This window comes from Falco rusticolus, chromosome 5 (genome assembly GCF_015220075.1).
Source record: "Falco rusticolus isolate bFalRus1 chromosome 5, bFalRus1.pri, whole genome shotgun sequence".
Lineage (NCBI taxonomy): Eukaryota > Metazoa > Chordata > Aves > Falconiformes > Falconidae > Falco > Falco rusticolus.
The window spans coordinates 82,875,347-82,992,989 of record NC_051191.1 but is presented as its reverse complement, the minus strand read 5'-3'; the positions used below and the strand labels follow the sequence as shown (position 1 = coordinate 82,992,989).

The window sequence follows — 117,643 nt, the reverse complement described above, 5'->3', positions numbered from 1 at the left end:
GTAACTTCACTTGCCTCGGCAACATCTGCCAGAAGTTCTGTTGGAGCCTTCAGTTGGCTGGTTACTGAAGGTACGTCAGCAGAGGGTTGTATGTTTCTCTGCCTCTCACATCTTGCCTGCTAATGATGTTAGTCATGGAATCATAGAAGCATTTAGGTTGGAATGGCCTTACGGTCTTCAAGTCCAGCTGTGAATGATGCGGCAGCCTGGTAAGAAATTCCTGTAAAAAGAGCATTATATAATGGTGCTGAAGGTGGCAGGGTGTGTCACTGAATTACTTTTTGGGGTGCTGTGTGTAGAGATGCTAATCCTGAATCAGGTTCCACTGATGCCAGTTTCACACCCGGGTGCTTCCAGAGCCACCTGCACTAAGGTTATCCCTTGAAAACTGGTGCAAATGAAGTCAGAACTCGTACTCTGCATTTCAAAAGCTGCTACCTGTCATAACTCGGAATATTTTGCTACAAATGGAATACTAAGAGGAATGTAATGAGCAATTATTCAATTGTATTGAATTGTATCAACAATTCAAAGTACTTGCAATGTGGGAAGCTCCTGGACTGAGTTTCTGGAAAGGGGCTGTTGGAGAGGGGAGGTGGAATAGGAGGCGTAGGACAGTTTGGGGCTTTTCACTGTTGTAAAACTTGACTATGGGATCCTGAGAGAAAAAGGTAACCAAGAACTGTCTTGAATAAATGGAATTTCCGTACAAATCCAGATTTTGTTTTGTGTTTGTCGAGGCTGCACTCTAAGCTGTTTTCTGTTACCAAAGGCCTTCTCCGTGTTGGCAGTTCACAGGGATCATTTTTATTGTTAAAGGAAAGGTTTGACTTGAGATAAGCAGCTTTCAGGCAGCACAAGCAACTGGCATGCCCATCAGTGATAATTGCACACAGACACTCTCCTTCAACTGGTTCTTCTGAAAGTAGTGTTCAGGACCAGGTGCTGAGGACACACACTACATGTACACAGAAAGCTGCAAAGGGAGGGAGTCCAAGGGTGACTGATAGAGCAACAGTGACACGCTCACGCAAGCCTGTGTTAAATAAACAAGCATCGCAAGAACTGATTCAGACATTTCTGAACGGGGGGGGGAAGGCCTAAATGTCTAGTCATGCGTGATTGCTTCAAGTTCAGCAGAACTGTAATTTTTCTCATAGGTTCATTTGTAAGTTGCATAAGGACTCATTAAAAAGATCCTTCCTTTCTTGCAAGTATCCCAGTTTCAGCTATTTTCCAGCCATGCACGGTAAACCTAAAAAATGGAAGACACTTCAGAGACGTGCCAATCTCAAAGCCAGCAGTCATTCAAATTAAGGCTTTAGTCTCCAAATCATTTCTATTCAGAGGCCGTTGGACATCAAGATCTTAGGGTTTTTTGCCCACATTTGAATTCTGCCTCTCCAAAATTCTAGATCCTCTTCTATTTGGGGAAAGAGGAATCTCTGCAACATACATTCTGCAGCACCCTTAAACAGCGGGTACAGTATTGTCATTAGAAAGAGTAGTACTGCAGTGGGAGTATACGAATCCAGAGTAACCGAAAGAAATTCTGCTTCCAACAGTTACAGGCAGATGAACAGAGAGCACGATCCACTGCAAAATCACTGGCACTTCCCAAAACCACCAATTTTTCAGGTTAAAGCAGCTCACTGAATAAGTTTATTTCAGCCAGAATCAAAAGTGATGTGCTGCTTGAGACCAGTTTCCAGGAAAGAAATGCCTCTGTCCCCAGAAGGAGGCTATGATCACCATGTGAATTATAAATTCTGGGTACCAAATGGAAGTAAAAGCACTTCCAGAAAAGTATCAATACTTGGACTGGGGAAGAAAACAGAGATAAATACTTCAGTATCCAAGGTTCTTAAGGTGTATTCTATTCCTCTGTTCTGAAGCCTGTATATTCTATATCCTACCTTATAATTTGTATCATAGCTGTGTTTTAAATTTCCGTTCCTGCGCTTTCTCTAGTCTGCCTTACCAGAACCTCAAGACCAGCAAGCGTGAAGGCAGAAAAGTGCTTCTGGAAAGTAGGAAGTGAGGTATTATATTTTGGAGATGAGAGGAGACATTAGCAACGTGAGTGGTGGGAAGAGGGAAGGAAAAGCATTGGCTTATGCAGTGCGGTCCAACCAGCCAACAGGTCAGAAGTAGCCTGTAGTAGCAGCTACTTTCTCCTTGAAGAGGACAGAGAACAACTTTTAGATCTATTTCCTTCCATGTCCAGGTAAAAGAAACAGTGGGAATGGAGATAGAGGCCCTATGGTTACAGCCTTGACGTTCAGTCATAGGCTCGTTCAAAGGACTTGCCAGTGCAGTACTCTTGTTGACTTACTGCAGTTATAAACGAAAATCAGGGAAAACAGAGCAGACATGAGGAAAAAGTAATGAATGGTGACGTTTAATTTTCTCTGTATGTTGAGGTGACTGGGAAGCTAATGAAATACAGTCATCTTGGTTTTCTTGTGGCATTAGATGGGCTTGACTTTTCTTGCATTAATAAAAGGGAAAATGACATCTTGGTCATTTTCCCATAATCCACACCCCTGGGAAAGCCCATTAGGGCCAAGGAGGCTGAAGCCATGGAGGTGAACGTCCTGTACAATCTGTGCATATGGAGCTGAGCCTGAGCTGAAGAGAAATGGTCTTCATCAGGGAGATTGAAGTGATGTACACAGACCCCTCCGTGAAACCATCGGTGCCACCCTGTGGTTCAGTGGGCTCTGAAGTGTGAGGAGCAGCAGGGACACCCTGACCAGGGAAAGGGGACAAAGGAGTCAGCTGGAGGCAGAGTTACGAAACAGGAATGGGAACAGAGTGGGACCTACTATGGCATATAGCAATGGATTTTGCACTGGTAGAGGGTGAGCAGCTGCCCTGCTTAGCCACCTAAAATTTGGGTGGTTCTGAGAGAAAATTAATCCCATGTATTTAGTATGGGATACTGGGTCCTTGGAAGGTCTGGCTTCTCACTACTACTTCCAGAGGAAGCGTAGACATAAAAATTAGACTACATGCCTTTTTTTCTGGCATTTCAGATGTTAAGATAATGTAGCTTTATTGTAGCATCTATGTCTGATGAGCTCCCACTTTCTGAAAAACTGTCCTGTCTCACTGCCATCCTGATAGCAACCACTACATTTAGTTCATCTGCTCATGTTAAATGCAATAATCCTGGTTCTGCTAGCTGAACTGAAAACTCTCTAGAAAGCATGGTTATAGGGATCCACCAGACCTAGAGGTTTTGGGGTTCAGACACTGCAGTGACTGTAGCACCCAGCAATGCTGCACCCAGCTTCTGAGGTTTGATGTTCTCAAACCTGAACAGGGTGAACATCATAGCCCTCCTGACAAGGCAGGTCTCCAGGACTCACAGTCCCTGTCATTCAGAGAAGAGAAAAAGAGGTGGTGAAGTAGAAACTGTCTCCTGTGCAGCACCACGGCCACCAGACAGCTAGGCTGTCCCATTGCATTGCACGATGATGTGGTGGCTGCTGGGGCAGGGCTCTGACAAAAGCAGCTGCAGGAGTGCATGTCCATAGCTCCCCCGCTGTGTCACAGCTGTGGGCTATTTACACCCACAGAGACCTTTCTGCCTTCCCTTGTTGACCCCAATAGCCCTGGGGCTCCCTGGAGAGACCCCTGGCAGTGCCCTGAAGGGGGGCATCCCATTTAGTGCAGGAACAGACACACATAGGAGAGCTCTGCCTGGGGTCTGGTTCTCCAACTTCCAACCCCCGTGGCAGGGATTCCTGCTTTAATGAAGAAAGCACCAGCTGGAAATACACCGCAGGTTAAAGAACCTGTGCTGACTGTGACATGGTAGGTACTGCAAATGGAAAGAATGAAAAAAAAAAAAAAAAAAAGAGAGAATAGATGGGTAATTTATCAAGACTATAGACATCTCTAACCCCAGCTCCCAAGGCTTCACCTCTGACTGTACCAATGCATCTTCCAGCCAGCCCTGATGCCGCTGGAAGGCAGTGGATGTGACAGGTGGTGCTCGTCTCAGCCCTGGCAAGGAGGGAATGGAAACTGCCCGCGCTTCCTGCAGCAACCATTTTCTTATTACTCGGGGACTTAACGGTCGCTGAAACCACAGTGGTATTTGCTGGTAGCTCAAATAAGGTCACCTAAAGGCTTCCTCAGACTTTTTTTGCGCTGTTTTTCTTAAAGTCATCCACCTATAAGAGCAAGGCTGCTAAATGTGGACCTATTTCCCAGGACAAAACAGCTTTACAAGATGTTGCTTAGGAAACATAACACATCACTCCAGGCTGCTTTGCAGAAGGCAAAATGAAGATGGAAGTTGCAGAAGCAAGCCAAGGGCAGGGTAAGGGGTTTATGGAAAAAGAGGGTGTCAGCCTCCAGTTTTTTCCTGACATGAACAGATCTGCTCGTGATCATAGTGCTAGCAGACAAGAACAGTTCTGAAGTTGTGAACACAAGGCTACAATAGCATCTGTAACCCGATAAGAGCTGCTCTGGAAACCAGTAATTTGAAAGATTTGCAAAATTTGTTTGCTTTTGTTTTTTGTTCTGACTGTATGAGAGCATCTGCATTCTATTAAAGCACCTTTACTGTCCTTTGAACTGTATCATAAAATCTCTAGGTAGCTTCCTGCTTCTTTGCACAATGTCAATGCTACTTACAGGAATTTTGATCTTCATTTACGTGAAATGTGTTTTGAAGTGGAATTTTGAGAAACGTGGTTTTATTACATGTTGCACTGTAACAATGTTCGCAGCACCACTTAAATAGTTACAAAAGTAAATGTTATTACATTTCAGAGTTACATGAGTTTATTTTCCCAATGCATCTGAGTGATAGCAAACCACTCAGATCTGCTAAAACCATAGCTGCTTTTAGGCATGTAAAGAGATTTCTCAGACATAAAGCCTGAACATTGCAAAAGGCATCCACCAGTTGTGTAACCAGAAACTTTGAATCTTGTGATTCAGGATTTTTGTAGCATTTTTGTAGTTTATGGGAGACATCAATGACTTCACGGAATATTATTGCATCTAGAACTTGGAGGCAGGACATCAAAATATGATGTCAAAAGGATTTACTCAAAGTGACAGCAGAGCTTGTGATCACCACCTCTTCCCAGCATTGCCAAATAGAATCATAGCACCATTTAGGTTGGAAAAGATCTTTGAGATCATGAAGTCCAACCGTTAACCTGGGACTGCCAAGTCCACCACTAAACCATGTCTCTAAGCACCACATCTAGGTGTTTTTTTAAGTAGCTTCAGGGATGGTGATTCCACCACATCCCTGGGCAGCCTGTTCCAATGTTTGACCACCCTTTTAGCGAAGAGATTTTTCCTAATATCCAAGCCAAACCTCCCCTGGCCCAGCTTGAGGACCTTTTTATTTTGTCCTGTTGCTTGTTATCTGGGAGAAGAGACCAACACCCACCTGCTTACAGCCTCCTTTCAGGTAGTTGTAGAGAGCAATAAGGTCTCCCCTGAGCCTCCTCTTCCTCAGACTAAACACCCCCAGTTCCCTCAGCTGCTCCTCATAAGAAGACTTGTGCTCCAGACCCTTCACCAGCTCCATTGCCTGTCTCTGGACACACTCCAGCGCCTCAACATCCCTTTTTCAGTGAGGGGCCCAAAACTGGACACAGGATTTGAGTTGCAGACTTACCAGTGCCGAGTACAGGGGGACTGTCACTGCACTGGTCCTGCTGCCACACTGTTTAGGATACAAGCCAACATCTACTGGTCTGAGATACAGCTATAGAAGGCCACCAAAGTGAACACTGTGGCAGAGCTTTCCTCAGTTCCCCTGCACTGTGCTTTAAATTTACTATCTGTGCTGCTGTAGAGGAATTATAGAGGGATGAAGCTGGGTTAATTAACATTGATAATATACAGCTGTGGGCTGGCTTCAGGGGCGGTGGGTTGGCTGGTGTGGATAGTGTGCAGCTGTGGCTGGTTCCTGCTAAGTAGTTAATTAGCTCTGAGGGGTAAGGAGGAGGAGCATGGGGTAAAGAGAGATCTAAAAGAAGCAGAGGGATAAGAGCCTGTGCCCCAAATGTAGGAGAGACAAGGAGGAGCCCTGGGAGAAGAAGGGGGCCTGGATGAGGAGAGGCTGGCTGGAAGAGAAGCACTGGATGAAGAGAGAATCTGGATGCAGCAGAGGCGAGAAGCAGGGTGGACTGGCCTGAAGAGGATGAAGAAACAGCACGGGCAGTAGATGAACTTTTGAAACTTTGTGGGGGATTGGTGGCCGTGCTGGGGCAAGGCACGGGAACTACTTAGAGAAGTTAACCTGGTATGGGATGGTAAAAGCCCTGTTGCAGCTGGGTAGGTTTGATAGTGCTGTGATATGCTGCTTCCTTGCTCAAGGCAAAGACCAGCTGCTCCAAAAGAAAAAAAAACCTCAGCTGTGCCTCTTGCTCCAGGGCTGAGTGTCCCTTTCATAGCTGCACCTTTGTGTCTTCCCTGTCCTTCCTATCACATGACAATGTCATCTCAAACATGCTTCCCACAGAAAGACCGTGAGGTAATCTACCACAGAGCAGAACCGGGCAGTGTAGGTGACCTGAGCTCACTTGCCCAGTGTGGACACACCAAGTCTGCTTTGGGCTTCAGGCTATTCACAAATCCTGGCAGCCCAGCTACCACAGGGGGTCTGTTCTTAGTTCCCAACATAGTCACAAAGAAAATGTGTAGTCTGATGAGGAAAATGTGAGAAACATCTATCCATCCTGCTTGCACTTTGTCCAAATCTAGACCTGAAGAAGCTTTGCTCAGGTGCTGAGGCTTCTTTCTTTTTCTGTAGGCTTGTCAACTGTACAAAGCATCACAGGTGATGTGTGAGGCTCCCTTTCTTCAAAACTATCAAGGACAGAGGCATACCAGACTGTGGCCTTAGTTCCCCAGAATCACGTTAGGAATCTCACCTCCCCGGATGGAAAGAAATACAGAGACTTAACAGTCTGCAGTCAGTGTTTAGGACAGGGAAGCGATTAACTTACCAGGAGTCACATCCCATCAGTGATGCGATGCTTCAGATCTCTGTGCAAGCACAGGAATGGTGCATCTGCACATTGTGTTAACTGTTGCCAAAACCAGAAGAAATGCTTTACTCTTCAAAGAAACCTGCAGTGCAGGATGATAGCATTAAAATGACAACACTGAGACTGGCTTTGTCTTACAGGAGGCCTGGTGCAAATTTGATTCCATCAAAAGCAATTAAGTGAGGCATAAATTCAGCATAGGCAATGTGTTCTCAGAGAACTGACAACTTATGCATACTGCCAGTGGTGCTGTGAAGGAAATTCTTATTTTAAACATTCTTTTCATTTTCCTGAAGTTGAATTGGTCAAATCTAGAAGCACTTATTACCCACCCTCAGGTATTTCTTAATATAATTGCTGAATTTCAAAGACTAGGTGCACACATTATAAGGCCATAAACAAATACACAAATTATATTTATAATGGAAAATTACTGTAAACGTCAGCAGAGGCCTCGTGAATTCCTGTGTGAAGCTTTATTCTGTGTGTTAACCACAGTAACACGCATGCTGGGGAACTTGCTTGTGTTTGTGGCAGTAATATGAAAAGATAAAACACTTGTCTGAAACTTCAGCTAATGACCAAAGCTAATTGAATTAGAAAGGGAAAAGGGTAATTTTGGAAGTATCCATGGAAAGTTTCCTTTCTAAAAAATTTAGTTCCCAACCAGCTCTGTTAGCCATATTTCTGAATACTTTTGAATAGGATCAATCTCTTAGGCCCTGATTTGATAAGACAATTAATGAAATATAAAGCTTTATGCAGCAAACTTGTTAAGGAGCAAACCTTGGGCTTGCTGAGAATTTCTGTGCTGGGAAAATTTCTTCTTCAATGAAATGACAATATGTTGTAGTGACATTTTAGTGTGTGACCAAATATCATTGATTGAGCATTTCTATTCTGTCATTTGTCATTTGGTAATTTTGGTAATAAATGAAGCAGCATTTTAATTCCAGGCCGATGTAACTTCTACTGGCTGCCTATACTAGAGGCTGACGTGCAGAGAGATCAGAGCTGACAACACTCAGGGAAAGATCTTCATAAATTCATGGAGGAGCTGTATGGAAAGGGATAGAGCTTGAAGCATTTGTTTCTCTTACAAAAAACTATGAAAATGTACAAAAGTATAAAAAGAATACTAGCCAGTGTTGAGAAATTTGCACATGAAAAATAGCAAAATTTAGAATTAAGCTTGCCCTCAAAGTCTTAATGCAGATCTTTTTGGTGTAAGTGTACTTTTACATAACTACACACTGTGTTCTGCATGCTGAATAAACAGTGCAGGTAAATATCCTCCCTTAATTTCTTTCTGAAAAAACTTTGACTGGATATATTGGCTCATTACACAGAAATACTATTCTGAGCTACTGTAAACCTAATAATAAAAACCTCATTAAAATTTATTTTCAGATAATACAAAAAGCTAAGCAAATAGAGACATCTTGCTGAGAATATGAAGTCTAATCAGCCTAAGCCTATTTGCAACATAACAGGATATATTTTTTTTCTTAGTATACTATGCAACATGTCCATTTGTTTACTCATCCTTTTAGATATAATGGCAACACTGACCTTGAGCATATTGCTGTTTTGCTAAGAGCTGCAATGGTAGAGCTCAATCAGCTCACAACCTTCTGATGAAGAAGAAACATTCTGATGAAGAAAAAATTTTTTTCATCATCACTGCTGAAGTTTCATTGATACAAATCAAGAATTCATTAGCATCCCAGTGTCAAAGTAGTTTGCTGCTCAGTTTGATGTCAAAAAATATCTGCTTGATCTCTCTAGACGCTCTCTGGGAGCTGCAGTCTCGCAACTCATGTCCTTGCTCTCCCTTGGCTGATATTTGTCTCTCCAGTTTCAGATTGATCCCCTTGGCTGCAGCCTGCCATTGCTCTTTATGGAAGTCCTATAACCATGGAAAATTTGAGAAAAAGCATTAGGTAGCTCTTGAAACTAGCTGTGTTTTACATTTTTTTTTTTTGTTAAAAAAATTTAACGGTGTGATAAAGGGAAAAAGAAAGGGCTGAGAAGGCAGACAAGAAGCCATGAAGACTCAGAAGATTGTTACAGCATTTAGTAAGAAAAGCAGATTAATATAATTAATACAATGGATACAATGAATATAATTAATATAATATCTATATTAAACAGCTGCAGTGTTATGCAAACTAATTCAAACTAATTTAATCAACTCTTTATTTGGAAAGAAGGCTTAAATTAATACTCTGCCCTGACAGACAGTATTCAATTCTGTTTTCATATGTACTTTCCCTGCAAGAAAGAAAGGATTTTAAAATCAGATTCTTCTTTTGCAAGTAGAATGCATTAAGGAAAGCAGGTAATTGGTAATGTGTAAAAAATCGTGTCCTTTCATTATAGGAAAAAAATAAATATCCTGTATTAAGAGCTGTGAATTCAAGAACGCCTTACAGAAAGTCAGTACCTTCAAGTGTATGCACAAAAAAAGGTAGTTCAAGACAAAAAGTATAATTGTAACGCCAAAGGTCTGGACTGGGAGATTGTTTCATTGTTTTCCTGGTGGAGACTAAAATACCATTAGAGCAGCTCTATAATTTTCCATTTTAGAAGATGGTTTATGCGGTGGGTTTTGAACCCTTTTGCAAATGGACAATATGAGACAGAAAACTGAAAGCTGATAAAATGTCTATTTTTATGGTGAAGCTGTTTTAGACTATTGGAAGAAGTGTCCTCTTTTCAAGTCAAAACTGACCACCACTGAAATCTCATGCTATGGAGATTTTCAGAGAGTAAATGAACTTTAGGAGTTTAGAATTACTCTTCAAGGAATACCTTGGATGTGTGAGACATGATTTCCCTCTAAATGTCTTTCACTAGTAAACATATTTAGGCACATGACGACAAATTAATTTCTTTATTTGAGTTTGGGGTTTTGGGTGAGGTTTTTCCAGTATAAAGATCAAATTTACTGATGGGAAATACTCCAGATCTCCTTTGAGACCTTTACAAACTAGACTCACCTGACACCAGGAAATTCCTAAGCAAGTGGCACACTACTCTTAGCCACTTGGCTGTCTGCTTGCTGAATTCTTTTAGAGGTCTTGGATGAATAACATCTGACCTTACCCATTTGGGTCTATTGATTCTGCAGTTTGTTTCATAACCTCTTGCACTGACCCTCTGAATTGAGACACCCCCTCACATGTCACCCATGAAGAAGATTCGAGTATGGAAACCTCCCCAAGTTCCTCCACAGCAAACATGCATGCAAAAAGGCACTGATTTCCCCCCCCCCCCCCCCCCCCCCCCCGTGTGCCCTTCTTTATAAGCTGATCGTCTATTGCCTTACAGACCTTTTCATATGATCCCTGCTCCTGAAGAAGGGGATGTTCATTATTTTTATGTTTCTTGCGAACTGCTCCTCAGTCTCCTTCTTGTTTTGCTTTATTGTGTTTTCATATTCAATGTATAGAATTTATGGTCCTCTCTTTCTACTTCATTTCAACCCCTACCTTTCTGTAGGTTGTCTTGTTGCTGTTCATAGCCTTTTTTGCCTGGTTGTTTAGCTCTGCCAGCATCCTCTGGATCTATCATCTCAGTAAAAGGAATATAAATATACTTCTAAAATAAAGAAAAAACCCCAAGTGTTTTTGACTTGGATTCAAAACACTGTTGCCAAGAAAGGATGCCTATTTGCCTTTCCCAGAATTCAGTTTAAAAGCTCATGTTTTTGGTTAGAAGCATATATTGGACTTCACAAAAGAAAAGGAAATGATATAGCGTTTTATATATGCATGTAAGTGGCTTTGAAGTTTTCTTTCTGCCGAAATAAAATGTGCAGTGTGAGGTCTGTTTGAGAAGCAAGAAGCAGGATGAAAGAAAGATGAAGCCAGTTCTCTGAGCAGGCAAAAAAATGTGGAACTAGGTTTGTGATCTTGTAAAAAACCATGCACATTAACTGTAAGTACACCCGTAACTCAAAAAATTCCATGTGGACACTTGTATTTAAATATAAACATGCCTACATTTTCCTGGACTGCTCCCCTGGCTTGGTGTTTGGGGCCAAGTTACACACTTCATCCTTGTGTTGAGACAGCACTCTACTTTTTCCACGCTTGTGACTGTCACTTACCTTCATTCCTGTAAGTTGAATAATGAATCTTCCATTCATTAGTATCAGGTTCTACTGTCAACCTGTGAACAACCTTGAGCTTAACTTAACTTACTAACTTATTTAATAAACAGCTTTGTGTTTTTCCCTCCAGCCTCAGCCACAGTTGGGAAACACTGCCTGTAAATATCTTACTCCTTGACTTCCCTCTGGTACTTTCCCAAAGCTACCCCCTGCTAGTGTGGAGCTAAAACCTCAGTAAGAACTTAAAATATAGCTAAGAGATCACCACCCATCAGGCACAGCATTGTTAGTTTACCCTTCTTGTGTACTCCATGCTCCTCCATTTTCCTTCTGTATCCATCTTTTTGGCATATCTTTGTAGAAGCAGCTAATAAGCTTTGACACGGTAAAAATCACCATCTTTTCACACAATTGTATGGTACTCTCTGTGCCAGGATGGTGTTGCTGCAGTACACAAGATCAAGATTAATAATAACATCATCCTTTGTAGACTGATGTCAAAACCCCAGATCCTTGAAAACACTGCAATAAGAAAAGCTGCTCAAAGAGCAGCTGCTACATAGTTTTGCTGCCACATAGGATTTAGTATGTCTTTTAATTGGCTGTATCATTACTGGATGCGTCGATTACTCGCTTAATTTGAGGTGAGTGGTGGTGTGTTATTCTTTTTAGCCTGAAATGCTGTTTTTCCTTTCCCTGGATGAGCTTTCTGTGATCTTCATGTGTAGATATACTAATATATTTTCACTTCTACTACAAACTTTTAAAAAATAATTTGAGAGTGTAAAGAGTATTTAGGACAAGTGAAACAAAAGACTATAACATTCAAGCAGTTTATTTACCAGACTCATGACTTTAAAACTGGTTTGTATTCATGCAGAAGGATAATCCACCTAGGAATCAGTATCTGTCATTATTCCCATGGGTGAGCTTGTGTGAATCTTTTGAAGAGCTTCCTGAGACAACCACAGGATCCACTGCCTTTGATTTGCTAGAGCTTTATGCAGCTTAGCAAATAGACACAAGAAAGAAGAAAAATCAATCAAAAATAATACAGACTGGTAAGATGATTGTGGTGGGTTGACTTTGGCTGGCTGCCAGATGCCCACCCAGCCGCTCTCTCATTCCCGCTCCTCCACAGGACAACGGAGAAAATAAGACAAAAAAGCAGGTGGGTCACAGTAAAGGCAGAGAGATCACTTACCAGCCACCACCATGGGCAAAACAGATTTGACTTTGGGAAAGTTAATTATTTATTCCAATTTAAAATAGATTTGGATAGAGAGAAATGAAGATAAAAAGATCAAAACAAGACCTTCCTCCTACTCCCTCTTCCCAGGCTCAGCTTCACTGTTTTATTCCTGACTTCACGACCCTCATCACCTTGAGCACCTTGATCACACGACTACCTTGAGCAGCGCAGGGGAAGGGGGGCTGTGAGGTCAGTCCGTAACAGCTCCTCTTTGCTGCTTCTTCCTCTTCACAGTGCTCCCCTGCCCCAGTGCTGGTTCTCCGTGGGCCGCAGGCCTTCAGGATAAACCTGCTGCAGTGTGGGTCCTGTAAGTCCCATGTGTCCACTCTGGGGATGGATGCAGAACAGTGTAAGTGTGTTAAGTGAAGCAAGGCTTGTTTGGAGTTGTCTTTTATTTGACCAGCTGTTGCACCAGGTTAACTTAAAAGCTGTAGCTCAGAGCATGTAAATCAGTCCAGAGCGTTAAAAACTCCATATTCAAACTCTGCCTTCCAAGTGCCTGCTGAGAAAACGATTCAGAAAGCTGGTAACACTGCAAGGGTTTGCCTGCACCAGGTACAGGAGAGTTATTAAGCACTGTGATGCTGCATAGTAAATACTACCACCTTGTAGGAACAGAATATAATTGTTGGTCACTGTTGCAGTTTAACCCCAGTCAGCAACTAAGTACCACTCAGCCCCTTGCTCACTCCACCCCTCCACTCCCAATGGGATGGGGAGGAGAACTGGAAAAAGGTAAAACCCATGGGCTGAGATAAGAACAGTTTAATAATTAAAATAAAGTAATAACAACACCAACAAATAACTGTAATGAAGAGGAGAGGGAAAGAGAGAATAAAAGCCAAGGAAAAAAACCCACAAGTGATACAGAATACAGCTGCCCACCACCCACTGACTGATGCCCAGCCAGTCCCTGAGCAGCTATGGGCAGTCTCTGGCCAGCTCCCCCCAGTCTATACACTGAGCATGACGTTTTATGGTATGGAATATCTCCTTGGCTAGTTCAGGTCAGCTGTCCTGGCTCTGCTCCCTCCCAGCTTCATGTCCACCTGCTCACTGGCAGAGCATGTGAAACTGAAAAGTCCTTGACTTGGAGTAAACACTACTCAGCAACAACTAAAACGTCAGGGTGTTATCAACATTATTCTCACAGCAGATCCAAAACACAGCACTGTACCAGCTACTAAGAAGAAAATCAACTTTATCCCAGCCAAAATCAGGTCACCCAGCACCTTTTGTTTTATACTGATCCATCAGCCTCAAGTAGTATGTTTATGTTTGAAATACTTCTCTTGGAGTTCAGGTTTTTTTTGCTGTATGTGGTTGTACTGCATACAGCTTGAGCCTGGCTTCCAGGTACTAGCTGCAATATAAAATCCCAGGTAAAGTCACTTTGGTTTTCAAGCTTAAATGAACATTCCTAATAACCAGAGAGGTTTTGTTTAAGAAACCAATAAATAATTTCTGTATAGTGCTCTGGATGTGTTTATATTCCTCCAAACAGGTGTTTAGGACACTAGGTATTTAATTGCATGCTACAGCTAATGACACGATAGTCTATGTATCCCATGATGTATCACCACTAGACACTATACAGACACGTTAAAGGTGAAGTCCTGACCCAAAGAAAGCCTTGGTGAAACCCAGTGAATTTGACAGGAGACAGAAGTCATTATAACCATTTCAGAGAAAAAAACCTTCAACATTCTACTGAATCTTCATTTTTCAGAAAGAAATATTGCAGACTAGCACTTAAAAGATCACCGAGAACTTGCTAGAATCCCCAGCTTCATTTTTTTGGAAAAGACCTTGCACAGTATTTTTAAAAGTAAGTGACTCTCTGCTGACAGAAAAAGCCCAGGCTTGTCCTTTTGAAGTGCAACAGGAATGTTGCAGACGGCAAAGTTTGAATAGATCTGCATCAGTAGTTCCATGCCACAAAAGTCTCCATTTAAAGAAAGGCATCATGTTGCTCAAATCAATGAACAGTGGCTCAAACGGACAGGCACAAAGCCGAACCAAGGATCAATACATGTATTTAAATGCCCTTTGCAGCTATTTACTGAGACATAGGCACACAATCTTCTTTTGCTAAAGCAAGAAGTTCCCAGCATTTGAGAAACACATGAAATTGACACAGTTGATTTTAATGTAAGGTAAATGAGAAAAATCCATCAATCCCGTGAAATGGGCTAGAGGGGCTCAAATCTGTTCTCTCACATGCAGGAGTGTGTGTGCATTGAAAGACTGGATGTGAGGACCGTGATATTGCATTGGAGAAAACACAGTGTTAGGAGAGTTCGTCAGAGAGAGACGGAGGAAGTGAAAAAGAAGAGAAAAAGAGTTTGCTTCTCTGTGCAGTTTGTACTGTTAAGTTCCTTCTCACAGTCCTGCTACTGTGTGGCTTCAGCTAAAAGCACAAATGGTCATCCACTGTCCCCTTCCTGTTTACCACGCGTACTTGAAGCATTTCCTAGCCTGCTGTGACACTTAGATTCAAATAGGAAGAAGTGCTAAAAACCCCTTGAGATGGAGAATGAAGATGGTTACACAGAACTTCATTTCAAAACAAAGAAGAAAAGCCCCAATGCAGGTGAGCATTTAAGTGTTTATGGTCAGCCTTCAGACTGGTTCTGTAAATAACAAATCTCATCTTTGAGTTATCATAAAAAAACCCCAGTCTGCCAAAATTTTAGCTGGTGCTACGGAAGTTGCCAATGATATATGGCAGTATACAGAGAAATATGATGGATAGTAGATAAAATGCAGTACTAATAGTACCAGGAGGCTTGGCGTACTCATGCTGACAGTGCCAGTACAAAACGGAGACTGGGAGACAAGTGTATGAGGAAAACTTGAGGCAGTAGCTGGCAGCAAGTTTGACAGTGGTCTCAGCTCATTAGCCATTGAAGTTTTCTCTGGGGTTGGGGTTTTGTTTGTTTGTTTGGTTGGTTGGGGTTTTTTTGCTTGGTTTTGTTTTCAGGAATCACAGCTAAAAATAATTTCAGAATAATTTAAATGAAAACTGTAAGACAGGAATTTACTGTCCAGTAATCATCTTCAATGGCTTCTGGGGATTTTGTCAAAAGTGTCAGGACCGTCAGCGGAGACAGTACAAAGATACATGGTGGAGCTCACATTTGCTAACCTTTATTTCTTTTGTGTCCCAAGTAAGAGCTTCTCAGACCGTAAATACCAAGTCCTCAGAGAAATTAGACATCCAGTTTCTAAACAGTTAATTAGCTATGATGATTGGTTCCTGAGAAGTCCTGGCTAAGTTTTATGTAAGAACAATTTTGAGTAGAAGAAAAGTAAAAGCCAACCTCAGTTACTCAGTATGGCAGGATAAGTTGTGTTTTACTGATGTAAATTGCACCAGTTTGTCTATTACAACTTACCCGAAAGTGTGTTCCCAACTGCAGTAAAGGTACAGAACCAGCAAAATTGAGAAAAAAAATGAGAAAACTGATCATAAAAGCTAATATTTAACTAAGACCTTTCACTGGTCTTTAAAATGCTTGTCAACATGCACAAAACTTAGCTGTAATAGAGTAAATTGAATATCTCCATTTCAAAGAAGCAGAAAGTCAGACAAAGCAGATGTGGCACATAGAATAGTATGGGACCACAAACACGCAGCGCACACAGCGGCAATGCCAGGTTTAAAATGCTTTATCTTCATCTACCTGCATGGCTGGGTAGCGCGACATGACAGGGCAGCAGAAAGACTTCGGGTAAGTGACTGCGGAGAGCAGTGCTTCCGTTCAGCTTGTCAAACAGCGGGCTGCAAGCTGGGTCTCTGCTTGCAGTGCAGGGTGTGAGCTAGCTTTAGACCAGGCACAGGCTAGTCGTGGTAGCATGATACACATACAGAATACAGAAGTATATCTGCTGGAGTTGCAATGCCTTGTTGGCATAACCTAGTGCAATATCTGTGGCAGTTCATGTAGCACAAAAGGAAGAGCACAACGCAGAGCTCCTCTTCTCCCCTGCAGTCCCATCCCATCTTGCCAGTGGTGCAAGCTGCAGAGCTGTCTTGAGGAGCTGGGCAGGTGCTGAGCTGTTAGCCCATGCTGTGTAGTCAGTGCTGCGGTATGGCTGCTACCAGAGCTCACCCTGGCTAGCTGAGCACCGGGCTGAGCATTTAAACAAGTCCCTGTTACTCCTTCGCCTGCTGGCTAGCCATTGTGCAAGCCTTGGCAGAGTTAAGATCAGACCCCAGATATCTTAATCGCCTTTTTTATGTCAAAATCATTGCTTAGCACCCAAAGGAAGAAGGAAAATGCACACAGATGCCTAATCGTAGTATTTTGCATAGCTAGTGAAAAGTACTGCATTCTGTTTACATATATTTGCCACCTAAATAGGGTGGAAATAAAAAACTTGGGGATTAGCTGTTTATTTAAAGATGACTAGTCACAGATACAGCATTTGCCAAGTACGATTGAGTAGACAAATGAGGAAAAAAGATGTTTTACCTCTGTGCAAAAATGATGACAGCTAGAAATGAGACATGAAGTGAAAGTGTTAGTGGAAATGAGTTTATCCTGTAGCACAAAGTTCAACTCATTCCATGATTTGAAACACTGCTCCATGCATTACATTTTTGAAGCAAGTTTAAAAGCAGAGAAATTTTCAAACAGCTGATTCGCATGTGATCTGGGCCACCAGCATATGAAGCATAATGGCTCTTAAAGGATTCTTCCACGGGGTACTTCATGATCTTATTTATTAGTTTGAGAACAAGCTCTCTACAACGTACAGCATTTTGGCATCCTTTTTTCTCTTCTGAAAATGGCCATTTCCATGAAACAGAAAGTCATCCTTGTGTTATTTTCTGACTTTATTCCTGGACCCTAACTCATGGAAGGTTTGCATGTAAAATCTTTTTTCCCCCATGAAGTTAAGTTTGGACAAAGAGAACGGTGTGTTATGCCTTGGTCTTTCTAGAAGAACATTCACAAAGTATTTCCTGCAAACACTAATGTTAGAAAACTAGGAAGAAAAAAATAACATGAGATTTCCCACATAGTTGGGAAACTTCTAACTGTTCTCCCTGCTCAAAGGACTCCTTTCAGGTACCACAGAACATCTTTTATGCCTTTGTTATTTTAAAGGACTTTGCTGTACGGCAGTCTATGTTAACTATATTACTAGCTCTTCCAAACGCATGCTGGTAATCTGCTGGAATGAGTCCAGCGGAGGGCTCCCAAAATAGCGAGTGAGCTGAAGAAGTGACACAGGAGAGGCTGAGACATTGGCTTTGTGCAGCTCTGAGAAGGCTGAAGGGAGTTTTGCCTTTCTCTTTAACTACCAAATGGGACAGCATAGAGAAGACAGAACCAAACTCTTCTTAAAGATGCACGTTGAAAGTGACAAATTGAAACATGGCAAATTACAATTTGATACAAGAAAAGTTTTCTTACAGTGGCAGTGGTCAAACACTAGGGCAGGAGCCTGGAAAGGCTGTGGAATCCCCATCCTTTGAGATACTTAGAAACTGGCTGAACAAAGCCTTGAGAAACCTCCTGTAACCTCACTCACCTTAAGCAGGAGTCTGACCTAAAGGACCTCATGATATTCCTTCCAGCCTACATAGTTCTGTGATTCTAAGGCAAGATTTGTGGAAATCCTGAAATAAAGTGAGTGAGCAAACAGAAGCAGTGAGTTTCACTAGGAAGTGGTATGGCAGGAGTTATATACATATTATATATATTCTTTTATATATAAGAATAAATTATAAGATTGTTGGGTAATATTCAGAAGGAAGATTCACCTTGACTGTGCATTTCTGGGCTTTTCTGATTCTAATTAAAAGTCATTTTCTTTCACTTGTAAGGGAACGAATTTTTGTACCACTTGTCCCTGATCTTAATCAAATATCCAGTTTGCAAAGAATCCCTGTTTAAAGCACTGCTACTTAATTTTTCAAACATTTTGTAGTAATTTTCCAGGTGGGATTAGCTGAACATCAAAGACTCAACCAAAAAAAAAAATCTGTCCAAATTATAATGTGGACTTTTCTAAAGGCCTTTGACTTGACATCTGGTGTACAGGTGATAAAACTGATCAGTGGGTCCTGGAGTTACAGAGTTTAATTTTCAGAGAATCTGCTGGTCCTTTCTTGACCGATAGTGTTGGTACTCATAGCCCTCGAACCTCATTTTTGTTCTTACATGTTATATACATCTTTTTGTTTGTAACTGTTAAACTTCAGTTTGTCCAGTTTGTGAGGTTTTCTTCAGCAATGTTTAGGTGCTTGCTGTGACATCTAACAGTCTTCATTGTAGCTACAGGTGATGTCTCCCTGCTATGAAGAAGCAGAAACTGTTCAGTAGCCGCTCAAAACCTCAAATTAACTGGCTGTCAGTGAAGACAGCATGAGAAAACTCAAGCACCAAAAAAGTTTTCATAAATGAAAGTTCATTAGAAGCAAGAACCACTTGATATATGCAGGACGCAACCAGAAAGGGAAAAGTAACTGTGACAAAGCACGCAGCAAAGTGACAGTGATGGATGTTCTGTCTGAAAGGTGTTTAGAGAAACCTGGAATTATGCCCTTGGTAGAAATTCATGCTGTGTTTGTAAAACCCTCTTATTTCTTGCAGAACGTCTCTCTAATTCTTCAGGCTTGCGGTATTTTGCTGCTCTCTCAGGATTTCTGAATGTTGTATTTCTGGGAGTTGTGATCACCTTAATTCAGCAATGTGAGTGACCATGTGAAATGTTTTGCTTTAATTCCTGTGAAAACAACAGGTATCAATCCTTACATTAAACAAGTTTTGCAAAGAAGCTATTTTGATAGGTGATATGACCACTCATGCTTTCTACTATTGTGTTTCTCATGAAGGTGGGAGTCACTGCAGCAGGTCAGCGGCTTTCACAGAATTGTTGCATGTTTGGGGCATACGAAATGGGCTGGAGTCTCTCTCACTTTCCAGCCCCCCAATCCAAGAGTTCTTCCTATTCCTTTCCAAAACTGAACCAACCACCAAGGTTTCTAGCCAGAGAATCCAGCCATCCATCTTCCAGCTTGAAAATACTTTTGTAGTAATGAAACAAAACTCACTCCAGGTATATGGTACAACTGGAATCCCTGCTATCTTCGCCTCCCTCATCCTCACTGCCAGTCTTCACCTCCTGATGCCCTGCTTTGCTTACTTTAAGTCTCAGCCGGTCCTCCCTGGTGTGTACAATGGGAATGTGAGCTGGACTTCAGGGATGGGTGAGATAGGAGGCTGGAAGACAGTACACATAGTTGGAAAAGACCTCTTTAAACAGAAGTAAAAACGAGTGCCCCTAAATTTCTAGAAGTGGCTTTTGCATTGTCCACAGAATTTGTGCATAAGCACGGGGTCACTGCCAGTATTGATCACAGGCGTACAGAGCTTACCTAACCAGCAGAGATGTGTGTCGTTCTCCCTGAGCATCTAAACTTAGAGATCAGGGAGAAATGGTTGCAGTTGCCCTGGTCAAGCAAGCTGGACAAGTTTCTAGGTTGTCATCAACGAGCATCTGCATCTTGATCAAGGAGTCTATGTTGTAGCTTCTTTCTTTAGAAAATCTTGGCCTGGGAGTCCCAATGTTCCAGTCTCCATCTGGACATCAAAATCACTTTGTATGTCAAAATCATTAAGAGAAAATGAGAGTTCAGAAGCACTTCTGGGAATTACTATCCTCCAGAGTCACCTATTCTCCTTTTCTCTGGATGCAAGTCCTGCTCTCTCACATCAATCCATTCTTTCCTGAAATAAGCTCAACAAATTTCAGGAACTGGAAAACCAGGGGAACCACCATGTTATTTGAAAGACAACTGTTGCATGCTGTGTTGTCAAAAGCATGATGATAATGGATTCTACACTGTCTTTGTGAAGTCAGTCACCTCATCTGTTTGTTTAATGTATACTCATTAATTAATGCTCAGTTCTCCACCTACCATTTACAGGAGAGCTGGAAGGGCAAATGAGCAATCTGAATTTCCACTTCAAGCTCCTATTCTTATACACAGAAAAATACTATGGTGTTTCTATGCAGTTCACTTGTGAGTTTACATTAAATTGTTGGAGATTCTTGTCCAGGTGACTTGCTATCAAGTGGCATGTGGGAGTCCAGAGGAAACTTTACTGAAAGTGACAGTACCTTTGAGGAAGCTCTTAATGAAAACAGCTTACTGACTACATTAAAGGAAGGTTTATGCATGCATGCAAATGGTAAGAAAATAAAATCTTGCTCATAGTAACATAAATGGTTTGAAGCTTTTGAAAAGATTAATATAAAAATAAACACCTGCACAAAGGAGTTGACCTTTAGATACCAGAGTAAGCATGTTTATGTTGATAAAGATGTATAAAGTGATCTATTTTACAGTTCCATCCTTGCAAATATTAGTTGAAGCAAAAAATAAAACCAGAGCAGTGGTACTGAAGGCCTTTGTTATTTCTCCATGGATGCCATTGAATTGTACTACTCCCAGTGATTTCAGCAGAGCTGGGATTTTATTGATGGCTTTTACCCCAATTATGTAAAATATTTAGTACAATTACTTAGAGTTCTGAAATTTTTAAAGATGCAGAGTGGTCCTTAAGCAAAGAATGACTATGTTTACTACCAGTGTCAATCAGTGACAATGTGCTTTCTTAAAATGAGCTGTACCATTACAATTTCTGCTCTGCCCCTGGTTTAAAGCTTCTTTACACTCTTATTCAAAAGCTGAAGAAAAAGCAGGAGCCAATAATAATAATATCAGTTGTAAAAGAAAAAAGTGACAAAAATCCCTTCACCCCAAACTCTGTTCACAGAGTCCAGATGTGAACTCTGTCCCATTGACTGGAAGCTGCATTACGGAAAATGTTATTTCTACTCAAAAACTCTTGCCACCTGGGAGAACAGCAGAAAGTATTGCTTGGGAAAAAAATCTGAGCTCCTGATTATAGAGGATGCAACTGAAATGGTAAGCTTGTAAGACACACTGTGATTTAAATATTTTTTGCTTATACCTTGTGAATCTATATATCAAAGTATAGCTTTCCACGTATATTTTTAGAAGCCATTTCTAATCTAGACATGCTCATAAAAGGCATTGTCAATGGAAAGTGCTTTGATGATTGGCTTCTGCATGTTAAGAAATACTTGTGTCAAATAGAAGACCAATAGCCTACGTTTCATTTAAATAGATGCAATGATATGCCTAGGGATTATCTCCAGCAAGAACCAGCTGGCATTTGAAGGATCCTTGCATGTTTTACTCCAAATCAAACCTGTACAGAGCTAAGCTGTCATAAAGGCTGTTGTCATTGGGGGATAGAGCTGTTCCTCTCTACTTTGTAAATTTTTAAATACCAGTACCGCATCTGTGGTAACAGGAAAAAAACAGTTCTGTGGACCAAATCCTGACTTGTAGTGTGTTTCTTTTGTGAGTGTTCTCTTCTGTGCTTCTGATTTTGCTTAAAAGGTGACCAGGTTCAGACAGTCACTTCTAGAGCACCCAGGAGGGTGAGCCAGCAAAACGATCACCTCCTTTGTAGTGAGGGAAAAAAAGAGGAGATACCTTCAGCTCCTGTAATTCTGATCAGCCTGATAGTCATCTCAAATGCACTAGTGGAATGGTCCTGGGGCCAGCAAGGAGCCAAAGTTTAGCCCCTTGGTTGCTACACTTACCATCACTAGCCACGGTACTGGGTGTAGTTCAGTATCTGAACAACTAATTTCCATATATTTGGTTTGGTTGGTTTTTTTTTTTTTTAGATTTGTTGAAAACATTATCTGGAATCTCTGGGGTTAAAAGCCTTGCTGGTTTTAAAATATTAATTACCACTATACATTATTGGTGCTGGAGTTTTATGAAGTGTCATTATTATCAGAGTTCAAAAGTCATACCTCTCTCTAGGACTTCTTAAGCAAACTGAAGGATAAAGACACTGGCTTTGTTTGGACTGGATTAAACTTTGATGAGGAAAAAGGAAAATGGGTATGGCTCCGTGATCCCAAACGCCCAGGGCACAGGTAGGTTCATTCTGGAATGCATCCGTGTTAGCTTCTGTGACATGTTCTGCACTTGCTCTGCCCAGGCTGTTCCACTATTAGACCATGAGAAAGTACTAGTAAAATATCAGGGCCATACGCCAGGTAGGCAGCTCAGCCCATTCTAATTTTTCTCAGTACAGAATTCTGCTCAATACCTGCAGTTGAAAAGTGAAATACCTTGACAGCTCTCAGAAAAGGCGCTAATTTTATTAGGACGTACCTATGCTGTGTAAGCTTTTACCTCCAGCTGCATAACAAGTAGGGAAACAGAGAAAGGGTGAAGCTTACTGAACAAATAAAACCTGTCTGTATGTCAGAGAATCAAAAGAAAGGCAGTATAAAGACAAAAAGTCCTTGTGGTTTCATTCTTTGTATATGCAAACAATTTTTTTCAATGATCTTTGTATCTGTGTGTTGTTTCGCTCCTGCAGTTTTACAATAAGAGAACACAAGAAAGAAAATAAATGTGCTGCCTATAAACTGAAGCAAATGCATCCTGACAACTGCCACTCCCTGTACAAGTGGATTTGCAAGAAGAGTGCTGTCCTGCTGAGTATCTAAGATGTTGTAAAGTGAAAGTGAATAAGGTCTTTGAAGGTTTACGCCACTTTACAGTGGGTAGGATATCTGATGTAAAACGAAGGGGAAATTGTAGCCCTGTATTTTGATGAAGCAGTGATTAAAGTCCAGAACAATTTCACTTGTGTCTGTCCACTATAAAGGCATAAAATCTACATGCCCTTGTGCACACTGATGCATTGCCCCTTAGAGCTATTAAAATAAGAACCTTAGTAATTTTAAGTAGCTTATAGAGTCCAAGAGTTGTGTAAGCCACAGGTAAAATGAGGGTTTATATTTTAAACCAACCTGGCAAGTAGATGGCACAGCAGGCAAAAAGTTGCTGTTGGTACTTACTTCAGGTGAAGAGGTTGTGATGGGTGCTATGCACTTAAACGAGCCTGCATATCTCATCACTGGAGGTCCAGTATGGGAAGACAGCATAACTCCACACAAGAGAAAGTCAAGATGTAGAATTTTCCAAAAAAAGTTTGATTTCATATTTGTCATTCAGTATTACAGAATTTGGCACTTAATAAATACCTCTTCAATTTGGTTGCGAGATTTAGTGGCCTGATAGGATGTCTTTGTTCTATTAGCATGCTAGAAATGGCAAAACCTTATTTATGGGGCTATCCTTCCTTTTGTTAGTCCACTTCATACACAGTTTTTACAAGTAAAAAATGGATGTTGCAGCCCTCATGTCTTGAGGATACTCCTTGAGATGTCTCTGAGACATCCGCTGTTTTCTGTTTGATCTTACCTCCAGACAGCTTGTACAGGTCTGAGTAATCTGCTGTGCTTCATTGTTACGTGTAACCATAACACACTTAACATTTGATTTTTATAGCTAAGAAAAATCAGTATAATGATTAAAATGATGATTCTAGGATATAAAACCAAACTCTTCAAGTTGAGGAATATGACTCAGAGGCACTTCCAGTGCATTTTGAACTGTGGTAGTAACATGGTTCACTTGGTGATGTGTTTAGTGTACAGTAACCTCTCCCTTTGTGGCTTCTGACCTCATGTCAGACTTTGGGTGTTAAGAGTGGAGTGCTCCAGCATTTCTGGGGATTGTTTGAAAATTGTTGAAGATTGCTTGGCATTTCCTAAAGGCTTTGAGCCTAACGTAGCACACCATTGCAGTGATTCCCGTGAGCTGTGTGTTGCTTCTATAGGTATGATGTAATTAAAATCACACCCTTCAGCAGACACTATTTGCTTACACATCTATTATTAGATAGTTATACACAATGAGATAATTTACAATAATTTGTGGGCAATTGATCAACACACACATTACAATGGTGTTAAACATTTCTAACTTCGTTTGGCTAGGTCCTTGATAACAAAACCTTTTTCATAAAATTGGTACATGGTTGCATGTCATACTTGTATGTAGTTTTTTATATCTCTGTAATTGAGGAAATTCTGGTTCCCACCATGATCTGTTTTCTACCTGCCCATTTTATATCTCTGGCATTGTATATATCACTATACAAACACAGTCTTCCCAGGCCCAGTGTTGCAAATATACACATAATAGCATACATTCTTCTAAGATAAAATTTACCCTTGTAATTATTTCTACACTGAATTGATTAAGCTTTGTTTTTTCTAGCACTTAATTTGTTTTATAAACATACAGCATCACATCTATGTATATGTTGCATATACAAACAGCATATATTAGTGATCATGATGACTTATTAATGGGAGGCATGTATGTCCTCATGGAGAGAAACAAAGTTTCCCTTGATTGGAGATGAATACACCTTACAACTGGTTCCATTTTTCCTCATTATTTGTAGATTAATACAATGGTCTTGATGTTAACTTCAGCTATGGGAACTGACTACAAAAACCCAGTATCTTTTCCATTTCATATAGACATGTACAACATCAAAAAAAAAGAAAGCAAAACCAGCTAAACCAAATAAATACAATATAAACAGCCATACCCTTAGGGTTGAAACGCTTTACTTGTTCTGTTCAACTTTTTTTTTTTTATCTTTCCTTGTTTTTCCATACGCAAGGTCCATACAACATTGGGCACTCCTACCAACACACTGCTTCACACCTACCCTCCCTCTCCAGTCCCACCGCTGCAGCCCACTGTTAGCAAACGTTACAGGCTGGACTAATTTCAATGTGTTATGGTCCCCTTTTTTCTCCTTCTCTCCCCTTCTTGCTTGCTGGATCCCCTTTGCTAATTCTAGCCAAGCTCTATCTCACTGCTCAGTCTGAATCACTATTCGTTGCTCAAGAACCATTCTTATATGTCAGTCATGGGGCTTTTCTTTAGTTTAACTACCCCTTCAATGCAATTATCATCATTTAGGGAACCTTATCATCTGCATTATTTTACTAATCTGTTCTGAATCCAGTGTAATAGTGATTTACTGTTTTGCATTTGAGGATATCCCTGGGCCTTTTTGTTTTTATGATGACTTCAGAAACTAAACATTCTTTCAGCTGGCTCTTTATTGTGGAGCTCTTTTTGCAACAGGACAGAGTTGCAATTTGAGTTAAGATGGACAACAAATATTGCAATACACCCATATCAATTAGTTGTCAACGGCTCACCTCTCACAGTGTCTGTTATGGGTTACAGGTTCTCCCTCTTGTCTCAGCTACATGGGGCATCAGTTGTTGTAGTCGGAGTCCAACTCAGGCAGCCTCACACGGGGCACCAGTTGCTGCAGCACAAACTAGCCGGCTGCAACAAGGCTTTTACTGTCGGTCAGAGTCTACTGTCCATGCTGTTTTGCATTCCTCCAAAGACCAGACCACACTGCTCCTCATCCACCTGACCCTCTCCCATCATCCTCAGGGCTATTTAACCACTCAGCAGGAAGAGCTACAGCTGCACATCATCCATGTCAACCGACCCACTGCCGCTGAGGCAAGGCCACAGCTGCATGTTATCGGTGCTAATCAGCCCACTGCCTGCATTCCCCTACAGGACAGATGATAGTGGATAACTGTCGTCCTCCAGATTCATCCTAGCATAACTATTAAAATTCCTTGTCTTGCATGGATCCCAAAGTTGCCTAAGTTTGCTTTAAGATCCCTTTCCTGTTTTATAGATGTGTTTAACATCCTGGGGCTAGGCCTGTTCTACAAAAGAACTGTTCAAAAGCAACCTGATCATAATTTGGGGCTTGTCTGCCTCTATTGTTTAGAAGACTATGGACAGAGGCTGATAGCTTTTTCCATGCCAAACACATTTCTACTCTTACATTCGGCTTGTGCTAATATACGTAATGCAATGTTATGTATCCACATATAGTGATCATTTACTACTGCAAAGATTGCATCTACATCAGTTTTTCCATCAGTCCACCCAGAAGCTGTAGCAGATGCTCAAGAGGAATTCTTCTGATCAGTCATGGTTAAACCAATATTAGCATCTAACTTAAGAAACCATTTAATACACAGGGGTTTTTTTTCTGTTTCAAGGATCTGCTTTTGGGGCCAAGACTCTTAAGTATTCTGGGATCTGATGGTCAGTAATTATTATTGCTTCCCTAACAAGTCAGTCTGACTGGCTGTGTATTTCTCCGTCTTTCCCTTCTGTTGGTCCATCTTCTGTTTTTACAGTAACCCAGGCAGTGATGGGTGATACAGGATTCACTCTGAACACTGGCAGCACCTCAGCATCAGAGGCATGTGGACTTTTAGCCTTATAGATCTCTATGGAAGGGTCAGTATCTTGATCAAACAGTTAATTTCTATTCCCTAAGTCAGCATTATAGCAAGAGGGTGCTTTGGTAAGAGCTGTGTCCGTGCCTTGCTTTGTGCATAATGTTGCTCTACAGCTTCAATCCCTTCCACAGTTCTACTTTCTCAGTGTTTTAACTCAGCAGGCTCCTATTTTGGCTTTTAATTTCTCACCTTTGCTTTTGAAGTCTGAATTTCCTGATCTAGCTTATGTGTCACTGACCACATTGCCTATGTGCTCTCTCACTTGATCTCTTTACATGTAAGGTTTGGCATTAACACTAAAGTTTGCAAACTGTTGGTCAGTATCTGTGTTACAAAAATTTGGCTCTGAGTGCCTGAGCAACCCATTTCCCTAGCTGCAATAGTTCTTACAAAATGGAGAAGGAGTACAAGCAAGATCTTTGCCAGGACCACAGGAACATGCGTAAGCAGCATTCCGGGTCTTCTGTGATCACTGGAACCCACAGAATGGCTTTCACAGAAAAGCTGCTCGCAGTCTTTGTTACACCCAGTCTTACTATAGTCTGAAAGGAAATGCACACTTTGCATACAGAGTCAAGAAGTTTGTCTGGCTAGCTAAAGTTGTAACAATCAAATCAGAATATTAGAATTTAATTATTAGACCAGTTAAAATAATACAGCACAGTCAAAATTATCAGAAAAAGCCTCATTAATAATACATTTAAACTGCTGGCATATACTTCTGAGTAGAGTTTTGTTTGTGGTTGCAATGCCCCACGAGTCCTACACCCACGGTACCTGTCTGCCACGAGGAGAACAGGGCGAGGGGGTGTGCAGTCATTGGCTGGTGCCCACCAGGTTGTTTCTCCGCAGGGATATGTTGCTGATGGAGTTCTTTCATCCTCTTTCTTATGTCGTGCTGGAGTTGTGTTTTCTTCGGTTGCTAACATAGCCTGTTTAGTTGCTCTTTTTTCACTGGTTCCCAACTAAGTTTGATTATCTTTGTCTTAGTTAAAGGTACACAACAGCCCCTGTAATCCCAGTCTATGGGGTTCATACGTGTTAATAAGTAAGAGCATGTCAGCTACACCTTTACTGTATGTGGTATTCAAAGAACTAACCAAAACCAAGTTATGCAATTGTTCCCTGGCTGCTAAACAACTGCTGTCACAGCTAAAACAAGCTGAAATTAGCTCAGGCCAAGACAAGTGCAAGCAAGTACTGCATGGACAGACCAAAACCTGCTGCTTTTCCTAGTAATGTGAAAATCCTATTTACTGGGCTACAGGGCTGCCTTCTGGTTCTCCATGTTATCTCAGCCTTTCTGCAGAACAGTGAGTAGGCCTTTTCTATGGATGTGTACTGAATATTGTATGGATATCAGTAGAAACTGGTTCATTTGAAGATACATGGAGAATTGTAATCCAAATGCTTGCTCTTGCTATTTCTACACCATGCGCCTTAACCTCTTGAATGCCATTCAGGTTTTCCTGTGAAATACAAATTCATCAGTATTTGTAAGTGTAGCGTCAACTGACTGGTATACTTGCAAACTGAAAAAGTAGTTGTATCAGGTTATCCAGCCAAGCCTGGAGAGCAACTTCCTTGCTTCACTGCTGTGCTAATTTTGCTGGAGCCCACAGGCACGTGACACATGCTGGATAAATGTGCTGTAGCCAGAGGCAAATATTATGTTGCCTGTCAACAGCAAAGTTCATGCAGCCAACCAAATACTGCTGTTAGAGGTGCAAAATAAAAAAGATAAATAACAGAGAAATGAAATTACCAACTCAGGATATGGTTTGCTCCTGTTATAGACTTTTGATCACATTATGTACACAGCATTTCAAACAGAAATGCAGCCAGTTTGGCTGTGCCTAGTAAACCAGAAGAATACGAAACAGCTTTCGCATACACATGGGGTAATTGAGAACCCTGTGACCACTAGATTTTTATGCTGAAACCACAAAGGCAGGCTAAGAAGTCCTGGTTCTTCAGAACTTCAGCATTGAGAGCTGCTCTTCCCTGTGAAACACCATGTGCTTTCTCCCCAGTCATCAATTTTGAGCTCTAGAAGCCATGCAGTCAGCCTTCCAGTTCATAGTAGACCGTTAGGCTATTAGCTTGCCAGGTTTGTTCCCCTGCAGTTTTACACTGTGTTTTTGTAGGGAGCCGACCTTGCATAGAAAACCAATCAACATCCAGGCTCTGCTGCTGAAGCTTCTGCAGGGGCTGAGTTCAGCCTCTCCTCCCAGTTCTATGCCACCCAAGGCAGCGCATGGTAGTCCTGCTGGCTTCGGCTCCCTGCGACTGAGAACTGGGCCACCGCTTTGTACTGGATGTGGTAAGGTCATTTATTATATTCCTCTTTTTCATGGAGTTTTGATCACCGTTTATATTCTGGGGTTTAAGCTGTTGTCTTCTTTTGGACACAAATGTATTTCCTTACACATTATAGAGCGTATGATGAAAAATATAAAATGCATGGTCTTCTTAATGGGTTCCAAGCTAGTCCTTATAAAAAATTCTATACAGACTGAAGCACAGTGTCCGGTTCCCACAGAATCACTTAGGTGAAAGCTGAGAACAAATCCCTTAGTTCCATGTAAGTTGGTCCCAGGAAGAACAAGCACTGGGGCTCTACAGAGCTGTAACTGGAAAGAATTAGCTTTTGAATCTTGACATGATACGTTCAAGAAAATTTCATTCTGGTTGTGTTTCTGGCTCCTGGGGAAAAATGTAACGATACTGCGTACTTGTAGTTGTAAAGAAATAACACTAGAGAGCACTGGAAGTGTTGTGGAAGGAAGTGCTCATTGTTCCTTAAATTGGGCTGAAAACCCATAGTAAGTGAGGGCTGGAGAACCCCAAAAGGGACCTCCCGGTTTGATGTTGGCCATATGCCTCTGTGCTCCTTTGAGCTACCAGAGAAGAAAAAAAAATAAATTGCAGAATCTTAAAACCATTGAATAAATTGCGGATGCAGGGGCATCTGGAAGTCTCTAGTCCAACCTCCCGCCCATAGTAGGGCTCTGATGTCCCGCAAGGCAGCTCCCACAAGGGACCACCCTGTGGGTTTAGCCAAGGACAGGGATCACGCAGCCTCCCTGGGTACCAGTTCCAGCGCTGCACCGCTCTCATGAAGGAAGAAATTTTTCCTTCTGCAGCACTGCAGCTTATGTCCATTGCCTATTTTGCACATCTGAGAAGAGTCTGGCTCCAACTTCTGCATACCCTCCTCCCCATTACATGGTGGATGGTGGCAAACTAGACCCTCCTCCCCTTAAACTTCAGTTCCGCAGGCTGTCTAGACCCTGATTCTGGCACCCCCTCACCACCTTAGTGGATTTCCACTGGGTTTGCACCAGATTGTCAACTTCTCTCTTGAAATAGGATGCTGAAAAGGAGACGTGGTACTCCAGAAACGTCTTCATGACTGTGCTGAACAAAGTGAAATAATCACCTGATAGCTACGGTCTTTTTTGCCAGTGCAGCCCTTCCTTATCCACTTCACTCCTTTGCCGTAGGGGCACATCAGTTCTTCATTGCTTAGCATGTTTTACTGCATGGAATATGGTGCTTGTTTTCTGTGTTCAGGTATCTACTCACAGGCTTTTTCTGTGCTGGGGTATTTGTTCTACGCTTAATACTATTATGTTTCATAAATGTATATATGTGTTATATATGTATGTATACTTTCATACTCTTTCTCAGAGATTTTAAAACACTAATAGCCCATTTCCTGGTGTGCCGGAGCAGAACTATCCTGTCACAGATCTCAGTCAGATCTCATCTCAGTTCCAGAGCTCTGCCCTAATGATTGCAGCGTACCCAGAGATACTTGCAGAGGGAGGAGACACCCATCTGCCCTGTCTTTGAATTTATATTGTAAGCTTTGTAGCTGATAGAGAGAGAAGCAGTTTCAGGGGGCTGCTTATCTCACACACAAAGTTAGAAAGTGGTAAATCTCCTCCTCGACTGCTAAGCTGCTTTCACTTAACTGCAGGAGGCGTTAACACAGTTACCGTAACTGAGGTTTAGCTCCAATCACCAGATGTAGGTGAGATGCTCCCATACAGTCCTGCTCGTTGCTGCTGTCTGGGGCAGGTTGGCATATATACCACTGACACAGTACATACCTTGTGACTCAACAATGTTGCTACTGCTTATATATACATTTGTCCCTATCATCTGCATGTATTAGGGATATTAACTTAAATGTACCTCAGTGGCAAATCTAAAGCTGTTCAATGGATACTAATTCCAGTACCTTCTGGAAGAATAGTAAGCTGTGTGTGATCTAGCTGCCTTCTCTCCATTCAATCCACTCAATTTACAGATAACCAGGCTTTCACAGTGGTGTTACTTCCAGTTTCATAAGCAGAAAGAAAATTATTGCCAAAAGGCACTGTGACAGTAAATTAATACATTAATGGCCAAAGAATGTCTGACTCCACATGTGAGTGCATTTACAGGAATAGTTCTGGAATACATGGGAAGAAGGAAACTGATGTACCTGGATTCAGGTCTTACAGTTAGTGAAGTACCAACCTGCAAATACATGATGCATCAATAATCAGCCTGGCACACTGAAAAGGGTGCTGTGCCAAGGGACCAGAGTGCTGAACAGTCTTCCATCCTCTGCCACTGGCCTGATGAGTGAGCTTGGACAAGTCCTTTTACTTTTGCCCTTTCAATTGCATCCCGGCAATAGTGACATCCCCTTCTTTGCTAAGTGCACTCAGACCCATAGGTTAAACTGCTACCCAAAAGATAACACCTTATAATACATGAGAGTAAGACACAGGAGCTCTACTAGACCTGAAGGAAGGCAGGCTATGTCTGTATGGCAAAATAGAGGACATCGTGGAAGGCCTAAAATAGATGTCAACCTATAAGTCCACATGGTTTAGTGCTGCACGGATGTATCCAGCACATTGCACTATGGTGTATTTGCATTGAACCAGGGTGTTGCTGCTTAACCACAGCACTGCAGTCACGCTGGGGTGATCTGCAACTGTACCAGCACCTCTGCTGTGTTTCACCTTGCAGAGACATCCTCTGTTCTCCAAAGCACTAGATGCTGTTGTGTAGACGTACGGTCTGTGGAGAGGTACAGCACTTTTTCCCCACCAGTCATTCTCCAAGTCATGGATACAGGGCTACAGAAGACCAGAACATACTTTATAACATCACCAGGAACATGCTACCTATGGGAGTGGTCCCAGCAGGCTCACTGCTTCAATTGTGGAAAGGAAAACTAACTCAGTATGTGACAGGAGAGAAGGCAATATGGCAGTGTGCCAGAAGGGATGTCCCCTAGCTCCTTCCTGATATACCATCACCACAGTGCTCAGGAGACTGAGAACATGTCCTGCCCATATGTTCACCCCACCACTGCTTAGCACTGAAAAATGCATCCAAGGGAATACTTGGCACTTAGAATAAATAATCTGCACAGCAACATCTTTGGGTATTAAGTTGAAGTTCAAAAAGTATTGACATGCCCAAAAGCAACCCAAAATCCTGCACACGGAAGAAACCCATCTCACAGGCTTCTAATTCTTTTTACTTCCCACTTACTCTGAGTTCTACATGCTGAACATGAAGCTTCTGGCATGGAAATATTCAGCTTGCAATCTGCAGGCACTGCTGATTCACTGAGCTCTTTTTTTTTCTTTTTCTTTTTTTTTGGTAAATTCATGGATTTGCTTTGTTTAAATGACTTTTTTTTCTTTTTCTTTTTCTTTTTTTTTTTTCTGCAATGCAGGATAAGAATGCACAGACTTTCATTTATAGCAGGAAGTGTTTTTGTTTGTAGCCCTAGCTCTGATTGTGTCTTCTGGGTCACTCTTGCACCTGATTGTGCATACATACAGGGTCTGCTGTGACACAGGGTTTAGAATTGAAACCCAAACTGGGGATTTACTCATGGGATTCACTCAGTTCATCTTGGGAATGTCTGTGGTGCAGCTCAGCCTTCAGATAGGTCCATTTCATTGTCAGAGCAGCAGTTCAAGTTCTTCAAAAAGTGCACCATGAGGCAACTGGAGCTCTGGGCTGAGCTGCCTTTTATGCGGCAGGAGGTGCTGAATTCTGCTTTGCCGCCCACATCACTGTTTTCAGTCTACTTTTGCCTTTGCATGCGATGAAGGGCACACTGTCACACCCACAGAAGGGGTGTCATCTACCGTTGTTCTCACATTTACTCTGTGCGTAAGTGGAACTGGTAATTGTGCTAACACCAGAACATTACTAAGCGATGTTGCTCCGGAGCGATGGTTAGAAGTGGAGAGAGCCTATGTGCAATCAGGAGCACATGTCAAGCCGGGGAAGAATGTGAATGTGAGCTCGCATTCAGTTGCCTACCTCGACATAGCCACCGAAGCTCCAGACTGCCAAACTCTAAATGATGTGGAGAGGAATCCTACACAACCACCCCACCATCTTTCCTTGCAGATGCTGCAGGAAAACCTGAACCACCATAGACCTCCGTGCTTGGCAGGCAAACAGGCTGAAAACTCAGGGCTAAAAGATCACTCCCCCCTCCCTGACACTCAGCTGCCTGATACACAGCAAGCCCAGCAAAATGTTTTACTGGTCTCAGCAGCATTCGTGTACTGTAAGCCAAGGATATTAATCAGGTGGCTGAGAGGAAAGAAGAAGGTGAGGCAAGGCTCTACCTGGTAAACCCAAAAGACACGAGGTGATGGTAGAATCTGGTTAAGCCACATGGATGCCCAACCCAGATTACAGCTTGTGAAGAAGCATTTTGATATTTGAGTGATTTTTTTCCCCAGGATGAACAAACCAAAAAGACTATGACATCTGAATGTGAAAGGATTACAGTGGGGGAATGACTAAGCTGAACCAGGCTATTTCTGGAGCATTTATTCTGCAAAATAATAGTAGACAGCAGTGTGTTGTCACAAGCAAAAGGTGTCTTCAGATTCTGGAGATGCACATATGACCACAGTGCAGCTGTGACACTGCCTCAAAAAACCAGAAGAACTCTGTTTAGCAAAAATTACAAGAAATACCAACAATTCATTTTAAGACACACAGCACGTAGTGAAAGAGGCTTGCTTTATAACATTTAACGTTAGCCTGTTAGTTTGTCTGCAGTATTCTCTTAGATAACATGTAAGAAGAGGGTTACGAAGAAGCCAGTGGCAGCCCCTTCTCAAAGGGGCACAGCAAAAGGACAAGCAGCAGGCCCAGAGACTGTGACCAGGCAGAAGGAAAAAATGTATTCCTTCATGAGAATGGTGCAGCACTGCAACATGTCCCCGGGGAGGTCATGGGATCTTTGGCCGTGGAGACTTCTAAAACCTGGACAAAGCCCTGAGCAACCTGCTTGGGCAGGGGTTGGACTAGAGACCTCCAGAAGTCCCTTCTTCCCCAGATGACTCCATGATCCTGCCATACGCAGGCTGGCAGTGCTGCTTAGCCCTGGTGACCTGACTTGTTGATCTGAGTGGAATCGCCATCCCCAGACACATAGGCAGGAAAAAGGGGGCTTTCCATCATCTTCATGAGCAGTGAGTCGTTTTGCTAACAGACATCTTTTGGTTCTATGACGGCCTCTTCCTACAACAGCCTGGATTTTTTTCATCTGTAAGTGCTATCAGCCCTGAGAGATCAGTGGGTCAGACTTGGTGACCTGCACCTGGGTATTCATAAATAAAGCTAGAATTTAAAATGAAAACAAAGACAATAAAGAAAATACTTGCAAAGCTAAAACTATTAATAGTAAAGAAAATGCTTATCAAATGAAAGTGCTGTAGCGGTGCACTATCCATCTTAAATGTAAGAAAAAAAATATAGTTTTCCACCAGGATAGGAAGAATTCCAGAAGAATGCCTTGCAAAGGTTTCTACTCGCCCATTCTTTCTAGAAATTAAAATTCACCTTCATTTTCATTATCAGTTCTAACAGTGAGCACAGCATGTAGACTTCAAATCCAAAATGAGAACCACCTATGCCTATTTTGTAAGTTTACTCTGGAAACTAACTGTGCATTAGTAATTTTCTTCGGGCAAGTGAGAATCTGCTAGGACACAACGGATCTAATTGCCTGGTCTGTGGTGCACACTGACTGAGACTGCTTTTGTGTCTGAAGATGTGTTTTTTGGACAGGAGGAGAGGAGAGGAGAGGAGAGGAGAGGAGAGGAGAGGAGAGGAGAGGAGAGGAGAGGAGAGGAGAGGAGAGGAGAGGAGAGGAGAGGAGAGGAGAGGAGAGGAGAGGAGAGGAGAGGAGAGGAGAGGAGAGGAGAGGAGAGGAGAGGAGAGGAGAGACATGCTCCCTTAAAATAGAAACAGTTTTTTTCCACTAGCTCAAAAAGACCCATGATTACACCGACTGTACATGATTACATCTCGATGTTTGTGAATCATTTAGGAGGGAGTGATGTAAGAAAAGACTGCTTGGGTGTATACAGTGATGGAAAGAGACAGAGTTCAAGCAACCTGTTGGCCTTCTAGCTCTCCTTTATGGACTAAAGTAAAAAAAAAACCAAACCAACAACCAACCCAATAAGGAAAGTAGGTTTTGGTTTGGGGTTGGTTTTGGGTGTTTGTTTTTTTTTTTCTTTTTTCTTTTCTTTTCATTTCAAAGCCTAAATATCCTGCTGTAAAGTATGGTGAGAAGTTTAGGGGGAAGCAATGAAAACTGATTCAGAGGACAAAAGTTTTGTTTCACATTAGGAACAGTGATATCGCTGGTATGTAGGTTGCCATGAAAATAACCTTATCAGTATCCAGTTAACAGTATCCACATCTACATGGTGATCACTTTGTGGCTGATGATAAAGCATCAATGTTTTAGATATGTTGCATACAAACTGTACCTGAGTGGCACTTCTGAGTAATCTGTTCCGTGAGTATCAAAGGTTCATTTTTTTCCCTAAACCTTTTTGTTTCTGCACTTAACACTGTTACCAACGTCAAAAGTAGGAAGGGAAAAGATCAGTAATATAAAATCACAAAAACAAACCTTTTTAATTTTAATCTAGAGTGTCATAAGTGCCGCTGAATGTAACAGAAAAGACAAATAGGCTGTATCACAGAATAAGAACATTATGACCGGTGCAGGTTTGTAGAGCCTATCTGTATCAAAGTCTCCAGGAATTTTCTAAGGGGGAATAAAGCACAAAACCAACAGTGTAGCTCTTAGGAGGAAATGTCAAGACTGTCCACACACAGGTCTTCATGTCTTGTGTGTTCTGAAATGTGTTTTTAGGTTTTAGAAGAACTTTTAGTTCAAATCTGTATGGCTTCCCCCCAAAAAATAGAAGACAAAAGCATTGTCATCAAAATATTCTGCAGCAAACACAAGGAGTTAAAGGCAGCTCAGGCCTTCTGCCTGTGGAGTTGCTAGGTCAAGCTGGGGATAGCTCAAAGAGCTTAGGAAGGGCAGCTCTGGTCCTCATAACTACTGTTACAGTGAAGTATTGAAACATTCTTTTAAAAGGATGTTCATATTACTTTTAATTTTGTATTGATCATGTTACTTTTAATTTTATTTTGAGTTAAATTTAAGGCATCATTAGTATAATCTAAATTCAGTTGTTAAGCCATTATAGTACTTGGAGGATGAAGCAGGTTAGAATTGGAGTTACGTTTTTATTGCTCTGTAGTTGCCATTACATTAGCCCCAAAACATCTTATACTGATACATATCTTGTTTATCTTCCTTTTAGGTGAATAGGTTATGTAAGATTGTGCACATGAGCATAATATACATTACAACATAGATCGCACTGCTTTGGCTGCACTTCTGAGAATCAGCAAAGCTTTTGTACCTGTGTTCAGTCCATTTTTGTGTATTCCTTAGAAACTTTGTTCTGCTTTGGCCAAAGATTTTATATATATATATATATACATTTAAGATGAGTAAAAAGAATGTTTTTTAATCTTCATTTTTGCCTCTATTCTGAAGGGCAAGAGATCACTCAAGAAGAGACAGAATGGTGGCTGAAAATAGGCTTTGAAGCTGTATTGAAAGAAGTAACTTCCTTCCTTTTATCTGTTTCTCAGCCTTCCTCAGAGCCATAGCACGGTGTATGTATACTTCTGGAGGCAGGCAAAACTAATACAGGATGCAACCCACGGTATTAAACCAGCTCTTTCCATAATTCAGAGGGACTTGCTTGTCAATGGCAGGTGATATCACGTACGTGGACGTGGCAATGCTACCAAGGGAAAGACCACACATTCCTTCTCGGACATCAGTTCCAGGTAAAACATTTAATCAGCTCTTGGGCGTACACTGTTTTCTTTCCTGTGCTGTCTCTCTCCTTCATTTTTAAAATTGTTATTGGATAATATAGAAGAATGCTATAAAATGCTGCATGCAGAAGTTGTGGGAAGGATGAGAAGTTGCAAATGGTGGAAGAGATCCTCATGAGGTACAAATCAGTAAAGCTACTCCTAAGTCATTATCACTATGGAGTAGTGTCAGTTCTGGCCCCTTGTTTTACACAGCAGAATGAGAAACAAAAATTGTTCATTTCTGAATAATGAGAATAATCTTTTTTTATATGTATATATGAACAGCATTATCAAAAACCTGTTAGAATATGCTCCACTAAATTCCTACTTAGTTCAAAAATCAGATCAATGCATTTTATGATGTCTTCATGGAAAGGGAGTAGTGAATTAACTAGTAAATCAAAAAACTAGTGGCAGTTGAAAGTGCAGTCACTGTCACTGAAGGAAGTACTGAATGACTCCTGAAACCCTCCTGCTCATCCTCTTTAATTTTCCAGTAGTGGTTTTCCCAGAACCACATTCTCAATCTGTGATCACTTCATATATTTGCAATAAAAGACAAGGGATTAAGTCAATATTGAGTGTAAGGAGATGATGTAAACCAAATTTTTTAAGAAGTAATATTTCCACTACTTGGAAGAAATTCATGAAAGCATTTTGTCAAAATTCTGGATCACAGCTAATATGAATGACAGCTTCTCACTATGAGCAAATAGGAAATGCTTGTGGTCAGAGTAAGATGCTATTTTCATGCTTTCAAGGTTCATTAGTGATTAATGTATTTAACTACTTAAGGACACAACAATCGCTAATGAGCATTTTCAGAAGATTTTCTACTTACCATGTAGATTAATAGTGATAATGGTGCTCTAAATGCATGTATTTATATGACAGGAATTATTTCTTATACATATTTTTACCAGACACTAATTAAAAAAAAAATGGGGTTCACTTTATTATACATCTAACAGAAAATACTACCTTAGATTGTATGTACATGTATCCATGGATGCTGTTTGTACTACTGTAACCTGTGCAATGCAAAGCACAGAGGGTTTGCCTAGAATTTTACCCAGTTTCCAAGGTGATATAATTTATTTGCAAAGCGAGACAGGCATCAAATCTTGATTTGAAGACATGCAAAACAGTCCCTTGATCATGCTGTCTGAAGGAAAGGCTTGAATTTGCATAGGCCAGGCTTTAATTTCCAGTGAAAGTTCTCTTTAACATCTAGACAGTTCTTGTTAAACCTTTGTTGCATAGACTTTAGCACTCAATATTTTCTCCCATGAAGTTACTGGCCACAGTAATCAAGTAATTTTTCAGTGCCCTTTTGCCTTTAAAGCTTTCACTCTAACTTCCCGAAGAACTTTTATTATTTTTGTGGATGTTTTTCTGTTCATTCTCCACTGCTTCCATCTCCTTTAAAACATATGGGCACCAGAGACGCACCCAGTATCAGTACAGGTGTTAGTTGTGCTGGCCCAGTTATGCAGAGACCAAAATCTCTTAAGAAAACTTTCCTTCACCGTTTATAACTTCCAGTATCACTCACCTTCTCCCACCCTTATGTTTGGTTATACTCCAACACATTTTGTTTGACTGGACTTGAATTTACAGGGCTGTTGTTGCAGCTGTCTTTATTTATTGTTATGTTAACCTTTTTGTTATTTTCAGTTTTTATTAGCAATTAATTTTCTACTTATTTTGACACAAACAGAAAAAGCACCCAATAGTATTAAGCAATATTGGACCTCATATCAGGAGAGAACATGCTAGAAATATCTGCCTGATTACAATTATTTCACTGTCTTCATCATTAACATATACTAACATGGATTTTATTGCTATTAAAACAGACAAGAACTTGAGCCATATTATCACGCTTTAAAAATTCAAACTAACAAATTTGGTTGCTTGTTCCTTCCTTGAAGTTTTTTTTTCACTCAAATTCATGCATACCTATCCAGCTGGCGATTTACTTCTAATTGCTAGAAATTCTTTGAAAAGAGTCACTTTTACCATAGGAAGAATTGGAGAAAATGCAAAATTTCCAGAGAATTAATTCTGTGCTGCTCAGTCAGCCATTTCTGGGTGTTAGCTCCTTCCCTGCAAGCTAGAAGATCTTTCCTGCATGGACTGGGCTCAAGGACAGCTTCTGCATACCAAATACACTTAGAGCGTGTCCCACTCTGCATGAAGAGGTTTCCATGCTTCCTCCAGTTGGGGGCTGGAATTTGAAGCTGATTCTCAAAATGAGGGTCTCAGCTCCAAGGTGATGGGACTCTCTGTGGCAAGGATCACAAGCACTCCCTATGGCACTGTCCCGACTCTGTGACACACTGAAATGTCTGCTGGAGGATGGCTAGTAGCCACATCCCTCCCTTTGCCAAGATTTTATGCCCATCTTGCTCTTGGCCAGGAATGTCTGACTCCCTTGCAGAAAAAGAAGCAGCTTCAAGATGGGCATGGGGGAAAGCACTGCGTGGTCAGGACTCTCACCACGGAGGAGGCAGAGTGGGGTTTAGTCACCCACCGCACGTTCCCCAGATGAACGCTCTGAGTTACAGGTTCCCAAGCTTTAGCTAAGACTTCAGATCACTCGGCTGTGGGAAAGCGGAATGTGCTCACCTCCTCCTGGCTGCATTTCATGTGAATTTCAGACCCATAGGTGTAACTTACTGAAGGAGATTCTAAAAAACACGAGGTGGAGGCATAGCTAATTTGCCCTGCTGAAGTATAGCTGCTGTCGAGATCTGATGCACGTGAAAGGTAAACGTGCAGGGAGCTGAACTTCTGCCAAGGTTCTCTAGTAGTTGAGTAGGTGTTAGAAATATGTAAAATTTGGATTTGAGAATGAAAGTCCCTTCACAGATCCAGTGCCCATCTTTTTTTTTTTTTTTAGCTTTTCCTTAACTGTGAGAAAGGGATTTGGTTCGGTCAAATTATGCAGTTTCTTGGAGTTCTCCCAAATACTCTTCTTATCTTAAAGTCTATTCAATGTATTTCATGAGAAAAAAGAAGAAGAATATAAAAATTGCTAGTGGCACAGTTGCAAAGAATGTATAACTTTGCAGTCTAATGATAAGGAAAGCTCACTCGTTGAAAAACATTAGAATAAACTTGATAGACTGGACAAACTATGTTAAATAATGTTTAACACAATGTGGTGATAAAATATATCGGCAGCTCTACACCTGGGAGGTGGCACCCAGCAAAGCGATTGAAATGGATTTGTTGTGATCCCGTTCCAACAGGAAAGTCAATGCCAGGCTGTTACACAATCAGTTTGATTTCAGCTGTCAGATGCTCTAAGTTATAAGGACAAGGTGGGTTTTGGATGGTCTAGCAGAGCTTGCTGAGGAGTTAGCAGGTAGTACTATCTGTGGACATGCTTTGGTGGGCTAACAGGTGCTATTTACAGTGTATGTGCTTCAAAACAGATGTTCAAAAGTAGGAAAGTGCTCAAAAAATACAATCAAGGATAAATACAGCCTGGAAATCCAGCTTCTAATGAAAGACTCACACAGTGTTTGCTTCCTAGTTTACTCAGGAATAATTTGAGTCACATGATTGTGGTTCATAAATGGTTCCGTACAAGACCTTTCCTCTAGCAGAAAAACAAGAAGAGTTCAACTCCATCATCAAACTAGCCTACAAGTAGTTGTAGGCTGCTATTAGTTCTCCCCTTAGCTTCTTGTACCCCTCCTTAACCTCCTCAGCCTCTCTAGGTCTTGACAAATTCCACTGTCTGCTGGACCCTCTCCAGCTTCCCCCAGTCCCCCTGGGTGGGGTGGCCCACATCTGGAGACAATGTTCCATGTGTGGCTGGAGCAGCAGTGAGCGGAGCAGTACAGGAACGTTCCCGGCTGTGCAGGCCAGGGTTCTGCGAACGCGGCCCCGCTGGCGGCTTGCATGAGTTGTGACGATGAGGGTGCACCATGGGCTCACACGCAACCTGGTGTCCAGCTGATGGTGAGAGTCCGATGGCTGGCAAGCCTGACTCTTTGCAGATTGAATGACCTGGCAAAAGCACTCCCTACCTGCACATTCACCCAGCAGAAGCTTCCAGTAAAGAGAGATGTCTTTTTGCACTTGGTGATTTGCATATATATTTTTTGTGAAATTTCAGTTTTAGTAAATGACAGAAATCTCCACCTAGTACTAGGGCTCCTTGTTGCTAAACTAGGTAAATGTGTGTAAGTGTCTGGCAAAACTAAAGTTATGTGGTATTTTAAAACCACTTGCTGACTTCTGAGGGCTTCGCATTCAAATGCACCAATACACACTATAATATCAGTAATCCTTTTTTTAAAATATTCAGTTTGCGCAAATATTTTTTTTTGTAGAGTCTGAGAGATGTTCTTTAAAGGAGTGGATCTTTATTCGAGGGAGAAAATGTTTAGCAATAGTAGCACTTTTTTCTAAAACACATATTTTAGAAGTGTCTCCATTTAAAAGGCTAGTGCATTTAAAAGTGTAAAAGTCCTGACTCTTCTTTGAAAAATATTTACATTCTAAGAATAAAATCTTTTATGAGCACTTCTTTTTTGAGAACAGTTACTTACCTACACAGTTAAATATAGTTTAGAAATTCTCAGTAGTTCATTGAACTAATTAATTGTAATAAAGCAAACAGCAAAGTTTATTAGGTCAGGTTCTTTAAAGCACAAAACAACATATCTGTATGAATAAACCTTATTTGCCAATCAGGTCCTCAGTATTTTTCTTACTGTAAAACCTCTCCACACTTCAACAATTCTCACATCAAATGCTACCTTATCTTAGACTCTTTTCTTCTGCTGAGTTTTTCTCACTGAGATTTTATACAACACAAATTGCTTACTTCTTTTTAAAAGCCCCATTGATCTCAAACTAAGGCTGTAGCACAGAAACTTATTCCTGATTCAGACTGACAAAATCTCAATTTATGGAAAGAAGATTAGTCTACCGAAGGTCTAAATTTCTCCCATAAAAATAGCCAGCAGCTTTACAAAATGCCTAGATAAAACAAAATTGAGAATGTGTTCAGAAAGAGTCCATGTGCATCCAGATCACGCCATGCTATTTTAATGGCTTTTTTTGTTTTGTTTTTGCAACGTGCATCTGGAAAGGGATGTTTTCAACCATCAGGTCCATTAATCTGCTATTGCAGGCATCATGCGATAACCCAGCATAAACATTCACGAGTCAGGAAAGCACCCAGCAATCACTTTGCTGCAGGAGCATTTCTTTGAGTGGCAGTTTTCCCTTTGGGATCTCCCTGCTCTGCAAAGCAGCCACGGCTCTTGATGCCCCTTAAGCCCCTATGATACCTCCTGAGATGGCTTAGCAACAAATGGGATGTTTGCTATTGGTAGTACTCAGGTCTTACCCATCCTTTGGTCTGCCTCCAGCCACACAGGACCCAAGTAGTTCAAGCAAAGATTTTGGAGGAGGCTTATAGTTACTTACTGACAGCAGCAGGAAATTGTAAGTCATCACCCTACCTGTTGTTTTTTTTTGTTTTTTTTTTTTTTTTTTAAAAAAAGCTGAACTAGCAGCTCTGAAAACACATGCCCCTTTTGGTACAGACTCAGACTTCCACGTAATTCTTTATTGTTTCTCTGCTTAATGGCTTGCACAACCACAGATGTCAGCATTTCCCTACTCCTTACAGGAAACCCGAGCACATATGCGGAGCTGCGTGTGAAGCCGAAACCCAAAGGGAGCAGCACATCAGAAACTTCCACTTCTGGTAGCGCAAACTATTTTCTATCATTGTTGGTTACTAATTTTAGATTTTGTCTCTCCCGTTACCCAACAGTAAAACCTGTAATCAAAAGTCTTACTTACAATCTCTCAATAAAGACCTGATTTATCATTTCATATATTTTTTTCACTGGGTTCTCAGCCTACACACTTTCCTTGTAAAAATAATATTGAAAGAGATTTTGAAAAAATTTTTTAAAATGCCTTTGTGCCCTACACTTAAAATTTAGCAAAGAAAAGTAAAATTCCATGGTTTTTAGGAAGCCTCCTGTGAGTGCCTCTGCAGGAGCAGTCACAGGGACACATTTGGCTTTGGAAGCAGGGTAACACCCAGCTCTCTGTGTGCACTCAGTGCACTGGTGATTGTCATCCTCCCTGTGCTGAAGGACAGGTGCCAGACAAGGCCAGGCCCACAGCACTGTGAGCTGAAAGGGAACACTACAAAACACGTCTCAGGCAGCCAGAGGAAGGGGCAGTTACTCATCTCACGCAGGCAAGGTCAGGAAAACAGCAGTTATGAAAGTGCAGCTCTGTGGCTTGTGGAAACTGCGCCTTGACGCCCAGTTTCGTCAGGTCCTGTCTCAGGTTCCTGAGTGTTTCACTCTCATGAGCTGATGAATGCGAAATGGCTGGAGAGATGCTTTGTCAGATGTACTTCACTGTGCTATGGTGGCAGTATGGGATTTTTTACCTTTATTGTGCACTCAGGTAAGTTAGCTTTCAGCCACGACAGGCATATGAACACAGGAGAGCGTGACCACAGAGGAGGAACGTACCACAGACCATCCCTGATACTTTTCTGCATGGTTCTGCATGGTTCTGAATGCTTTGCAGGGTGTGGGTGGGTAAGTGGGAGGAGGCAATGTTTGAAAAAATTAAAGGAGAGAGAATCCTTAAAGGAACGGTTGATTGAAAATCACTTGCTCTGCTGACAAAATGATCTTTTGATTTCACTTTCCTGTATGCAAAAAGGATGCAAATTTTTAATAAGTAAAATATCCCCACATACTTGAAAAGGCAGACTTATTTTAGGCAGATTATTTCTCTGTCATTTCTACATAAGACAGTGGCATACGTAAAGGCAATGTTAGTTTTAATAGTGCAAAGACCTTAAGCTGTTTGTCCCTTTGCCCCTCTCCAGGCTGCAGATACGGGTGCTCAGGCTGGTTCTACGTGGTGCTGGTCCTGGGGGTCCTTGTGCTCGTCCTGCTAGGTGTCATAGCCGTACTAGCCAAGCAATGTGAGTAGATCCTACAATCCGCTTCATCTCTTTGTTGCAGACATGGTTAAACCTCACAAGTAGAGTGATGCCAAAAGAAAAATTCCCTTAATGTCACAATAAAGGTGTCAAGTTCTACACAAATACAGGAAAACAAATGTAGTGTTCCAAAGGGCACATTTTCTACCTGTCATTTAACATACCTTGTGCAGATGAAGGGAAGCTGCTGCAGTCTACCTTGTCATCCGTGATGCTGAAAGGCTGTAGAAGTAGATTTCAAATCATTATGACAATAACACATTCGGTCTTCCTGGCTTACAAGTTAAAAGTTGCATCCATGATGCTTCTTTGAGACCGTTTCACTTAGTTACTTTGTATGTTTGAACAAATAAAATAAAAATCAGACTCCAGATCATTTCATTTCATCAGATTTCTGTGGTACTAGTAATATCATAATCCACGGCATGCTCCAGTTATACAAGAACTGTTCCAGAGAAGATACTCATTTCCTAAGAGAAAAGAGTCTTGAAAAACTTCAGAAAAAACATGTACCTCCCAACCCTCCCTAAAATCTCACCAAAATATTGTGTTTATATTCTTTGTATATTCAACTATCAGAAATGACAAATTTATCTTCTTTTCCTGTACTGTCCATATAATTCAGCAGCTACACCCTTTGCCAGACAGTTGTACTCACCGAGTATATTATGAACTCACAGTTCATAACTGAGTGTGTATAACCTGTGTATAACCCGGCAATGTATACAGCCCCCCCCCACCCCCACCCCCCACCCCCCGCCTCACATTCACAGTGTAACTAACACTGGATATAAAGATTACATCTCCTTGACCCTGTTGTTAACCATAATCTCTTTTTGTTTGTTCGTTTGTTTGTTTGTGTAAGTTTTTAAGGTCAAAGCAGGAAAATCAGAAGGTTTGTCCCACTGTGGTCTAAATAGCACTGGCAATCACATTTCTTCCGAGAAGACTGCCTCGGCGGTGCTCCTGAAATGGCTCATGGAGGAACTGTGTGAAGATGCACAGGGTGAGGAAAGTTGGTCCTTTCACAGCATAGAGGGCTTATTGTGTGCACGCTTCTGTTGTCTCTGTTCCCTTTTCTATGACGCCCTGCAGTTTATGGGAAAACACTGGTACTACCCAGGGAGCATGATGTTCCTGCATAGAAGTGATGACAGGATCTAAACTAACATTTTAATGACGATAGTTTTGCTCCTTTTTATTTATAAATAGTCTCCAGTAATTCCTTTACACTTCCTTCTGCCAGGAGCTGCTGTCAGAAATGCCATATATCATAGATCCTGGAGATCACTTTCCAGACAATAATTGTTCACAGGGTGGGATGGAATTTAGCTTTCCTATCCTTTTGCAAGGATCAAGCAGGGAAAGACCTTCCTGGTCTTTTTATTGTGGATCTATTATTTGTTGGCAAATACTAATGCTTTTCTAAGAACTGATTGCAATGATGTTACTTTGAAACATTAGAGTAACCCAAGACAGAAAACGTGGGGGACGTTCCTCCCAGATGTTCTGCATGAAATGGGAAGTTAGACCTTGAAATAGCAGTGTTCCCTTATTTAACCCAGTTCCCTCTGCAGCTCCATGGACATAGTTTGGATCTCATCTCAGTGCCTGTGCTTTCTGGTCACATCGTGTCAAATCCACACACTCCACATGATGTCACATTGCACCATGTCTCCCCACAAGGGCTGCAAGCAGGAGGATGAGAAGTCTCTTTGCAGCCCTCTGGGTCCTCCTGGTGCTCTCCACCATGCAGATGCACATGGAAGTGGAGACCCCAGTGATGGGCAGTGGGAGTGCAGAAGTGCATAGCACCATGGCAAAGGGACTGGGAAGCTGTTTTGCTGATTGAATAGATACCAAGCAAAAATGAATTCTAAATCAAATATAAGAATAAATAAAGTTTATATTACACTATAAAGGAAAAATAGCACACAATATGATAAAAGGAAACAGTACTAGTTGTTATGCACAATATGATAAAAGAGCAATAGGAACAAAGCATTGGATCATTACTGCAAAGCATTCGTTACAGAGATTAAGAAAAGGATACGTCACCAGTTCCCACCTTAGCATTATCCAGGCCCACACTTTGGTTGGGCAGCCCCATTGCAGCTGGTGCCAGGGGTCTCTTGGTAACTGGGAAAATTCCTAAGCGGTCTGTCCACCTGTAGGTGAGGCTTCTGGCCCAGTCCTGGAGCTGGCCTGGCTTTATACTCAGTGAAAAACAAAAATAGTTTACACTCCCTTATGTATGTAAACTTTAAAAACTTTAGGCTAAGTGCAGGCGTGTGCTGTCTCATGATTCGTCAGGTTCACAGGCGCCCAAGGGTGGTGGAGTTACCGTCATGACAGAGCTGCACACAGGATTTATCATCTGGATGGTCCTGCTCACACCTTGCTTGTTTGGGGGTGCTCAGGACAAACAGCACCTGCTCATTACAGCTGTCCATGACCTCCCTGAGCTCCCTGTCCAAGTTAAGCGATCCTTAATTAAAGACAAAGGCTTTTTCATAAGCAGTCATCAATGTAATAAATCTTCACCGCAGAAGCTGAGGAGGAGTAGCGCTGGAGCCTTCAAACCTCTCTCCACATGCAGCAAACGCGTTTGGGAGTGGGGACTGGCTGCTTTTGGTCCAGCCAGCCACGCACACGAACATAAAACACTATGGGGCAGCTGGAACAAGTAATGGTACGAGCTAATGGTTCCCTGTCTCCACCCACAGGAACAACATGCGAGCTGTGTCCTGCTGGGTGGCAGCTACACAGGGGCAGATGTTACTACTTCTCCGAGGAGGCTGTAAGCTGGGATGACAGCAAAAGAAACTGTCTGTCCAGGAAATCCCAGCTTCTTGTCATTGAAGATGAAATTGAGATGGTGAGTCTTGCAGCAGCCCTAAAATTGTGAGACAGGCCAATAATTGTGCCTTAGCTGGACATTTCACCCAGCGAACATGGCCCAGATGTCAGGTGTACATGCAGGCAAACAAGAGCCCCATCCAGTGCAGAGCATCTGACTCTCCACAGACAGGAGCTTCTTCTGAGAGTTTTAACAGAGCAGAGCTGAAGAGCAGAAGCATCGGAGATGCAAATGGGGAAGCCAGAGTAGTTTTGACTGGGAGGAGGAAATGCTGGGGACTTCCCACCCATTTCCATTACTTGGCTATGGGAAGAGAGGTCTGATTCAGCCACTAAATGGAAATTCAAACACCCAAACCTCCTTCTCATGCTCCCTTGGGAAAATGAGTAGCAAGGTATCACGGAATGGCTCTTTTGAGAAACTCATCATTCCCTGAGAAGCAGGTCTTTTACCTTAAAGACCAAGCTTCTCAACCTGGCTCATTAGGGTGAGGAGCATCACTGAGGATTTTCTTGACAGCTGATAGAAAGCTAGTCAGCCTGAGCATCAGCCTGAATATAAGCTCTGTGGCTGGTCCCATATGTATGGGCCGTTGTAATGGGCTGCTTTGCCACAGCTGGATCCTTGCCCTCGCTTTCCATGTGAGGGACTACATGAAAAGCTGTGCATGAAACAGGAGAGTGACCTAAGCACAGCAGAAAAGCTCTGCTGACGAGTAACATGCTTCTACTTGTTCCATAGGAATTTATAGACAATAAAGAGAAAGATACCAAATACATCTGGATTGGGTTGAAGATTCAAGACATGAAGAAACAATGGAGTTCAGCTGAAGATCCCAGGTGATCATTTGTGGGGGGAGGGTATCTTCAGCAATAGCAAAGCTGCGTGGCAATACAACTCTGAATCCAAGCTAATTTCCCAAAGCACAGATCTAGTCCTGCAGCCTCAGGCACCTATTCAGGGTCTGTGTCACAGCCACTTCCAGGTCAGCAGGTTCCTGCTGGGCACCTTTGGAAACAGATGGTTTTTCTGCCTGCAAGACCAGCCACAGTCACAGTTCATATATGCATGAATGCAGAGGGACATTACTACACGTTGCAGCACAAACAAACTAGTAGACTGCAACAAGGCTTTACCATTGATCAGATTCTACTGTCTGTGCTGTATCTCCTTCCTCCAGAGGTCAGACCACACTGCTGCTCCTCCATCTGACACACACAGACACACAGACACGCAGACACACACACAGACACACAATCCACCGCCTTCATTCCTCTACAAATACACACTTCTCCCACTGAAATCACTGTCAACAGACTCTCTCAATTTACAGACCATGTGTTGACTGCCTTTGTTGAAAGCGATGCCTGTCACACAGCATGGGTGCTGGATCTGTGCAGCTGAAGGGTCCTTCCCCTCCCTCTTACCATTTACCATTCAGCATCATGGCTACACGTGGAGGTTTTCTCATCCTTCTTACACTAATGCTCCTGAGCATTCACCCCTCAGCAGCCAGCAGTCCCTGCTGTGGGTGCCCACCCCACCTATGCGTGGCTGTTGAGGAACTGTGCTTCAGTGGGTTACTAAATGGGCATTACCCAAATGCCTCACTCAGGATATCATCAATATTTTCATCCAGTATGGAATTTAAAGCTGACAACTCATTGCATTCCTTTTGTTGTCTCACCAGGATAGCTAGAGATAGAACTGAGACTGACAAGAACTGTGCTGTTTACAGAAGAAAAAACATGATCCAAGCAGATAACTGCCAGACTTTGAAGAAGTGGATTTGTAAGAAGAACGCAACTTTGTTGGTGCTCTGAGCCAAATTGTCAGACAACAGGCAGAGCTTTTTGTCAGAAGACCCATTCTATTGATAAAACATGTGATGTAAATAATTTCACGAGACTTGCACAGAAATTTGCATTTCGCTGTTCTGTGCTCCATAAGACTTTGTGTGATGCAGACAAAGAACTCAGAAGTTGCAAGGTGTCAGTGTGAAGGTCATGCAAGAGGACAGTACATCTGGATTTGGGAGTGCTGAGCCTTCCCACAGACAAAGGTTGGCAGCAGCTGCCTCTAGGAAGGGCAGGGGAGAAGTGCTCATGTGAGGATGAGCACTGTGCACACGAACTGCCTGATGTGCAGAAAAGATGCCATCTACCGGGGCTGCAGCGTGTGGAGCCCACTGCTGTCATACGTATCCCTCAGGCAGCCACTGCTGAGCTGAGACACTTTTTATTTGGGTTTCAGTATTTCATTGTTTTCTGAAGTTTGCGTTTTGTTTTGTTTTGTGTTTTGTTTTTCTTACAGTCTAATCGTGACTTACAGAAGCCACTTGAGGGCTGGCGAAAATGCATTTATTAGGTAGTGTCTTATACTCACTCAGAGCTGACGTGCACAGCTACGGGGCATACAGACATCAGACCAAGCGTGAAGTGACTCATAACACTTGTGGTTAATAAGCTGATGGCTCCCATCTTCTGATGCTGAACTTTGGGATCTGCAAAAAAGCTCTTATCTAGGGTAAGACAACACTGCAGTGCAAGGAAATTAAGATGATAGCCTGCCTTTCCACCGATATTTTTTCCCTTTATGTTGCAAACTTTTTAACATGGAACAATAGTTACATAGGAATATAGAACATAATTACATACATGGAGGGTATGGTGATGAGGTACTGAAGCTGAAAGCTGGTGAAATTAACATCTGCGGGTGCACTCAGTAATTACATTGCTTGAGCATTCAAGTGCTAAGTGGCTATACCTGGATCTAGAATAAAATATGCTAAGAGCAGGGTGACTTAGTGCCTGTATTATATTTATACATTTGAAAAAAATAACAAATGTAATTAATTGATTTTTAAGGTATCAGACATTTGTTTCAGCTTTTAAAAGCACCTTAGCCTAATAAAGGCAGTAATTTTTCTAGATCTGTAGCTAGCACATGCCTTTGAAACCAGAGTGACCAAATGCAAGGCAAATGTTTGCACCATCGTTGAGGTATTTCTAGCGACTTGTGTTGCAACATTGGGGAAATCAAATAATGTGTAAACAGGGAAATTAAAAAAATAACATAGGGGACAATGCAAGTGGAAATGCAATAATAATGTTTTCCTCCTGTCTGCAAACCATATACCTCCTCTTGAGTATTGCCAGGACCCTGAGTGCTCTAAGAGGCCCTAAGGATCCTCACCAACCTCTCCTCCTGATACTTTCTGGGTCTATCAGCCTCTGCCTGAGCTCTGTCCAAGGCACACCTACCTCCAGCCCTGCCCCATCTCCTGGACAGGACATCTGAGTCCTACCTACATGAAAGGTTGGACAGTTCAACTGGTAACTGAACCAACTTCTTCTTTGAATGAAGTGTCAAACGCTTCTGATGCGAAAGTTAATATTCAGAAAGCACAAAAGTTAGTCCCCTTTCTAAACTGTGCATCTCTAGTCTCATTCTCTTACTGCGGGGAAAAGCAGCTGAGGCACTCTCACACTTACATGTCTTGCAAAGGTGTAAAGTCTACTTCTCTGTGCTTACAGACAAAGTTGCTTAGGTACATTCAATCTACCATAACTCAGTTTCATGTGGGATCTCTTCAAATGCCCCTGAAGTTAACTCTGCTATGTTGTGCCTTCCACAATAAGCTGAATTCTTACATCATTTCATAGAATTATGCAATAATTTATAGCAGAAGGGACCTCAAGGCCATTTCAGGGCCAGTTAGGGGGAGATACTAAGTGCCCAGAATTTTACTATAATGTTATGTACTTTCACGCTACCCATGTGGGATGAGCTGTGATTGGAGAAAAACAAACAAAACAAAGCCTAATATTAAAATCCAAGGTGCAACTCTACTAACCAAAAATGCACAGACTGGAATTAAAGTCCTCATTTTAGCAATGAGAGAGAGAAACAAGGCTAAACGTGGCTTTGGATATGTAGACCCTTTAGCTCATGTTTGCTATAATACACATCATTGAAGGCAGCTGCAGTTTCCCAGGTACGCTGTCTCATACCTGCACTAGAGGTCTTTGTGCCCCTATGGAGGGTTGTGGTTAATGCCTAGTAACTTGAGATAAGTAACCAACAGATATGCTTTCACATGGTCTCTTGCCATGTAGCATCATGGCTTTAGCACCTACACGACTGCAGCTGTGGAACAAAACACTCATGAGCAATATGGTAGCATGAACAGATGGACATCCCTCCATCTACAGACACCGATGGGTAACACCTCACTTAATTACAAGGTCAGGAAGGTAGTAGGTGTGTGTAAGTGAGAGTTGAAAAGCGTAGAGATCTTCGGTGGAAAGAGACACCAAGCATGTGATGCAGCCTGCTGCGCTCCACAGGGACAGCACGATGGTTCTTCAGAACTTTGGGGCTACGCATTAAAGCGAATCGTACCGTCAGTGTGGCTGACTTCCTTTCAAACAAAAAACCAACACAGATTTACCGTACAGAATGCAGCACCGGCAGCTAAAAACTCATTTGAAAAATGGCTGTTATTCTCACGTTAAAAAAAACAACAACAAAAAATCCCCCAAACTCAGTGCAGCATGTCCGTGGGGAAGAGGATAGGTTTGTTTATTCTAGACAGAGAAGCAAAGCCAAGGGAAGAGTCTGAAATTAGTAAGATCTATCTATCTAAATGTACTATATATATATATATCTGTATCTATAATATATCTATATTTTATATAGATCTATTCCCCATTAGGAAAATGTAACCTCAGGGTACTTAAAGCATACCCTTGCCCGTGCATTGGAGAGAACTGCTGAATTCCTGTTTTTATGGCAGATGTTTCTTGAGACATGCTGAACTTAACAAGAAAAAAACTCAACTCCTGAGCTGGCTTCCCTCAGATTGGTTGTAGCGTTTAGGTTTTAACAATATTCATGAAATGACGAGTATTTGAGCATTCTCACTATTATCAATGAAATAAAACGTGTTTTTGCAGGGCCTTACTGAAGCTCCTATCTACATTTTAAGCAGTTACTAAATCCTGAGTAATTCCACTGATTTAAAAAAATAAAAATAAAAGGCCATTGAAGTACTTCATCAAACCCCGCTCCAAACAAAGTGAATTAGCAGCTTGACGCGTCATTTCTCAGCATGACAGACTTTGGATACTAAAGAAGATGCTAACCACACCCCTTAAGACTCAGATTACAGCAAAACTACTGTGCTCACAGTTTTTCCAAAAATTCCTTTAAGAAGCAAAATTTCCCATTTTTGGACTCTATCCATGGAAGACACTGATGGAAAAAAAAAACACCTTAAGAGCAATGTTATTTTGTAAAGGAAACATTCAGGTGAATCAGCTCACTAAGAAAGGCTAAGACACAACACAGTGTGTCAATACTCCTTATCCCTTACAATTTCTGCCAAATTTGTGACATGTACCTCTAATATGACCTGAATGCAAATACTCAGAAAATTTGGCAAGAGTGAACTGGGGAAATTTTCGTGTTTCCCTCCAAAGTTACTGTACTGTGTGTGTTTCAGCATTTCAGTTAAATATTTTTGTTAAAAGTTTGACACTTTTTGAAGTGTAAAGACTTGTTTCAAGTGTTAGAAAGTGAAATGCATTCTTTCTTGGGTCAAATGTCTTGTCTCATGTCAACCCCAACACTATAACTGAAGATCTCTTCATATTCAAAACCTGAACATTTTATTTTGCTTCAGTATGGTGATTTTTTTTTTTTTTTCCCAAAATGGTGCCTGAGCTGAAAAATACTTCTAATGGCACAACATTAAGACAGAAACCACTGTAATTCAGAGGCTCTGGAAAGATATTTATTGAGTATCTTTTCAGGACTATTGCACGCACCATATCCTTCAGAGCTAGTTAATTTAAAAACATTGCAGAATACCCCCCTCCCAACTAGTTAAATAAACACATTATTAGGCTATTAGAGTCCTATTACTGTGCCTATAAAGAATGGAAGCAAGTAAAAAAAGTGTAGTTCAGCAAAATTAGTGATCATATACAAATAAACATCTTAAAGTCACAAGATGTTAACAATATCCATACTGCACTGTCCTGTTACAGTAAACTTATTGTCACAGAAGATAATGAAGACATAAACAAGACACTGAACAAAACCAGACAGCGATTAAATTTGCATAGTAACATAGTGAAGGCAAAATTAACAACAAATAGGACAAAAAACCCCAACGAACCAATAACACTGCAAATAACCTGTCAAACATAGTGCAATTTTACCTTCTTAAAAAATGAGAAGAACACAACGATCTTCCCGTCCCTGAAACTACAGTGCTCTCTACCGGGTACACCAAAAATGGCTCCACTCGCTTCTTCAACGAGTCTCGTGGAGTCCATAGTCCTTCCCATAGCACCCACATCATCAATTTTCCAGATTTTATTCTGAGCAGGGAAGTATTCTGCCCTGCTGTACACAGGAATTTCCCATTCTTCCTCCTCTAGAAACCCAACAGGAATGGTCCTTGCAGGAAAATAATCTGCTTTGCTTCCTCTGGATCAAATGGCCCTTTGAATCTCCAGGTCACCTGCTAGACATTGGTGCACAGCGTTCAGCAGGACTGCACCCTGATTCTGTTCAGGCTCCTAGCAATTCAACAGCACTGGGTGTTGCTGCTGAAAGTGATACACGCACAGAAGAAAACACGGATCATCCATCCAGAAATGTACCACTTGCTTAGAATCCCCATACTCTGACAGGCACAGGACATCACGAAACCATGGAGAAACATCCTTTGCAGTTAATTCTGTTATTCTCTACTCATGATTCTTCTTCCCCATCAGTGTAGATGCTCAGGTAAATAAACACTCTTATCTATTCTGACTTTTTTTTTTTTTTTTTTTGCTAAGTGCTGTGGGAAAGAGACCTTCAGGTGCAGTGCAGCTACATAAAACCCAATGATGATACTTGTAGAGGAATGAAGCTGGGTTAATTAGTATTGATAATATACAGCTGTGGGCTGGCTTCAAGGGTGGCGGGTTGGCTGATGTAGATAAGGTGCAGCTGTGGCTGGTTCTGTTAAGAGGTTGGGCAGCCGAGGAAGAGAGAGCAGCTAAGGAAGAGAGAGGAGAAAGAAGCAAAGAGAAGAGAGTGAGCATCCCATACATGAGGAGAGACCAGGAGAAGGCAGCAGAGGGACTGGCATGAAGAGTATGATGGTATGAGACGGTAGAAGACCTTGTTGTAGCTGGCTAGTTTGCAGAGTGCTGTGACAAATACTGTCAAGCTAATTGAACAAGATTCATGTAAAATAACATTAAGAAAACATCCACTACAATGCAGAGTCATACAAGATGCACCTCATCAAATCAGGGGAGTGAAATCTGCACAATCCTGTCTAAAACAACAGCGCTCATTTCTGCATCACCCTGTACCCGAGAGGCAGCAGCAGACCTTCAGGCAGCCCCACCTCACAACCCATCCCCGCACGCAGCGTTCAGCTAAGGGAAAAGCAGAACAAATACCTCCAAGTGCAAACTGAAAAGGAAAAGCAAGAGCAGCTGCTTAGGATCCTATGAGAGAAGAGTTAATGGAAGAAATGACACAACAAAAAGAAACTACAGGCTGAGCAGTAGCTAGAAAAATGGAGCAAGGAAGTAACTTAGGATGCTGAAGCAAACCTTTTAAGTAGTATCTTTAAAAAACAGAGGCTTCCTCCACAGGTGGAGAATTGTGGCTACCAGAAGAGTCATTCACCTCCATGCAGGAGCTGAGATGCGTTCCCAGGTCCCAGAGTACAGACGCAGCCTGTGTAGGCATCACATCACAGTGCTAAGTGTCCACCTTTATCGTGGTAGGCTAATATTCAAGCTACAGATCCACTTCCTGGTTAAATAACATCCAGAGGCTGAGACTCCTTTTGACTCAAGATAGGCACAGTTTCCGGAGCCTTTTACTTCAATCCTGTAAGGGGGAATGAAAGACACAGTTAACTCTGACACCCACAATCAAATAATGCAATCGAGCAAAGGGAACGACAGGGGTCACAGGTTCTCTGTGTACAAAGCCCAATCTACCACAGGCCAGGCACTGCAGCTTGTGCTTTGACGAGGACACCACAAAGATTGTCTTTTTTTAATGGCCCCCCAGAATACAAAACCTAGGCCTTGTAGTGCTCCTGCATCTTGTCTAGTGGTTGCTTAATGTGAAATATACCCTTAGAGCAGAGACTGGAATTCAGGTTTGCCCTTCTCAAGGATGCTGTGCTATCAAGACTGGCTCCACCTTTGACTTCTGCATCTTTCTATGCAGCTAAAATGTTCCAGCAGATGATGTGAAACAAATGCCTCTCTCATCTCCCTCTTCCCCAGAACTGAATGTGGCACTGTGGTTAAGGGGGTGGTGGAAAACAGGAAGCAAACTGCAGTTTCCACACCGCAGGTGTCCATATATAAGAGGTAAGGGTCTCCTTTCACTTTGCTATACTGGTGCTGTGAGCTCCCATCTCACATTGCTTCTGAACCTGGCTTTAAAATTTCTCTTCTAAATTTCATCCACCAGTTTTAACAATGCTATGTGAAGTCCTTACTGTTTTCCATGCTCTCTTCATAGTCATCCCTTCAACACCATTACAGCTATTTCTTTCAAGTCACTGTCTGTATCTGTATTAGTTATTCTTTCCTACTCCCCTACAATCCAGTATCATCAGCAAACCCGCTCAATGCTGACTTACAGTTTATTGTCTAATGCTTTCCCGTTTACCCAGAAGAACTCTTCATTCCTTTTATAGAGTCCAATCCACGGGTCTTGCTTTGTTATTTTCACCATAAAACTCTGTAGGAATAAACCCGCATGAGAAAAGAAGCTTTACATGTTCAGTTCAGTTATCCAAACACAAGTACCTTGATCCAGGGCTAGGAAACAAAACAATGATCTTGCCTTTCTCCCAGAATAAACAATTTAAAAATTAAATTCATAGACTACTGCAGCGTCTGGATCCTGTGTGATCCACATAACTGAAAGAAAACCTACAACTCAATCAGAAATCCAATGGATTAATTTTGCGACAGGATCCCGGTGCAGCACTCATATCATAGTGACAGAAACGCCAACTAAGAGAATGCAAGTATTCTACTGAATATTAGGAACTGTGTGGAAATATGGAACTACAAGTGCATCATTTTACTGTCTCTCCACCAGAAAGTCTTCAAAGAATGATGAACACCTTTGCAGCTAATGCATTTCTCCATCACTGTGTTCATCATACTGATCTTTTATCATCAGCTGGCAAGGATTTGTGGAATACATTTTAGAGATTAGTTAAGGAAGATCCCTGCTTCAATGTATGCAACAGAATTGACATCTGCACCCAGTACACCCATTACACAGGTGCTTGTGACTGACCTAGAGACAGGCTGTTTTAAAATACCAGGTCTGCAACAGATACGGAAGAACATATTCTCCTAGGTCTTTGTGCTGGTTGGAATCTTTCCTAATATTGTAGGATAACACAGAAAAAGATGCTCCACACTGTGGTAAGGATAACTATCTCCTAACTCCAAAGGTCAAGATTAACATATCTTCCAACTTGGTTGTCATTAACCTATTTTGCTAAGAGAGAACAGTTGTCTAATTAAAGAGAAATGAGATGCAACAGTGTTTATCCTGGTTGCCTTCAATGTGAGTATTTATAGCTGTAAGCAGCACCAAATTTAACTCACATAATCCTTGGGCATTTTTTGAAATATCAACTGCTAAATCTGACGTTTGCTGTTTTCAGGGAGAGGGGGCACGCAGCTTTCTGCAAGCTGTGGCTTGTCACAGCCTCTGCATTGCTTTCAAACTGCTCAGCTTAAGAGGCTGCAAGAACACACTAGGTCATTGCGCAGCTCCCTAGAAGCGTGATGAGGTGAGACCAGCTCCCCCCCCCCCCCTTTTGTTCCCTTACCAGCTCCTGATGATTTTCAATCACTAGGAGGGAAGCATTGTGCAAAGAGCAGAGGCTCTGACTGGTGTTCCATTCGGCCTCACTCTCTGACAGGTAGTAGCATTTCCTCTGGAAATACAGCCAATCCGACGGACAGAGTTCCAGGGAAGGAGAGACAGGAAAATCTTTGGCCGAAGAATGGTTTACTGCAAAAAGACAAAAAAACAATCTACCTGTTTCTTTCAACTAGAAAAGGTTTCTGGAGCTTTTTAGCTTGCTTTCTGACTGCATCATCCAAAATCATCTAACCATAGCATTATTACTTCTGCCCAGCAGAAATAATTATTGTAAACTAATTATACACTCTGGCTCCTGTACCCTTATGGTTGCTGACATACCTTTAAAGCGATGATCAAGGGCAGGTTGGCAGGAGTAGCTGAGAAGGTAACAATAACGTTATCTATCCTCCAAGGACTCTTCCGCAACATAAATATTTCTGACAACTATTGTTTTCGCAAGTGTTCCTTCCTTGCAGCTGAACTAATAGCTTTGTGTATTACAGTGGCATTTTTTGAAGGACTACAGATTGGTTGCAAAGAACAATCTTCCATCTGTTATTTGTTTTCTTGAACTTGGATTCAAGATCAACTGTGAGGTTATACACTTGAATGACAACAGTACGCTAAGGCTAAACTGAGCACTCCTTAACACCACCAAACTAGTGGAGTCATTTCTCCAGCACTTGAGCACAATTTTAAACAATATGTCATGAGACATATTTAACTTTATTTAACTTTGAGATAAGGTAAGTTCTGAATAAACCTCTGAGGTTTTAAGGCGCTTCTGACAACCCAAAAGTTTAGTAATTTCCCCGGCTGATTTATTTACACACTTACCAAACCAAATACACAATATCAAAATGATAGCAGCAGTAAGAACTCCAGCAACACCTCGCCATAACCAGATATTTGAGAATAGACCTGAAAAAAGAAATGTCAGGAATTAAGAAACCCACAAACCTAAAACAAAACCCCAAACACAACCAGCTGTCAGGGCAGCAGAACTCAGGACCCATGAAGCTGTTCCAAAAAAAGTCCCTTTCCGTGGAAAGCAGGCTGGGAGCAGAGCTAAAGACTAGGAAATGTGTGACATTTAGGTTGTTGTCACAAAGCTATTTAGCTAACAGGAACTCTGAGTTACTCTGAATTTTAATTACATCATCCAAAACTGAACCTAACAGTGAGGTAGTTCCCGACACTCCAAAGTGATCAAAAAAGAAAGGAGCAGGGAACAATTGAGGGTGAAGGCAGTAAATCCGAGGTTGACCTGACGCCTAAACATGGCACAGATAACAGAAATACGACACAGTCACCAACTCTGGTGCCTAAGACTTCTCCTGAGAATATCCAGCGTTATCCCACAGCGCCAGCTTTACAGAGCCTCCTTTTCTTCCGTGTCCCCTCCTGGCGCCCGCAGCGCGCTGGGTTTGGAGGAGGGAAGGTCCCCCCAGCCTGCCACCACCGTGCCTTGCGCCCAACTGCGCAGGCAGCTGCCGGGGGGACCAGGTGCCTTTGAAAGGCTGCAAAAGGAGGGTCCCCTCCGCTGGGGGTGGCTTTGCTGCCAGCACAGGGGTCTGCCCGGGCAGCGCCCGTCCCCGTGCGGAGCCACAGCACACAGCTGGGCTCATCTGGCCCCCGAGCACGAGGGGCGCGCCGGGGGATGCTGGCACGGCGCTCATCTCCAGCCGGCCCCACACCACGCCGGGACCCCCGGGCATTCCTCCGGTGGGTCCCGCAGCCCGGAGCCTGGCGCCGCCCGCTTCCCCGCCAGCCCCTCGACGGCGGGACCTCCACCGGATCGGCCCCTGCGCGCCCATCGCGCCCTGGCCAGGGCGCTCCCGGGACGCCGCAGGGCAGCAGCCGCCGCCCCCAGCCGCACGGCTCCGGTCCCCGGGGCTGCGCAGCGGCTCTGCCCCCGACAGCGCGCCCGCTCCTGCCTCCTCCCTGCGGCGGGGTCTCCTGGCGCCCCGCCCGGCTGCGTTCCCCCCGCCCTTTGCCCTTCACCTTTGCGGGACCCCGCGCCCCGCTCCGGGCAGCCGCTGCCCCCGCCTCGGTGTCCCATGGGTGCGGCCGGTCACGGGTCCGGAACTGCCGGGGCGGCGGGCGCGGGGCTGGCAGCGTGCGGGGGGCGGCCGCAGCCGCTTCCCCCGGCGGCCCTGGGCGGGGGGCGGCGCACGGGGGGCTCGTCACGCCGCGTGGGCGTCGCGGTGAGGGGCGGGAAGGGGAAACGGGAAACGGCCGTGGGAGAGCTTGGCGGCCGCCAGATGTGGCTGCGGGCCTCTGGCATCAGCAGGCGGGTCGTGGGAGGGAGCCGAGGCGCAGGCAGGAGGCTCGTGCTGCCTTTGCATTTAAACGTTGGCTGCTTGAAACTTCATCGCTTTGGGAAGCTCGGCCAGTGGTTTGCCTCACCCAGGAAGCCGTGAAGCCTGATGGATCTGACTTGCCAGCTGCGGGGCTGGAGGTGTAGCAGAAGCTGTAGCGCTGCCCATAAGACAGGGCCGTGTACCCCAGGAGCGTGGGGCACGGTGCGGATATCGCACCCGGTGGGTTAAACACAGGAACTGGTTTACTTGCAGCAGATCTTGGCTGGGTTGCATGCTCAAATAGCCAGAGGAACACGGCTCTCTTCAAGTTAAAGTGCAGGCTCTGTGCGAGGCGGATGAGAAATTCAGTGATGGTTTATGTAAAACAGGCATCCATCAGTACCCCAGGAGAAAACCTGAAAGAGAAAACCATGAGAACGGAGCGTTACACGTTATGTAGCCGGTTTCCTGGCAGTCTCCAATCACTGTGATTGTCAAGGAGTTTGAGCAATCAGTAGTCAGTTGCTGAAAATTATCTCCAGGTGTTTATATTTACAGGTAATAAAGAGCCATATAAACTTCATACTTCCATAAATTTGAATTGACTTGCAGTTGATTTTAGCCTTTGTGTGCATTGTTTAAGCAATGGACTGGGAGAGCTGGACAGGCTAGCATGCCCAGTATGGCACTTGAGAAGTAACAGAAAGGCAGAAGGGTGAAGAGGAATTCAAAAGATACGTGTGAACAAGGCTTAAAGCACAGCGGCTTCAGGGAAGTTAGGGAACTGAAGATTCCTAGGAAAGGGAGAATGAGAGAGGGAAGAGATGATGGATCTAGAGCGCACAAGCTGTAGACAGTTCAAGAGGTTTTGCAAGGTTTGAGTCCAGAGGGGCAGAGAATGAGATTGGGGAGTGGAAGAAGGGCAGCGGGGAGGCTTGATACCTGTTTCATATACAGCAGATTTTGCATACAAGGCGATAATGGAATACAGATGTATACATAGCTATTACTCTAAGAACAGGTTATTCAGTGTTTATTCACGCCTCAGAAGTGGCTCACTCTCTTGCCATTCAGTCCTGCCTGTCACTGAGGTAAAAAATAACTTACTGTAGCTTGTAACTGCAGAGAATTCACAGGTACCCTTTCCACACTTCCCCACCCACTAACACAGAAGATACTTTTGACAGTTGCAGGCCATTCTCCAGGCTGACAAAAAAACCTTGAGAACCTGCAACACAGTTGTGAATCATCTGGTGCTCCAAAACAACTATACTTACTGACCCCCAACGCTTATAACTGGGACACTTGACCTTCACTTTCCCTGATCGGTTGGGCTAAGACACCTCCAGACCAAAGTGTAAGCAGCCTGCTGCTGTTATAGAGGGTGTGTGATTTGGCTGGCTCCCACCACCTCAGCTTAACGCTTCAGTGAGGGAGGGCTGCTGCTGAACTGCCCACAGACTACTTGGGCATTTGCACCGAGTGTTCAGGCTGATCTTGGAGGAGGAGAGTTCATCCTCATACCTGAGCAGAATGCAGTGCACAGACTATGTGCAAGAGGGACACTTGTCCGAGCCATGCTCAGCTACTGGCTCTCCTTTCTTGTGCCTTACCAGCCAGAGACATATGGACCTCTGCAAAGGTAAGTCAGCAAATTCCTCTGCACAGGTAACTCCCATGGACATCACTGGAGGCTGCTGGGGTGCTGAGCACAGCTGTTCAGAAAAGGGAAATGTTTATTTTTGCAGGAAAAAAATGTCTCTCGTGAGGCGCTGCAAGGGCCATGTATTTATTTTTTTATATGTGTATCATGAAATGTTCCCAAATTTTATAAAATGAAGATTGAAAAAGAAGGTAGGAATTTCTTGAAGGGAAAAGGCAAAAATACCCTCCCAACTAAATCACTGGAGAACTACTTTAAAGTATTGCCATGATGTAGGGAAGAAATGCAAACATGCTAAGTAAAAAGCATGGCATTTTACAAAAGAAGTTGTTTTGTCTGGGAAAAAAATGGCTCCTGCAATACTAGGAGTCTCATGGGACTGACTCAAAAAGTTACGGTTGGATTCTGTGATGCCACTTCCTGCTCGCTGCTACCACAGATAATCTTTGATTACCTTTTATCACCCACTAACATGCTCTGTCTAATTTTTCTGAAGAACTGTGTTCACGTTATGCAAGGAGAAATCACCGCATGTCAGAAATTTAGAGGCAGAGTGTACAGGTAGGAAACATCCGCGCTGTGGTCACAGCAACATACTGCAGAGATGCTTGTGTTTGCCGCTCAGCTCCCACGCTAGTAGCAATCTCGCTGTGATGCACAGGCTGGGGTGGACTCATTAACTCAGCTCTTGGTTGACTTTGTCAGTTCATCTCTACCTTCCTCCCCAGGCAATGGAAGAACTATTAGTGAGTTCAAAATTTTTAGTTAGACCTTGAGGAATTTGTACCCCAAACAAGATATTGACTTCTGATATTTTGGGGTGCTTTGGAAGCTCTCATAATGTCTACGTATATCAGACAAGTTTTAGTTTCTTAAGGTCCCACTGAAGCGGGCCAATCCATTTATTAGAAAAGGAGCTGCGTTAATGCTGCATTTTTTTTTACGTCTTTCAAAGCTAGTAACCCTCCACTGATCCATTGATAAGTACCTCTCATGCAGCAAAAAACATGGCTTACTTGTAATGTTTCGATAGTCCTGCCCCCCAGCCCCCTGATCTCAGTATGCCTCTGTACCATAGGAATCCTGCCAGCGAATAAGGAGGAAGGTACTGAAAGACGTGCTTTCTGCTTTCTATTCCTGAAGTTTATTTTTCAATAGTACTGTGTTCAACTGAACAAAAATGCATTTATTTCTTAATAGTTTTAAAATTTTTACTATTCTAGTGCCTATTACTTCTTGAGGTGATATATTTTCAGGAGGATATTAAGAGGTTCCTGCAGTTCCCAAAAGGAAATCGTTAGACTGGAAAGCTTATCTTTAAGTTGCAAATATTTCTGTTGTATAACATGAAGCTAGTCCGATGAGTAAAAATAACACAGGAAACGTCCATGTTTTAGACAGTAAAATGAAAGAAAAAGGTGAAGGGTGAATGTAGCAAAAGTAATGTTGAGTGGCTTATGGGACATCATCTGTACTTCGTAGTTTTGAACATTAAAATGTTAGTTGTCTTCAAAAGTATTTAACAGAGGTATTAGCAGGCTGTATTTACTGCAGAGTTAAGTCAGTATTTGAGAAGTACTAAGCATTTTCGAAGTGTCGGCTGGAGAATGCTGAGTATATCAGACAACTAGGTCTTTCACACGAACCAACCTCACCCATTCAGCTGCAGAAGTCTTGCAAAACATTATTTTGGAATGTTTTGGAATGGGAGGCACAAGATAAAGGAATCCAGCTACGTTATCAGCTGTGATTGTGTTTTTCGTGAGGCTAGTATTCACTAGGATTGTTCCTTTTTTATAGCACTTGTGCATTGTTATTATGTAGTAGAAGGCATAGCCCCCATCTTCAAGAACTGACAGTTTTAAAGCTGAAAATGTCCTGGGGGAAGACAGAAATAAGTAGGAAGAGCTGGAGTACAGAAGAGAAAGCACCACAGCATTGTAACAACATGACAACATTTAACACTAGTAAGCTGAAGAAAACAGATAAAAATATAAAAGTAGGCATGACGGGGAGATTAGAGTGGAGACATGATGTAAAGAAGCTTATTTGGCTTTATCTACAGAGTCTGATGGTCTGGCCATCGATAACGATTAGTAGCTATACTGCCTGTAAATTTTATCTTCCAGGAAAGAGCAGAATTTCTTTATAGATAATATGAGATTCACCATAGAGCAGATATCACGTTTAACGCCTTGAAAAGTCACTCACCATTTGGAGCCTTTGCAGCCACAAACCAAAAAAGGTTCCAAAACCCCCCAGCTTAGGTTTTGCCAGTTGAATCTGGTGTCATCATGTCCCCTGTGCAGGTAACAGGCATCAGAAGTTTCTCCCCAAGATGTCCGCAGGCTGTGCATCTGCACCAGGAAGCTCTTAGAGGCCAGAAATGAAACGAGACCATGCAACTGCATCATCAGCCAGAAACCTCCACTGCTTCTACTGATAGGTCCATTCTTGACTGAAGAGGAGAAGAAAGAAGTGCACACATGATCACCTGTGACTTTTGAAGTGATGAGTCATCCTGACATGGGCTTGACAGAGCTACTCGACTCAGTTTCCTGCTCAGCATCCTGTGCAGTTTTCTCATGGCTGCAGCCAGTGGAGCTGAGCACCTTCCATCAAAGGCATGAATAACATTTGGACTGCTCAAAAAGGTTTCTTTTCCTAATCTGCATTAGTATAACAGCTTTTTCTTCCCAGCATTGCCTGATGTAGTGCTGAAGGTACTGTGGCAAAAAGTACTGTCCTCCCTGGTGGACCAAAGCAAGGGAACAATGAGAAGTGCAGTAAGACACCTGCATAGGGTAATGGGTCTGCAGAGAGATCAGACCATCTCATGGTATGACAAGTATGTGCTAAGAAGGAAACCAATATGCTATTGGTTTATATAAGCCCTGTGCTATTGCCAGCACTATCCTTCACCATATTCTTTATGTGTCCTGTAAGCCTGCTGCTGTTCTGACAGCTGCTAATTTGGCAGTACATCATCACCAAACTGTCAGTCTGGCAGCAAAGTCCTTTTCTTGCATTGATACATTTATAATTTAGAACCATATAAATTTTTTTCCATTGCACAGTAGTACATTGGCTTCCTTTTTTTTGACACAAAATGTCACTTGTCATTGTAAGGTCAATTCACATGTCTTGTGTAGGCATCTGGATTTCCTCACTATCTGTTGAAGTCCTTGATCACCTAAATAACCCAGGGTAGCCTGAAATCCTGCTGTGTCAGTAGTTTCTTCTTCCGGTCCAGATAATATTAAATTAGTATCAATATTAAATACTCCAGCAACATAACTAGATTAGGCCTGGTGGTGGATTAGGCATGTTATGGAACTGACAGTAATCTTTATTACATAAATATTCAAAATCAGAGTGAAATGGGGAAAAAATAATTGGCGTGCATAGCATATATGAGTACTACTTGACATATTTCTGTTTAGAAAACTTTTGTTCGATGAGAATGGCAAGATTCTGTGTGGTAAATACTTAGAGCAACAGGTATCTTTGCTGGGAAGAGCTTGCAGTCTAAATAGAAAAGGTCTGCATAAGGCCAGAGAGAGAAATGATCATTATCCCCATTTTATGGGTGAAAATGTGCAGAGGGCTACAGTCCTCATGGCTACATAGGAAATCTACAGGCAGTAGAAAGAAAAGACACAGGTAGTAGAGTGTGCTGCTTAGGTGCTGGCTGGGGTTAAACCACAACAAGGGGTAGAGCTTCTAGGCCTTTGAGTCTATAGTGGTGCTGGCTATAGAGCCCCTGGGTCATCTTCGTCGCATTTGTGCTTCCACAGTGTCCTCCCCCATGAGCTGGCCTCATTGCACACTTGGCCATACGGTGATACGGCTGAAAATAGAAGTGAGGTAGCTGAAAAGCAACTGTTGCTCTGTTTGAGCTGGTTTGGTTCCCTGATTTGAGTCGGAGTGGAGAACGGGCAGTGCCCATCGCACAAGAACAGGGCCACGCAGCTGGGGAGGGTGGTGAGGGTAAGCTCTTTCAGCTTTCATAAGGAGCACTACCTAGAACGTATAACCAGAGCCACAGGCTATTGCTCTGCAATATGGGTGAGTCAAAGCGCCAACCTTTGAGTCTCACACCTTTTCTAGCCACCTGCATGTAGTTTTTCTGTTCCCTCATTGCTTCGTCTCTGTCACTCATCTGGTTGTGCTATAACCTCATGCAGCTTGCTAACACAGGAAAAGAAGCACCTGGCTTTTTCTGAGTTAATCTCCTGAGGTGGTCAGCTGGATCGACTTGTAGTCAGATAGGAACAAGAACTGCCTCAAGGTAAGTGGCAAGAAGGGGGGAGAACATAGGATTGCATGCACAGGACCTCCTCTTTTTGGCAGCAGTGACCTGTTAAATTAGGTCCTAATGTGAGATGTTAGTCTAAGCCACTTTACTTAGTTTCACACTTTAACCTCTGTTTAAGTAGGAAATTGGGGAGGGGGGAAAAAAAACGTGTTAAAGAATCAATAAGATGCTCCTGCCTGTTCATTAACTGTAGTCTGGGAGTTGTTTCTTCTGTTTTGTTTTTTTTTTTTTAATACTGGTTGCTCCAAAGGCAGGTGTTGCTCTGAGTTTTGATATATAAACGAGGTAAATAAACATGATGTGGATGTGTTATTTCCTGGCATCAAAGCTATAGCTTGAGCTATATTGTGTCTAGATCACCTGGGGACATCCAGGTCCAAGGGAGAAATTGTCTGGGTCCTGGTCTCACAAAGTTAAGGTGAGTCTTTTCATACTGTTCGGTATTTGAGGGACAGAGGGAGTATGTGTCCAAAGCGTGCTTCAGTTTTCATGGAAGTTTGGTTTTTTTTTTCGCTTGTAAACCCATTTGAGGCAGTGGCACTTAGCAATGCACCCATCATTGCCATTGTGGTGTGAGTTTCAGATGTCAGCTGCAGCTTTGCAAAGTGTGGCACCAGCGAGCACATCATTACCACTTTGAACGGCCCAAGTGCTAGTTTGCTGGGTGGGTGATTTCAGAGGGGCTGGTCCAGCCATCAAGATGCTTGAGAGCTCATTGTTTGGAGGAACTTGAAACACTTTTATCCTTGTAAGTTGTTTTCAGTACTAGCAAATCAGTGTCTGATTTTAGCAAGAGGACTGGTTCTTTGTTTGATGGCATCTTTTTTTAATGGGGTAGTTATGCCTTTATTCAGTTTGCATTCTGCTAGAGTTGGAAGACACTCTTTTCCTTTTTGCATTGGCAATGTTGTGTTTCTTCCAAACAGTTAAAAATGTGTTTTGTGACTTACAGGACATAGATCACTTATGTAAGTCAAATAATAATACTGTAATAAACCAGTTGGTCAAAACACAATGGAGTTTCTTTCTCACTGTACTTGTCTCACTTGGCTGCCAGGGAATGAGTGAGGCTATGTGTTATTCCAGCTCCCTACACTGAGATCTTTAGGGAAAAGTACAGGATGTTGTAGGTCCATCTGTATTTTGTGATATAACTTAGAAAAGTACAGAGACTGTATCATAGTGTGTAAGAATGTGGACCCATGCTTTCTGCATGGAATAATCTATTTAATAAAATGTACCACAATTGTGCTAGGCAATGAATAGAGCTCTTAGTGGTGAAGAATTGATTTGTGTGGGATGTTTTGTGTTTGTGTGTGTCTGTTTTGCTCAAGATATATATCCAGCTATGTTCTGGAAAAAAAACCAGAAACATGCCTAACCTCAAAATGTACAATTTCTGAAATGCTTCTGAAAGTTTTGATCCATTTTACTGCACATTGATGAGTCAGTGATCCTATCACTGGAAACTTTTTAACAAGATCTTTCCCCTTTTGTGTTCGGAAATTGTTAAGTTCTTGTTGTTTTACAAGGACCCAATCTTGTCTAGATTTTATCATTCTGCCTATGTAATCTGCTTTCACATTAGCATGAACTCAAACTATTTTTTTGAGTAGATAGTTTCTTGACTCATTCTGGTAGTTGTAAATAAGACCTGGCTGAAACCAAAGCACAGAACCATAGGATTTTTATTCTATTTGCTGTGAATTCTTTTCTGTAATTCAGTGGCAGTAGTAAGGCACAGCTATAGATAGGGACATGAATGGTGTATGCCAGACCTTGAGATTGGTGTGCTGTCACTGAATTGGTCCAAAATATAAATAAGCTTCTTTCTTTACCATAAAGTACTGATGCATTTACTTGTACAAAAGGTTGTCTTTCTATACCTCTGACCCACTGTGGTTGGGAGGAATAGGTGAGTGGCAGCCCAGCTGAGGAGCGGTAACCCAGTATGAGGAGCTTCTGTGAAGTGGCATGGATCATGCACTGTAGAAAAGAGGTAATTTTTCAGATTTTGGAGAATGGCAGATGTCACAGATTCTTTTGGGGTAGACAGTAGTGGTGTGATCTTCTATAGAGATAAGATTCACCAGGTAGGAGCTTGTAAGAATGCAAGTTTGTGACTTCCTGTATGTTCTTAATAATGCAATTCTCTTTGGTCAACAAATGAAGAAACCAATGAGAAACACCACCCAAGTGAGTTCAAGTGATCTTCCAAACCAGTGAATGCAGGGTATTGCCTGAACATCAGTGGAAGCCATGAGTGACAATGTGACCTTCAATAGGTAGTAGATCAGAAAAGGTTCTTCCTGGGTGGAAAAATAAAAGGATTTTTAAATCCTTTTATATCTTGGTGTCATAAACAGCTGAAGTGGTGAGAGAGCTTGCAGCTCCCCATATGCACACTGGCTTTCTTACTCTTTGGATCCCTCTGAGACTGGATTTACTCTGTCAGTTTAGAAAGAAATGATGCATTGTTTTCTTGGGTTTCTTTTCTTTGGGTTTTGTTTTTTTTTTTTTTTTCACTGAGCTGGTGAGCTGTGTGGGCTTCCTACAATTCCCTCTCAGTAGTGGGGACCTCTTGGACTGGCTCATGCCATTTCTTGAATGTGTCTTTGTCTTTTGTATAAAACTAGTAACAGAGCATGACATTCACCTGTAGAATTTCTAAAAGGATGCTTGTTTGACTCTCCTGCTGAAAAGTCATAGCTGGTTTGCAGATGGATGAAGAATTGTTTCATGTCCATTTATACCAGTGTTCGGACAAGGTTATATGCTCACAGAAGAGAATCTGGGAAGTCTTGGACTGTAGTCTAAAGTGAAGAGCTGTCTTCAGTAGTAATTGCAATAAAACTAACTTTCCCTGTCTGCAGTAATAGTCTGGAAGATTTTTCTAGTCCTTGCTCAAAGCCTTGTCATTGGGCAGAAGGTATTTGTCAATTTTGTTTAACTGCAGTTTACATTATCAAATTCTTTATGCTTCAGACATAGTAATTAAGATTCACCAGAGAGCAGGAAAGTCAGACAGAGTAGATTCCTGGCAATTACATTCTACAAAATGTTTTCTTAACCTGTAAACAGATGAGACAATTACAGTAAATAGGGCTTAGTATGTCAGAGCTTTCGGCTGTGTAACTTCCATTTATTCAAAGATTTTAATAGTAAGCCAGAAAAGAAAGCTGCTTTAAAATTTGGCAACCATGGTAATGCTTTCAGCATTTTTTCTCACCTTTTATGGAATATTCAGTTGCTTCACAAGCCTGCTTGGTGTGTCCGAACTTCAAGGTGCACGTACACCAGCTAGCAGACCTCTCTTTTATTCTGAACACACTCACTCACAAGCAATCATATCCAGGCTCTATCTCTTGAGTGGATGGTTTTATTTCTTTCGTGTTATTGACTCAGGGATCTAATTTGTAGAGAAGAGTTGGTGTCTCGACATAGCCTCACAGTTCCTGGTGATCAGCAAAAAGTATTTCACATCCCATTCTCATGCACTCCGCTCTTTCAGTGTGCTGTGTAAGCAGCTGAGGTGCTCTGGATTAAACTGGAAGCCAAGGGCCTATATGCTCAGATACTTCTGCAATGTGCAAGGGCTTCCTTGACGGATCTACGCAAGCTAGGACTGTCTAGATGTGGATATTTATAGAATGCACTATGAGGATACATTACATGCAGCATGAAAGAAATTTAACCATGGCAGCACGGGGCAGTGTTTGAGTTTGCCCTTCCTCTCTGCTGGGCAGTGCTGCTGTGGCTGTATATGGCTTGTGAAGCTAGCTGTGGCTTTGGCCGTAGATTATACAGTGGGGTTCTGGATTCTTTTAAATCCAGCTCTATTTACATCTTGCTATTGTGATGGACAGGTTGCTTGCAGAAGCTTTGAGCAGCCCCTGTGCATTGTTTTTGTTGTCAGTGAGTCAGCGCAGATCCTGGCATCTGTATGTCTGTTCTGAAGAGTGTCCTAGGAATTAATGGCTGCAGCCTTGAAAAGAAGCAATAGGGAAGTACAGAGAGAATGGGAGGTGGCAACAGGGATGAGGCTTCATGAGACAGATTATACTGCGTTTTGTAGAAAGCGCTAAATAAATGCACAATGTAAGAAACAGGAGGTCGGGGCAGATACCCTGTGTGGTAGGCTGGACATGACTGTATCAGTCAGCATATGCTTGGTGGAAGAAAGGCTGTGAGTGTCTTGGTAAGAATCACAACCAAGGGATTTTCATTTTTAGGAGGCAAAGTGAATGAAGGCAAGGTTCTAAAAAAAATAATAAAATAGTTTAAAAGCCCAGAAGCTGTTGTACAGAGGTAACCAAGCAACAAGGCAGTAGTCTGCCAACAAAAAGCAAGTAGAGCAGAAAGTGGATGAACAGCAGCCAAACCAGAACTGCACACAAAACAGAGAGAAAAAATCAAATCTACCCAAAAACAAGATGGGGGAAAAAAGGTGTCTCTGTGTGTAAACACATACTTTTTCTCTTTGTGCTGAAAGCTGAGTACAGGTCTCTCTTCTTACACATCTGAACTGTTTGTGTGCTCTGAATAGCGTATTCCTCTGTTTTCTTTTAAAGGATGAAGCAAAGCCCAGGACCCTGTGCTTCAAATATTCTCATACCATGGTATTTATTTTTTTACAAGCAATTGTGGAGTCCTGCAAGAGCTGCATTTTGATTATCCAGGTGCACAGTGCAACTTGCTTCCATCCTGAGTTACTGACTTGAACCTCTCCCTACCCAGCCCATGTGGCTGTCACAGAGGAGAGTCAGATGGCGCAAAGGACTTGCAGGAAAAGCACGCAGGGGAAAACAAGTACATGTGATTTGTGTCTAGTTGAGTCAAAATGAAAAAGAAAGCTTCTTTTCTCTTACCATGGGGTCTTTTGTCTCACTGTTACAGCTTGCATTTAGCTTTACATGCAAGGTGGGTGAGCTAAAAAACCAGGAAATTACAACTGAGAGACACGAACAGCAGCAGCACCACATTGAACAAAGGAGAATTTGCAGGAAACACCTATTGTTTTTAAACAAGTTCAGGCAAAGAGAACCAAATGCATTTGTGCTAGAAGAAAGAAATTCTGTGATCTGGTGTGTAGATGTGTCAGGGCAACGTGACAGAAAAGATGAGGGTATCCATGTACCACATGCTTTAAGCTAATATCAGTTTATAGAAGGCTGTGAGGGGTTCCAGCGGAAAGATTACATGAGGTTTGTTCCTTGTATCCCTTTAAGGAAGTGGGTTTTGGCTCACAATTCTCAGAGAGATAGTCTAGTGTAACAATTTTGTATTTAGGAAGGTACAGCTGAGCTTTGGTTATATGTTTTCCAATTGGATCTTACTCTAAAGAAAAAGCAAATTGGGAATAAGTTGTGAAGATCTGCTTTGTGGAAGGCTAAGATTTGACGTAGTTTTGGCTCATTTTCTGATAAGGATAGAAAACAGAAAGCCAGTCTTTACCTTGGATAAACTAAGAAGTAAAGGAGAAAGCAAGATGTTTCGCTTCTGGCTTCAATTTGATGTGCTGGTATCCCCTGCCAAATTGCCTGTCAAAAGCAAACGGTGATCTCCCTGCTTAGTGCTGTTTGTCTGTGCTAATGCTCCATTGTCCAGTTTAGTAGCAAGTGTGTATACGCCAAGGTCTGATTTTCTCTGAGAACTAAATATGGTAAAACACAATATTCTACTGAACCCTTCCATTTATTCAATTCACTTCGGTATAAAAGTGTATGACTCCATGAAAATTCAGCTTCATATTGGAAGTGTTTTCCTCAGAAGATAGAACAGCTGTACCTGAGTTCATGTTCTGGATTTATTGCAATGCATTGAATAAACATGTGCTTACACACAGTTTTCTGCCAGTAAGACTCAGAGATGTATCAATTATGTAACTCCCACTGAAAATAAGAGTAAGTGAAAAATCTGTATTTGTTGATCTATTATGTTTTTTTTTAAATAGGGAATAATAGTTCTGTTTCCTGCTAAAATGATTCAATGATGCCAAAAATATTGATGCAGAACCGCTATAAAGAAAAGGTGTAAAAAGCGTCGGCTATCAGCAGCGCAGCAGCAGTGAGAGCTGCAGCTGCATGCGATCCCATAACAGCGAGCAGGGCTTGTCTGAAAGGTGGGTACCCTCGGGCTGCACCACCCTGGGTGCTTGCACCTGCGTGTCAGTGGCCTGCCCTACCCTAGCTGTGGGAATATGTCCTCTCTTCTTGTCCCTGTCCCCATTTCTCCACCCTACAGTGGCACATCTCTTGCTGTGTGAAATTACTTTTTCTTCCTCTTCCAGTCATGTAACAAAGAGTTATCCCTTGTGCTGAGGCCCTTAAGGTCCCTCCCACAGTGATGGAGACAGCCTTGCCAGGCTGCCCCTCCAGAGCTGCTCTTCTCACCTCTTCATCTCCATGTACCCCAGCTGTACCCCACCAAGTGGTGGGACCAAGGTCCTCACCCACCTCCCTGATGCCTGACCAAGCTAGCCTCTGCTCCACCAGGACAAGCAGCATGGGCCAGTGAATCCTGGCCACTGTAGGGTCTCCTGCTTCCCTATCTGCTCGGGACTCCAGGGCACATGGGCACTTTTTGCTGTGCCCCTCCCCTTCCATCCATGTTCAAGCTCCTGTCTCCATACCCACTTCCTTTGTGGTTGCCCTCCAGCTAGTCATTCATTCTCCTTGTGTTGCTTTCTGTTTGGCCCTGGGGGGACATGGCATGTTGGCTAGAACTGGGATGCTGCCTGACGCTAGTAGGACAAGAACTGTCCCACGGGGCTGGCGTGGAGAACTGTGGTGTGCCATTGGCCATGTTTTGAAGGTGTTTCCAGGAGAAGCTAAGAGAGCGGAGCTCCACCAAGGGCAGGGCCTGAGCCTTATAAATCGGGAAGGCATAAAATGTTTGTCTTCTTGCCAAGTGCCCTCATGTTCTGTCACTCTTTCTGAGGTTAAGGGTCCTCTTTCCCACCAGGGAAGTCAGTCACTGAAACCAGCAGCTGCTGGGGCTTGCGTCTCGCCTCCTCCCAGGCAGCAAGTAAATGCTTCCCTCCTTGCCACACTGCTTTCCTTCACACAGTGATGATGCCCCACTCCTGAGGTGATGCTCCACTTCCAGCACCTCAGGACCATGGTGGGAGATGTAGGGAAAACACAGATGGCTGTTGCTTGGACTACTGGTGTCTCTGCTAATGCTGGCAGCTCTGGTTAGTTTTGGTTTCAGGTCCTCATGTGAGCTCAGCAGAGGGGAATTCCTTTCTGAAGTGGAGGAGGAGAAGGGCAGGAAGAAGAGGAGGGCCTCACGTGCAATCAGCTTGCAAAGTGAGGAATGAGGAGGCTGGAGATGTTGGAGAACACCCTGCACTGCTCATACAGTTTTCAGCAAGCTGCCGGGTGACCTAGTTGCTGGGCTTGCTAGTGCTGGGGGAGACGAGAATATTTATTTGGCAGTAAAAGGACACAGTTTAGCACCTCTTACTTCTTTTTGCTCTCATAAAGCAAAGTTGCTTGAAATTTTGCATGCCAGATCTTTGCAAGAAGCAACATTTTTGAAGAGTAATGAGGCACTGGGTACTGCAGGGAGCAATATAGAGTGGCAGTACCTGTGCCTTACTACACCTCATTGTCCATGGGGAACAGGCATCTTGCACCTTGGGTTTTGGAAAGGTCATTGTATTCTCCTCACAGCCTCTCCAGTGTGGATGGACAGACCACTTCAGAGAGATTTTCACACTAAGAACAAAAATCTCCACAGGAATTACATCTAGCTCTTATCAAGGGCTCCAGGGCCACCTGTTTGCTTCCAGCTTGTCTTGCGTAGCAAGGCTGAAGTGAGGGACAGACCATCTGAGAAAGATCAGGACACTTTCTGGTGGTCTGTGCAGGGCTGTTGCACTTATAGTACTAGCTGTGCTTCTTGCTTCTCTGTGTTGATATCAAAAGCAGCAAACAATATCCAGTGCATTCTTGATATTCAATCACAAGTAGATAATACTGATATTTATCACCAAGGAGTTTTGCTGTTGCAATGCTTGAATGGAATACATAGTTACTTATAATTACTATTGTAATTTAATCAAAATTTTAGATAAATGAAAAACATTTGCTCCCAGAAACAATTCCACTGGGTTAAATTACAACTATTAATCAGTGCTTACCAATCTGACTGAGGTTTCCAGCATGGACTTGAGTTGAAGCCAGGGACTAAACCAGATGCTTGATATCTCAAGTCCTGAACTCAGAGTCTGCCACTAGTATCAGTGTGTCTGTGAATGCAAAACAACAAATGTGTGATGTAGACTGAAAAAAGAAGTATCAAGAGGCAAAATGGTATGCCTTTTGTAGCAGAACAGTTTGCAAAATTACGCATTGTATTTCTGTTTGTTTTTATGGAGCGTGATTTCATCATTTCTGATTTCGTGGTTTGCTTCTGCAGCAAAGAATGATGGATTTTGAAGAGGAAACTAGACCCATTTCAGATAATTATATTAGTGAGTCCAGTTCTGCATTACCTGCAAGAGCAGGAATGACAGATCTTCAAGGACCCCAGGTTCTTCCTGAGCTACCTGCCCTGGCAGCCCAGGAGACCCACCACATCTTTGTCAGTTATAGTAACATCAGTTCAGCCTGGGTGAGGAACCTTATCCAGAGCCTAGGAGCCATGATTCCTGATCTGAAGGCCTGTTATCATCGAGGGACTTTAACCAGGTAAAACCATAATTGAAAACATGGTTGAGACTATTCAAGAAATCCAGAAAATTGTCTTAGCCCTCAGTCCTGACTTTGTCCAGAACAGGTGGAGCCCTCTGAAAGCCAATCTGTCTGTCTTCCAAGACTGTTTAGAAAGGAGGCCAGTGATCCCCATCATGTTGGTGCCCTGTTTAGTGGTGCTGCGCATCACCTGTTTGACTTACATTGACACCAGTTATGTCCGCTGTTTGGATAAAGTTATTAAGATCATTTGTGCTCCCAACCACAAGATTAAGACTGCCACCATGGTTCCTTATAGCTGTCCATCCATTTGCAATGGGAAATCCCTTCTGGCCTGACCTGCAGTGGATGATCAGGTCATTCCAAAAAGGAGAGAAAGCACATTCAGTGAGGCACTGCCTGACCAGCTGAAGATAGTCAGTGAAGATACTGAGGTCTGCAGAAAGGCCATCCAGATGATTAATGAGGTATCCTCTAGGGTATCACCTTGTTCATCAATCAGTATCATCTTCAGGATATCAGCTTGCCTGTTAGGAAGCTTATATTTGATGATTGCTATCTTCTTATTTGCTTCATTAGGACGGGACTCTGGTGACTCCTATAAAACTTTCCTTGACTATGTTATGGTCTTAGCAACTTTGTTTACCTGTTCTGCTTTTGTTAATTGTACCTACAACCACAAAATCAAATCAGTTGATGAGAAACTTCTGGAGATGTCCTAAGTTGCTGGTGAGGCCAAATCATTGCTGATAAACAATTCCCTGCTGGTTGGCCATGATCCCAGAGTGAAGCTCCAGTTATTTTACATCTCTCTTGCAGGGTGCAGAAGGCACTTCTTGGAGACTTTTGAAGAGGGAGAACCCTCTACCAAAGAGATGTTCCAGTGAGCCCTGCACTATTTTTCCTCTGATCACGCCCATTGTGTAGCAAAAGGCACTTCCAGTTCTACTTGGGGACCACACCAGGGCACTGGGATAAAGGACCCTGGTTTTGCTAGTTTGTTTCCCGTTATGTGGAAGAAGGGTCCTGGCTCTGGGATCTTTAGTGATTCAAAAAGCCCTTTGGAATGCATATAATAAGGTAAAAGTGCAAGCTAGTCTATTCCAAAGCTTTAGCAGTGGATCTTTGCACAACAGAAGTCCCTGTACAAATGGCAGTCTCTCTGCCTTTGGGAGCTGCCCTGGAGTTTCCATGTGAGGATTCGTGGTGGTGACTCTGTGGGATGCTTGCTCTGCTATTGCCTATGCACACTTGCTTACAAACTGTTTACCTCCCCTTGTCAGCTATTTTAGACTGTGGAAGTAAATGTTTGATTCCCCCGGACTTTCTGATAAAAAAAAAAAAAATTATTTGTGGTGCTACTCCGGTTTTGATTTGGGGTGGGGATTTTTTTGTTTACTTTTGGAACTAGAAATGCTAGAAGAATAAAATCTGGTCTAAGGAAATCCCACTGAAGTTCTTCATGTTGGTCGTGGAATTGAAGACCAGGGTGTGTGTTTTGTCCCCACAGAACTGGGTTGGTAAGGTTCAGAACTGAAAGGGCTATTTTTATTTTCTGTTAAATACATGCGAATAAAAATGGCAAAGATCAAACAATTTGATTTGAAGTCACTTTCAACTCCAGTTACTGTGGGTTTATTTTCATGCATCTTCTGATATCACATAGACTTCCAAGAAGACTGGGAGGAGAATGTCTGAATATCTGATGAAAAGCTAAAGCATTCTTATATATTTGCAGAGTGTTTATGAAATTGGATAGGTTTTCATTACATATAAATACTTTTTGAAAAAAGGGCAGCCTTTCTTCTTTGTTTCCCCTTTTTTTTAAAAAAAAAAACAAACCCACAGCTGTGAATCATCCTTTATTAACAACTTAATGATAAGAGCTGTTTAAGAGTCAATTGCTTTTACTCAGGAAGATTTCCATAGAGCATGGTGGAAAGGGCTTCAGTAAATCAGGAAAAAAATGAAAAAGGAAGGTAAGAGGGGTTAGTGCCTTTAGCATACTCTGTTGCTTCTGTTTTTACACAGCTAGTTCAGTGTACTTTCAGATAAGTAACTGGAATACATGAGTTACTGTGTAGCCTCTGAGTTCTTCAGGGCCTCATGGCATGAAACCCTTGAGGTAAAGTCACCACATAATTGAGCCCATGAACTGCACAGAACTCCTGTTTCAGCGCAAACTCTAAGATGAAAAAGGCACCGCCCAGCCTCAGAGATTTTCTGGTGGAAAAGGAAGAAATAGAAGAAACTACATTGTCAAAGAGATCAAAAGTAGAAGCTCCAAAGTAGCTGAAAACCACAAAAGCTGCAATGAATCTCATGGGTAGTTTTCTTAGGCTATCCTCTGCTGCGACCTGTTGGAGAAGAGCAGGAATTTGTCATCTGTCTCCACAGAAATTCTTTGGATAAGTATGATTGGTTTTTACCTGTTTCTACTCAATATGATTTTTTTCCTTAAGTCCTGAAATCCTCTAGATTTTGGTGATTTTCTTTCGTGAATGATAGTGAATAACAATGGCCTTTAATTTTAGAAGTCTTAACTTTGATGTGTCTGTCTTCTAAAGACCAGCTTTAAAAAGACATGTAAGCAGCCCTGAAAACTTTATTTTCCCTCAGGGCACAGAAAGTTGGTGGCCACAAATGGTTGAATGTGACTGGAACATTCTACGGTGGCTGCTGAGAGATTTACTGACGTGCTGGCACCATTCAATAGCATGCAGATGTGGCATGTGGAGAAAAGCTCATTTGTAGATTGCTTGTAAGATATTTGAAACATTCTAAATCAGGAGGCAAAAGCAATTTAAATGGGTGTATGGTGCTCCCTTGACTGAATGCTATGCTCACAAAGCTGGTACAAGACTCCTTTTTTAATCTACTCTACCAACATACCTATATATGTATTTTACTACTTATTTATTGTTTATCTCCTGTAATGCCTGATACTGAGTATACAAATGTAAAATGGAGGACTCAAAGCACTCTGTACAGGCTTGATTAAACACAAATAAATATGATGCAGTTGGGTTTAGAAAATATATCCAATGCATGGGGTAAAATGTCTTCCATATCTACATCTCTGGTGTATGCAGAGAAGAGGAGCTGAGCACTGCCCTAGTAATTAAATGCCAGTGTGTGTGTGTGTACACACACATTCTTCTTGTCTGTAAAATTCTACATTACTGAGTCGCTATGCTGTTCATTTAAGGAGTTATGGGAATGTATGAAGAAATCAATTAATTATTATATACTGACAACCATCCTTGTTGAAATTATTTTAGATGACATCTCATTTAAAAGCCACAGCAGTGTAACTCCTCAACCTCCCAATCTTCTTAAATATCTACAATTCAAACAAATAGATTTAATTACTTGTCACTTAGGTTGTGCAATCATGATCATCATTGAAAGTGTAACTTTACATCCGGTATCCACATTAAAGTTCTGTTCTTCATCTATTACAGATCTTATGCTGGCACGATAATTTTCTTTTTTCTCTGTCACCTTGATGTGACAGCCCCTTTTCAGTGAGGAAGAGTTTCAAAAACCCAGCCATACTGTCAAGGTACGTCCCGTTTACTGTGTGACCGTGGTACTCCATTGAGCTTTGCACAGGCCAAGTATTGTGGACATTTAGCTGGTAAGGAGGTCTGTTGATGAAGAAATGCCACCAGAAGAGGGGGCAATGAAATTGCAGAGGGAAATATTTGTGGCAAAAGGGTGTTAATTTTGGCTGAGGACATTTTCATTCTATCTTGCGTAGCATAGTTTCACATCTGGGGCTTCCTCTTTTTCTATTAGATGAGACTGCGTTGGGGCAGGAGGATGTAGAAGGTAACTGCCTGCTAATTTCTGTGGCAGGATTAAAACCAAGAAATGGCTGGAATTCACATGCTAGGCTAGAAAGTATCTTCTGAAACAAAAAGAAAAACTGTGATGGCTGAGCCCACTTACATGGGACTATCCCTCTATGGGAGCTAGGAGGCAATGATTCACACAGAGCTGTGAGTAGACCAGAGGTGCCTCTTCTCTAACCCCTGAGATGATGTGAGGTTCTGTGCAGAAACCCACGCTGCAAGGAAGCAGTGGCTGTGGGTGAACGGGCACTGTGCACAAATCAGGCCAAGGATGTGGGCAAGTGTCAATAGTTGGAGTTCATAAAATGAATTCAAGTGGTTTCCCGGTGTGGGCACAGCTGAGGTGGCTTGATGACATCCTAGTAGTGTGTGGTTGGGACAGTCCCAGGGGGGGAATATGATGAGCACTGTGCATCATTTGCCTAGGGCAGAGCAGCAATAGCTCTTCCCAAGCTCACCATGACACTGTGGGCAGTCACTATCTTCTCTTGGACAGGAAAGGTTAAATGCCCTGAAAACATCTGCTAATATCTGAATGTTTTTATAGATATTAACACTCTCCTAGGTATCGTTGACCATGCTGGTATTCGGTTCCAAAGACACACCCTTCCCAGGAACCTTTAACTTCATGAGAAGAATGGGACAGGCAATGAGGAACTGGAAATGTTCAAGTTGCAATGAAGTTCTGTTGCCCTTCTCTCTCTCGGTAATAGCTGGCTGCTGAAGCAGCCGCTCTGCACTAACAAGCATGCTCTCAACCGGAATTGCTGCCATGACCCTGCTAAGACAAGCGTTATGTGCTTAGCACGGTGGAGATGACTTGCAAGTGGTTGGCAACGTACCCCGTAACTCATGCCTCTGTCCAAAACAGCACCCTGGGCCTTGAAAAATAAGGTGTTTAGTAACATGGCACCTCAAAAAACACCTTGGCTAGTTTTAAACTGTCCACAGTCTCCACCTCTAGCTCCATGGTCTCCATCTCTAGTAGATAAATCTAACATCTTGGTGATACTAGAAGTGATAAGTTTTTCTGATTTAGTTTCTGATTAGCACCTAACTTCCTTAATCTCCAGCTGAATTTCCCTTTGGTGACTTCATTGAAGTATTTTTGTCATAAGGCTACTTTTTCTAACGAACGTTGCTGATTGCCCCAATTAAAAAATGAAAACAAAAGTATGTTTCCAAAAATATGGTACTTCAAATCTGTTGGGTTTTTTCTTCATACTCTGGGGTTGTCCAGTTCTCTAAAAAGATAAATAGATGTACATAAGCACTCACAAATTCTAGAAGCCAAATAAAGGCCTAGCTTCGCCTTTTGTTTTTTGAGATGAACGCTCAAGAAAGAAGGTTCACACATTTTTAGGCCTTTATAGTGCTGAAAGCTTTAAAACTTTAATCACACAGTCATAGCTACTGTAAAGTCACTCTGCTTTGCAACTCACACAAGAATGAAAATATGCTTTACAAGTATAAGCTGCCTTACATCAGAGCTACATTAGGGAATAACAACTGAGCAATCTGCATCAAGAAAATATCACACCTAGGCCAAATAGCGATACTAATTGCAACATGAAGTTCAAGTGCTGGCTTAATTGTAGGAAGCCTTTGTCCCACTCACTTGTGCTCAGACTCTCGTCTAGGACCAGGAGGAGCAAGAGGGTCTGTAAGAAAATCCTACCAGTCAGGGCCACACCAATAATTTCTGTTCATATAGAAGGGTCCCCTAACAAAGAAAGTTGTAGGTGAGAGAGCAAAACTGGCCTTTTAAAAACAAAGCCGGTATCAACAGACACTTTTAGAAAAGTTTGCTCCATCTATAACAAAATAAAAAACCAAACAGTAACACCTATCATTTAAGTCTCAGATCAATAATTCTGTTATTTGTAATGCTGATATAAGGAAAAAAAGCACATTCTTGGTCATGTTGAAAGTAAGTATACAGCCATTTCACTGGAACTTAGTAGCACCTCCACCAACAGAGATTAGAAACTTGGTAGGGAAATTACCCTTCCCCCTAAATACAGCCTCCCTATATCTCAGTTTGTATATGCTCATTAGAGACCCGCGTACTGAGTCTGGTAATTTCCTCTCCAAAGATTTGGTATGTACTCAACTTGCTCAAGCATAAGTTACCAGGACTAGGAAAAACAAAAGCAAAACCAACTCCAACCAACCAACCAACCAACAAATCCCTGTATGGATGAAACTTGCATTTCCTATGCTGGAAATGATCCTTCCCTCTCTCTGTGGTTCTCCTCCTCTTCTATTAGCTGATCCAGCAGAAAAGGAAACATTGGCTTTTTCTTCTTTTCAGAATGGCACCTCCTTAAAACGGAATATGGGCAGAGCTTACTCAGCAAACAGTTTTAACCAAGGAAGGTTTTCAGAGGGTTAATGTGTATATTTGTGTCTATGTGTAAGCATTTTCTCTTCAGCGTGTACTCAGCCACTTAGCTCTGCTGATACGTTCATTAAGGGATCATTCCGGTTAACTAAAATCAAACTGTGCAGGGGGGAACTGCATGGAAATCATGCTTTTATGTCAGCAGCATCACAGCTGAAATTGGATGAGACAACTCTTACCAACTAGGGAAGTGAGGCTGGAGGAACATTGCCCCAGTAACTGAGCGGAGTAACCCAGTTAATACACTAAAGACCACATTTTGCTTGAAACACGATGGGATATAGGTCTATGAAAACAGGACAAGCCCTGAGGAACAGCTCTTGGAGGTGTCTCTTAATGCCAGCTTCTTCTTGATAATGGTCAATAATGGAGCCTACCATACATCTAGGATGTGCCCTATGAGGTTGGCACTGTCAGCCTGGCCTATCCAAATCAGTGTCAGTCTATTGCCCAACTGCATAAAAAATTAAAACCAGTCTTCTATTTCTCTGCAGGTACCAGCCACAGAAGTTCTGAGAGGTTAAGTTTGCATCGGTTTGAGATTCCCTGTCCTTGGCATCAGGTTGTGACCCTGACCAAATCAGTGTGGAATGTTACACCCCTTCCTTGCAGTGGGCATGCCAAAAGATAATCAAGGAATCTCAAACTGTAAACTTAAGGTTTATTTAAAAACTAAGATAACAAAACCAGAAAAAGATAACTTTATCAACAAAGAAAGCACAGAGACAGAGTAAATAAACCACTTTCAGTCGAACTTCCTCCCTTGTTAGGGATTTCCTTGTAAGCAGTGTGTGCTCTTGAGCCCTGTGACTTTCTGTGGCTTTCTGGGTTTGATGGACTTCATGTAGTTCCACAGTGGCCCTAGGGCAGCTTCCCCTTTGCTGTCATCTCTGATGCCCAGCTGCTTGGATCCGCTGCTTGCTGAAGACTCCAAACTCCCCCTAGGTCCAGCGGCTCTGAGGGAAGAGACATTTCCCTGCCCCTCACCTTCAGTAGGGGACACCTGATCACTGGGCAGCAGCTGGAATATGAAAATAAAAGGGCAGTGCTCCATAACAACATATAGAGCACTCTCTCACCCCCTCCAGCAAACTGAGTATGAACAGATAGCCAGCCCCTCCAGCACAGCTTCTTTCTGAAGTAACAGTTTATATTCTGATTTCAGCCACTGCCGTTATCCTCTTACAACTACACATTCTTCCCTTGTTCTTGGTGATTAAAAGTCAGTGAGGGAACTACAAATATGTTTCAAGTCTTGACGAATGAGCCAGTGGGGAGTATTGCTTGTTTGAGGGACATAAAAATGTGCTTTCAAGTCAGAATGAGAGAATTTTTCCCATATGGTTCCATTTTCTCTTCCCTTGGCCACAACATTTTGAGTATAAGATGTTTGAGTAAGCAAAAACTTTCATTTTTTCCCGAATGAGAAAGCATGTCATCACTGTCACTTCATCAAGAAATCCACAGAGCTTTCTCCATCCTGCAGATGAAGGAGAGAGCCATGACTGGCACCATTTTAAGTAGGAATTATTCTGCCTCAGAGGAGATGGTAAGAATGATAATCCTCAGAGTCACAAAGCCCCCAGGTCCCAAGAGTTGCTGAAACACATTGGAAGAGCTTTGGTAGTATACACTGTTTGCAGGTCACATCTCTGCTCTACCAGTGCCACCTGTTTCTGGTGTTAGTTCTAACTTTTCTGGAGACGAAAATCTTCATGCATGATTTTCTTCTTTGATCGTTGTCCAAGAAACACAGTCTGCTGGTTGTCATTCTCTGTAGGTCGCTCTCATACTTCTCACCAGCTTCTTCACAGGTAACTGTGGTTTTTATTTGACCATTTGCTGTCCAGTTGAGCCATCGTTATCACTCTCTTTTTCAGCCTTTGGTGGTCTCTATTGCTTTTTATACTGTGCCCTTCCCCAGGAGGGCCAAGTCTAAATCTAATATATTTTCCCTGACCTGCACAGGACTAGTGGTGACTTCATGCACAGAGCTGTGGTGTAGGACTATTTCCCTTTTGGTCAATTACATTTTAGCCCTCCAGAGTCTGGTGTTCAGTGTGATTTTTTAACAGAGACAATCTTTTACACAGTAAGATTTATACACACACACATTTTACTTTGTCCTGTTAATCCTATCTATGACACATGGCAATGAGAGCGATTGCAATTTTCTACAGTTTTCTATTTATATTTCTACAAAATATAAATATGTGTTAACCTTCACTGTGGCTGCAGGGATGCCCAGTGCATGGCAAGGCTTTGAAATGTCTCCTTGTGCACAGAGATTTGAACATATGGGTATATATTCATGTATCTATGAGACATAGGATCTGGTTTTGATCACATCTATCACCAAGACTGGACTTGTATCACCTAGCAGTGGCTGCCTGAAAGTCAGTTATCTGGTATGAGTAAGTCATCCAGACTCTTAACGTGTGAAAATCCAGGCTCTTTTAGAGGGGGATCCATTCTGTCTCAGACACCCATCTTGGGAAAGGATGTGCTAACCTTGGCAAGGTGTCCAGAGGGAGCCTGCAGGAGTCCCTTTGACTAGACAGCTAAAGATAAATAAGACAAATCATATCTGTCATTCCTACAGGAAGCTGGGGGTGACATTCTTGCCTGGACCTCTTGTTTTTACTTCTCCTGCCTTTCTGTAATATTTGCAGCTTTTTCACACATATTTTGTGTTGTTGAGGATCCATAGCAAGATGCAGTTTCTACTTTGCCATGCCCAATGACAGCGCAGCAATAATTTACGTCTCCTCCTATATTAAACCTGAACAGGGAAAGAAAGTTGGATTTAGTTTCATTCCTCACCTAGCTGAATGCAATGCAGTCAGTATCACGTCCACGAAAGGCAAAGCGGCACCTGGCCTTGCTGCTAAGCTTCATTATTGTCAGTGGAATTAGTGTTGTTTATTTGACCATTTGCTGTCCAGTTGAGCCATCGTCATCACTCTCTTTTTCAGCCTTTGGTGGTCTCTATTGCTTTTCATACTAAACTTTTCAACAGTGGCCTTGTTGGAGTCTCCCCCCCCCCCCCCCCTTTTAATTGGCTTCCCTAGACCTCAACAGAAGCATATAGGCTATGCTTTCCCATCCAGAGACCTTCCTCTTCTTTGGTAGCCTCCATTCCATGGTGCTGACACCATCACACTCTCCCTTGTTCCTGCCTGGTATATCCTTCCCTTCCCCACTGAACTCCATCTGGTCAGATTCCTCCTTCCCCACCAGAACCACAGCGGTGTCCTCCCTTGCCATCCTGATGTGACACGCCTGTGTTCCCATGTGACTTACAAGCTCCCTTTGACTTGTCACAGGGATGTGCTGAAGCATCTGAATCTCAAGGAATAAGGTTGCTAGAAATTGCAGTCCCTGACCTTGCTCGTATGCCCTGTTGCTGGCTCTATTGGTTTGGGTTTTTTCCCCACTATTTCCGGACGTTGCAGCACAGTGACTTGCCAGAATAAGCTTACATGTCTTTGCTATGTTCCACATCGTTAATCCACTTCCACTTCTCGTTCTTACTGCGTTTGAGACCAAGCAAGTAGTAGTGACCTGTTGATTGTGAAGCAAGATAATCCTAGAAAGGAAACCATGATAATATGTTAAAATTACATTTCCTTCACCAGAGCCACGCAGAAAGCCAACATAGAAAGTACAATGTGCATCTCTTTCCACAGCTTCAGAAGCTGAATTTTTCCATTTTCATTTAATCTCCTCTCTCTTCCTGAGTCTCAGTAGGAATAGAATATAAATTAAATGCTATACATTTAATGGTACATTTAATTAATTTATTAATTATTAATTAATATTTTTTAATGTTTAATTATACATTTAATGGAGCACCATTAAAGCTATACATTGTAGTTAGCCAGGTGTGACTTGATACCTGGAGACACTTTTCTTTTCTGATTGTGATGGGAAAGCCTTTTCAGTTTTTGTCAAAGCAATAGCTCTCACAAATGAGTGTCTGTTTGACTTGCTTGGTCTTGGTTTGCATGCTAAATCTCTTTAAACTATAAGTCAGCTAGGCAGAGTTTTCTTCTTCCCATGGGAGCATGCTTGGGGAGAGAAGCTTCCAGATATAAGACTTCAACCACCAAGATGCATCTTCCTGTGAAGGTGTTTGCTACCATACAGAGGTGCTTGGTGTATATGGCTAGAGGTAGATTATAGACACCCAAAGACATGTAACATGAGAAGACACAAGTGTAACCCATCAGCCTTTTGGCATACAGGTCAAGCCACCCAAGAAGCAGCCCCATGAATTTAGATCTCACCAGTTCTTCCTTGTTCTCAATGATCACCAGGTCTGAACCCATGTCAGTACATTCTTTACGGGAGGCATTCCAATCATTTTTTTTCAACTCCTGAGAAAAGAAGTAGCATTTTTTCCCATTTTTTTCCCAGGGGTGGGGGCAGCCTGCATGAGGAAAGAACAGATGTGGAAAAATCCATGTTCCCACTAACAAAAGGATCCCATTACAAAAGAAAGTTAAGAGAGTAAGTTACAACCAGAAAAGTACCTGTGTGGTCCTGCTTATAATTTTCACCAGACCACCAGGTTCCCTGCCAGTCTCTGTAGCTAATATCAGCCCAAGAGTCACCAGGCATGAGTCAGAGAAGTAGAATCACAGATAATGTTATCCAGCTTTTTGAATCTTTGCTCAGATGATGAAGAGAAACTCAAGACAAAAAGCATTCAGTTTTCAAAAGTCTTATTTGCCTGCTACCCAATGTGGCAGTAGTGATGCTACTGAGAGAAAGAACGTTTCTCTCCATTGCCAGGCAGGGTGCTGGGTGGAACAGAGAATGGGAACTGGGGAGGATGACATGAGTCAGGGAGACAGGGACTGTGCGATACAGTTTAGTCGGTTATTCAGCAGCTCCTAAACAGCAAAAGGGAATTACATTTGGTTAAAATGCTGAGAACGGAGGGGTATTTGGAAAGCAGCACATGCACATTGATCCGTCACACTCACTACAATGCCGTGATACCAAAGGGCTTGTTATATTCATGTCTGTTCACCCGCCACAGGCTCCTCTGCACCAGCATGAGAGAGTTCTTCCCTCTGAAACTGTAAGGCAGGGCTGACCAAGCACTACTTTTAAAGAAGATGAGTATGTGAAATGTCTCTGGCTTTGAGAGCTCCTCCTATGAGTGTTCAGGGTAAAGCTATTTATTCCTGAGATGTCAGATTTTTTATTTTTTTGGTTTGGTTTTTTTTTTTCCTTCTGAGCAAAATCTAGTTACTCCACCCCCCATCCCCAAAAGGCAATGTAACAGGCTTCTGGAAAATGTCTTTTGAATGACAGAGAGTTACCTACCTAGTGCCTCTCCAGCGGTGGCGGAGGATAATTTTGAGTTATGTGGGCTGCTCACAGTTGGATAGTCTGGAAATAAGAATACAATTTCTGCTTTGGATGGCTGACCATTTTGCCACACACTGTCAGAGCTCTCCTAGACCTCCACTGTCACCCCACACAGAAACTCTGCTCCTCACCTTTTTGCCTCTCCATTGAAAAAAAAAAAACCAAATGTAGTACCATACTACGGAGAAGTTTTCCAAATAGCCTAAATCTGAAACTTAACAAAAAATGTTCCACACATTTTCAGAGTGGTGGTAAGTGTGGTGTACAGCATACATTTAACTACAGCAATAAGAAATAAGAGCCATTTTGAAGAGCTCAGTGCTCGAGCCAGTCTGTCCTTGGATAAGCATGCTCCCACACAGGCTGGAGCTGCGGTCACGGTCTGCTTCTACAACCCAAACAACGGGGGTGATGTATTCAGGCAGAACACACCTGTGCCTCAGCTGGAAGCTAGTCCAACAGTCCCAGACCAAAATAAGACAACAGTGTTCACTTTAGGTTTTAACTTATAGAATCATAGAATCATAGATTCATTTATGTTGAAAAAGACCTTTAAAATCATCGAGTCCAACTGTTAAGCCAGAACTGCCAAGTCCACCACTAAACCATGTCACTAAGCACCACATCTACATGTTTTTTAAACACCTCCAGGGATGGCGATTCCACCACATCCCTGGGCAACCTGTTCCAATGCTTGACCACCCTTTCAGTGATTTTTTTTTCCTAATATCCAATCTAAACCTCCCCTGGTGCAACTTGAGGCTGTTTTTTCTTGTCCTGTCGCTTGTTATCTGGGAGAAGAGACCAACCCCCAGCTGCCTGCAGCCTCCCTTCAGGTAGTTGTAGAGAGCGATAAGGTCCCCCCTCAGCCTTCTCCTCTCCAGGCTGAACAACCCCAGCTCCCTCAGCTGCTCCTCATAAGACTGAAGCAGATAGCCAGGCTGAAATAGCCTTGATTTTCCTCTTCTGACACAGTGGTTGTGAGGGATTTGTGCTCCACAGGAGGCTTCAGACTCCCAGAAAAAGTGACTGTGGAAGGAGGCTTACAAATTTGCATTTATTATCTGATGACAAGCCAGACTGCATGAATTTATCACAGAGAAAAAGGAAAAAAAGAGTTTTGAGAAGGTGAAGAGTAGCTGAGGCCTCAGATGAATTAAATTTATGCTTAGTTTACTAGAGAAGCTCATGTGTTTTTTATGTATTTTTCGTGTCATCTCAGGGCTTTGGTTTTATCAGTTGATCCTGTTGAAAATAGGGAGTTCAGGGATCACTCACAGTTAACAGGCAAAAGGAGGATTAAGTTGTTCCAACTGTCTCTGTGTAGCAGTAATAAAATCTTGATATTCTCCCAGCTTCTCTGCTTAGGAAGCCTCAGCTTTAAAGACACAATTGCCCATGCCGTGACTATTATTAGTTCAACTGAGTAAGAGTTACTAAATTGTCTATAACAAAGTTTAAGGAGACATTTTTGAGGTTATTTGGAATTTAACAATGAAGGGATGAATAGTAACAGTAAATTAACATTAAAGTAAAAATTGTAGGGGTAGAATTCTTATACTTGAAACCCAAATTGATAAATTCCTTTTAAGAAATATACAAAATGAGAAAAAAGATTGAATGAAAGAAAGATCTAAGAAACTCATACCAGAATGGCATGGAGCATGAAAGAACTGACATTGCTGAAGGCTTCATACTAAAGGCAAATGATAATAGAAGCAGAACACTAAAGGAAGAGCTTTGTTTACAAGAAGCAAACTCAAAAATAAGATGAGGTAAAAGAAGTGGAGCGGCAGTTAGATTAGGTGACACCTAACCTGTTGTAGACATTGAAAACTGGTAGTGAAAGGATGGATTACTAACCCAAAGCATCCAAACTGTAACTATCAACGAGGAAAGTGACAATCATGAGCTCTTACTTTCCTTGGCGTAGAACCATTTCCTGAGTACTTATGCATCCTTACAGGTGCAAGGCCCTGTAGTTCAGTAGGAATGACACCTTGGAAGGCGTTCAGCCCACCAGAGTATAGTCATAACTATGCTGACAAGAGGTAACTATTGTTTGAGAGATGAGCACCTGTTACAGAGAATCCATTTTTGCCTTGTACCCATCTCTGGTGAAAATAGGTTAATTTATCATAAATTTAGCATATCTTCTTCCAGTATGTTTTCTGTAGCCAAATTGTTATTGACAAAAATCCTGAGGAGCATTTGTGCCCTGATTGAATACCTTGCTCAGTTTTCAGAGAATGCTGCAGAAGTTAATTATTTCCTCAAGAAACAAAGAATACTGGCAAAACAAAGGTTTTCAGGAAAGGGAATACATTTCACTAGGCACGCTTTTGCCTGTTGTAAGAAACAAAACTGACCAGCCTCTAACGTGGGGACTTTTTCTACCAACTCCATCTCACAGTCTTCATAGTCAAAATGAAGCAACTTTTAGCCCTATGACGATCATAAAGAGAATACAGAAATTATTTTTTTTTGGCTGGTAACTACAAATACCCCTAATGGCTGAAATATCCCCTCAATTATGCTATTAAATGATTCAGTGCAATATTTGACATTGAAATAATTGACAAATATATGCTTGTCTTATACAACGTATCGCTTCTCTGCACATATCTTGTTTCAGTTTTATCTATAAGCCATCAAGGTTTCAGAAACCTAATGCCAAAAATATCCAGAAGGATTTCAGGGACCACCAGACTCCAAAGTGAGCAGTGATATAAATGTATCCCAGTTTTAATACAAAGGATTAATCAGTTCCTTCTGTAAGCCTAGACCCAGACAGTGAGTGATGAAAGGAAGTAAGTATGAAATAACGGTATTGTTTTGGGACATGATTGGTAATACTTGCTTTCCCAGAAAACAGTTACTGGGCCCAGTTCCTCTGTTTTGTAATTTTGCACAGGGTTTCCAGCACCTGAAGGGACCTAGGATTTTTCTATACTGTTCTTTCTTTCTTTATAGCATTAGCTCTAATAAATAATATTTTAAATAATACCTCACAGAGCCTGCATGATTGCCTTTTTTGTTTTGCTGGGATCGTAATGAGCTGGCATCTCCTGGTGCAAAACAGCTGTCAAACTGCCCTTTTACAAATTGCTGAAGTATGAATTGTAAAAGCCACTACAGACTTTGAAACCACAGTGCCTAGGAAGTCCTACTGATCTACATTTCTTTCCTGACAGCAGACAAGAACCAGACTTTTGGAACTGTGAGAAAAAAAGTTGCACTGTAGCACCTAAAATCAGATGCTGGCAATGTATATCACAGTTTTTACATTTACAATTCAAAGATCAAAGCTGATCAATAAATGTCTAATTTTGCAGAGACTATATTATTTACCCTGTTCCTTTTAGGGATTAGCTTCCAATACACTTGTGTAAGAGAATATGAGTCTTAGATGTCATTATAAAAAAACCCCACAACCAACCAACCAAGATGTATGTCTGAACGTTGGAATACAAACGTTCTTAAAGCTCTGGTGTATAGAATTACATCCAAAGCTGTATGCAGAGATACTCATTATAAAGTCTGCATTATATTTTATAGAATATTAAAACAGATAATCATAGTGGAAATTATGAAGTTAAAGCTGAAGACCGAGAAGTTCAAGAAGCAACCGCAAGTCTGGAAGAGAGAGAAATGATTTTAGTCTTCAGGAAGTTCTCAAAAACATGATATGGAGGAACAACAGAACCATTTAATTTTAGAAGCTGAAGAAGTTTTGCATATAGCCTGAGCCTGTGGGTAGAAGCTTGAAGTACTGCTTGTAAAGATACCCTGCAGTCCTTAGTATATAATAGTACCAAATACTGGTACTAAAACTACCTAACATCACTTAAAAGTATTTATATCTGTGAAAAATTAGAAATTAATGCATACTGATAGATATGCATTACAAAAATAAACACCATTCTACTGATTCTCCTACTGGATGGAAATAATTTGCAAGACATAAATGGTAGGTCAATATTTTCTCCTGGAATATTGCCGCCTTGAAGTCTGAAATCTGTCTGAGAGATTCAGACAGCAGCATTACTGAAAATGTTTCAAAGGCCCTGAAACCTAACAAAGCAGTAATGTGTTATTTACTAACTGGAGCAACTTAACACTGAATTTTCTTGTGCTTAAGTCGTATGCTAATTTGGAACATCAAGGCTTTCTTTGCCTTTTACTGAATCCCTAGAGCAACAAGAAAAAATAAAACAGAAAAATCAGTTTGAAATTTTATGTTTTTCATGCATATATGCATTTATATGTGGTATCTTGAGGCTGGATATCAGCTCCTGGTTTAAGAAAAGAGAAAAATTCATATGAAGGAGCATTTGAAACAAAGTCAGACCTGCCTGTTCTTGGAAGAGGATCTCATGAACTGCAGGGCCAATTTTTCAATTACTAACGATAAATTTTCTCTCAAGAAAAAAGAAAATAACACTACTATAAAAATCTTAAACATTTCTGATCAGGTTCCACTGAGTAAAATTGTTGTCATTTTTATGAACAGAAATGGAAAATGCCTTCTGGCCTGCTGAGCTCTTGTATGATGGAGTGATATCGAAAGGTGACACTTTAGTTCATTTAAACAAGCTGTTTGTCAGCAATGGTTTATTTGGCAAAACAAGATTGTATGGAAAACACATGTAAAATTAAAACTTAGAAATAAAACAGTCAAAATGGTAAAAGTTTTCATTTTGAGTACAAGTGAGAACTGTACGCTATTGAAATAATAAATTAATTTGATTGAGTTTCTCAAGTTTGATCTAGATCTCAAGTTTCTTAGGAGTATATTTTCAGTTCACTGAGGCAGTACTGAACCCAACAAAATAACAATAACTGAAGCCAGACCTGAATCAAAGTCTATGACTCCTCATTTGACTCCTGCTCTATTAAATGCTGGTAATTTCACCTTGTTATGTTGTGTTGTTCTGGGTTTTTTGGTTTTCTTTTCTTAATTTTACCCTTCCTGTGGTATTTTACATTTTATAAAGGTCAGAGGACTATCAGACATCTGTCCTTTACTCTTTGCCTTGAAAAATACCATCAATTACTTCCCACAACCCTATTTTTTAAGTTCTGTGGATCAAAGGTTTTGGTCTGTTTTCACAAAGAGTTTCTCCATGTGCATCTCTGCATAGCTGGCAAACTCTGGGACTTGAGAGTGATCGATTGTGGAAACCTCTTAAGCTTGTTCAGCTGTCAGAGGATGAAAAGAAACACGCAACCACATCCAAAATTTAAAAATGATACCTTCAAAATATTCGAGGGGAAGTACCACACGGCTCTAATAAAATCTGTTTTAGTCTAATGGAGATAAGAATGCTTTCTTTCTAAAAAAATACCTTTTAATGTAGTTCAAAGACTGTTATGAACTCAGTGATATATATGCAGAGAAGCCTAGTACCAGGCTTTTGTCTGAGTAATGTGCAAACAAATTCCTTTAAGTTGTGTCTTAGCTACGTCTTTCAAATGAGCTTTTTTGCATATTTATTTGAAAAATATATGAATATAAGTTTTGGTGTTATAGACATCTTGGTGACATGATACAAAATCATCACCTTGGAATATTCTCGTGCATAGCAATCATAGTAGCATTATCTAATCTTGTCTTGTTTCTTCAAAATATTTGTCTAATGAATTATTTATTATTTGAACACTCAGTTTTTTAATTGGTTTTGGCCTTTTTTTTTTTTTTCTTTTGGAATTTTAAACTTTCAGGCCATTTGACTCTTTTATGGATTTCCTCTTACACCCATGGTTGGCTGAAAACTCCTGTCCTGTGCCTACAAACTAGCTTTCTGTTGTTACTGGGTTGGGATGTCATGACTTAGGTCTCAGTGGGTGGGTGAGAGTCACAAATTAATTGCAGTTATTACATTTTCAGCAGTACTTACAAATGAGCACCAGACACACCACTAAGACCAGTAGGAGGATTACCACAGCAACCAATACAGCAACACATGTTCTGGAGCAACGTCTTTTACCTACAGATAGGTGGAAAAAAATAAAGATTAGGGGAACAGCTGGAAAAGGAACACTTCATCTTCATTCAAGAACTGGAAGACATATGGCCCAAATGAAAAAATGGATATACTGTCAAATTTTAAGAGACATTAAGTGTGAGATAGCTGGGTTACTAATGCTGTTTTGTAATCCCATTCTTAAAGCTATCTTTGTACCCAGGGACTAGAAAGTAACGGATCTAATGTGAATTAAAACTAAAAATTTAAAAAAGTTCTAGAGGACATCTGCAAACTTTGGTCTGCTGTTCTGACCATACAGTCACAGAATCATTTAGGATGGAAGCAACCTTTTCAGATCACTTTGTCCAACTCCCCCGCTCAAGCAGTGTCAGCTAAAGCAGGTTGTCCAGGACCATGCACAGTCAGGTTTTGAATATCTCCTGGAATGAAGACTCTATGTTAGGAATTATTCAGAAGGAAAATGAACAAAAATAATGGATTTTTTTCTGCCACGTGGTTTTCTATATCCATGATTCCCTTCTACCTTCAATGATGCATTCAGTTCTACTACCCCTATTTCAAAAAGCATATAGGAAAAGGTTCAGGGAAGGGTGTGTGCTGTGTGTAGAACCAAAGGGAGGTTGGGCAACTTTGTAGAAGAGAAATCCACTGAGGATACATGAATAGAAACACATTTGTCTCAGTAAGTCCCTGTGTAGATGCATACACATGGAGCATTATGGGAAGGTATCGTACATGCCTACCCTCTTTTTATTCATCTCTACTTGTTCACTTATGCCTGCACTTGGAGACAGGAGGCTGGGATAGGTGGTTTGATGATCTGGCCCAAAATATCCTTGTGTTCCTATACCAGTGAAGCCAAAGTGTTTTAGCTGTATATAATGCAACATGCCAACGGCCCCCTGCACTGGCTATGAAGCTGAGAACTGTATCATCGCTCTTCCTGCAGTTTTATATCACTGCATTTTTGGGTAATAAGGAACGGTCTTCTGTGCTCTCATTGTTTAAATTCATATCAGTTTAAGCAGACAGCTGAAAACTCACCAGATGATGTGTAGCTAGCTACAGCATTCGTGTCTAGGGATTGCACTTTCACTTCTGCATATGTAGAACCTAAAACCAGACAAAAATAACAGAGAACAGAGAAAGCTGAGAAACAACTTAAATGGAACAAAAATGACTGAAATGCTAAATACATGACAGCAACTGATTTATGTTACAGTGTTTAACCATGTCCAAATAATATTTTTTTCCATCGCATTCACACCTTAAAGGACTTGCTGTAGGCAGAAACAGACCTTGTTTCTCTTCAGTGCAGAGAATAACAGAGGAGGCATGGGCATGGGCATATGCATTTTAAACCTAAACAAAAATGATGAGAAATGTGTAAAGTTGTTTGATTTATTCAGTCCATATCCATATGTCAGTGCAGAGAAAGGCTGCAACATCAAAGCAATCCTGAAAACTGCAGATCATGCTAAATTTGAAGAAGTTACTAGCTAATGATAACATGATGAGAAAACTGAAAACTATTCTAACATCTGGAGATAATAAATACAAATGAACATGGAAGAAAACGCGGGGAAGAAAGGAAGGGCAAGGACACATAAAAAAGGGGTAGAAAGTAAGAAATACGATGCTGCAGTTTTATAAAACATTCAAAGTCATCCTGATACACAGCACTGAGCCCCTTTGTTTTTACCACCATACAGAGTTAATGTCTTCTATGAGTTTAAGTGCATTCTTCTGGCTTATGGAATTAATTTCATTCCTTTGTGAACACTGCATTTAATCTAGGGAATCCACTATCAAAGAGAAAATAGCAAACTCAAGGAAAAAAACCAAGACAGAAGTCAGTGAGCTCTTTTCTGTAAGATATGTGTAATCAATGGGAAATACTGTGCATAAATTAAGTGAACATATAGAAGAGTTGATAGGGGTTTTCCAGAAAGGCACAAATAGAGGAATGTAGGAATATTATTAAAACTAAAACCTGCAAGCTGGAGTACATGGATTAAATTAGAAGGAAAATGGAACCTTTAATCAGTTGACATCTGTTGTGGGTGCCTGTCAATTTAGCCATGAAGTAATCTGTCAAAAGAGGTGATAGAAACAATGTTTCTTGGGGCATTAGAAACTCCAGCCTTCTGAAAATAGATGCCCAGGGATCACACTTTATGCAAAAGACAAGAATAGGATGCAAAGAAATAGAAATTACTGTTTCTGTTGAAGAGGTAGTAAGGTTAAAAAGAAAGGGAAGAAAAAAGAATATGAAATACAGAGACAAAGTGTATGAAGTCTGTTATTTTATGATGCAATTTTAAGTGATGTAGCAATACCAGCGCAAAAGTTTATGCAATGATTCTCAGTCCATTAAAGAAAGGAAATTTTACTTTAGAATTTTGCAGTCATTTATACTAAATCAAACTAAAACTGTCCATGAAACATTTTATGCTTAATTTCTTAAATAGGTAGTTTGTACAGACTATACAAGCCAGTAGGAAGAAAACCCAAAGCAATGCCTACTACGCTCAGCAAACACAAACGGGCTACGCATGAGACTGCTTCAAACAACAGAAACGTCAGGCACTGGATCTCCTGGTTGGTTTGCTGCAGGCATCAGTCTGCTACACGAGAACATGACTGGTTCAGGACCAGTTGATGTTCAGGTGTGGAATGATCTCCTAAATTGATAGAAACTACCCTTAATTTTACAGAAGAAACTCTCCCTCACACTTGCACCTTATCGAATGAAAAGTAGACCTTATAACAATCCCCTTTTCTTGGTAAAAAACCTACATGAACACCCCATCTGCGCATTTTTCACAGCACTGCCCCTCACATTTCATTTTCCTCTTCAGGGCTTCGGTGATCTTTCAAATACATGTGACAGAGGCTGAAGAATACAAAGAAAGCTCAGTGGAGATCAATCGACTCACCTTGGACGTCAGTGACCTTATATAGACTGGGCCTGGTTGGTTCAGTCAAATTCAAGTCAGCGTAAAGGAGATTTTCTGACATTCTTGCTCCCCCTTCTCCTGTCTTTCTCTCACTGCTGTTTTTAAAATCTACTCTGGACTGACGATGACACAGAGCTCCTTCCCCTCTAACCTTCAGCAGAAAGTTCTTTCCTCTTTCGGTCTTATACAAACCCATAGTGAGAAGGGAAGCCTAATGCTGATTGTTTTTTTTATAGTAGTGTGTTAAGTGCAAGGGTGTAACCTTGATGTAGTCACCTTTGTCAGGAGGTTTTTCTAGCGTCAGTAGTATTTTGAGTTTCAAAATCTTGACACCCTGCCCCTCTCCTGTCCCCCTCCCCCAGCCCTTTGTACTTCGAAAAGACCAGATTTTTTAAATGCAATGGAAAGAAGAAGAGTACAGACATTTGGAAATCAGCCCCAGGAAGCAGAGCGAAGCTTTCAGGGTGGACCCACAGCACATCACGGGGAGCATCCCTGTGGAGTCCAGAAGGCAGGGCTTTCAAAAGCAGGTGTGTGAAATCATGATACATTTGCCTCTGATCCATACAGAAGTGCACTCAACGCTGCTGACACAGGACCCTGCCACACCTCGGGGCTTGCTGGTGTGTCTGCAGCTCTTCTAAACCAGAACCAAGCTGACTTGCTGTGTCCTGAGGAACATGGGTTTTGAGCAGCTCAGAAACATGTTCTTCCCCTCTGTGAGTAACTTCTGATGGCAAATGGGGATTCATAAAGTGAGATTGGTTCGGCCTGTTTTGGGAAGGGTGAGGGGCGCCTAATATGCAAAAGCAACAACTCGAATAGGTTAGTCTAAACAAGACAAGCCCTAGGCTTTCTAGGTTTTCAATTCCTGCATGACTAATGCTTTCATAGAGCAGGAGGCGGAAGCTATGTGGATATTGTGCTGTGAATCATTGTTGGAGGAAATATGCTAGCTCATAGCAGCATTTACTAATTCAAAATGCCGGATTTAGTTTTTGCACTGACAGCAGGTGTAACCTGCCAGGAGAAGCCTGATCACCCAGACTGGTCTGCTGGTTGACGGCAGGCTCAGCGTAAGTCAGCAGCATGTCTTGGCAGTCAAGGGGGCAAACCACATCTTGAGGTACGTCAAACACAACATAACCAGCTGATCAAGAGAGGTTACTATCCAGGTCAGCCTCCCCTTGAGCGCTGTGTGCCATTCAGGACCTGTCCTGGTTTAACCCCAGCTGGCCACTAATCACCACAGCTCCACTCACTCATCCCAGGAGGGAATGCTGGAGAGAATGGGAAAGGTAGAAGCGAGAAAACTTGTGGGTAGAAGTCAAGACAGTTTAATAGGTAAAGCAAAAGCCACACACGCAAGCAAAGCAAACTAAGGAATTCATGCACCCCTTCCCGTGGGCATGCAAGTGTTCAGCCATCTCCAGGAAAGCCAGGCTCCATCACCAGTAACGATTATGTGGGAAGATAAATGCCATCACTCTGAATGTCCCCCCGTACCTCCTCCTTCCTCCAGCTTTATACGCTGAGCATGACATCCTGTGGTATGGGGTATCCCTTTGGCCAGTTGGGGTCAACTGTCCCATCTGTGTCCCCTCCCAGCTCCTTGTGCACACCCAGCCTGGTCGCTGCTGGGGTGGGGTGAGAAGCAGAAAAGCCCTCGGCTCTGTACAAGCACAGCTCAGCCATAACTAAAACATCCCTGTGTTAGCAACACTGTTTTCAGCACAAATCCAAAACGCAGCCTCATACTAGCTGCTATGAAGAAAATTAACTCTACCCCAGCCAAAACCAGCCCAGGGCCCCACAATTTAAGAAGGATGTGAAGGCTCTTCAATGCATCCAGAGGAGGGCAACATAGCTGGTTGGAAGGGCTGGAAGTCATGTCCTGTGAGGAGGGGCCAGGAACATTGGGTTCATCTAGTTTGAGGGGAAGGAGGCTGAGGGGCAATATCCCTGTTATCTACAGCTTCCTGAGGAGGGGATGTGGAGAGGGAGGTGCTGATCTCTCCTCCATGGGATCGAGTGACAGAACACACAGGAATGGTTCAAAGCTGAGTCAGGGGAAGTTTAGACTGGACATTGGGAAACATTTCTTTACCAGGAGGGTGGCCAGACACTGCAACAGCTTCCTACAGAAGTGGTCGATGTCCCATGCCTGTCAGTGCCTGACAAATAACATAACTATCACCAGATTTGCTTATTTAATTCTCATGTATGCACTGGGGAAAAAGATAAGAAAAAAGACCAGTAAATGGTTTAGATTTTGTGAAATTAGAATTCATAGGTTTGCTATATGAACGTGTATAAGGTCTGTTTTTCAGTAAACACTAGGTCACTGCATTATTATTACCTGGCCAACAGCAAGTAAATTCCCTGCCATGCAGTCATTGATGGATACGGTAGCATTGTTTTAGAATCAATTACATTATTTAATAACTAAGGAGCTTAGTTTTCTATACTGACTTCAGTACAGAGAATATGTAGATAGCTTGAGACTAGATAATGCTTAATGAAACACCAGTGAGCAAACACTTATAGTAGCCCATCTGTGAAAGCTCTGGATTTAATCATGAAGCAGCAGCTATTGAACAGATGACTGTATTCCTGTCCTTACTACGTTACAGTACATTGCTTTTCTGATTTAGAACAAACTATACTAGAAAGTATTTTTAATGAAAATAACATAAATGCCAATGCCCGCTGAACCCATTTCTTCCAAAGAAAGACAATTTTCTATTACATAAGTAACCTCTCATGTTCAGGGCCATCAGATCTGGAATACCCTGCTCCCAGGTGGTAATTACAGACTTCTTCAGTGGGCCAGTGATATGTTCTGGTATTCTGCCCCTCATTTCCCATACTCAGAGGCTGAGATAAGCCAAGCAAACACCAGCTGTGTGAGAGAAAGAAGGGGAACTGAAACAGTTTCTTTACTGGTTGATGACTCTGAAGTACAGGCTGCGTTCAAGCTAAGGTCTGCAGTGGCCCTCAGACCTGACAGTGAGAGGTATCCAGAAATATTTTGACAGGCAGCCCGCTCTGGAATATTAATGTATCTGATTAGACCACTCTCATTTCTCTGGAGTTCCTGAGGATGGAAGGAAAGAGGGAAAAATAAAATTACATGATTTGTTTTTAAGTTGGGAGCCACAAGACTGACATAATACTGCAAGTTTTGGATGTGTTCTAGTCAGTTTTCTTGCTGTCTGGATGCATAACCACCAATCTGAGAGAATATCATGACGTGGGTCCCCCTCCAACAGCAGAAAACCTCTCTGAGAGAGGAGAAGATAGAATTTTGATCCTTTTTCAATTTAAGATATTTTTTTCTCCTAATTTACCTCTAAGATGTGTAGGTACCAGACTGGTGCCCTGAAATGCAGACAGATAAGTAAGAGCCAAGAAGCTATGTTCCATGTATATGGATTTTCTGGATCATCCTAACTCCCTTTGCATGCATTTCATCTGAGTGACCTTCAGTACTATTTTATTGCTCATCCTATCAAAAATGCCCTGCCATGGCATCACTCCCTGGGCACTGTTATATTACCAAGGTGCAAGAGTTTTTTTCCTCTTTGGAGAAGAATTTTTGGCTTTGTTAGTTCAAAGTTAAGTGATGACTAAATATGTCTTTGACGGTTCCTTGCAACTGCAGCCTCGGACACAGGACTTCATCATTCAGGTAATCCTTTTCCGTTTCTATAGCTGTGAATAAGCTATGAATAGCTGGTGTTACCCAAGATGTTGTCTGTTGCCTCTATCTCTCAGCCACACTTTGTTCTCAGAACATCAGAGCCATGTCCGTTTCCCACCCACAAATTGCTCAGAAGGAAGACTTACATTAATGATTTTAATCATGACAACTTGATCTTCCTCCTTGGCTGCTTTCTCTGCAATTTTGACAGTGTCATTGTCCCAGTCAACAAAATCCACGGCCATCATTCCTTCCACTCCACTGGGGAAAGAGGAAGGGGCAAGGGGGAGGTGAAGACAAATGGTGAGAAGGTAAGGAAGGAAAGGGGGAAAAAAATAAGGAAGAGGGGAAAAAAATAAAGGACAAGAGATTTTTAAAGTATCACAGTTGATAGATCCCTGCAACAAAGGAGCTGATCAAGAGAGATCAAGGTACATGAGTCTTTCTTCCCTATCAGCAACATTTCGTTTTCATTATCTTCTCCATTTGTCATTCTTCATAGCTACATTTTGCTCTGCTACTTCCAGAAACATGTTGATTCAGGACTCACTCTGAGGCCTCCTGCTTGAGTACGTGTGCAACGTACGAAATGTCAGCATAGCCCATACAACCAAAAATGTTGTTACGAGAGTAGTAGAAGAGGAATGAGAGGCACATCTCACTCATGGCGCTCAGCCCACCCAGCAAAGACACAAGGATGACTCAGAGGTCTGCTGAGACACAATGAGGAGACTACTTCTTCTCAGGAAAGTACTCTTGTTCACAGCTCATGCAGATCTTGTCTGGGAAAAAAAAATTAATTTGTCTATGAGATAGAAATGGAGAATCAAAATATCCTTTGATACTTTGCCTAATAAGTAGTCTAATAAATAGGTTGCTCTGTGCTTTTATAACCGAAATTACACATTCTCTCCTTCAGAAAAAATACTATATTTTTATTTCAAGATCCCAAAATCTGAAACTTTGGGAGGTTCAACTAAAACATTCAAAGAATTAACTGAGTGTGACATCCAGATCAGAACTTTCCAGTTGATCCCTACTTTTGGAATGGGACCAACCAAATCAAACAGTGTTGCTCTCTGTGAATATAAATTCTGTAATCCTCTTTAAGTCAAATCACAGATTTTTGTGCACATTTCCAAGTGCAATAATGTCATTAAATCCTCTGTATGCATAAGCTCTAAAATAAGCTATGAAGCTTGAGTACAACAATAACTGTTTATATGCAAACTTCTGCAAAACTGACCTCTGGTCTGAATAAGAACTAAAAATAATGTCTTCTTGTTTTGAGAAGTCCAAATGAGATCCAGTAGCTGGATTACATCAGTTTCTATATTTGACTTCTGCCTTTCCACTAAATCCAAGTGTTCAATGACTGAAAACCAACTCAGCTGCAAGTTTTGCTACTTGCTCTTGACGCTTTAGACAAGAATTGTCTTGTAAGATATTAGATGCAAGATATCTTTGAGTCTGTTCATAAGCCTACAGTAGGAGGGTCTTACTTGAGAGCTTCTCCCCAGCATGGAGCAACTGTGCAAGGCATGCCTCAGTATGTCTATGATGTCGTGTCTGACATGAGAAGCTGTTGCCGGGGCCATATTTGCTCGGGGAAGAGAGACATGTCTTCCCAAAAGATTTTAATAGTGATAAACTAGTTTTAAAGGCAAGGAAAGATTTGTAGGTAGAAAAAACTGACTTACAAATGTAACCTCTGACTAATCCAGTGTCTGAAAGTTGCATTTGACCAGGATGTCATCCCCCTAGGGAACACAGTAGGTCAAACCATCAGATGGGTACAGGTAAAGCACATAAAACAACCACTTGCAACATGGGCAACCCGGAAACTGTGTGAAAACAATGGGCCACAGCTGCAGGTGGAATGAGAGACAGAATATATCCACGTGCTCTGACACCTCTGGTGCTTGCCACCTCCCCAGCCTGCCTGCCCGTGGCTACATCCCAGGGCAGCATCGTACTGGTTTGATTACGATGATTTCCTTCAGGTTCCTAATCTCCTGCAGTCTGGAGTCATACTTATTGTCTTCACACATGATGCTCAACTGCTCACCATTCCTGGGGAAGACAAACAAGGGAAGAAAGTCAAAATATTTCCAGGGAGGGGTGTGGAATAACCAATTCCTGGATGAAATAAACAGAGCCAACAAAAATCCCCTCCAGAAACCATGCTTGATCTCTTTTGTACTGTAACTCACAGAACACATTTTCAGCGACAGTCACTCCCAAATATACACTTGAAATTTCCCAACCAGCCCTCTTGTTCTGGAGTCCAAATATGGACTTTTTACATGTCAGTAATTGTTGTACCTTGAAACTTTTGCCTTTCAGAGGACAGTCTGGGATCCCAGAAGAACAAATTCCAACACTTGCATTAGAAAACACTGTCCTAAATAAAAAGACTCTCTGACCCTAGCAGGGTAGAGTTGGCAGGGTATTTAGAATGTCCCTTGCAGATGCAGAAATATCACATGTGAACTCTTCCTTGCTATTTCTACAGTGCTTTGTGATACTGCTTCTTAGATGGTCTCTGCTCTGCTTGAGTGCGGCTTCTCCATCCACATTACAGGTCCTTAGATCTTGCTAAGTACATCCACAGTGCACACTGCAAGGTGCATCAAGGCACCCAGACCACAAAACCTTATGGTGCTTATGGCCAGGCTCTCCCAACAGCTGTTGCACACCCTGCCCGGTTGTTGTAGGCCCTCTTTGTGACTGCTGGCAACTCTGAGCAGGTGAACGGGTAGGCTCATGCCACTGTTCAGCTACACCTTCTAGCAAAATGGGTTCAGGAAGGAGGAACCTGGCTTGGAGGCCAGGCTTCACAAAAGTTCAAGAAAGAACGTATCATGTGACACATGGTTTATGTATACCATGCAACCTGCATAAAGAGCAGGAGCCAAAAACTATTGCTATTGCCTGGAACAAAATAGCTCTGGCTAAGTCACTCCTACTGGCTATGTGTGACTTTTGGTGTATGCTGGGGTATTTTGGAATTAATACCTACAAAGGAGACAGGCCTGCCCCTAAAGTGCTATTAAAGATCACAATCTACTATATTCTGCCAAGGTCAAGCTCCAAAGAGTCTGGGGTCTCCACTAATTGGACAAGTGAGTAAGAGCAGTGTAGTTATCCTACCTGTTACAGGGGAAATCCCAGAAGAAAAGTAGTCACCCCAGCTGCTCACTGTACCTGAATCATCTCTGTTCAGAAAGTGTTTTGAATGTTTGACCTTCTGCTCTGGAGCCTGTGCTTGAGATGGCTTCATCTGTACGGTAACATCTGTAAAGGTCCTTTCTCAGATATATGCTCATCCTAAGTAAATCTAACTGTTGCCTTAGTCCTCTCCAGGCTGACCTCAAGTGAGTCCTAGTAAAAAGAAAGAACCTTCCATTTTCTTCCGAAGCCTAAGGAAAACTCTCCTGATTATGTCACTCCCTGCTACTTGGAGTATGCCCTTGGAAGTTGCTAGCTAATGAGATGGAGGGAGGCTCACTCCACTTGCTGTCTAGCATAACAATCCGGTTGTCAGGCCAGTCTGGGCTGGAGATCAGTAGCATTGAAACAGAGGGATGACTTTGAAGCCAATAGGTTTATTGGTGTCTACTTTGCTCCTTTGTCAAGAGACAACCACATTGCCAGCTATAATGTGCTTCTCCTGAGAGACACAGACAGGTGTAAATAGGGAGCAGACTTTTCACAATGCACCTTTCAAGTTACAAAATCCCTATATATTTAGTCTAGTCACAGCAGACTAAATTTGTTTCCTAAAGTTCTTAAAAACTTTTCCCCTGCTTTTGCCATGTCACAATTAGGCTGCAGAGGCTGCTAGGTGAGTATTTTGCAGATACCACTGGTCAGAGAGGAGAAAATACCCATCAGAGAATTGTGCTGGTCCCACTTCTTTGAGGCTGCCTTTGAAGGAGCTTCTAGTCACTTGGCCCCATTCCTTGGCATGCTGGGGAGTGGGTGGAGAGACACAGGACCAGAGTGTTTAAACAATATTTGATTGTAGGATGCCATTGGTGTTTAAGGACAACTAAGGAAGGCCATCTTCAAGGGCAGATGTGCCATTTTGGAACAACCTAGATTCTTCTGAATGATGTATCATATGTGTGCTTAGAAGCCAAACAAGACAACATCTGCTCTGCTCATAACTCAGCTTTGTGTTGGGTGCGGGAGGGCAGGCGCTATCCTGTTTTCCACAGCTTGCCTACAGTGCGGTTCAGGTTCCCTGCATGCCTACAGGATCGGCTCCGTATGTGTGAATTTCCTGCAGAGTGAATCAGCATGTGAGACAGTGCAGGGGTCTGGGGATTTGGTGTGAGAGTGCAGCCACCTAAGGACCAGGCAATGCCAAAGTTTCCCCTTGCCATTCCAGATGGAACTCACATCACACCCCAGAGAATGCACCAGCAGTGCCTTGTAGACAGGCAGGGAACCTGACCTTGAAGATGTCACAGCGAGTTCTCTAAGATTAGAGTGTCACTGCAACATCTTGGGCTATGCCCACATTGCTAAATGTCATAGGGCAGTGCATTGTTTTACCGATCACTGGCATGGACTGTGTCTGCCTCCCTGTAACTGTCTGCAGCGTGATGCTTGGCTGATGTTGGGTTATTCTGAAATTAGAAATCTAAGGAGGACATAGCTGTTATACCTATACTACCAAGCACTTAGACCTCTGTGATGCCCCTTTGGCCTAAAGCACAGTTAATTTTTATTTCTGGATTTTGATTTGTTTTGTTTTCAAATTCCAAATGGCTGAAGTAGTGTTCAAATGCTATGCTGCACACTGTGATTATCATAGCTTCAAACTGAGTATTCATGCTTCATGGGCTAGGATGTGATCAGAGAGCACATAGGGGTACTGAAGTTTTTAGTGTGGGATGATGCTGGAGGAAACCAAATCCTGTGTAGTTTTGCTCATGCAGCCCATGGGAACTGGTACACGCAATCCCAGAACTGTGCCTGTGTAGCCTCACGGTCAGTCTGGTTAGCAGGACCAAGCTATGTAAGGGCACCATCTGGCAGCTGTCTGCTGTGGATGAGAAGCAGTCCAGTGCTTGAGCTCACTCCCTGGACCTGATTTATTTAACCAGAGGCACAGTTCCAGTCTCTTGCTGTCTGCTGAGCTGACCCTTCTTTCCCTAAGAGATAATTCTTCATACTACAGTTCAGACACTGCAGAGCCTCCTGCAGTGACAGATGGAGACTAGCCTGGGAGACATCATTCTCATCCACTCTAGCTCAAGAGGCAGGGAATGATCCTGTAGCATGGGCAGCAATACTGTGAGTTCCCTTCTCTTACCAGTATTGAGCAGCTTTCACTCCTCTGCCAGACAGGTGGGTGTAAAGCAAGTAGGCAAAGACATGCAGATCTGGAGCCAGCATCCCGTTCAGCTGCAGTTCAAAATGGAACAGGTCAGAGCCTGGCAGTCAGAGCACAGCACTACATTTAACGCCTGCCCATCAAGTCAAAAGCTTGATGGAACTCATGTAAATGTCAGCTTAACTTTTTTTTAAGAGGAGGTTTAAGACCATTTCCTTGTGTAGGTTATTACTGATTGAAAGGTTGCTCTGGTGAACCTTTCTGAAAATTGCTTTTCTGGCTTTAGGTACTCTGGCATAGTTGTTTGAGTTTGTGATATCTCATGCTGGGCACTGTAATGATATCTTGTTATCAGCTATGTGACAAACAAAGGCAAGATACAGGAGAGGTAATAAGTTAAACATGCAGATCCATGAACTCTGAGAAAGAGCAGATAACAGTAAGAGTAAAAGCAGAAATAGTAAGACACTGATCAATGGGCTATTGAAAGTACCATCAAAATGTACATCTTAAAAGGTTCAAAGAAAATCTTTGAATATTGATGAAAAGAAGAAAAGACAAGATTACTGCAGGTCTCATAAGAGGGAGCAAACCTATTGGTTGTTTGAGGGGGATTGTGGGACTATGTAAAATATATGGGGTATTCTAAGTGGACTGTGGGAATGTGCAAAATTTATTACTGGACACCTAAGGAAGAGGTCAAATTTAGGGAAAGAGAGAAACAAATATGGGAAAATGGAGAGAAGAGGAGAGTCTAGTTGTACTTACAGAGACTTCCAGTTAGCATGTTTGTCTGAACAAACCGGGAACGTGATTGCTGCAATCTAGACTATTTTACTAAACTCTGTTCCTAAATATTTTCAGTGTGAGTGTGCTCTCTGTACTGTGTATATGCGTGTGCCTGTGGTTTTGGCATGGAATGATCCACTAGGGAGCTTCAAGCTAGAAAGACCCAAGGTCCAAGCCAGAGACTGTGTAAAAAGGGCTAAAAAGGCCCCTTGCATGTGGTGGAGCAGACTCACTTGGGGATCTTGGGAAGTCATGACATCCTTTGGGTTTTGTTTCCCTTTCACTTAGATGGGGCGAATGGGTATTCAACTCATGGTTCTGACCTGCTTACACAGCTCTGCTAATGCTCTTGGGCCAAGCCTTGGGTATCTGCTGAGCTGTGTTATTGGAAAAAATGTTAATTTTGCAACATGGAGAAATGGAGGCTAAGCTAGCACCCTGTGCCAAATGGCTTTTGGGCATGTCTGGAGCAAGATGAAAGCCCAAAGTGAGAAAGATCAAGAAGGGTTTTGTATGGCTTTCCCCACGCTTACTTCATCAAACCGGCTGGAATTGCAAAGGCCTAAGATCTGTAGGGTTCTGCTCCAGGAGGAATGAAATACACAGGGAAACTGAAGATGCCTGTTTGCGGAACACCCACACCATGTTTCTGTAGTTCCTGAGTATAGTAAAGTCATAGTCCTGAGCTGTCAATCAAGCCTGCAAAAGAAAAATGACCACTCCTTCAGCACTGACTCCAGAAACATCAGAAGTGGGGCCTGAAGCAACAACACATACAGCATCCCTTTCCCAGTCACAGTTTGGGAGCAGCACAGATTAACAGGAAGGTCTAAGCCCTCCACCCTACCCGTGGTGGTATGGTCTACTGTAACATGTAGCTTCGAAGTCATGCAAGGTGCACAGTCGCACAGTTCCTCACTCATAGTGCAGCTGGATCCAGCCCTGTTCATAGTCGCAGATGATTCCCATAAAATCACTCTTGTTTACCCTAACATAAAATGATAGCAAATACTGCAGTGACATTCTTCATCACCTGTCATAGGGATTGAGTGCTGGAGGTCATGGTAGAAGTCTGAGGTATTGTTATTAGGCTCTCAGAACTTCATCCTGACCCTTGGTACACTTATTTCTCCCACAACCACACTGTCCCTTCCCACAAAAAGTAGCAGTGCCATGATGCCACCGTTTCCCTGATGTTTTCCCTAACACTCCTGCTAGTATCATATCAGGAAGATGTGCTCAGCTTTTCTGATGGTATGACGTGTCTAATCTAAGAAGATATAACTATCTATGTTGCTAAAATTATCATCACATATCATATTTATATTATTTAATTTATATAAAATTTATTTAATTATATATAATAAAATAATTATTATATTGCTAAAATTAGTTTCCAGTCCAGTTTCTTCTTACTGTCCTGAAGGTTGTACTGAGCAACATATGGAAGCGTTTCGTACAAAGGTGGTTTCTAATAGGCTTGTAGGGGAGGTCTGAGACCTCCATCCTGAGGCTGTTCTTTGTTAGACAACTGCCCAGCATCACCCACCTGGTAACATGTCAAAATTGCTGTAACAGATTTCTAGTTGGACGTACTGAGGGTCCCAAGGTGCCCCTATGGAAAATGCAGCTGCTTCATCTGGAAATTGATAAGACTTGTGGAAAGAGGAAGAGGGGGAATAAACTTACATGAAGTAGTTAGCTAGTTTTTAACTCTTCTCTGTTGTTTCTTAATTGAAAACTTACACAGAGAAAGTTTTTATTTTCTTGCGTTTCTGAATATTTACTTAGATATTGTTAGAAATCAAAATGTTGGGGGAAATTCTGCCAGTTCCATTTCTTTTTCTTCTGAATCAGAACAAGGAAGAATTTTCAAAATTTATTTTTCATTTATCCTTTTGATTGGTTTCATTTTTACATATATATTTAATAGGCATTACATATATATTTAATAGGAAATGGTTACAGTATGTGTACACTCTTGTACCAAATTTCATATTAGTATTGGAACTGCATTACATAAAATCTGAATAAAATTCCTGTAAGGGTTTTGTCTAAAAGTTATCTCCTTTCTCTCTCCATCTCCATGTACATGCATACTATAGAAATACAAAATACATTTTGCTCTGAAAGGCACAAGATAGATGCTAAAATGTGTGCATCACTGACTTCTAACTAGGCCACTCAGTCAGCAGCACCAATTGCGCTGGACTTTTAATGTTACTCTACTGAAAAAGAGGCAGAGCTAGTAGAAAAAAAGGCAGCAAGTAGGTAACCTTCCGTTATGCAAAAGGAGCATAAGGAGAATATTGTGAAATTAATGGCAACGTTATCAAAAGGTCAGAAGGAAGGCATTAGTATGTGACATATAACACTTGTTTAATGCAGATATGATAATAACATACACACATATGCAGAGTATCAACAACTATGCAGAAAACAGCAGCATCACCTGATGCAGCAGAAGTAGAGTTGAGTGGGGACAGTATGAGGAAAATTCCCCAGTTTGGTTGGTCCTGCAGGACTGTGGGGTCTTACTGGACAAGGTGACAACAAAGGTACTACTGTTCCTAACAAGAAATGGGGGAAGGATTGGGCCCTGCAGACTCACCTCTCTTCCAACATCCCATCCCACAACCACCTGAGAGCACAAGGCAAAATCCGGATTGGCTCCATAGCAATCATCTGTGCCACTGGGTAATACGCTGGCATCGCCACAGGCATAAACAAGAATATGATGAGCCAAGGTTACGTTGTGGAGTGTTATTATAGGTTCGAACTGTAACCAAGAGAAAAAGTAAAAAAAAAAAAAAAAATTATTGTCAACACTCAAGTATTTCTTTCCCAGGCAACAAAAAAGAGCAGTTAACCATATGTTAGGCAAACAAATATAATCTGATTCATAAAATGGATGGTAAATTGGTTGGCAGTTTATCTACTCATTGTGGTATGCACCCAACAGAGTCTATTTTTCCAGAAGGGATTTGCATTTTCCTTTAAAGCACCTCCCCTTTATCAAATCGCCGGGGTGTCTATTTGACCTGTTATGCTGGGCAGTAAGGTTCCAGGCCAGAAATGTAAATAGTTTACTTCATACACAATTTTCCTGACTGCAGTCAAGATAAGGGACCTTGATCTCAGGTTCACTATAATTCACTGCTCCCTCAGTTGTGCCAAAAGTACCATAATCAAGACAGTGTAAAATAAACCCGGCATGTAACTTTCATGTGCTCATTAATCACTGAACTTTTAACCAGCATTGATAACATCAGGTCTCAAAATTCTGGTGTTACTACATCAACTGACTAAAACTTCTGAGTTTGTTCTGTAGGGTTACTTGTTAAATTCTGTTTTGCAGTCCACGAGAAGTCTTCCTTATGAAATTTTGCCTTACGTCATTTCAGTGGAACATCTATTTTTAAACCTTCAAAAGCCACAAAACTAAGAAGGGCTGCTTAATCTTGAAGCAAAGTTATCTTAATCTGGGAAGTAAACTATGCTTGCTTTGGAAAGTTCCTGTTTTGTTTCTTTGCTCTTCCTCTTCTGCACATTCAGTCTTGAAAACAGGACAGCAAAAATGTCAGTTTTGCCTTTTATGCAAATACCCTTAACAATCTCCAAGGACAAAAGCAAAAGTCCTTTCAATATAGAAGATTCTGGAGGATCCCTTTGCTCTCAAAGATACCAACAGGTAATGTGGCCTGAGCTCACTACACGGAGACATCAGACTTGCAGCAAGGTTTCTCCAGGTGTGATGGACATGAAGACAAAGGTACTTCCAAAGCTAGAAACGAGACAGAACTTCACCACCACACAAGCCAGACAAATTAGCTGGCTCATCCCAATGGCAGTGAAGGACAGATGGAATGCTTCTAAATTTATACTAAAATGTTGTAAAAGACAGACTTATACACATCACTGAAGGAGCAAGTCTGTCCTGTCCTGTTTTTCCTCAGTAAGACAGCCTGCAATTTTACCTTGTAGACATGGTGTTTCTGCTTGGCCATGGGCAGGGGGATAAAAGTACAAGCATACTTGTTTCTTAACTGGAACAGCAAACTGGAAAAGAAAGACACACGAGTCACCTCAAGATTCCCCTGGCAACTCAGTAATATGCAGAGGGAATTGGAGAAGCTGAAGGGAGGTGGTGCAAGCAGAATGAGACCCAGAACTGGAGGGGGAAGGAAGGATGATGCATTTAGCAAGCGACTGCTTGGTTTTTGGTTGCAGTGAGTGAGAAGATTAAAGGGTCAAGAAGATGAAATTGTATTCTGGTGAATGGCATACATGTTTACCAGCTCCACCAGGTCTTAAATTCTTTTTCTTTCAGATTTTTTTCTGGTCCCCACCCCCCAAAAAAAAAAAAAAGAAAAGGGAATTGCATTACTAATTTGCCTATTGTAACATGAACCAAGCATAGGAAACATTAATGCAGTTCAATCAACATTTTTACTTGCTAGTTTTCTGGAGTCACAAGCAGAACACATGATAGCACTAATCCCACAAATCTTTACATAAAAATAGCACCCCTCTTTACTATGGAATACTGCCCACGCTGATCAGCAGATTCTGCTGCATCTTGAGCAAGTGCTGACTGTGTGGGATGATGCTGTTTAAAGAAGAAAGGTGTTAATGCAATAATACCACACTGAGTTGGTACTTTTGAACTCCATTTGACAAGGATGCCACATGTACCATGAGGTGATGCTAATGCAGAGCTCCAGCTCTGCTGGTAAATCCTTATATTTGATACTGAGATACTGCATGTATTAATACTGGAGGCAGCGCACACAGCAGTTGTATTGCATTTTCTGAGCTCTTTGCCAGGCTCGTCACAGAGCATTTAAATGTATACCCATTATTTCTCTCCTCTGTGATGTTGTGTAGCCCCGACAAAACTAAGATGGGAAGCAGGAAATATCTTCAGCATGTTATAGCTAGTTTTTGATGGGTCTATATGGATGAGACAATAGACCTGTATACATATATGCCTGAGTTAATTATACTGCAGTTCAGTAGCACCAGTCTGTGTTTGGCTCCCTAAATTCTAGTCAAGGGACCAAGAAACACCTTACAGCATTTCCTAACAAATAAGACCTTTACCCTCCGCATAGCAAACCTTCCATTCCCACTTCATTCCTACTCTTGCCAGCTCTATTTGCATGTTTCCAAGATCAGTCATATCCATCTTTTGACCTGTGCAATTCAAACTTCCAGCATGGGCATGATCAACTTTCCAAAGAAAAGCAGAAGAATGGGCTATTTTTAACATGCCAAGTAAAGTTCTTGCCCAGAACTTGCATTATTCAGCACCAGGTCATAGATGAAGAATATTTTAGGGTCAGTTGAGTCAGATGGGCCTCTGTGCCTCATAAAGAAAAGAGACTTGGAAAATCTTTGGCCTTTAAAGAATTGAACTGTGTCATCAGTACCAAACACAGTAATGAAGCACGCTCTGTCAACCTGTAATGGGAGTATTAACTGGAAAATCTCATTCCTTTCTTCCCATCAACCACATACACATGTATTCACCCTACATCACATGCCTTATACCACTGCACATTTATTAAAACATAATCCACATAGTAACCATGGCAATTAGAAATCACCTAAAATAACATAACTGTGCATATTTGGTACATACTCAGACACTCAGATAATATGTCACGACACCCAACAGAAAGTAGAGCAGAGTAACACACAAGATTTGTCTTCTCCAGAGACATAATGTATTTTTTTGCCAAAGAGAAGGGTGCTGGCTAGAAAAGACACAAGAAAATCTGTACCCGCTGTCATTTCACACACATTATTAAAGCACGCATGGATTTTAAGTGGTGGTATGAGAAATATAAGAAAGCTGGGGGAAAGGCTGTGAGGTATTTGATGAAGACTTCAGAACCTGCATCACTTTGTGTTCAAATGTTCAGATACTGTCTGTATACTGTTCTAGCTGTGGGAGCTGTACAATGGTGCTAAAGATCAGATTTCACATCTTTGCATGTCCTAAAGCAGATATAGCTCACTTATCTGTATATAATGTATTTTGGGCAATTTTTGCAAAGAATTACTAAGGGACTTACACAAAAATCTAACTAAACTGTAGTCCCCTAATTCCCCATTAGCAGCTACTGTTGAGTCTGGATGCCCTCAGCGATCCACCTGGATCTGCCCCATCGTGTAAGGAAAGCAGCAGCAGCCATAGAAGTCTGTAAATTCTTCCCATTCAGAATGGGATTATATTTCTCTCAATTACTAAAGGTCATTAAGGTTTGTGACTACAAAGGCATCTAACCAGTCATTTGCACATATATTTGAACCGCAGAAAAATAGTGGATGTACACCTAATTCTGGGCAGACATTTCTGAGGGTTAGCCTTGGATAATGCTGATTTACCCAGAGGTGCCTCAAGTAAAAGTGAAACGTGTAAACAGTGTCTATATATACAGAGTTCTGAAACTATGTGCATTTGTATCCTTGTGATCCTTGACAAAGCATAGTTTTGAAAAATCTCTGACTTAAAATAACAATTTGGATTGGCTAAGCTTTTGGTGGCAGTCAATACCAATATGAAGCTCTTCCAAGAGAGAAGGACCGAGATTACCAAAACTTTCTGAATTTGCTAAACACAATTCTTACCAAAATAATGCCTTATATTACACATAAAAATGTTATGTCCAACACTAGATATCACTTCTTTGTATGTAGAAAACAAGAGAGAGACTGAAAAATGAGCAGGATTTTGAAGAGCTGTATTGAAGCTTAAGAAGATGTTGAGATTTATAACTTCCCCATTCTTTGATAGAAAATATAAGCAAACATCAATGACATCAAAACAGTGCCCTTGAAATAGGCATTATAAATGTGGCTGTGTGGTTCCATACTTTTCTTTATATTCCTGTTACTGCACTGTTGTGAGAAAAACCTGTCATTCTCAGATCTGATCGGGGGGATTTGGGAATAGAGTGGGACACGAGAGCAGGTTTGTTTGGGATGTTGCTTGAGTAACCCCCTTTCCTACCGTGATATTCAGGTCATTTGGGTCACATGTCCAGAGGTGGCATTTGAACCACATGGTGGTGGAGGTCTCATTCTCTGTCACTGACAGTAGTTGGTAGTCCTGGCTCTCATCTTCCTCGAGGGTTGCCTCATCTTCTGCATGACAATGTTGGAAAAGGAACAGTCGTCAAAGCAAGAGAGAGAAGAGCTTCCCACACTCCCAAGAAGTCACATTCCCAAGTACTGCTGGTGGGACCTGAGTAATTATCAAAGCATTTAATTCTCAAAAAAGCTCCTCCACTTTCACTGCTGATTTCCACAAACCAATTGAAGAAAACTAATGTCCAGTCCCTGCTGTATCGTGCTGCTCAAGGGAAGAGCGGCCTCTGGGTCCCATAATCCAGAGGATGGCCTGGATAGGATGGATACTAGAGGATCTTCCCTGCTCCCTGAGTGAGTGACCTGCTGCACACTGGGTTTTTTTAGCACATCTGGCTCAACCACACAGGGTGGGAAGTAAAGCAAACCCCGTTGAAAAGCAGAGGTGGTTGAAAAGTAAGATATTTTAGGCATACCAAAATGAATAGAGTAGAATAAAATTAAATGAGTAGAATACCATTCTCCTTTTTACTTCTTAAAACTCTTATGTTTCCCATACCGCCTGGAACCTGGGCCTGGCTGTAGATGCTAAGCTCTCCTAGAAAGTACAAGCTAACCAATAGCTTTAGCAGCATAGGCATAGTGAAAAAGACAAATAATGCGTGACTGAGATCATCAAATGCAATTGTTGCTAGGTAAAAAGGCAAAGAAACATGACGTAGAGTTTGAAAAGCATCTAGATACCTGGTTCCTGTAGAAATCTCACCGGGAGCAGAATGGGCCACAATAACTGCTGCTCTGAACGCACAGGGTGAAAAGGTGGGACTGTACACACAGCTGCAGAAGGGGAAGAAGGAAAAAAAGTAGTAAAGCTCCAAGGTGACTGATTGAGATTGCATCATATTTTTGTGGCAAAGGAGTTCAAATGACTAGAAATGAGAAAGCAGTGGCTGCAGATGAAATGAAAATCTCTCAAAGAGAAACCTGAAATATAATAAAGCAAATGTCTCCCTAATGTCCAGCTGTTAAGCACTATGCTGAAAAGTTTTGCTACAGTACTCAACTTTGGAGGGATAAAGGAGAAGAGAAAAATTTTACCAGACAACAGTCTGGTCAAGGAAAAATATTCATATGTGAAATCTGTCCTGGTATTTCTTCTTCCCATCTCTGTTCCTTGAAGTGAGTATTTAAAAACCTGGTTACAGCTTTTGCTAAATTTCCCAGTGTCTCCTCCAATATTCTTACTTCTTCTTCTTGAATTTATCCATGGTTTTGGACTTTCAGAAAACTCTAAGCAATTTATCTCTCATCCAAATGCTGTTTACAGAGGGACACCTCATAGTTTGAAAATACAGATTTTGTTTTCCTACTGCTTTGAAATACCTGTTGCATTCTCTCATTTAAAAATCAAAATTCAAAGATAAGTATCAAAGATAAGTAGTCTGCAAATGAGCTACTTTGAAATAAATGTAATATTTTAAACTAAATATACCATATGAAAGAGCAAGGCAGTAAACAGCTGAAAAAATCCCCACCTTTGTGAAAACTAGTCTTTTTGGCAAGTTTCTCACCTACCGAACATTACGCAGATAATGACTTTGTTACAGTTGTAGTAAAGAGGAAAATTAAAAGAAAAACCAAGGATGCAAGAGAGAGAGGGTTAGAAAGCAGAATGCAAATGGAAATCCCCACAAACTCCATTTACAGTAACTAACTTATATTTCCTTCAAAGTGTCTATTCCACAGGTTCAGTGGGTGTGCTTTACAGCCTACTGAGCAAAAAATGTGGATTTTTTTGTGCTCGTTGATGTGCTTGCTTACTGGAATATCTCCAGATCTAAATAATAGGGAGGTATTTTCTGATATGGAAAAGAGTTGAAAAAAACCTAAAATCTGTGGGACCAAAATTATTTTCTAATATAAACAAAGATTTCCAGCTACCAGTGCAGAAAAACATTGAAAATGTTAAATATCTCTTCTGAAACTGGTGAAATGTTTAGTATTTTTGAAACCAAACAGTTCAATTTTTCTTTACAGGGTATTCTTTTAGGAGAAATTAAATGCTAAAAAAAGATCATTATTTAAAAGTAAAGAACAAGTGTTTCTTCTAAATTGATCATATTTTTTTTCCCCTGCAGTCATTCACAGCCAAAAATTCTGTTTGTGTAACCATCACAAAAAAATTTCAAAACTGGCTATAATAAGAATGGTTTTGCAACCAACTTACAACTGTAAGCAAGGCTAGCTGCCTCACCCCCTCCAAAGTTCACCCGTTTTAGACATGCACAGAGAGATATTTCATGCAAAACATTTTTTCCTGTTGTGTGAAAAGGGAACTGAAAATGGCTGAACAAAATAAAACCCCTGTGACTGGCAAACATTTTATCAGTGCAAACTCTTTTTCTTTCTGTGTCTGGATAGCATCAAACTGCCTGTTTCTCTTTCATGATTAAAACAAAACAAATTAAAACAATACCCTGTTTTTTTATTTACCACCCTCAGTGGCATTTTAGTCCTCTAAACTCCAGATGTTTTAATATCAGGCATCTATCCTTAGTGGTTGCTTTTACAGACAAATGAAAAAACGGCAAGTCCCAAGGATGTTGTATGCCATTCCTAAGGGAGGCACTTAGGACGGTCAGGAAGAAGCGACCTTTGGAGGTGAACAAGTCTCCGCTCACTACAGAGGAAATTAAGTAAATGAGCCTTTGAAGAGCTTCATTGAGGGAAAATATGGGAGTTTTGCATCTGACTCCTGTCATTTGGATAAATTGGAAATTACACTCCCAGCAGCCTCCTCTGCCTTCATGGTAGGTGATTGCTTCAGTCATATCTAGCTGGCTCTGGCTGTGGTTTTCACTTGCAGATAGGATCACTTTTTTTGCCTGAACAGCATCATCTGGTACCGTCTGGGATACCATAGGGTATCTCAAGTAGCTGTGTGGGGCTAGGAGGCATGACACAGGGTGTGCAGAAGATCTGGGCTCTTCTGGGATGTCAGTCGGAAGCCATGCCAACTAAGGATTTCAAATGGCCTCAGACATCTATCTTTAGCCAGTGGAGTCCATGTGCTTTCAAGCCAATATACTTAGAGCACGACCCTTGGCAAAGGGGGAGGCAAAAGAAGTCTTTTCAACTTCCAGAGAAGTAGATGCTGCCATTTGGGAAGACACCTTATATCACAATGTCAGATCCAGGCAAGTCTCCGTGACAGCTGAATCCAAATGCCACCCAGCCCCTTGTATGGACCTGCAGCTCAAACGTCATCAGCTCCTGTTCATCATGGTCCAAGCAGAGGTAGACCCTATTTGAAGGATCCAGGAAGGTGGAGAAACGCAGCAGTGGAGGTGCGGGCTGACCAGAAGAAAAGCATGGGAGGAACAAGAGGAAGAGCATACCCTTGATTCTTGAGAACTGCCATCACCAACAGAATCACTGTGATTTCTGAGTCTTGCTGATACCTTGGGCGGTTACTCTGCTACCAGGGGCTCAGTTTATATGGAAGTGCATGACGCTGGGCCTGTTGCTGGAAAGGAGGAGTGGGAACTGACTGTTTTATATCCGATTTGATATGTAGGAAAGATCAACTCTTTACACAATATGCCCTGGCACCTTGCCTCAGTGAAACCGTACCAGGCCATCCCATATACATCTCAAAACAGTTTTAATAGCTGTTTTGTAATACAGAACCAAAAAAAGCAACCAAGTGTTTACCTCCTACCCAGTACTCCTCAGGGTGGGTGAATGCTGGCTCTTTGCAAAGAAAAGGGGCTTTTCTGACTACTTGCCTTTGCAAATGCTGAAATGAACCCTGACTATGTCACCTTGTTGTCTGGTGTGATGGTTATTGGCAAGTTTGTTGTAAACGTGCTGGTGAATCTTAGTGCCAGGGCTTATCAGAGGAAGCTGCTGTGGTACATAAGAAGGACTCGAGTGGTAGCAGTTTGGACTGTAGTGGAACAGCAGAAGAAAAATGCTTTTGCTTCATGCACTATACCTTGGGGGCAGTGAGTGGAACAAGAAAAGCGTGTCATCTGTTGCCCTGCCTAAGAGTTTTCGGCATAATGACATGAAAAACAAATAGCCTCAGCAGGTTTCCAACTGGTTCTGCCAGGAGGTGCCTGGTGCATCTGTGTCCAATTTGCCAGGTGCATAGTCCACTGCAAAACATAGCCCGGGTCTGTGGATTTTGAGGGATGTGGTAGTTTATTCCCATTTACTTGGTAGGAAAGCCTAAAAAGCCCATTTGTATTAATGTGCTAAGACAAGTACTTGCAGAACAGATGAGTAACAGAGAAGGAGAGCGAACTAATCTGATTTTCAGAGACGGGGCTTAAACAGACCAAATTGCGTACAGATTGCTTGAATCCCAGGTTACGTTGTTGACAGTCCTGCTGCAGACAGTTTCTTTTGTGAATTATGTAATACAATGCCAACATTTTAAATTTTCTCTGCTCCAGAAGGCCCAAGACACTGTTCTGGGAGAGCTAGGCAAGGCTGAGGGATATGGTAATGCAAAGTATTTCAAAACTAGGGCAGCACAGGGATATCAAAACTGAGGGACTTCATCCCCTCTGTGGGAAGAACCAAAGACAGTTAATGATGAAGGTGTGAGGGAAAAAGGGAAGGGAATCTGCATGGCTGCATTAGTGTGCTTTGCAGAGTATGAGGTTGCTGGTATGGGAAATTTTCACCGTTGCTAGTTCTCCACTTTTTTAAGCAGAAAATTGCTTTCTCACATGGAGGGCAGTGGGAGATTAGGGGATGCAATTGGGACATTGCTAGAAGACATGACTAGCCTGGGATTATAAGGAGGGATGTTTTTACGTGTGACAAAGATTAGAATTGCATGGCTCCTTTGATGGAGGAGGATGTGGTGTTTGCATGCCACTGGTGAGGGGCGTGGGTGGGAGAGATATCCAGGAACAGGAAGATACCACAGATTGGCAGTGAGCAACATGCCAAAGAAGATTGTAAAACTGCAGATGATCTGAGCAAAGGAAAGAAGATAAAAAACTGCTTCCTTTAAAGAACTAAGTGCTCAGACAGGAGCCAAGTGTGAAAAGAAAGAAGAAAGTCAGAACCACAGGGTGCAATGGCACCTCCTGAGGATCTGCAGCAGGCAGAGACACAGAGAGAGAAGAAAGCAGTGATGTTTCACTGGGTTTTCTCTTTGGGGATTATGATGATGTACAACAAATTTAGGAGATGAAGAAGAATGGAAGTACTATGCCCAGTACTCTTTTGAAATGACCCTGAAGCTCCACTGCTGAAACCCTTTGCTGGCAACACGCACGTCCCTGACACACAGCCAGCTCCAGCCCCCACGTCTCCCCCGCTCACAACTCCTCATCGCAGTGCAGGGCAGGAAGCACAGCATTCCTGTTATAATGAGTTGAAGCCATGTTGAGGTTATTTAACACCTTTGCTCGTTCTTTTAGGCCAATTTTTAACAAAATACTCACTTTCACCAAAAAAAGAGAAGTCACAGAGTCTTGTTTTGGAAATGTGGAAAGAAATGCAAGCTTTACCTCAAAGACCGCAAGCTGTCAAAACGGGATATCCAGTCAGAGGGGTTTGTTTAGGTTGCCTTCATGATCAGTGGCAGAGGGAGCCTAGAATAACTTAGGTGAAATAGTTATTTTAAAAATTACTGAAGTGACATGGAATTAATCCAAAATGAAGCATTTCTATACCTTTTACCTTTATTCTGATTTTTTTAGTTTAAAACTAATCACTTATTTCAATACATTCAGTTCTAATCTCCTCAAACTCAAACTCAGCATGGAAAACTTCAAGATCTTGCTGAAGGTTAGCAATAAGACTCTTAGGGAAGGATTTAATCTGAGAATAACACGCCTAGATATAGAGAGGTCTAAACATATACAGGTGCATCTTATTCATAGGCTGCCAGTGGAGCCCTGAATTAGGAGACCTAATCCAGCTGCCCACACATAGGTGTCCAGTGCTGTTTGAGGTGCCCACTAATATTTGACCTGGCCTCATCTGCTGCTCCAGGAGATTTATAGCACCTCAAAATGAGGGATTAAAGAGGGAGAAACACAGCATTTTAAAAACAGCTACTTCTGCCAGTGTTCATGTGTAAGGATAGTTACAGGAGCTAATAAAGTCAACACTTCTGCTGTGATGGGTGATAGGAACAAAACTAAATATTGCTGTCTAAAATGGCTTAAATTACCATTTTCTGACTTTATACTTCATTTCATCAAGGTGTTAAGCATCACTGGTCTGCAGCTATGCTCAGACTAAGATTAAAATCTATTTATTTTCTTTACACTTTGTGTTTGTTTGTTTTTTTGTTTGTTTTTTTTTGGGGGGGGGAATATGGAAATTATGGAAATATGCCATATTTTAGTTTAGAGCAAAA

General features: G+C 41.9%; 5 protein-coding genes across 8 annotated transcripts; 2 read left to right on the top strand and 3 right to left on the bottom strand.

Annotated features, from left to right (window-relative positions):
* Positions 1–14,646: 14,646 nt before the first annotated feature.
* On the top strand, positions 14,647–23,126 carry LOC119149207 (killer cell lectin-like receptor subfamily F member 1). 2 transcript variants are annotated; one of them, XM_037390227.1, is made up of 6 exons: positions 14,647–14,996; positions 19,012–19,110; positions 20,470–20,613; positions 21,202–21,353; positions 22,290–22,405; positions 22,858–23,126. In XM_037390227.1, exons 1-6 carry the CDS (start codon positions 14,933–14,935, stop codon positions 22,985–22,987), a joined length of 705 nt encoding a protein of 234 aa, XP_037246124.1. In that variant the 5' UTR covers positions 14,647–14,932; the 3' UTR covers positions 22,988–23,126. The 2 variants fall into 2 exon arrangements, with proteins under 2 accessions (XP_037246124.1, XP_037246125.1); XM_037390228.1 differs by having other exon boundaries at positions 14,653–14,996; positions 20,482–20,613.
* Positions 23,127–28,785: 5,659 nt separating this feature from the next.
* Positions 28,786–51,426, top strand: LOC119149441 (killer cell lectin-like receptor subfamily F member 1). Its single transcript, XM_037390687.1, has 8 exons — positions 28,786–29,018; positions 36,713–36,913; positions 42,606–42,683; positions 43,839–43,937; positions 44,821–44,961; positions 46,682–46,833; positions 47,557–47,654; positions 48,506–51,426. Exons 2-8 carry the CDS (start codon positions 36,832–36,834, stop codon positions 48,636–48,638), a joined length of 783 nt encoding a protein of 260 aa, XP_037246584.1. The 5' UTR covers positions 28,786–29,018; positions 36,713–36,831; the 3' UTR covers positions 48,639–51,426.
* Positions 51,427–52,590: 1,164 nt separating this feature from the next.
* Positions 52,591–58,892, bottom strand: LOC119149153 (C-type lectin domain family 2 member L-like). 3 transcript variants are annotated; one of them, XR_005104579.1, is made up of 6 exons: positions 58,750–58,892; positions 57,583–57,666; positions 56,708–56,892; positions 55,493–55,593; positions 54,441–54,723; positions 52,591–53,405 (listed from the first exon to the last, which is right to left on the bottom strand). XR_005104579.1 is itself a non-coding variant. In XM_037390127.1 (5 exons), exons 1-5 carry the CDS (start codon positions 58,805–58,807, stop codon positions 54,606–54,608), a joined length of 546 nt encoding a protein of 181 aa, XP_037246024.1. In that variant the 5' UTR covers positions 58,808–58,892; the 3' UTR covers positions 53,886–54,605. The 3 variants fall into 3 exon arrangements, 1 of the variants encoding a protein (XP_037246024.1); XR_005104580.1 differs by lacking the exon at positions 52,591–53,405 and adding an exon at positions 53,826–53,872; XM_037390127.1 differs by lacking the exon at positions 52,591–53,405 and having other exon boundaries at positions 53,886–54,723.
* A 21,736-nt stretch (positions 58,893–80,628) lies between these two features.
* LOC119148728 (C-type lectin domain family 5 member A-like) lies at positions 80,629–94,486 on the bottom strand. Its single transcript, XM_037389261.1, has 7 exons — positions 94,301–94,486; positions 92,406–92,474; positions 91,272–91,361; positions 85,327–85,392; positions 84,279–84,421; positions 83,472–83,578; positions 80,629–82,771 (listed from the first exon to the last, which is right to left on the bottom strand). The coding sequence occupies exons 1-7, from the start codon at positions 94,380–94,382 to the stop codon at positions 82,630–82,632; spliced, it is 699 nt and encodes a 232-aa protein (XP_037245158.1). The 5' UTR covers positions 94,383–94,486; the 3' UTR covers positions 80,629–82,629.
* Positions 94,487–99,579: 5,093 nt separating this feature from the next.
* On the bottom strand, positions 99,580–114,176 carry LOC119148978 (putative DBH-like monooxygenase protein 2). Its single transcript, XM_037389783.1, is given in 12 exon segments — positions 99,580–99,784; positions 100,001–100,097; positions 103,351–103,442; positions 104,694–104,725; positions 104,728–104,859; positions 105,710–105,815; positions 106,772–106,939; positions 108,138–108,219; positions 108,675–108,769; positions 111,179–111,312; positions 111,815–111,946; positions 114,038–114,176. Coding segments are annotated over 12 exon segments (1,254 nt in total). The 3' UTR covers positions 99,580–99,739.
* Between the last annotated feature and the right edge of the window lie 3,467 nt (positions 114,177–117,643).

What these genes read in the sequence shown, in the direction of transcription:
- LOC119149207 (XM_037390227.1), top strand. Translation starts at nt 14,933, where the DNA reads ATGGAGAATGAAGATGGTTACACAGAACTTCATTTCAAAACAAAGAAG. An exon ending in TTTATGCATGCATGCAAATG is followed by an intron (nt 20,614 to 21,201) that starts GTAAGAAAATAA and finishes CTCTGTTCACAG; the next exon opens with AGTCCAGATGTGAACTCTGT. An exon ending in TAGAGGATGCAACTGAAATG is followed by an intron (nt 21,354 to 22,289) that starts GTAAGCTTGTAA and finishes ACCTCTCTCTAG; the next exon opens with GACTTCTTAAGCAAACTGAA.
- LOC119149441 (XM_037390687.1), top strand. Translation starts at nt 36,832, where the DNA reads ATGGCAGGTGATATCACGTACGTGGACGTGGCAATGCTACCAAGGGAA. An exon ending in AGCCGTACTAGCCAAGCAAT is followed by an intron (nt 43,938 to 44,820) that starts GTGAGTAGATCC and finishes TGTTTGTGTAAG; the next exon opens with TTTTTAAGGTCAAAGCAGGA. An exon ending in TTGAAGATGAAATTGAGATG is followed by an intron (nt 46,834 to 47,556) that starts GTGAGTCTTGCA and finishes CTTGTTCCATAG; the next exon opens with GAATTTATAGACAATAAAGA.
- LOC119149153 (XM_037390127.1), bottom strand. Translation starts at nt 58,807, where the DNA reads ATGGGACACCGAGGCGGGGGCAGCGGCTGCCCGGAGCGGGGCGCGGGG. An exon ending in GATATTGTGTATTTGGTTTG is followed by an intron (nt 56,893 to 57,582) that starts GTAAGTGTGTAA and finishes GTCTTTTTGCAG; the next exon opens with TAAACCATTCTTCGGCCAAA. An exon ending in TTGAAAATCATCAGGAGCTG is followed by an intron (nt 55,594 to 56,707) that starts GTAAGGGAACAA and finishes TTATTCCTACAG; the next exon opens with AGTTTTATGGTGAAAATAAC.
- LOC119148728 (XM_037389261.1), bottom strand. Translation starts at nt 94,382, where the DNA reads ATGTCAGAAAATCTCCTTTACGCTGACTTGAATTTGACTGAACCAACC. An exon ending in TAAGGTCACTGACGTCCAAG is followed by an intron (nt 92,475 to 94,300) that starts GTGAGTCGATTG and finishes GTCTGGTTTTAG; the next exon opens with GTTCTACATATGCAGAAGTG. An exon ending in GTGGAACATAGCAAAGACAT is followed by an intron (nt 82,772 to 83,471) that starts GTAAGCTTATTC and finishes TTCCCTGTTCAG; the next exon opens with GTTTAATATAGGAGGAGACG.